The 115,014-nt window shown below is 43.8% G+C and overlaps 13 protein-coding genes across 27 annotated transcripts; 9 read left to right on the top strand and 4 right to left on the bottom strand.

The window, feature by feature from the left end:
- On the top strand, positions 5,870–14,332 carry LOC8073883 (lysine-specific demethylase JMJ706). Of its 4 annotated transcripts, none has more exons than XM_021459332.1 (12): positions 6,030–6,354; positions 7,689–8,046; positions 8,627–8,783; positions 8,869–9,088; positions 9,504–9,557; positions 9,626–9,705; positions 9,952–10,030; positions 10,109–10,229; positions 10,341–10,742; positions 10,835–11,184; positions 11,268–11,477; positions 13,242–14,135. In XM_021459332.1, the coding sequence occupies exons 2-12, from the start codon at positions 7,791–7,793 to the stop codon at positions 13,614–13,616; spliced, it is 2,304 nt and encodes a 767-aa protein (XP_021315007.1). In that variant the 5' UTR covers positions 6,030–6,354; positions 7,689–7,790; the 3' UTR covers positions 13,617–14,135. The 4 variants fall into 4 exon arrangements, with proteins under 4 accessions (XP_021315005.1, XP_021315007.1, XP_021315006.1 ...); XM_021459331.1 differs by having other exon boundaries at positions 9,952–10,229; positions 13,242–13,617; positions 13,716–14,135; XM_021459330.1 differs by lacking the exon at positions 6,030–6,354 and adding an exon at positions 5,870–5,989 and having other exon boundaries at positions 9,952–10,229.
- LOC110434480 (probable transcription factor KAN2) lies at positions 21,026–27,603 on the top strand. 2 transcript variants are annotated; one of them, XM_021458595.1, is made up of 6 exons: positions 21,026–22,189; positions 22,351–22,427; positions 23,905–23,959; positions 24,054–24,216; positions 26,200–26,266; positions 26,554–27,603. In XM_021458595.1, the coding sequence occupies exons 1-6, from the start codon at positions 21,565–21,567 to the stop codon at positions 26,677–26,679; spliced, it is 1,113 nt and encodes a 370-aa protein (XP_021314270.1). In that variant the 5' UTR covers positions 21,026–21,564; the 3' UTR covers positions 26,680–27,603. The 2 variants fall into 2 exon arrangements, with proteins under 2 accessions (XP_021314270.1, XP_021314271.1); XM_021458596.1 differs by having other exon boundaries at positions 21,027–22,189; positions 26,203–26,266.
- On the top strand, positions 46,773–52,658 carry LOC110434566. The gene is made up of 6 exons (XM_021458836.1): positions 46,773–46,957; positions 47,206–47,324; positions 50,656–51,161; positions 51,244–51,414; positions 51,624–51,741; positions 52,230–52,658. The coding sequence occupies exons 1-6, from the start codon at positions 46,883–46,885 to the stop codon at positions 52,267–52,269; spliced, it is 1,029 nt and encodes a 342-aa protein (XP_021314511.1). The 5' UTR covers positions 46,773–46,882; the 3' UTR covers positions 52,270–52,658.
- Positions 53,183–56,586, top strand: LOC110434565 (TOM1-like protein 2). Of its 4 annotated transcripts, none has more exons than XM_021458832.1 (6): positions 53,183–53,347; positions 53,511–53,609; positions 53,704–53,769; positions 53,848–54,371; positions 55,017–55,262; positions 55,869–56,586. In XM_021458832.1, the coding sequence occupies exons 4-6, from the start codon at positions 53,853–53,855 to the stop codon at positions 56,280–56,282; spliced, it is 1,179 nt and encodes a 392-aa protein (XP_021314507.1). In that variant the 5' UTR covers positions 53,183–53,347; positions 53,511–53,609; positions 53,704–53,769; positions 53,848–53,852; the 3' UTR covers positions 56,283–56,586. The 4 variants fall into 4 exon arrangements, with proteins under 4 accessions (XP_021314507.1, XP_021314509.1, XP_021314508.1 ...); XM_021458835.1 differs by having other exon boundaries at positions 53,248–53,347; positions 53,704–53,741; XM_021458833.1 differs by lacking the exon at positions 53,704–53,769 and having other exon boundaries at positions 53,185–53,347.
- On the bottom strand, positions 56,818–61,098 carry LOC8073882 (probable 4-coumarate--CoA ligase 2). Its single transcript, XM_002452659.2, has 6 exons — positions 59,877–61,098; positions 57,878–58,076; positions 57,618–57,763; positions 57,437–57,504; positions 57,235–57,337; positions 56,818–57,139 (listed from the first exon to the last, which is right to left on the bottom strand). The coding sequence occupies exons 1-6, from the start codon at positions 60,939–60,941 to the stop codon at positions 57,020–57,022; spliced, it is 1,701 nt and encodes a 566-aa protein (XP_002452704.1). The 5' UTR covers positions 60,942–61,098; the 3' UTR covers positions 56,818–57,019.
- On the bottom strand, positions 62,988–68,890 carry LOC8073881 (pentatricopeptide repeat-containing protein At1g31920). 5 transcript variants are annotated; one of them, XM_021458828.1, is made up of 5 exons: positions 68,143–68,890; positions 67,480–67,556; positions 66,791–67,083; positions 64,604–66,201; positions 62,988–64,510 (listed from the first exon to the last, which is right to left on the bottom strand). In XM_021458828.1, the coding sequence occupies exons 4-5, from the start codon at positions 65,105–65,107 to the stop codon at positions 63,146–63,148; spliced, it is 1,869 nt and encodes a 622-aa protein (XP_021314503.1). In that variant the 5' UTR covers positions 65,108–66,201; positions 66,791–67,083; positions 67,480–67,556; positions 68,143–68,890; the 3' UTR covers positions 62,988–63,145. The 5 variants fall into 5 exon arrangements, with proteins under 5 accessions (XP_021314503.1, XP_021314504.1, XP_021314505.1 ...); XM_021458829.1 differs by having other exon boundaries at positions 64,604–66,165; XM_021458830.1 differs by lacking the exon at positions 66,791–67,083.
- Positions 65,960–70,062, bottom strand: LOC8073178 (protein ROOT PRIMORDIUM DEFECTIVE 1). The gene is made up of 4 exons (XM_002452657.2): positions 68,897–70,062; positions 68,714–68,759; positions 66,073–66,165; positions 65,960–65,974 (listed from the first exon to the last, which is right to left on the bottom strand). Exons 1-4 carry the CDS (start codon positions 70,060–70,062, stop codon positions 65,960–65,962), a joined length of 1,320 nt encoding a protein of 439 aa, XP_002452702.2.
- On the top strand, positions 75,201–80,251 carry LOC8073880 (ATPase family AAA domain-containing protein 3-A). The gene is made up of 7 exons (XM_002454394.2): positions 75,201–75,656; positions 75,760–75,855; positions 76,969–77,389; positions 77,702–77,792; positions 78,270–78,606; positions 78,692–78,840; positions 79,398–80,251. Exons 1-7 carry the CDS (start codon positions 75,318–75,320, stop codon positions 79,912–79,914), a joined length of 1,950 nt encoding a protein of 649 aa, XP_002454439.1. The 5' UTR covers positions 75,201–75,317; the 3' UTR covers positions 79,915–80,251.
- Positions 80,976–83,028, bottom strand: LOC8073177. Its single transcript, XM_002452656.2, has 3 exons — positions 82,772–83,028; positions 82,019–82,201; positions 80,976–81,458 (listed from the first exon to the last, which is right to left on the bottom strand). Exons 1-3 carry the CDS (start codon positions 82,829–82,831, stop codon positions 81,231–81,233), a joined length of 471 nt encoding a protein of 156 aa, XP_002452701.1. The 5' UTR covers positions 82,832–83,028; the 3' UTR covers positions 80,976–81,230.
- On the top strand, positions 85,598–89,796 carry LOC110434321 (secretory carrier-associated membrane protein 5). 2 transcript variants are annotated; one of them, XM_021458169.1, is made up of 12 exons: positions 85,598–85,853; positions 86,055–86,186; positions 86,291–86,353; positions 86,468–86,501; positions 86,608–86,730; positions 86,850–86,912; positions 87,104–87,197; positions 87,480–87,525; positions 87,629–87,696; positions 88,217–88,265; positions 88,446–88,511; positions 89,323–89,796. In XM_021458169.1, exons 1-12 carry the CDS (start codon positions 85,800–85,802, stop codon positions 89,353–89,355), a joined length of 825 nt encoding a protein of 274 aa, XP_021313844.1. In that variant the 5' UTR covers positions 85,598–85,799; the 3' UTR covers positions 89,356–89,796. The 2 variants fall into 2 exon arrangements, with proteins under 2 accessions (XP_021313844.1, XP_021313845.1); XM_021458170.1 differs by lacking the exon at positions 88,217–88,265.
- On the top strand, positions 90,965–93,392 carry LOC110434320 (phosphoribulokinase, chloroplastic). Its single transcript, XM_021458168.1, has 5 exons — positions 90,965–91,681; positions 91,916–92,000; positions 92,116–92,200; positions 92,384–92,628; positions 92,827–93,392. Exons 1-5 carry the CDS (start codon positions 91,095–91,097, stop codon positions 93,076–93,078), a joined length of 1,254 nt encoding a protein of 417 aa, XP_021313843.1. The 5' UTR covers positions 90,965–91,094; the 3' UTR covers positions 93,079–93,392.
- LOC8073176 (protein RMD5 homolog A) lies at positions 95,929–101,516 on the top strand. Of its 3 annotated transcripts, none has more exons than XM_002454393.2 (4): positions 95,929–96,036; positions 96,141–96,268; positions 97,108–97,142; positions 100,088–101,516. In XM_002454393.2, exon 4 carries the CDS (start codon positions 100,098–100,100, stop codon positions 101,268–101,270), a length of 1,173 nt encoding a protein of 390 aa, XP_002454438.1. In that variant the 5' UTR covers positions 95,929–96,036; positions 96,141–96,268; positions 97,108–97,142; positions 100,088–100,097; the 3' UTR covers positions 101,271–101,516. The 3 variants fall into 3 exon arrangements, with proteins under 3 accessions (XP_002454438.1, XP_021314962.1, XP_021314964.1); XM_021459287.1 differs by having other exon boundaries at positions 97,108–97,190; XM_021459289.1 differs by lacking the exon at positions 97,108–97,142.
- LOC8073175 (probable WRKY transcription factor 14) lies at positions 109,928–114,310 on the top strand. Its single transcript, XM_002454392.2, has 3 exons — positions 109,928–111,051; positions 111,736–111,876; positions 113,296–114,310. Exons 1-3 carry the CDS (start codon positions 110,438–110,440, stop codon positions 114,032–114,034), a joined length of 1,494 nt encoding a protein of 497 aa, XP_002454437.1. The 5' UTR covers positions 109,928–110,437; the 3' UTR covers positions 114,035–114,310.

Here is a 115,014-nt window from a genome sequence, read left to right as displayed (position 1 = left end):
TATGTGTCGGTCTAACAAGATTTTGAGCATTGTGAATGATTAATCACGGGATTCGGTATTTTGTTGTGTTGGTGGCGATCCAGCAACAGACAGGAGCGTGACAACTGGCGGAGTTGGTGCCTTGTGACCTGATCGGTTACGTTCTTCCAAATCACGCGTTCGGTCACGCAGACACGGTACTCCTCTAATGTCCCCCGGCCAGTCGCCCTTGTTGTACCGGCCGCAGCGGTTGTGTTAGGTCATAGGACTCGTTGTCCAGCTGAGGGAGAGCGGATGGGTCGATCAAACACATGGCCTGGTTGTAGCGTTGTACTGCCATGTAACGCTAGCGACTAGCGTGCATAGTACCAGCACCCACCACTACCATCGCCAGAAAACTAACTTGCTCCTGTGTCTTTTCTGCTCGTCTCCGCATCTTTCTCTCCCTTTTTGTGCCTGCAATTAGGACTGCTGGTTGAATGTGTTCCACCTTTTGTGCCGGCCATTAAGATTGCTGGTTGAATGTTTCCACCTAAGGTTAGGAATTACTGGTCATGTCACTATTCCGATTTGTGCAGAGTTACTGCAGCACGGTCTCTATGTATGTAGTGGAACTGATCTTGATTTGACGAGGTAAACACATTTCATCAGAGAACATTTTACCTTACCGGACATTGACTTGCATGCTCCTGATGTGCTTATTATGGCCTGTATAGCATCATATTCCGATGTTTTTTTCTTCCTTTTTGATCGGATTCTGATGTTTTTTAAATCAGAGAAGGAAATTGGTGGGGTGGGGGGGGGGGGGAAGAGAGATGAATGCGCTGCGCACATTACATGGGCATGATGAATGTGGATCGTTTGGACGATTGCAGATATGGACTAGCTCAAGTTTCAACAAGGCCTGATCCAGGATCTTGAAGGGCCTGACCGAGGCCCGGGACGAGATCCAGCCCAACTTAGGCCTTCCTAGTCCTAGCTATCACATCGCTCAATACATGCCTTTGGGCTGTTGGGCAGCTGTTGGACAACTAACCAACGCGCCGGCGGAACAGGTAGCCGTCGACCGTCGTCCTCTTTGCCCTGCGCTCGCTTTCGCAGCGAATCGTCCTGAGATTCTGCGGTCGCCAATGCACGCTTGTCCTCTGCTACATCACCTTTCCCTTTCCTGCAATCCTACTGCACACTTCACTGTTGCTGCGGCTGCCTTCGCTTGTGCTCCGTGCAACTGCGAGATCTCCAACAGTCCCAAACGTGACGTGTCCAACGCTTGGCGCGCTGCAGCGCGCAACGCAAGCGCCCGAGCTCGTCGTCACATGTGGCCGCGCCCCATGCATGCTTTGCCGCAGGTGATGTAAGGCCTTGTTTAGTTGGCATTTTTTTTTGATTTTTGGCTACGGTAGCAATTTCGTTTTTATTTGACAAACATTGTCCAATCGCAGAGTAACTAGACTCAAAAGATTCATCTCATAAATTACAGGTAAACTGTGTAATTAGTTTTTGTTTTCGTCTATATTTAATGCTCTATGTATGCGACCAAAGATTCGATGTCATGAGGAATCTTAAAATTTTTTTTGAGAAGGCTTAGTTCTAGCTCGAAAGTACTGTAGTACGCTGACGACAAAGAACGGCGACAGGGTAGGACAGCGACGGCAGCAAACAGGCGCGCGCGGCCAGCTTTTCTGCTCGGCGATCTCAAATCTGCTCAAAGTGGAAAAAGGCGACCCACCCTTCGCGGGCGTCGAGAGACAACAACAACATTAGCCGGGCGAGTTATTGAGTTCTTTTCTCCTGTTATTGAGCCGAATTATTGGATATACTTTTTCCGGCGTGGTAGTGTGGTACATGAAGAGAAGATGAGTGTTAGGCGAGAGGGAGTCTCCAGCTCCTAATTATTATCCTCCTCACAAACTGATCCCTCACGCCACAAACTTCTCAGTAGCGTGCGAGACCAGCCCACTCCAGTGCCACCGACCGTGCGGATTATTCCTCGTTTCCTGCTTGTATTCCCTCGCACGACGATGACCGGCGGCAGGAACAGGAAGCTACTAGCACGTTTTAGTTCGTTACCCGCCGTGGGCATCTTCAGGCTACACGCCGAGTTGCTGCTGGTGTGCATAGACAGGAACGTTGAAAACGGCCGCATCGCTCCGGGCTCGGTCGGATATGGACGCGACCGGCTACCGGGCGCGGCCGGACGTCTGCCGCTAGCTAGCTCCTCGTCGCCATATAAAGACGTCGAGCACAACTTCTCGTGTCGTGCCCTGCCTTTTACTGTTCAGCGCAACGCAACGCAACGACGAGTCACCTCAGTCACGTGTGGAAGCGATTATTCCCCAGCCAGAGTCAGCCGGGCTCACTAGTCACTCATCATCATCATCATCGGTTCGATCGGTGCGCTGACAGCGGAGCCCGGGGCCGGCCGTCCGGCCCGGTCGGTCAAAGCCGACGAACCTAACGAAACGAGCTAGCAAGCGCGCTGTCCGGCGGTGATTGGGTGGGGCGACCGCGCGAGCGCCCAATGCAACCGATCACTGATTGCGCTTGCTAAATTCCGGCACTCGATTGGCTGCTCGTTCGTTCTGCGACCCGCGCGAGAGCGAGAGCACGGAGAGAGCTAGGGGCCAGGCCGCCCGCCACGTCGCTGTCCGGCGGTGTGCGCGGAGAGCGACGGCACTTTGGAAACACCAGGCGATATTCTCAACTAAACGAGGCGCGGCGGAGGCTTTTGCCCCGGAGCGGAGCAAGCAACGGGAACACACCGGAACAGTGCTAGCAGGTGCAGCCACCTTGGAGCTTTGGTTTTGGAAAGGACCATCTGCCCTTGTTTGCGAGCGAGGAGCGACCAAACCCCACAGTTTTAGTGGGATGAATATCAACACACATATCTTTTGGTCAAGTTGTTTCAGGTATTCAGCTGTTCTGGTCGCCAGCTCCAGGAACTGTTCGGCGATCGGTGCAGAGCACTGTTGCTTCATATCTAATCCCGGCCAGTTATTGCGTGTGGATCTCCTGCAGGGTCTCTTGAAAAACCATCGACAGCAGCAGCTCCTACCTGAAACAGTCTTGCTATCCGCAGCGTTTTCGTACATGTGGATGAGGTGAGCCTAGAAGCTACTATCACGGATGACTAAACACATGTGCGTATATATAGGGGCAAGGTTAGATTGAACTCAAAGTCAATGTACTACGCCATTAACATCAAAAGCTGCCTTTTGGAGTATTAATCATTTTCTGCTCTAAATGGATGGGCATGGGCTGGCCAATGCAACTTGACAGAGCGCAGGAGCTGGCCAAAAGTAAAGTGAGGCCTTGTTTAGTTCATCCCGAAATCCAAAAACTTTTCAAGATTCCCCGTCACATCGAATCTTGGAGCATATGCATGAAGCATTAGATATAAATGAAAATAAAAATTAATTACACAGTTTATCTGTAAATCACAAGATAAATCTTTTGAGCCTAGTTAGTCTATGATTGGATAATATTTATCATAAACAAACGAAAGTGCTACAGTACCGAAATCCGAAATCTTTTCGGAACTAAACAAGGCCTGAAAGGAAAAACAACATATCAAGCGGGGCAGAGATGCCACTTTGCTGCCCCCACTTCAATTATTTGCTTCCACGTCATCTCCTCTAATTCAAAGCATGGAATCTTTCCTTATTTTACAGGGACAATCCCTACTCCAAGCAACGCAAAAAGCCTAACTGCTCTCTGGTGCGGTACTTTCCTCTAATCAAGGCCGCCGTGCCTTTAGAATTTGCAGGTACAATTTAATGGTAGAAAATACTTCTCTTTTTTGCCAGTACTTCGTATTTACTATTATCATCTCAAAGAGTGATTTTGTGCTCTGTTTATCTGGCGGCTACACGCCTACATTCTGCGTCCGATACTATTATCATGTCAAAGAGTTTTGCTGCCTGCCTCGCTTGTGGCGTTGTGCCGCTGCCACGGGTTCATCCAAACGAGCGGCTTTCTGCGACCGGGACCGAGTAGCGCAGGAATCACGAATTCCCAAACGTGATGGCAATGGACGCGCGGATTCGCTGCCGACAAGCCGGTTTTCGGCCAGGGCGGCCGTGATGCTGCTCCGCCGAAATGTGCCCCGCCAGTTGTGTGTAAAAGGCATCATCGACGCTCGCGCACCCACGAAAAAAGAACGAACGAAATCGACCAAAAGTTTCTCAAACTCGATAACGAGCATGTGGGGGAAAAAGAACAACGTGCTGGGGGGAGGTAACAAGATGCTTCGCTTCTTCTTTTATCCGAAGTCTGAAAAGTGGCCTGCGTGTGCTTAAAACAGGCGATTTCACATGGTCTCATGACTAATCCCGTCTACTCTACTGAACAAATAACATTGACATGGCTCTCCGTGCTTATCTGCCCTGGCAACCTGATGTTCTAGAGAGTTCCAGCTGGAAGGTTTAGAGCCCGACCCATAATAACGGTTGCGACTGTCTCCAACAATCTATGCACAAGTCTATCCAAACCCCAAATGCATGCTGCAAAGTAAAAATTTCCCCTCCGAGAAAGTAGGCAATCAAAATCCCCATTTTAGGTAGAAGGAGAGAGGAGAGGCAAATAACTAAATAAGCGTCCTCCCAAGGGACGGCACAAATCTCTTGACGCAGGGGGAGTGGAGAATGAGGGCCAGGCGTCGGCAGGCTGGAGCGCCCACGATGGGGCTCGGGCGCCACGACGCCGCACTCGCCGAGCACGGGCCGACAGTCGCCGACGGGGGGCATGGCAGGCGCGGCGGCTACAGGGGTGGTGGCGCCGTCCCGCGCCCCACGCAGACCTGACCCGTTGTCGTCCGCGGCGCTGTCACGGTCGCTCGTGATGTGTCGGACCTCCTCGGGCCTTCTGGACGAGACCACTCCCTATTGACCTCGTTCCTCACCATGGGGCTCGACGTCATCACCTTGCTCCTTGTCGACAGCCTTGGCTAGGTCACTGCGAGCTACTTCTCTCCCACGGTGGTGGCGACTTCTCCTTCGAGCTGGCGGCTGTGGGCACGACCGCTCCTCCCCTGTAAGCCCCCGCCTCGCGCGGATGCGGTTTTTGGCTGAGTTTTGGGTTGGGTGATGGAGAAGTTTAGATTTGGGTCTATGTCCTCTTTGTTGTGGGTGATCCAAATTGTGAAATGGGTCTCATGTTTAGATATGGGTTGTTGGAGATAGTCTAAGGCCTTATTTAGTTCTGAAAATATTTTAGATTTCGGTACTGTAGTATTTTTGTTTTTATTTAACAAATATTATCCAATCATAGACTAACTAGACTTAAAAGATTCATCTCGTAATTTATAGGTAAACTATGCAATTAGTTTTATTTTTGTCTATTTAATGCTTCATACATGTCTCGTAAGATTCGATGTAACTATAAATCTTAAAAAGTTTTTGTTTTCGGGGTGAACTAAGCAAAGCCTAATAAAAGGACTCGAATCTGTGTGTGTGCTGGCACACACAGCCAATGGGCACACACGATGTGCACTGCATAAGGCCTCGTTTACTTCCACCTTAAAATTCAAAATTCTTCAAAATTTTTCATCACATTGAATATTTAGACGTATGCATGAAGTATTAAATATAGATAAAAATAAAAACTAATTATATAGTTTGGTCGAAATTTACAAGACGAATCATTTAAGCCTAGTTAGTTCATAGTTAAATAATAATTACCATAAACAACTGAAAGTGCTATAGTATCAGGTAAACACGGCCTAAAATCGGATCACTCTGGCCGTATGGTTGTGTCACAAGACAAACGCTGACAATTCCGCGCCATACACGGACAGTCCAACTACTTGTACACCATACATTACCTGACGGAGGGCAGAGCAGTGAAGACGGCCCCGTGACGACGGCCTGCCACCACAACTACCCCATCCACCACCACCAGAAGGAAAAGTGCATCAAAACCCACGCTAATCCACATTCTAATCCGCATATTAGCTGTGGTTCGGTTGGGATCAGCGAGGCCCAAGCGCCATCCGCGGCGTCCGGCAGTACAGGTAGTTATCGCCTTATTAAATATCACCCGCACTTTTCCTTTCCTCTCCTTTCATCCTCTCCGTCCGCCTCTTTCCTTTCCTCCCTGCTGCTGCCTCCTCGGCGTTCCCTCGCTCCTCCGCCGCTCGCCGGAGCATCGCCGCGGGCGCTTCCTCCTTCTCCTTGACCCGCGACGCCTACGCAGGCTCCGCAGTCTACGCTGCGGCGGAGTTCGGGAGCCGCTTCCGTACGCTCGGGACGCGGCGGATCGGAGCAGGGGGGACGGCGCGGGGATCGGAGCGCGCGGGGACACCGGTAGCGGCCGCCGCAGGGGAATGTGGGTCCCCGTTTGAGGTCTCGGGCCTGGAAGCTGCGTCGAGATGAGACGGTGAGCGATCTGCGGTTCTGTGGATTGCACCCGCACCGTGGGGTGGTTGGGTTTGTTTGAGAGGATGCGGTCTCGCCGTTTTCTATGGAATTTGCGCAGCAAAATTTCGGTACTGTTTGATTCGTCAGACTTGGCCTGGCCTTGTAGACTCGGCTCTTGTTTTTACCAGGATTTTTTTTCTTCTTTTTATTTTGTTTGCTTTGAGTCATACGATTCTACTCACCTCGAATTAGGAGTGATTTTTTTTAATACTAAACTAACCCTGCTATTCTGGCGGTTCGTCGTCGAAATCTGTTCTAATCCTTCCTTAATTTTGTATTTCCATTCAAATTATGCTATCCTGGCGGTTCGTCGTCGAAATCTGTTCTAATCCTTCCTTAATTTTGTATTTCCCTTCAAATTATGATTTGCCGGACTGTGTGATAAACTGGTTGCAGTGCCTGCATATGCGGGGGGTCTAATTTGGCGACTTCCCGCGCTCGCCTGATTCCATGAGTTCTGTAGCAGTCGCTCAACTCGTAGTTACGCGTGGTGCCGCGTAATTCTCTTACTATTCGCGCGCCTGTTCCTTTCTGGGCGACGAATTTGCTTCAGATAGTGAAACCTTTATTTATTGTAGAACTGAGCCTAGTGTGGCAAACATTTAATTTCGTGGTTAGTTTTGAGGTGTTTCTAAATTCGAACTGTTCCATAGATTTGACCATTTTCTGGAAAGGATTTGACCACGCTAGTTGCTATTTTTGCCTGTGTTTCTGCTATTCTACGACGATAGCCGATAGGTTTGATATGATGTGATTTGCGGGCTATAACTTCTTAATATGAATGAACTCTTTTATTTATGTGAACTGATCTGTAGGTGATCTGAGAAGGAATTTGAACTCTATGGATGCATTACTATATTTTGTGATTGAGATATTGCACAGCTGTTGGATTCTCTGTATCAACAGGAGAGTTTGACTTTTTTAGCATGCCACCACGTGTATTCTGGGTATTACCTGCGTGGCTACTGGCTACAGTGTCTTTTATTGCGGGAACAGATTTAGTGAGCTCGCCTTTTCTAGAATTCAGCCCCGGCCTTTAGGCATATAGACTAGTGTGGAAAAGTAAGCATTGACACATGTTCATGAATTACTTATTTACATTTGTTCGATTAGACTCTTCCTTTTGGGTTGCGATATTCTGTTTACATCAGCTGAGACAAACTTTTTAAGCTACGTCCACCTCACTTTAGTTTGGCATCTTCCATTACAATATGCCATTTCTAGCAATTTAGTAATGAAATGTGTATACAGTGCTCTAACAGTATTAGTAATTGCTTCTTCTTGTGTGCTCAGATTAAGGAGACCGGTTCTCTTGAGCTGGGGACTGCAAAGGATAAGTGTCTTCAGTCATTGCGCTCAGGGTGTTTAGATCAAGGGACCAATGCCTCCAGGATAATGGCAGGGAAGGATGGAGTTACTCTGAAATCTGTGTCATACGGGGCAAGATTGCGCAGGAGTTGTGATGCATCACGGAGAGAGGGAGGGTCCATGAGAGATCCATTCTCGAAACACAGAGTAAAGAAGTTTGATCTGTCCAGTCTAGATTGGATTGATGAGATTCCAGATTGCCCTGTATTTTCTCCATCAACCCAGGAGTTTGAGGATCCTATGGTTTATCTCAGCAAAATTGCCCCTGTGGCTGCAAAATATGGTGATAGTTGCTTCTCTGTATCCTTTGTTGATTATTATATTCTTCTAGCTAGGTAACAAGGTCAAGTGTTGATAATGATGATAGACAGAGAACTAATGGTTGACAGATGTAGTTGCATGAAAACGACATGAAGAGATTAGCAATGAGAGTTGCTATACTTACACAGTGGAGTCACTTTTGTCCCTAAACCACTGAATTGTCTCAGGTGGTGATTTTTTCAAGTGTAGGGACCTACCGAGATAATTATGAAGTTTAGATACCTATGTATTGCCACCTTGCATGTTTTGGCATCTCGGAAGCAATTTTCGCTAGCCACCTTTCTGAGATGCACCCCATAAATCTTGCTCTTTAAACAATGCACTCAGATCTGAATGATACAGCCCATTTGGTTACTGTAGTATGTGTTCATAATCTTCATTAGTGTGCGCTATAAATAATGGTTTTTCGAGTTCCATGTGCCTGCTGGAAAAGAAGAAGATGAACCAATGCTCACACATGGAATTGTTCACAACCTTGTTTATGGATTTTTAAGTAAGTTTCTGTGAATATTGTGTTGTTTTGACCATGTGCAATTTCCCAGGTATATGCAAGATCATTTCACCGATCTCTGCTTCGATACCTGTGGGCACTGTACTAATGAAGGAACTAGGTGGGCTTAAGTTTACGACCAGAGTTCAGCCTCTCCGTCTTGCTGAATGGTCCAAGGATGACAAGTTTGCCTTCTTCATGAGTGGAAGGTTTGTATGGCCATTCATATTGTAGAGTGCATGATATGAAATTTTAATTGTTTGCATTGCATAACATGTTAGTATAAATTATCAGAAAGTACACATTTCGGGAGTTCGAGAAGATGGCAAATAAAGAATTTGTACGAAGATACTCTAGTGCTGCTTGTCTTCCATCAAGGTATATGGAAGAGGAGTTTTGGCATGAAATAGCTTTTGGCAAGATGGAGTCTGTTGAGTATGCATGTGATATCGATGGTAGTGCATTTTCTTCTTCTTCTAATGACCAGCTTGGGAGAAGTAAATGGAACTTGAAGGTACTTATTTTGTGTCCCAGTTTCTACAGGCATTTATGTACTTCTTAATTTTACACAACGCCTAAAACTTATCTGCTGCTTTACCTATTTTGCCGTATTGGTTGGATATAATCTGCTGATATTTTGTGTTATGACTCTGCTAAAAACTCGTCTTCAAGTGATATACGTGATGAATTTATCTTTAATCATTCCATAATATGGACCAGTCTAAAATAGTAAATGTAGTCTGTCTAATTTGTATGAGTATTTGGTAAACAATGGGCACATTCTTCTACTCAAGAAATCCACATTCCTTCTGTTATTTCTTCGTCAAGGTTTCTAACCCTGATATTTTTATGATCATCTGGTGATCTTATGATCATTTCTGGCAATGATGATGGTATCATAAAGTATTTTTGTCCGTGCTTTGATCCAGAGATTCTCACGGTTGCCGAACTCTACACTGCGTCTTCTCAGAGCTGCAGTTCCAGTGAGTAGACTGCACAGATGAATTTCCATCTTGCCTTTTTCAGTTACTTACATTTCATATATTTTCAGGGAATAACAGATCCAATGCTGTATATTGGGATGCTCTTCAGTATGTTTGCCTGGCATGTGGAAGATCATTACCTGTTCAGGTGCATGATCTATGGGAATTTTTATCCATACAGTCACTTGAGGGGAACTGTTCATCTATACCACCAAGCTAGTCAATGACATGTGGGGTCTGATCCTACATGTCATTGACACAGGCTGATGGTATAGATAAAATGCACTTCTCAAGTGACAGTATAAATGAAAATCTTCCCACTATCTATATTTTTTTTGCATGATACTGCTAGTTGACACTTCTGTTATTCTCATATGAGTTATCATTTTGCCAGTATTAATTATCACCACTGTGGAGCCTCAAAAACATGGTACGGTATTCCAGGAAGTGCTGCTTCTGATTTTGAGAAAGTGGTACGTGAGCATGTATATGATCACGAAATTTTATCAGGTGAAGGGGAAAGTGCAGCATTTGATGTTCTTTTGGGGAAGACTACAATCTTCCCACCTAATATTTTGCTGGATCATCATGTTCCAGTCTATAGAGCCGTACAGAAACCTGGAGAGTTTGTTGTAACATTTCCCCGAGCTTATCATTCTGGTTTCAGCCATGGTAAGATCTCTTATGATATTACCTGAAGTTATCTACTTTCTAAAACTATTCAACATCTTTAATCTTCTATTTTATTTAATGATTTATTGAAAACCGTTGAACAAATGTCAGGTTTCAATTGTGGTGAGGCAGTAAATTTTGCCACAAGCGAATGGTTTCCTCTAGGCGCAGTTGCTAGTCAACGTTATGCACTTCTGAAGAGGATACCAGTATTACCTTATGAGGAGCTCCTTTGTAAAGAAACGACATTTTTTACTAATGAGTTTTCCATGTCTGATCACGGACATGTAACATTAACTGGAGACACACGTATACAAAGCTATATGAAGGCCCCCTTTGTGCAGTTGATGCGGTTCCAACACCGTGTTCGTTGGTCACTTGCGAAAATGGGTGCTCGTACACGCTATAAAGCAGACATTGATGCCACAGTTCTCTGTGGGATATGCAAACGTGACTGCTACATAGCTCACATTATGTGTAACTGCAGAGTTGATGCAATTTGCCTTTGTCATGGTAAGGTCTTTTTGCACTTATTACAGATTACAGATATTTGCTTCATTTGTGATTTGTGATTATCTTATTTACTTATTTACCTTGTTTTGAAGAGGAAGAGATTAGGAAGTGCTCTTGCAACTGTGATCGTGTTGTTTTTGTGAGGAAAGACATCTTTGAATTGGAGGAACTATCAAAGAAGTTTGAGGAAATTGGAATACTGGATGAAGTAGGAAAACAAATGTCTCAAAGTGATGGCTCTAGCACGCATCCGCATTTGTCCAATGGCATTGACCACAATGCTAAATACTTCCCATATTGCAAGATCCTAATTGATACATCCCCTGAACTTCATACCTTGTCAGAGGTAGATGTTCTTGGATATGATCTGAATAAGCCATATCCTACATTATCAACAATAACTTCTGCACATGGACCTCAGGAGTATTCTACACAAAGTGATGTATGATGCCTACCTTCTCTACATCTGCTTTTCTGCGTATTGTTTGGGTAACTTAAAACTTTTATGTAACTTTATTTCTGCAGGAGTGTACTAGTTCTAACCTAAGAACATTCTCTAGCTCATGTCCAGATAATGGAGTGATCAATGTTTATCCTTTATGCACTGATCAAGCATTGGCTGCTCAGGATAGTGATGATTCTGACTGTGAGGTATTTAGAGTTAAGAGAAGATCTGGCATAGTTCTGGAGAAAAGATGTTCAGAAGATGTAACAGCAAATTTAACTGAGAATCAGGTACTTTTACTTTTGTGATTTTGCTTAGTTTAACTGCTCCTCCTCCATTTAAGAGTGGATGGCACTGCAGTATGTTTGTTAAACTTTGACAAATAATGATTAGATTGGTCATATGATGTTAATAGTCGTACTAAGGGAGGTCAGACAACATGGTTTGAAATTGGAATATGAGGTTATTTATAATAAAAGTACGGCTGAGAGAATATTAGGTGTACAGTATATCCAAAAAAACTGTCCCTTTTATGATGATGGGCTCACTCAACTAATATAACTCAATATCTAATCTAACATATCCAAGAACTGGGTTTGTTGTAAGTGAATGATTACAACTAGAATTCTTGTTCGTGTTTTCGACTTCTTGTTCCTCGTGGACATGTTGCTATCCGCTAGCATTGGACTCTGGTGCCTGCACATCTGTGCTGCCCTTGCAATGCTATTTCACACTGTTGCGTCATTGCTGCAGCTCCTTCGTGAACCCAAGTCCATAACTTTACACCTGCTGTGAAGGGTCCTCATCCACACGACAACAATAGTAATAATCATGAGTAGGTTGAGGCAGGATGTTGTATTGAACTTAAACAATCGACCTGGAACAGTTTCGGCCTGTTTGTTTTAGCTTTGGATTCTTAAAAGTTAGCTGCATGTTGCAGGTTGTTGAAAGCTTTATTCTTTAAATATGTAAGCTGGTTGGATGGAGCTTGTGGATTGTGGTGTAAAAAGGGTTTGGGTTCTAACAATCTACTTTTAAAACACACCCTGGTTATTTTATCTTCAGCTTTTAGAACTAGAATCTAAAATTCAAAGCTAAATCAAATAGGCCCTTAGTTGTGCTAGTATTTTCGGAACCTTATTTCTTGAGTTGTACTCCCTCCATACTCAAAAAACCTGACGTTTTGGACATGATTGCGGTAGCCAAGGAGTGATTAATTAGGGGGTATTTTTCCTTGTCTACCCCTATTAAATAGGGTTGTTGGTGCACTATAAGTGAGAAAGTTCTGTGGTTGAGATGGTTAGTGCATTGAGGCTTCGCCTATGAGGTGGTGGGTTCGATTCCTGGTTAGCCCTATTTTTTTGTCACTCGCTACATTTTGCATGCGCGTCGCGTGCTGCAGCCTTTACTCGTGATCGCGCAAGAGCTGGACCGTGACGAGTACCGAAGCATCGAGTTATTAATGCCGAGAGCGGAACGGACACGAAGCTAAGGGTAAACTCGTCCGAATACAGCCGCGCGAGCCTGGAACGTCAGGTTTTCTGATTTCGCGTTAGGAGCACAGGACGTCTAGTTTTTTTAATACGGAGGGAGTATATAATTATCTTTAACATAAAAGAATCATCATTTTATACCAATCCTTTAACCTATTTGATGTATCCAAAGTTTTTTTTATGCATGAAGTTGTGAACAGGCTTAAACAGGTTTGACTGTAACATGCTATGTAGATTGGCTAATCAAATCTATGCTACTGCACGTACAACTCTCCTTGTTTCTAAGCTTCATTTAAAAAACTATTAGCAAAATGATCCCTAAACCTAAACGATGGATTAAGGAGCTTAATTCCCTGATAAAAAACATAATAAACAATCAAACATGGAGAGACTTTACACAAAACTGCTCAGAAACAGCAATTAAACCAATTTACTTAACAGGACGTTTTTATTGAATGATTAGATAAATGCACAATCCTTTTGTTCAGAACTTTCAGTATTTACCTTAACTCATGCCGCCTACTCTTTTACTAATGGCTTACTCATTGTTTGTTTTGCTAGGCTTTAAGACGGTTAAAGAAAGTCCGCTCAGATGACAGACAAGAGAAGAACACAACAGAAGTATCCTGTGGTACAAGAAGTGTCAATCTGGGTGCTGAATCGCATTGTCTTGACTCCATTTCTGGAAATACAGATAACCTCATCAATCGAAGCAAACTAAAAATGAGGATAGATCAGCTAGATGCAAAAATTGTGCAAGACGAAGTTGCTTTCAGCCAGAAAACTATCGGTTGCAGTTACCTATCTCCATCTGTAGATCTTGGGCCAAAACGCTTGAAAATTCGTGGCCCATCCTTCCCAAGCACTGTTTCTGAAGTGGAAATATCTTATAGGTTCCAGGAGGACAGTGACTTGGCTAGTGAGCACACTCAATGAAGTATGCTGCTATTGGTGCTAACTGCTAACATCAATCGTAACTTCTGGAAGATGAAAGCTCATTTTCATTGAATGGTTTAGTACTGATTTTTTCTACAGGTCTCCAATGGAGGTACTGTTATGGCTGGATTTTATGATTCTATTGCCAGGTCACCTATGTGGCATGGGACCTGAAATCTGGTAGGCAGGCAAAATTTCTGATGATCCGTAGCTGTATATCTTCACTTATTTCCTTCCTTTGTAGGTTTTCCACTGTGAAGAGGTTAGTCTACTACTTTTAACAATTTCTTTCATTCTTTTTCCACCACAGATACACTTGTACCTAAAATGCTTTAATAGATCCTCATACGAAATGGACATTGTACATTTTGTTAACGAGTCAGTCTTTGCTCTTTTTTAAAATCTGGAATCATTTGTATTTTCTTATTCTTGTGCCATTGTTGGTACATTTGTCCCCAGATGTGTTGATAACTTTGATATGTTAATAAAACGATTGATGCTGACAGGAATTCACTGCCACTGACTGTGATGTTGCATATGCAACAAAGTAGATGCTTTGTGATAATGTTGAAGTGCATGCAAATGCTCGAATCAATCATGTTCTATAGAAAGTGGATATAACAGAAGGAATAAAGGAGCAACTCAGTCTCAACTCCTTGCTGTTAGATCCTGATCTACTGAAATCTGTCATATAAGATTTACTTTCTCTTGTAAGTTTCAGACTATAATATTTGGTTAGACAATTATTTTAGTTTCATTATATATCTGGTTGGTTAGCTAAGTAGGTAATTTTGACTTGTCCCCTAAGTAGCTTCTGTTTGTAGAATGAATTCGTCCATTCTGATTCTTGATAATACTTTAGGTAGTCTAGGTAGAAATTACTTGCTGTTTCTTGTCTCAATGCTTTTACAAAAATTCTGCAAATTAGGCATTATAGACCTCATATCATTGGCTTTGCATAACGTATTAAATTACTAAGTCCTGGTGGGACAAGGACAATAGCCAGTGCGTTTCTTACTTCCACTTACCCACGGTCCATCATTCTGCTCCACCTGTTGACAAACTGAACTTCTTGACGAGGGCATAAAAGAGCCATTACTCTAAACAGTTTGGTGTGATTTTTTGCACGGCTATCGCACTTTACCTCGGTAAAGAGGCTAGCCCTTCACTAAAAACTCATGATGGGGTTCATATGGAAAGATTTGATATCTTTCTCACTTTGCGTATTCACTTTTCATTCTTTTGTGCATGTTCTCAACAAATACATGTTATCAAATCATCGCATGTCTTTAAAGACAAGTAAAAAAGAAAGAGGGATTCTCTTTGCTGCCACTCTCACATGTCGATGATGATTAAACGCTGAGTGCTGAACTGCTGACTGAAGCTTTGCCATGACCCCAAGAAGACTGCAGTTTGTGCTTGTCCTGTTTTTTATTCGGCTATCATGTCAGCCTCCTCTGATGATAGGTGCAGCATTAAGGCGAAGATACGCTTCACAATAACTGTAAGTGCGCCTAAGATGCTTTTGGTTTCATGTCATCTCTTATTTATGAACCTTGTTCAAAGACAAATGTTCCATATCCTAATTAGGAAACGACCGTGGTTTCGGTGTCTAGGCTAATTGCAGAAAACAATCTTCTGATGGAATCTAGAAATTGCATTATTGTCCGCACCTTAGGCACTTCCGAATACACTGCTATGTCCAATCCAACTAATATAAAAGGGCAGAAAAGGATCCTATTTGGACCTTTCCCACACAGTTGCCACCGTGGTCTGGTCATAGTCTAAAACTCTTAAGACTTTTAGGACGAAGTACCATCCGCCACTTTTGCCATGTGCTTATTGTCCAACATGCTAATAACTCAAGCTAGGCACTGTTGCTCTTATATTATGGTTTCTGCCTACTGCTAAGTTACATGTGGTATGCCAAAGCTGCAATTGGCTCACGTATTGGTATGGTATAATGGAGTGGGCCTGTCGAGTCATGCCTTAGGCCTCCCAGTTTCCCTTTGCACGCACCGCTGCTGGATTTAAGTTGGTGGCAGAGTTGTTGGCCAGATGACGCTTCATTCCAATATTTTCTGCGCTGCTGTGGCCTGTGGGCTCGTGGCCTGGCTTCAGCATAGGTCCATGACCATGCTATGCACGCAAGCACAGCAGTGTACACTGATGCGTGTACCTTGTTGAGTAAAAATTGTTGCATGGCCTCCTCTGCCTCTGCCTGGCCATGAATGGATATCAAAATCCTCAACCAGATGTGACCACACTCTGAAAGAAGACAAACCATTAAAGGCCACAGAGTTCAAGGACTCCATATCTTGACCTACCTGCTCACTGCTCGGTACCATGGACCAAATCCTGGTATACATACACCTTGGAAGTTCATGCACGGTACAACTTGGGTGAGGGTTTGCCAACTCTTGATTCCTACTACACGTCTGCGTTACTGATCCTACAACCAAACAGCACAGAGTTCTGCAGGCTGGTTTAGGTCTGAAGTTCTGCACGACCAAAGAATTAAACTCCGTATTCAGCTTGTGCAGAAACGCTGCAGAAACTGAGGAACTAGGAGATAGTAGACTGCAATTCACGTGCTGACGTGCATGACTGTCTGGACCTTGCAAATTCAAGTGAGCCAAACCATGCATCATGTGGCTGAGCGCCTGAGCCGATCTAAGTATGCAGCCTTGTCGTACCACCCCTATTAGCTCGCCTATATAGTGAAAAAAAAAACAGATGCTCCTTGTCATGCTAGTTCTAAGTGTCTAAATATAAGTCCAGTGGTTAGTCACCCAAATCATTGCTTAAACAAAATACCTATTGGTCTAAGCAGATCAGGATTTCTAATATAGTAATGATTATACAATCATGCCTCTTTGTGGGCATCGCCTTATCTTATTCCTACTTACTAGATCAAATCAGATTTGTTCCGTAGTGCCTTCTATATTGTCAGTTCATGAATTGCTTAATGCAGTACTAGTAGTAATATACCCCTCGCGGCATATTGTGTCGCCCTTTGACTGATTATTTGTCATTTCTGCATGTCAACGTCACGGATTAAGTTATTCATCTTGTCTGTGCATGGAATCTGGTATCCTGATTTCTCCAATCCACGCAATACTTGCTTAGATGCCCTAGGTATGAGTGTTATAACTACTGTCAGCACGATGGGTTTTAAAAAAACAGAACTGCCACGGTGCACTGTACCTGCAGCACCGGTACGTATATATTAGGAAGGGAGGACTGTGAATGGTAGACGAATTCAGTAATCCCGCCCCTACTCCATGAGTGACGGTCAAATTGTGGGCAAGGGTGCGGTTTTGACTGTCGGTAGCTAGACCGGGACACGGACGGTGGGGTTCCCGGCGGGATGTGGCCGTATGATGGGTGGGGCCGGCGCCGACCGGCCAACCGGCCACGAGGCATGCACCACCGCACGGTGATGGAGGCAGGCATCATTTACCAGCGGCGCAGGCGACCCGCTCCTTGGGCGTTATGTGTGTGTGCGTGACTGATGACTGTGACTCCACCTCACAATTACAAACAGCTCCGTCCGTCCGAGAGGGGCGCGTCTTGCTAGCTGTTATGTTGTTGGGTCTCGCTGCTGCTGCTGCTGCTGTCCCCATCCGTGCACATGCCGTGATGCCGGCCGGGGATTGTTCTTATGTTACCGCTGCTACGACTTTGTTAAGCAATGGCAATGCGTGCATGTCTCCCTGCCGTAGTAGACTTTGCACACGTCACGCGGAAAAGGGGGTTGGGGGATCGCTTTCGCTTTAGTTTCAGTGTCCGCAAACAGTTGGGCACGTCGGTTCGAAGCAGATAGATGTTCGTTACTGTCGTAAGGTTTTCTGATCCAGAACAGCACCAAACTGTGTGCCATGTTTATGCTATCCTGGCTAGTACTTAAAACGGGTAACAGTTCATGTAGTATGCCTGTTCATTCATCAGCTGTGTTGTGTTTGGTCTTGTCCATATGACTAGTAGGACTAAAGTAAGTGGTAGGAATGCTATAGTATTAGTATGAGCAGCACATGCATGTCCTGGATAAAAATCATTCATAGTTGAAGCAAGGCATCTTTCTCTCTCTGAAATCTGATTAAAAGTGTGCATCGCAGCGCTCTTTCTCTCCAAACCCGTCGTCATGTCTGCCTGACACTAGACATCTAGCTTGTGTTAATTGCTGCACAGTTTGTCTTGTGCTTTCCTCCAGTGGTGGTAGCTCCTGATCCCTAGCTACCCGCGCGTGGTACCCCCCGCTCGTTTAGTGTTATCCCAAATGCACCCGTCACGTTACTGTGCGTGCGACTCGTCGCATCACGTCACTTATGTCCTGGAGGAATGTTGATTTCGGCACCTGGTACACGCAGGCACTTGGGAAGTTGGGAGATCTCTTATTTAAGTCCTGCTGGAAAATTGAAGCCGCCCAGGCGCGGTAAACAAATCCAAGCAGGATCGTGATACGGCAGATTCTCATCTCAGTTTACCGTCCTCTTCTGTATTAATTTGCTGCCAGCGATTGCTTATATGCAGAATTGCAGATGCTTGTGTTCGTGTGTGTACTTTAACCATTCAGGAGCACGACTTGACCGACAGTAAGGTGCTTTTTCCCGCGCTGCAGCCGCGTTTAATCGGTCTCGGCTGCGCTGCCGCTGCCTCTCTCTGGGATCGATCGATGTCAACCGGTCGAACGCGCACATGTCCATTTCTGACACGCGCATTTGCTGCGGCCGCATCCGCCATGTGGCCGCGAAGATTCCACGCACGCGCTGCGGCTCCGTCGATGTTGAAAAATGCACGTACTGTAGTCGCATCAGGAGATATCGACATAATACATGCATGCACTGTATATAATCGCATCAGGATTACGCCTTGTATTCTTGGGCGAAGCTAAGAGAATAGTCTCTCCATACCTAAAAATTTATTGACATTTAGATAGTAATTAATTATGTGTTAGTTTTTCGTCTCTGTCCCTAATAAATAGCAAGTGCATCATTTTCAAAAAACAATTATAATGGCTTAAATGGCTAGCACGGAGAGGTTTTGTTTCCTCTATCTTCAGGAGTATATGATAATATAGATGGCTAGAGAAGAGATGAATAACATAATAATTTTTTCTACAAGCTCAAAACACTAGGCAAAATGTTAGTACAAGAGACCGTTCTAATAGCCTCTACTTTTCCTAGCCTACACGATACAAAAGAAAACCCCTACAAGTTGTGTGAGAACAAGTAATTATGTACTCAAACAAGCAAGCACTAGAACTACTACCTAGCAACTAGTAAGCTAACAATAAGATCAACGACTACACTACTCACTAGGGATAACAGGGGCGAATCTAGAGAAAATGGATGGAGGTGTACACCTTCATCATGAATACAATGACCCATATGATGTTCAAACAAATAGCCTTAACTAATTTGCATTTCTTTTACATCAAAATTTAACTTTTAGTAACGGCAATGTGATTTTAGTCAAAACATAAGCAAACTAGTAGGGACAAGGGGAATAAAAATACTCACCATTTATAACAAAATAATAACGGCATTGATTGCTTTAGCGTAGTGATTGAAAGAATGCCAGTTCAATGAACAAAAGATGTCCCATATAGCAAAATATGTGATCTAGCCTAAAGAAAAGAGAACAAATAGACCAATTATTTAGAAAAGAAAATGTAGATTATCCATTGAAAGTAGATGCATTGCATTACCTTCCTGCGCTAGCGGAGATTGTGGATGACGACTTTATGCACCTTCTTGCGACCCTCAAGTCAGTGCTACAGCATGTGAACTAGCTTGATGTCAGGGTGAAACTCCTTATAGCGAGCACAGGTATCAAAGCATGGTTGCAGAAATCTACCTATGTCCCTACTACTAAAACTTTGTCAAGCTCGAACCTGGTACTCCAATGCCTATAAGTAACTATATACTTTAAGAGCTGTTTCTAAGTTATGCCTATAAGTTCCCCCCTCACAATATATATGAGCCCAACATAATATATTTCGGGTGCTAAATACCTATAATTTCACTAATTTCATGTCTTACTCGTATTGTCGTTCAATCCACCAAAATCTATTTAGGGTCTAGAGATGTACCTTTTCTCCTTGGTTGTTATTATAGGTGGCAACCATCTTACTGAAGATGATATATGGAAGAGGACATGCATGAGAGAGTAAGGAGGAAAGGTTATGTGTGGGTATGGTGTGTGTATGTGTTTTGACTTGTACTCTAAAAATATATGGTTTAGAGTTAGAATTATTTGGTTGCAAATGGGCTCTTATTACCCATTTCGTTATCTAGGTTTACATAACAAAGACCATAAACGGTAAAGGAAAGATTGAAAAAAGAATTAGTGGCTGCAAACAAAATCATTTGTTTGTGGATGGTAAACTAGTGCTGATTAATTCAATTTTGTCTAGTTTATGCTATCTTTTCTTCAAAGTCCTAAAGGGAGACTTAAAAAAGTAGAGTATTATAGATCTAGATTCTTTTAGCAAAATGATCATCACAAAAACAAAGAAATATGTGCTAGTTAGATGGTCTACTTTATGCCAACCAAATAACAAGGGGTCTAGGAGAGATTTAAAACTTAGATATTCAAAATAAATGTCTCTCTTTAACAAATGGCATTTCAAGTTTCATAATAAACAAGGTGTGGCAAAAAAAATTGAATAAGAAAATATTTTTTATGATAAAACTATTTTCACAATCTTGTAAGAAGGCATGCGAATCTCACTCTGGATGAGTTTTTTTTTTAATTGATAGGAGCATCTGTGATGTGCGATCTGTTGGTCTATCTGGCTAACAAGCATGAAGTTGTATTTGGCAGATGTAAACCAAAAACTCTTTTGTAGGTCCTTTTAGGGGGGACATGTTGGCTTTGATCTTGGACCGAATTGCAACAGTTCGAGGAACACAAGGTGCCAAAATTATGTGCTTCTTCGCTTAATTTGATGGTATTTTATTTCAAGATTTGAGTTATGAGTTGAACTATGTAAATTCATTCCCGTCTTTATGGTGCGAGATATGTAATAGTCGCATTCCTCTATCCACAGGATGGGCCCGGATATCTTTCTATTATATTATTCTTTCTTTTTTTTAAAAAAAAAGAGATTTATATTGGAAATCCAAATAGAACTACACGGATCACTATGGTCTAGGAGTAATCCGGCTTCTTTCGGTACCGACCACTGAATTAGCACCCAATGATGCCCACCACAAGAATAAGTACACACATACACCACCTACTGGCGTTCAAAGTGTATGGGTGTCCATTAACAGAGCGACCAAGCACACATAGCCTGAAAAGGGAATGTTACCTCACCTCTTACATTCCCTCCCTCCCTCCCACAGCATATATACACACACATCCCTGTCGAAAGTGTCATTCTCCCACAGCAATCTGCCCCGAGAAACACCCCCAAAAAGCGCGTGCGTGGAGAGAGAGCCCGGGGAGAGGAAAAAAAGAAAGAAAGAAAGAAGAGAGGCCGGGCCGGGGAGAAAAAGAAAGCGGAAAGGAAAGCAAAAGGAGATGCATGGTGTGGGAGAAAAGACCAATCTATATCTTCCTCCCTAGGGCCACACACCCCAGCAACAAGCAGCCTCTCCTCTCTTTTTCACACGCCACACTACACATACAAATACAAACACACACTCCTGTCCTTTCCACTCCAACTCTCCAAGTTTCCAACCCCTCCCTCTCTCTCTCTCTCCACATCAGCCCCCTCCTCCCCACTTCTCCCAACTCCTGCTAGCTCTCTCTCACACACACTAGCTAGCTAGGCTCCTCGCTTCCAAGCGAGAATTCCGGCGTCCTCCTCCTCCTCCTCAATTTCCAAACTCTCTCCCCCAACCAAATCATACGCTCCTCCGCCGATCCCTTCTATATACGACGACGAGAAGATACACACGCCAGCCGGGCGGCTTCTCGTCATACACTTCGAGAGAGAATGGAGCTGTTCCCAGCGCACCCGGACTTGCAGCTGCAGATCAGCCCTCCCCCAGCCACCAAGCCAATGGAGCTAGGGTTTTGGAAGAGGGCTCTAGACACCACCTCGCCTGCGACTACAACAGCGGCGGCGGCGGCGGCTGCTGCAACGGCCACCACGGCCCCCGCCTCCCTCGCTTTCGCCTCCTCGGCGCCGACGACAGCCGTGGGATACCACGCGGCGGTGGCGGCGGCGGGCGCGCACCAGCATCATCATCAGGTGCCGACGAGCTCGCACTCCCACCTGGCCCTCCCGTTTTTGCACCACACCCAGCCCATCCTCCCCGAGGGCGGCGCCGGCGGCGGCCTCCGCCGGGACCTGACGTCCATGAGGCCCATCCGGGGCATCCCCGTGTACAACACCTCGCAGCCGCTCCCGTTCCTGCAGAGCCACCACCACCACCACCACCCGCATTGCTACGACGCGATCGGCGGCCACGCCGCCGCCGGGCCGAGGTCCCCCAAGGCCGCGCTCCGGCTCGCGGGGGCGCCGGCGAAGCGGGGCGCGCGCGCGCCACGGATGCGGTGGACGACGTCGCTGCACGCGCGCTTCGTCCACGCCGTCGAGCTGCTCGGGGGCCACGAGAGTACGCGCTCTACGCCTACGCTACCTCTCCTTTCCTTCCATCCTTGGCGGCTTGGCCTAGCAGTATCAATAGCTAGCATGTCGTTGCTAGCCTGCTGCTGTTGGGTGAATGATTGCGTGCTGACGATGCCTTTGCTGCTGCCTGTATGTATGTATGTGCAGGAGCTACACCCAAGTCAGTTCTTGAGCTAATGGACGTGAAGGATCTGACCTTGGCCCATGTCAAGTCGCACTTGCAGGTGAGGGGAATAATCCATCACCTACTCATGAATTCTATCTGTCCGATCCCTTGAACGAACTCCGTATATATATATAATCGGTTATATAGCATCTATAATCTCAACAAACAAACCTCGCTCCGCCATAGTTTCATTCTCTACTAGCTATCTCCTACTATATGACTATGAGCATGTTTTTGCATTGTTCTTGCACGGCCTTCTTCTGTCTCTATATAAGTATATATATTATATCCTACTCCTACATATGAATGTTCATCCTCTCGATCGCTAACGTACGTACAGATCTTACTCTTGTAGTAGAATTTTTTTTCCCAAAATAAAAGAGTACAGACTAGACCTCATCAATATGAGAATACAGTACGTTGTACTTACATACCGTACAAGATATATATACCAAGCTATACACTCCTTTAAAAAAAACAAGCTATACACTCATTTCTTGCATGAGAAAGTTGACCTCATTTTCACAGTTTTACTGTGCCGGTAGCTTGCTCAGCTCATGCGGCATGCATGGAATAGGAGTAGGGTCATTTTACACTATGACTTGCCGATATGGAAGCAGTAAAAAAATTAATTTCTCTCCTTACTCCCAGCCGTCTCAACATTTCACCACCCCCATATGGATATACCCTTCCACCACGAGAGAGAAAGCGCGATCACTGCTAGCAGCAGCGCAGCTTGGGGAGACGAGGGCCGGGGTTTATTTCCATTGTCGTCGCCACCGTAGCTGTAGCTGTAGCTTTTTCCACGGTGCTGGGCGCATATGCAGCTAGCTTTTCAATAAAACCCCGAGCCCCAGATCAGCATCAGTTCGAGCGCACAAAGCATGCAATGCGGCTTGCCATTAAAGGCCACACCGGAAGGAAGGGTTCGAGGGGATCAGGGCAGCTGGGCCGGCACTCCGGCAGGGGGGGAAATGAAGGTGCAGGGCGGATGGCATGGCGGAGTGCGCGCGCGCGCGCGGTGCTGCGGCGTCGCGCGCGGCGCGGCCGGGCGGGCGGATCCGGCCATCATCGTTTCGACGACGATCGATCGATCCGCCATGGCGTACGATCGATGCGCACACACGCACGAGCATGATGCAGCAGCCGGGCTGGCCGAGCCGCAGCAGCATTGATATGCATACTGCCCAAGAAGAGGTGGCAAGTACAACCCGGCATCATTCCGCAATAATGAATCTTACCCTTGGAGCTGCCGCTGCTGCTGCTGGGACGCTGCTAGCTGCTGGGCGCTGCACAGTAGCTGATGGAGCCATCAATGCCCCCGCTTGTGTCGGGTGCAGCCTTCATTCATTGGCCATCCTTCCTTGTAGTATGACCAGTACCCCACATTGACTTTAATGTACTGCTTCGATATTCCTATACCTCAATCTTGCTTGCCATTTTTTTTTTAAAAAAAAAAGCTTGATCGTTGTTTAGCAGCACGTATGTTTTGTCATCATCGTTTATTTGTATTTCTTTTCTTTTGTTGGCTGCAGATGTACCGGACCATCAAGACTACTGACCACAAGCCAGCTTCTGCTTCATCCTATGGTATGTAGTACTACGATGATGATCATACTACTACTACCCCTAGGTGTCATCAGGAACTCTTTGTGACATGCTAGTGGATGGAATTATTTTGCAGGGCAAGCGGCTGCGAAAGCGATCATCGACATCCCCGACGACAACCTGTTTGACCTCACCAACACCACCAGCGGGTCTGAGTCGTCTGCTCAGCACTCAAATCCTGACGGCGGCAACGAGCATGGCTCCAGCATGTGTGCTCTCTGGTGCAGCTCCTCGATAAGGTATACACAGATATATCACGCCATCATATTCCTTCCGTCCTCACCTCTTGTATGCTGCATACTCCGTACCTCCTACATACCACTCCATTAGTGCTGCCCTGGCCACATTATTAGTACTCCATCTAAATCCAAATTAATTGCTAGCTTCCTAGAGTGTTCATGAGAGGTAGTATATATGGTCTTGTTTAGGCTCTGTTTAGATACACCCAAAAACCCAAAACTTTACAAGATTCCCTGTCACATCGAATCTTGCGGCACATGCATGAAGTAGTAAATATAGATAAAAAGAATAACTAATTGCACAGTTTACCTGTAAATCACGAGATGAATCTTTTAAGCCTAGTTACTCCATAATTAGACAATGTTTGTCAAATAAAAACGAAAATGCTACAGTGTCAAAATCTAAAAACTTTTTGCATCTAAACAAGCCCTTAGTTCCTAAAACCAAAAATTTTCAAGATTCTCTATCACATCGAATCTTTGGACACATGCATAAATCATTAAATATACACGAAAACAAAAACTAGTTACACAGCTTGCCTGTAATTTGCGAGACGAATTTTTCAAGCCTAATTAGTCTATAATTGGACAATATTTGTCACATATAAACGAAAGTGCTACAGTATCATTTTTTTTAAAAAAATGGAACTAAACAAGGCCTATAGTGTTGTTAGCAGTAGCATCGAATCTATAGCTAGAGATGTGATGAATGACATGACCGGGACTAGATTGGCAAATTGCTGCCGTGGTTGAGGTAGTAACAAAGGGAAAGAGGTACCTACATTCTTGTGAAACTAGCTGCTTGTTGTCTACTCGATTGTATAGGACCAGAAGGGGTCGATGTAGCTCAAAAGGCTGTGTGTGTAGTGTTAAAAGCACAAAGTATTACCCTCCAATACATAACATCTAACTAACATGTTTAGACCCCCGCAAAAAAAAACATGTTTAGACTACCTCTAATCATATGAACGCATGTCTCTGACCTCTACGTACAAGCAGTACGTGTATATTCTTCAGAAATAAGTATATATATATATATATATATATATATATATATATATATATATATAGTATATACACTGCCGTACGGTGGAGTACTATCTACAATCATTAGTATAACAATGTTCTAAAGAACCAGTCATCAGCTAAATAACGTGCACCTTCCGACATCTTTTCCGATTCAAACTAGTAGTGGTCTTCTTCTTTAGGTTCAAACTATAGTCATCTTGTAGCCACTTTAGGCAAAACAATGGAGTATTCCTTTGTCTCATTTTCCTTGTTTACTATAACGACCACCTCCAAGTGCTCCCAAAAAGCACCAGGGGCTCGTACCTTTGTTCCATCTGCTCCCCATCATGCTGCAATGATCTCCCGAATATATTAAGTTGATATATTTAATTATGGATATATGCTAGGCAGCAATGACAAAGTGCACACATTTGTTCCACTACTACGACATGAAACAGTGGTACATCATCGAATCTTGAGAAACTACATGAGAAACAACATGATATGTTCGCAATTTTCTGCTGGTTACAATGTGTATGTATGGTTGCAACCACGTGGAAATACGGTAGCGTAGCAGTGATGAGTCTATCTATGCCTCAGCAGTCAGCACATATGAACCTTCCTAACACCTAATGACATGCATGTATGTGGCAGGCATTGATCAGTGTGCCATATCACATGGTAGATCAGAGTAGCATAAGCTAGAACATGTTGTATGCATGTCTCGACCTTTACCTCCAGTTAGTCCCTGATATGATAAAGTTAGCTTGTCATTTACAGCATCTTAACAGTGAAAGTATAGCTAGGTACGGTGTTGCATGCATGCCCACTTTGTTCCCTGCTGCCTTCTTTTTCCCTCACATCAATGGACTCCCACTACGGGTGAAAAGATATGGAGGCATTTGATTCTCTCGATCAGCCCATGATAATCTTTTTCGATGATTGAATTCCTCTCCTTTTTCTTCTTTGCTCCAGCAGCAAGGGGGCCTGGTTCCATGACAAATCAAGAGATGCCACTCCCGGCGACATCAAATCCTTCGAGGTACGCAGCCCTTTTTTTCTCTCTCTAAACCAAGTCCATCATTATCTCCAATACCTCGCCGACGATGGCCATGATGCCATTCTGCTAGTTAGTGCAACAGCGATCATTCCGTTTCATGCGCCTTTGGACCGTGCCCCTGTTGAGCTTTGATCAGTTAATGCATATTGTCGGCAGCTTGCATTTTTCAGCCATCAGTTAGTGCAGTTATCACATCATTTCCAATCTTTTGACCTCCCACTTTAATTATTCTGTTATTTTTTCCTTTTCCACCTAATTAATCTTTGCAGGACGTGCAATCACAAAGCCTTGACGATGTCGTCTCCGACCTAAACTCGTCGTCGCCGTTCCATGTAGCTGGGATGTTTGGCAGAGGCAAGAAACCGAACCTCGACTTCACCCTAGGACGGATATAATCCGCGCCATCTACATATCAATCACTTGAACCAACCGAGAGAGATCAATCGGCCATGGATAAGAGATCGAAGAAGACAGCAGGCTAGAGCTAGCTGCATATATATAGATTGATTTGCTTCTAAGCAGCCATATTTATGATCTGATGGTGCATATATACGCATGGATGCATGTGTGCCCCATATGGTCCTAGTGAGGGAAGAACCAAAGCTTGAAGAAACGAAAAGAGAGGCTAGGAGTAAAGAATAAGAGATAAGACAACCGTCGATCCAGGAACAAAGCTAGCTAGCGCAAAAGGAGAACGGGGAGACATTGGGGCGTGCGTGTGTGCGTGCTGTTGTGTGCGTGGTGTAGTAGATAGATAGCTCGATCGATAGGCTTTATCAAAGGCAGCAGGCAAGGGCAAGAGGTAGCTTGCTTGCTTGCCTGCCTGCTGCTCATCAAAGGGCATTGTATGCATATATGCTCATTGCTTGCTTCTGGATGTGTGGTGTACACATGCGTGCATGAGGAGAGATCGAGGAGGTGTATTGTGTGTACCAGCAGACGCATGAGCTGAGGCTGCCTATAGGTGTAGCTAGCTGCTAGGGGCCGGTTGGCTGGCCAAGGTTTAACAAAAGGTTGCTTCATATCTTTTGTTATATGCTTATGCCACACAAAGTGTGTAAAGAGAGGTAGCGCATATGTCATATTTGCATATATATGTATGGACCATGCACGGACCATGGAGCATTCTTGCTCTCTGTTAGCTCCCAGCCGAGGCAAGAATAGGTTCTTGCCCAGGATTGGATGTATCATGCGTACAACCTGGTCGGATTTGTAGTCCTTGAGCGAAACAAAAGCTATATATGATCTGGTCCATATATATCGTGCATGGAACATGAATGTTTCATGTTTTCTATGATAATTTTTAGGATTGATATTTTCCTCTAGTGCATCTTGAAACAAGGAAACTGCATGAAGTCTCCAACGCACTACAGATGAAATGAGTTTTATGACAGATAAAACTATCTGCGTTATTTCCAAGTTCCAACATAGAAACTAGAACATATTAAACCCCCCACTAAGACTTGTCTAGCTAAGAGCAGTCACAACCCAGAAACTATCAGATAATTTTCATACTTACCAAATCAAGTAGACACTACACATAGAAACCACCTTCCGAAGGACATTTTTTTTTCAAAATTAAACTTTGTCCATCAAATGTGTACTCTCTCATATATCATTTATCAATCACATCTCTTCATATATTAGTTTTCATGTAAACATAGTTTCCTATATAAGAAACTATTTTCTTATCTCTCCTCATTATCTACAATACCACATTAGTATTTTACTTAGTTGGCACACTAATTAATGGCTATAGATCGAAACCATCTAGTTTATAGGTTGGCATGATTAATAGATTAGCTTAGACCTATGAGAGTAACTACATGCAACTTTATTTCACTGATAAACAACTTATGCATACAAATTGGAATTAACACCACAGCTTAGTTGGTTATGGCTATGCTCCTTTTGGTTGAATCTGCCCATAGCACGGGTGCTTGCCATTACCGCTAAAATTTTCTTGTGTGATAGTGGGGTTTCCATGATTTACGCTTCACCAATTAGAAGATATGTTAGTCTAGTTTCTCAAAGGTGGTCATAAAGGTAGAGTGTCAGTCCATGAGTGTATGTGCATATACGTATATGATAGCATGTACTATATATGTTTTATGAAATAAAACCTGATGCGTCAATGTGAGTCTGCTGATTTTTTTACTAACATGAATGTTATACATTTATACTGTATCGCACCATTGATGTCCTGAACAAAAAAATAGGGTTCTTCATGACACTATGCACACATAATGTGTACAAGAAGTACCTCTAGACACAATCTTACTATATATAAAATATAAAGCACAATCTTGCTATACCAGATAGAGACTTTTTTGGGGACCTCCACACGTATAATCTTTATAGGGAGTAATACTATAGACATCCAAAAACTCAAGAAAGAAAAACTAAAAATATTTGAAAATCAATCTTGTAAACTCTACATATCACAAATAATAAGGGCAATTTTATGTATTATATTTTCTATAAAAATTGCCTACATAGACCCACTTCTACCATTGCACCTTTATAGAAAAACAAAACAATTGCTTAACAATGAAAGTACTCTTATATATGCTTACAAGTTACCCTCTTCGATCTGCCTTTTTTATATTAAATAGCTAGAAAAGACTAACTCAAGGTATATATACATGTCATTCTATTTGATCACTTGGATTGCGCACCGACTAGACTAAATAGCGAACGTCCGCGTAAACTAAATCTAGCGAATGATTTTAGGACAGATTACCTTTCCTTTTCTAGCAAAAAAAAATATCACCTATATCTTTTTCTAGATAGAACCATATGCCGACATCATTAGAAAAGAAAAACATTTACTTCAAAATGTCATAACTTCTAAATCCTAAACCCTAAACCCTAAACCCTTAACCATATATGCTATGTAGGAGAGAAAATATGTAAGAACAAAGTGAAACCTGTAAAAAAAGAAACGACACAGAATAATGAAAAGAAAGAAATGGTGTGGATGGATGTGTCGTTCGCGAAAAAGAAATCCACTGATGCCCGTTGAACTAGATTTGGGCACCAATTTGGTACATCGTAATCACCAATGGTAATAATAGTCATCTGGTATTATGTTTTCTAAAAATATACCCACCTCTTCCATTACGAAAAATATTGTAAAGTAGCCCAATAAATCTTCATCTGAATTACCACATCTAACAATGGGCAACACAATCTAAAGTAGTAAATAAATTTTCATCTAAATTACTCATCACATCTTGCTATTGTGATGTAGTAATCTAAGTAACCCCTTGAATTTACATCTAAATTACCATCATCTTCTATTATGAAAAACATATTAAACAACGTAAGTATTCTAATTAAATTGCCCACTTCTATCATCATTGATATATAGAATCAAACTTAATTAAATCATATATGTTGTGCTATCATGCGGATTAAGTATACATGAATGCATAAGCGATAATTATATGTTTCTATATTTTAGAAGACATAAAAAAATATTCAAACAACTCTTATGCCAAATATTATCTGAATCTACATTAAAATCCATAAAAATAATTTCTAAGTTGTGAAAGGTCCTTGTTTGGTTTTGGTAATTGAGTGACAAATTAGGTGGACTAATGGTGTTTATGTGAGATACACAGGAGATTAGTCCACAGGTGATGATGTGATGATGAAGGAGCTCATTGCATATGAGACATGACATGGAGTCATGTGACCAAGGTGGAGAAGAGCAAGATGAGGCTTGGCTTGATGGACCGGTTGCAAGAGTGAAGGGTAAGTCAGAGGCTTGAAGCGAGGGACCGCGTGTGACGGTGAAGCTTGAGCAAGACTTGGCGCCGATGGACCGAGGCAACGGTGAAGAGCAAGTGAGGTCAAGATCGATGAACCAATACGGTCACGTGATGATATGAAGTGGATCATATCATTTGGTGATTGGTTGGTGCATGTGTTGCATCAACATTGGAGGAGATGGAATGGAAAGCGCAATGCAAAGGTATAACCTAGGGCATTTCCATTTCACCGGTCATAGGTGTGTAGAGAAGTTTATGACCGGATTTAGGATAGATGGCCGTACTATCAAGAGGGGCAAACTTGTTTGCATATCGGTCATCTAGTGCCACTTGAGCGATCTAACTTTGCATACGTGTTAGGATCGAGTGGCGTGGCAAGTTTGAGAGGCTAACTCCTTTGGGAAAATGTTTGTGAAAATGCTAACACACATGCACATGGTGGTGTACACTTGTTGGTGTTGGCACACTTTACAAAGGAGGTGGTGTTCCTAGGGTTGAGAGAGGTGTGGGTTTCTCTCTCCCTCCCGCCGAGCTTGCGAAGCGGGATTCGGCGCTTTTGAGAAAATTAATTAAGTGCATATTTTCTATTGCGCCGGTGGGAAATTTGGAGAAGTCACGGGAGTGTTTCTCACTCACCGGACGCTCTGCACGGAGGCACCGGACGCTGGCCTTTAGCGTCCGATGTGCTGACGGGTGTAGCAGAGTGCACCGGACGCACCGGAGTGAGTCCGGTGCTCAGCGTCCGGTGTACGGGTGGTTTGGCGACCCTCTCTGCGCATGAGTCTGGTGAGCACCGGACGCTCAGGGTGCGTCCGGTGGCTCCACTACTGTAACATCCCTGATGTTACGAACACTAAAACTGGATCATGTCATCATAAGCATTGCAAAGCATATTTGTTGAGCACATCATTATGCATCAACTTAAAAATAAGTTTATTTTGGTTGATTGTGCTTAGGGAATTAAAGTGTGTTTATCATGCTTGTGATGGTTGTTTAATCCCTAGTTAAGGAGGGTGGTAAGGGAATAGCTAAGAAAAACCCCTAATTTCAACCCCAGTTTTTACCCCCTTTTGTGTAACTTAAAAACTAAGCAAAATTTGGGGATGAGTTCAAAAGAAAAGTTGTAGATATTATCAAGGTGTACAACTTTGGTGTTTTGAGTTTTTGAAGTTTCAGTACAAAATTCAAAGTAATTTTGAAAATACAGATTTCCAGAAATTTTCCTCTTTTCCAATTTGAATCCCCAATTCAAAATCTATTTGGAATCTTGAAAAGTGGCCAACATAAAAGTTGTAGATCTCAAAAAGTTAAACAACTTTCATGTTGGAAATTTTTCAAGTTGTTTTAGAAAATCAAAATTAATTTTGGAATTTCTAATCTGCCCCAATTCAAAATTGGAATTTTTCCCAATTTGAGATTTGAATTTCAAACTGTTTGGCTCAAATTCGTCCCTTTCCATTTAAAATCAGCCTTGGACCCTTAAAGATGTTTTGTAGCATTCAAAATTCTGAACAAGTTTTATTTTAGCAGAAATTTGACTTCAGTTCAATTTTTGAGAGTAATTTGCAAAAGACAGGGAAGGGAGGGATAGAGCTTGCTACAGTATCCGGATATGGATCACGAGTCCAGTCACCGCGCGGCCGCAGGCCATGCAGCGCCGCGCGCGCCTCGCCGCCACGCAGCTACTTGCCGGCCGCGTCACCACGCGACGTGGACGCCCGCGACCCCTCCGCTTCGTCCTTTTGAATGCCCACGCGGCCGACTTCGAGTTCCTCTGTTTTCGACGGCCAAAACCACCGGCGACCACTCCCTTCGCAAATACACCATACTCGATCCCTCCCCAACTCAATTGAGCCTTCCACCACTTTCGCCGCACTCTTGCGAACCCAGAGCGCTCCCTAGCACGCCCTCTAACCCGCCCAATCGCTGGAGCTTCTTCTTCTTCCCCAACTCCGGCCGAAAGCGCCGCCGTGGGCGCTTCACGTGGCCAGCCCTCCTCCGTGCTTCTCCACCAGTTCTGAGCAGCTTGACGAAGTCGTGATGAGCCCCTGATGCTCCCCAACTCGTCCCCTCGCCTTCCCGGCGGCCGGAGCGCCAAGTTTTCCCCTAGCCCCGTCCAGAGCTCCGCCAGTGCCGCTGTTCACGTGGCCATGCCTCCACAGACCACCTCTGGCCAAGTAGAGGGAACCAGAGGGTGTGCGTGAGTCCAAGTGAACTCCCCCGCTGCTCCACTGCCGCCGACGAGCACCCCAACGTCGAAACTGCGATCTCCGGCGAGCTCCTCTGTTTTCAGTTCGCGGCCAGGGACTTCGCGCGACAATTTGATGTTCTCCAGGGGTCTAATTGCACAGACTGTGACTCAGGTGAATAGTGCTATAAGGACTTGTTTGTAGATGTTTTAGTGAATCTTTGAAAATTCATATCTGGAGTTTGGTAACTCCAATTTTGGTGAACCAAATTTTGTTGTGCTCCTTAGGATGTCTAGTTTTTATTAAAAATATGAAACTGACCATGTTTTGTAGTAAAATAATTAGTTATGATTTATGCCTTTTAATTATGTTTAAAAAGGAGAAATTCATATCTCATTCTGTATAGCTCCTATTTCTCTGAAATTTTTATAGTGTTCTCGTGATGTTATGTGAGTGTTACAGTAAAAATTTCATGTTCAGTAGAGGATATATGGTTAAGTTATTAATTTATCTTGTTTAGTGCTTATTAAATAGTTTAAAATTAAACTAAAAATAAATAAATGTAAAATATGGTTCCTCTGCCTTTATATGAGGTCTTTATATCATACAGATACATAATTTAGCTATGTGTTTGTAGAAAATGTCGAGTTTCTTATTTATCTTGTTGCTACATGCTTTCTTGTGATGGAAATTTATCTTTTTCATGGAAACTGCTATACTTATTCAAATGGCATGAAATTTATACAGTAGACTTTGGAGAACATATATGAGCTTCTGTAGTTTTCTCAGAATTTATTGTGTACTTTTGATATATGGTTATTACTTTGTCTATTTATCTAAATAAATTAATAAAGACATAAAAAGAATTTATTTAGGGATGACCATGATATTTTCTAGTATCTCTTTGATGTATTTCAACTTTTGGTGAGCTGGGTTTTGCCCAGGTCCAAGTTTGGAACATAAATGAAATGTTATTTGTCTATAATTAAATTATTAGTGATTTCTGGACAGTTTCTGGAACCTTATGAATTGCTCTAGGTAAATAATGTTGGATATGAAACTTGTCTATAACAAAGTTGTATAGAATTCATGTATCTAGCTGGTGTTAAATTTTGGTGGCATTTGGCCCTATAGTTTCTGAGTTATGCCTGTTTAAATTTAAGTTTCAGAAATGGTTCCTCTCTGTCAAATTCTGGATCAGTTTCTGTAGTTGTGCAATTTCAACCTACTAAACTTATGAATTATGCTTTCATGATAAAAGATGAATTGTAGTAATTTTCATAAGCTTTCCAAAATGTTATGGATCATGAATTTTGATGATCTAGAACTCTGGTTATAGATGTATGAAGCTTAATGTCTGATTCTGTCCAAGGTCTGGACAGAATTGTTTATTCATACTGTTTGGCCATTTTATCTATTAAATCAGTTCTCGAAGATAATAACAAAGTTGTAGAAAATTATCTAATCTTTCCAGAAAGTCTAATATCACCTTTGTTGGATGTTTGGATCCCTAATTATGGTTGAATGAAGTTGTGTATATGCTGCTGTCCTGGTTTTGTGTGCAAATAGAATTGTTTGCTTTTAGCTAGCCTTTACTTAAATAATGAGTAACTTAATTTCCAAATTATAATTTGAGTGCTTTTGGGATTGTGTGATGACCTGAGGTCATTATCTTTTATGACCTTTGGCATTTAATTATTGTTTGATGTTAATACTTAATTACTGTCATTAATATTTAATTAAGAGTTTATTAAGAAAAATAGAAAGCCTAATCATTTTAGGTTTTGATTGATCTTTGGGATTGATTGATAACCAGTGGATACTTGGCATGATATGCTCCCTGGTTATGGATTATTTCATATAAATGATCTTTGTTGCCTGATATCTATACAACCTTGCTTCATGAAAATGATAAAATTTGCTTAGTAGTAATCTATGTTTTGATAGCTAAGTTAGTTTATTTCTATACCGTGAAGGTAAGTTGTACTCGAGGTAGTTATGATTGTTGTTATCATCCAAGAACATGTAATCTGTCTTTATCATGTCATGAGCATCTCATTGATCATGCATATGCACTTTTACGTATAGAATACGCTCCGGAAGAATCAGATCCTCAGTAGGTCACTTCCGAGTTTGAAGAACCATCTGGTTTTGCTGAGTTGCCGAACTTCCCTTCCGGTCAAGGCAAGCCCCGGACATTAAACCCTATCCTTGTATTTTCATAAAGTTATTTATATCACTTGAGTTAATATGATGCATTAGGTGAATAGGAGTTGAGTGAATCCTATTTGCTGCATTATCTACCTTGATGATTTCCATATTAACCTTGATACTTGTTTTATGAAAATGCTTAGTATGCTTAGCCCTGCTTATTAGATAAGTTTTCAAATGAGAAAGTTTGAAGGGTTGTTGTGGCATACTTTTGTAGTCGATAATGTTAAACTTGAGACCGGTCGGTGGACTTGCTTTAAGAATGGAGTCTTAAAGTAGTGTCTCCAACTGTGTCGATTAAGGACCGTACCGTTGATTGGCCTGTTGTGATTGAGAACTTTGAGTACAGCCCACATGCGGCGGTAAGCCTTACCTATAGCTATTCCGATACTTGAGAACGGCTAACCGCGTACTGGGAGTGGAAAGATGGCGAGAGTAGCGTGTACCCACCTTACGGATCTGAGATGACCGTGAAACATCTAGATTGGCTGTAGGATGGTGGTGTACTGTACTCTCGGGTGACGCTGGACCCGTTCTTGTATGGGAGGATCTATAGAAAAGGTTGACATATGCAAGATTAAGTTCTACATATGTCGTGTGGTACTGAATCCCCAGCTGGGTTTAATCGATTCGAATCGCCGTGTTTCCTCGGATATGGAGCCTCAATCCTCGTACCATCATCGTAGTAATAAGTGAATCTTGGTATAAGAAAGATATGGTTTACTTATGAAAGTTTGATAATAGTTTTGATTAGTCATAAATGATGATCTTGAGTTAAAACTTGAAAGTAGGTTTTACTCTTAGTAAGCTTTTATGCAAAAGAAATGCTTTGATCTTGCTAAAGCTTTACCTTGAATCCCTATAGCCTGCATATCTGAGTCTTCACCTCTTTTTTTTAGTCGGTTAAGTCTTGTTGAGTACTTTCGTACTCAGGGTTTTATAACCCCTGTTGCAGGTGCTGACTTAGACTGCTAATGGAGGTCATGTCGGTGGGCGCGACATGATTTATCCACCTCTCCTACCTTAGAAGCTTCACCTAGGATGCTTCCGCTACTCTACACACCTTTTGGAAATTTAGTTGTTTATATTCCATCATATGTTGTAAGTTGAGTTATAAATCTTCCGCACTCTGATGTAAGTTATTTTTGTAACAAATGTTGTAATGTTGTGGTAACTCCATGTTGATCCTGTACGAGTTAAAATGTGGATGATTCGGGGTCCTCCGAGGGCACCCGACAGACTATCCAAGTTATATGACTCTCATGTGCAGTAGTCAGAGGTCTTAAGGACAATGTCAAGTGCATGTGGGCCATATAATTAGGGTGGTTCTGCCACAACTACAAGAAACCTGCTAATCCATGATGAAAAATTTCCGTCATGGATTATCAAAAAACTGTCACTATCCAACATTTGTGACGGTGTTAGAGAACGTCACCTATTGAGCGTCAAGGATTAACCTCCGTGACGATTTTCACAAAATTGTCACAGATTAACAGAATTCGTGACGATCTCAAAACGTCACAATTAAGCCCAAGGCCTAGTTAGCCCAACCCAAACCCATTACCTATGACGGTTCTAAACCGTCATAGATGAATTGCCACATCATCTAGACTTCTTATGTGGATCATGACATGGATGCATATATCACCATCTAGCCCATCTGTTTTTTTTGTAAGAAATCTCAGACATTTATTTAATGACAAATATGGTGACATTTCTTTATTGCATTTCCAATTATAGATTTACAACCATTTGATCAAATATGTTTATATATACAAATATTTACACATTTGATGATGAAGCAATTTAAAAACAAGACTAATTCATAAAGCCAACAATTGTCTCTCCATGTCGCAAATAAGCAAATAAGCAATGTAGCCGCCTCGGTGGAATGAAGCTCCTTCGTCAAGCACTTCTCCAATATTGTTTATCCACCGATTCCCTTCCTGAAAACTGTAGAAAAGAAACGTTCAATCAAATAGTAATTTAGATAACTTAATAGATAGCTACCGCCTAAGCTAAAATGTGTTAGGTACAACTATCAATTTAAACATATCCTGTTGAAATAGTTGCACTCACAAAGTATATTTCTGCTTTTATTGATGGTAAACTAATGTCATATTTAGAGTTACAAAAAACATGTTACTGCTGCCTGCTAACAGATGCAAAGCCAATACTATCAACATTTAAATATGAACTACGTGCACTGTAGTTCAGCATGTCTAGTTTGTAAAATTTATATCACTAGTGGCACAAAGTGGCAGTAGCATCACCAAGTCGATTAGCTAGACATTGCAATTATTTACTAAACTGAAAGCATGGGCCCGGATCCTGCGCTCGTGGTTAAACAGAGTAACTACAACAAGATAATATATTTTAGTTAACAATTGAAATATAGAGAACTAAAACTACACAACCATAGAATGCAGTGTCTGCTTGCTAACCCAAAGCAGAAAACCGTGAAATATAGAAATAAACAGAAATTTCAAACTAATATTCCAGATTACCACTGAAAAGCAAGTATATTGGGAGGAGTAACAAGACAGGGAGCCATCACCTGATCTTCTGAGATGTTTTCTTTTCTTTATTCCCATTACCATTCATGTTTTCCTCCACATTGAACTCAGCAGAATCCCCATCGAGGAGACTTGACTCATCGCCAAAAACTGAAGACACACTGAAGACTGCTAAAATCAATTCACCATGTTAGCAATAGAGTGACAGAAGATTAAAATGCTCTGGAAGAAAAGCAGACTACAAAGCATGTAATGAAAGGGAACAAACCGGTTCTTGATTTTCTTTGATAGGGTTTCCAAGTCATGTTGCTGCCCAAACCATGCCTGCTTCCTCTAAGCACATATTTCAATAGATTCATAGACCAACTAAACTTAAATCTATTAAGGTGACATGAAGATATGCTACAGGCTATTTATTTTCTTTAGCTACTACAAAACTAGACAAATCTGGCACTAGCTTAGAAACAGTAGAAATATCAATAACCAAGTAAGACAACATCTGAATAAAAGCACCCTGTTCTCTATCTTACTACTATACACAAGTAATGAAACAAAACAACTAAACATGCAGTTCTGTATTTTCATAAATCAATAGAGAATATTGTTAGTAACTACGTAATTATTTTGTAGGTCATATTCATTTGACCTTCAGGTAGAGCTTACAAGAAAGATTATTACAATGTAGTTAGAATGTCTATCTGAAGCCTCATTGTTTTGTTACTCTATGTATAGCCGATTGATATTTTGCACGAACATGAATCTTCATCAACCAAGACTCAGGATCCAGAACCTACCAAGATCTTCATCAACAACTCGAGATCTAGAACCTACCAAAACGCCAGATCTAGAACATCGGTTCCTCAAGCAGGCTAAGCATTGCAAGTAAATAGTCAAGTTCCTAAGAAGCACACACACATTATATAGATGAGGAGGGAAGCGGATGGGTGGGCACTTATGCTGATGTCGTCAATCTCTTTGTTGGACCTCTTCCTGAACCAGTAGCAACGCACGCTGTCCGATTCGAAGCCCCTCGCCACAGCGTCACCGCTTCTCCGCGCCGCCATAGCCCTGCGCCACCTACTCCGGGCCGCCGCATCACCGCAGCTCAGTGCCGCCGCAATCCCGCACCGTTGCTCCGTGTCGCCGCAACCTCGCTCGCTATTCCGCATCGCCACTACTCCACGATGCAAGCAGCCACCGTGCCGCCATAACCCCACACTGTTGCTGCTCCATTTTGGGAATTTGAGGAGAGAGGGAGGACATGGTGGGCAGTGGTGGATGGTGAGGTTGAGCGACTCATGGAGGATCATCGGGAGGTAGGAGACAGAGGGAGGGTGTGTGAAAGGTCCTAATATGGCTAGAGGGGGGGTGAATAGCCTATTTAAAAATTCTACAAACTCACTAGAGCAAGAGGTTAGTAAATAACAAAGCGAAGCTTTTTGCTCTAGCTCTAATGGGGTGTTTGCAAGCCACCTATCCAACAATTCTAGTTGATATAATCACTAGGCACACAAGAGCTATGTCACTACTTACACTAGAAAGCTACCTAAAGTTTCTATACAAGTAAGTAAGCTACTCTAGTTTGCGGGAATGTAAAAGAGATGGTTTGAACTTTATACCACCGCGTAGAGGGGATGAACCAATCAATAATATGAAGTCCAATCACCGAGAGAAATCCAATGAACAATCACAATTTTTCTCCCGAGGTTCACGTGCTTGCCAGCACGCTACGTCCCCGTTGTGTCGACCAACACTTGGTGGTTCGGTGGCTAAGAGGTGTAGCACGAACCTCGTCCTCACTAGGATACCACAAGAACCTACCCACAAGTGAGGTAGATCAATGACACGAGCAATCCACTAATGTTGCCTTTGGCACTCCGCCGAGGTAGGCACAAACCTCTCACAATCACCGGGAGATGGCCACAAACAATCACCAACTCGTGCCAATCCTCCTCCGCTACTCCAAGCCGTCTAGGTGGCGGCAACCACCAAGAGTAACAAGAAAACCGCAGCTAGAACGATCCCCAAGTGCCACTAGATGCAATCACTCAAGCAAATGCACTTGGAATCACTCCCAATCTCACAAAGATGTTTAATCTATGAAGGAGATGAGTGGGAGGTGTTTGCTTAGGCTCACAAGGATGTCAAGTATGCTAGAATGCCAAGAGAGTGAGCACCAAGCCGGCCAAACACGTATTTATAGCCCCTCAAACAAATAGAGCCGTTGGCTCTTTCTCTGGGCAAAACTCGGGGTCACCGGACGCTCTTAAAGGGGCACCGGACGCTCAACACCAGCGTCCGGTGCTCCAACGTCAGCCGCGTGTCAGAGTCTAACGGTAACCTGCAGAGCACCGGACGCTTGAGCAAGTTAGCACCGGACGCGTCCGGTGCACACCGGACTCATGCGCAGAGAGCTCCGCAAACTCGCACGCTCACCGGACGCAAGCCACCGGACGCACCCTCAGCGTCCGGTGCTCACTGGACCCATGCGCAGAGAGGGTCACAAAATGCCCGCACACCGGACGCTAACCACCGGACGCTCAAGCCAGCGTCCGGTGCCTTACCCTAGCTGGGCCAGGCACTGTTTGCACCGGACGCTCAGACTCAGTGTCCGGTGCTCCAGAAGCCAGCGTCCGGTGTGTGTTTTCTCAGCGAGAAACACTCCCGCGACTTCTCCAAATTTCCCACCGGCGCAATAGAAAATATGCACTTCATTTTCTCGAAAAGCGCCGAATCGCGCCTCGCAAGCTCGGCGGGAGGGAGAGAGGAACCCATCCTCTCTCTACCTTTCAAACTCCACCTTCTTCTCAAAGTGTGCCAACACCACAACGTTTAAACCAACAAGTGCACGTGTGTTAGCTTTTTCACAAACATTTTCTTCGAAGGAGTTAAGTTAGCTCACTAGGTTCTAAATGCATGCACATGAACAATGACACCTAGTGGCACTTGACAACCGCTTAGCCAAAGAATTCCCCTCTTTATAGTACGGCTATCTATCCTAAATGTGATCACACCCTCTATGGTGTCTTGATCACCAAAACCAAAACCCTAAGCAATACCTTTGCCTTGATCTCCAAAGGGTTTTGTTTTTCTCTTTCTTCTTTTCCAAGTTGAGCACTTGATCATCTTGTGGTCATCACCATCATCACCATGATTATCACTTGCTCCATCACTTGGCATGTACCAACCTTATTAAGTCTACATACACTTAGCATAGAGGTTAGTACTAGGGTTTCATCAATTATCCAAAACCAAACTAGGGCTTTCAGTGTGTCAACTACAGATGGAAGGACCGAGAAGTGTGCGACTGTGGGCTGTGGGAGACTGGGAGGAGTATTGGGCTAGGGTTTGCCTTCGTTCTTATATACTCCAATGCTGGTACCGGGCTGGAATGGGCCTTAATAACCAGTACTGGTATGTGTCTATGACTTAGTGACATTCTTATAATTTGTCACGAAAAATCCGTCACGGATTAAAGGATTTCTTGTAGTGCTCGCGTCCGGTGACCGTGCGAGTTTGCGGATCTCTCTGCGCACGGGTCCGGTGTGCACCGGACGCGTCCGGTGTGACGCAGTAGAGCGTCCGGTGGTGCTGTGCAGGCGTGCGTGCGCAGTAGCCGTTGGCGGCAACAGTCGAGTTCAAATGGCTAGTGACACGTGGCGAACGCCTGAGCACCGGACGTTGGGGGTTGAGCGTCCGGTGGCTCCCTATGAGCGTCCGGTGCCCTCGTGTTTTGCCCAGTGAAGGGGCAACGGCTAGTTTAGCCCTTGGGGCTATAAATAGAAGTGGTGGCCGGCCTTGGCTAGTGCTGAACACCCTTGGGACTTAGTGTCCATGCTTGGGGAGTGCTAGTGAAGCCTCTAACTCACATATGCTTGATAGTGATTATCTGATTGTGTGAGTGAGCGATTCTAGTGCGTTGCATTGAGAGATTGCATCGAGTGGCACTAGGTGTTCGTGTTGCAAGCCGGTGGTGCTTGTTACTCTTGGAGGTTGCCACCTCCTAGACGGCTTGGTGGCTTGTGACTCCGTCGAAGCACGCAAGGAGATTGTGCGGTGCTCCGGAGAAGAGATTGTGAGGGGTACGGTGCTCACCATGCGGGGATCGCGAAGAGCAACTCTAGTTGAGCGAGACGTGAAGAGCAACAAGTGGTTCGCCCAGGTCAAGTGCTAGAGCTTGTGGTAAGCACTCCACGTGGGAGAGTGTGACTTGCAGGTCACCACTAGCAAGAGGACCGGTGGCAACCTTGGAGCTTGTCTCAACGGGGACGTAGCTTGGTGGCAACCAAGTGAACCTCGGGAGAAAATCATCGTGTCAACATTGTTCTTCTTGGTTTGCAAGTCCCTAACACAAGCTTGTTCTTACATTCATATACTTGTGCTTGTGTAGTTGCTCTTGTAATTAGTTAGCTTGTGTAGCTTGCTAGTTACCTTCTTGCTTGTGTAGCTAGAAGTAGTTCCCTTGCGTGACTAATTTGGTTTGCGTAACCTTGTTAGTCACATTGCTTAGTTTGTGTAGCTAAGTAAGTTGCGCTCTCTAATTTGGCATTAGTTGCCTTGTTATTGAGCTTGCTAGTGAGCTTAGGCTTTGTGCGCTTTGCCTCACTAGTTTGAGTAGGAGCTCCCCCGGTTTGCAAAGTACTAGTTGCATAGGTTTGTGTGACCTTGCTCCTAGAATTGATTAGATGAGCTCTTACTAAGGTAGCACATTGCTTGCTTGTTTAGGATCTTTTTAAGGTGCTAGAGAACTTAGATAGAGGGGTGTAGTCTTGGCTAGACCAATAGTTTTAATTCCGCATTTGTTTCGGTTAGCCGACGCAATAAGTTTTAGAAAGGACTATTCGTCCCCCCCTCTCTCTAGTCCGCCATCTCGACCCTTCAAGTTGTCACTTTAGAAGATTTATAGTTTTTACTAAAATATTATGATACATCTACTTTAACAGTATAATTGTAAGCACTTTTTTAAAAAAGATTGAAACACTACTACACGTAAGAATTTGTTAGAGCAAATTCAACAACTTGGGTTGTTAGGAGAGGCCGGTGCAAATGAAAGATGGTCCTTTTAAATTTAGAGTAAACACTACTAGTTATTAGGGTTAAGTATTAATACCCTTTTGAGTTTAGGCAAGGCCACCCGTGGCTCCTATATCTCACTCAACCTCGATCGAAGTCCTTTCCCATCCCCTTCTAAGATTTTAACCCATGAGCATAGGGTATAGGAACACTCTCTGTTCTAAAAATAAGGGCACTTTTAGGATTCTCGGAGGATATCAATGTTATTTAAAAATTGCATTTTATCTCTATCAGAAGCTATTTCATCGTGTGATGATGATGCTTTATTAGAAGTAGAGAAAGAACATATCATAACTAGGTGAACAATATTTAGAAGTGTACTTAAAGCAACCACAATGTTGTTCAAAAGCAGTCCTTACGTAGGCATTAGAATAATTTACACCAGCTACCTGAAACATTGTGAGACTAATCCATAGAACAGTATGTTACTCCCTTCGTCCATTAGTCTCCTTCGTTTAAGCCTTGTGCCTAGAGACTAAGGAGCACAAATAACCCACGTCTTTGCAATAAATTTTAGTGATTTAATTAATTCAATTCGGCCAGGATAGCCTAGGTTCTCCATGGAGACATGCGCATGTAATCAAGGAACAACCGACACGCATGTGAGACACAACTATAATTACAACAGCCACCTCAAAACGATGGAGACTATTGATTTTTTTGCTTAGACGACTGAGATAAATGAACGGATGGAGTATTTTATTACTCCTCCCTCCCTCTCTCTCCCACCTTGTGTTAGCTGGTGGTTTTGATATGGATAATTTTATCTTCCTTGGAACCCATCTTAATTAAAGACTACTTAAACTATATATATTGTCTGAAGATAATAACAACTATGGACTGGTCATATGGTCCTATGTATGTATATATTATTTAGTCTATATACATCATGGTTGCTTTTATTCTAGAACAAATTTCAAATGATAGATGCAAGTACACTTATTTTTTTGGACTTGAGGGAGTACGTCCATGGACTAGTGCAAGTACACATGTAGCAATATTGCAACAATAATACTTGTACTACTACGCATGTAGCAGCAGGCGCATGTCAATTTGGTCATTTAGGGAACACCCCTAGTGCATGAAATGGAGGATGCGTGCATGCAATTGTCTGCGTCAATCAATAAAGAAAGAAGAGGAGGAGGCGAGAGCTGGAATTGAAGTAAAATCTAGGAGGACGATCGACGAGGTGAGGGAGGTTGGGACGACGTCGGCCCTGCGTGCATGCTGGCATGGCATGCAGCTGTGATGGCTGCATCGATCGCTGGTGGCCACGCGTGGCCGGCCCGATGGATGGACGTCGCCTGCTGTGATATATCGACCGACCGACTGAAGTGACCTCTCTTGGAAAGCCTTGATAGAACCACCACCGTTTACCCTCGTTCACTAGCTTCCTACCTCTAGCTGCCTACTTTTGTTTCCTAGCTTCCCTGGCCCGGCCCTCTCCGATCCATGGAAGATATACCCGAGCCCCTGCTCCTCCGATCGATCCTCCTCCCGTTTTTTTACCATTCCGAAACTACAGTAGGACGTGCAGTCTACCACTGGAGAAATGATCGAGAGTACGTACTCCAGTATTATTAGTTATTATACCACCGAACCCGACCAGTCTGGCTTTCTTGTACGTATATTTGCGTCTGTATAGCTTGACTTGATCGTCTCTGGGGACTGGGGATCGGAGTTTACTTCAATTTTATTTCGCTCTAACACACGCACTAGCTACGAACATTAGCGACACGGTGGCCGGCCGGGAAGGACTGAAAGATGATGTAGAGCATGCATGCTTTCGTCTCGTACGCATGCAAGCGGTGGCCGGCAACCCGTACTACTGCAACTGCAAGGCAAGCAGCACAAGCAATGCAGCGTAGCGCGCGCGGAGTGCTCAGCTGGCGAGCTTGCGTGGTTGACCGCGTCGCGACTGCTCAGCCATGCATACAGAAACGAACAGGGAGAAGAATCCAGCCAGCCGTCGTCTGACCTGAGCGTCGCGTGATTTCCGCGGGATCCATGCATGCCCCGATCGATGCCCATGCCCGGCCGGCCGTGCATGCCAACTCGCGCATGCAAGCGCCAATGCAATGCAAGGGCCCCGGCCGGCCGCCTGCTCTCGGCCGGCCCGCGACGACACGACACGCACATGTGTACACGCGCAGTGCCGGCCTCGGCCGGCGCTAGTGCTAGCTAGTATAGCCCTAGTACGGGTACGGGCGGCCCCTGCTAGCTGCTGCTGCAGCGCAGCAGGTCTCGCCATGCATGCACTGCACTGGGGCTTGCCTTTCTCTCTCTCTCTCTCTGGTCAGCTCGCACGTACATGCATAGAGTAAGGAGTACGTACAATGCCATCCATACGTGTGTGTCCGTGAAGGGACGGGACCCGACGACCGGACCGGACCGGACCGGACCACGCCACTTGCTGCACTGCTCCGTTGCCTGCTTGCTCCGCCAGCGTTCGAATTCGCACTGACTTTGAAGCATGCATTGCATCAAAAGCTACCACCGCTAGGTAGCGTTTTACTTTTGCGCTCGCAGACGCACCACGTGGTCTCATCAGTCTGTACTCGTGCGACCAAGCAGTCGCTCGGTCAGTCGGGGGCTGCATGGACTCGATCGCCCATGCCCATGCCATGCATGCCTCCTCCACATATCATGCACTGTCATGGCAGCAAGAATTTTGATTACGTAGTTTGGCAAAAAAAAGAAACCCCGGATAAGTACCATACTGCACATTGTAGACCAACCCAGCAAATTAAATTGAGGTGGTAGCATGCAGCTACAGCAGCTGGCGGTTCTTCTTTTTCGACCTGTTGGCGGTGAGAAGCAGAAGCAGCTCAGCTCAACTGCATGCTCATCATCCTCCTCAAGCATGCATGCAGTCAAGGAATCTGTGGGCGACGACGGGCGGGCGGTTGGCTCAGACTGCACGCGGACCGAGGAGGAGGAGGAGGAGGAGAAAGGCTTTGGGCAGAGGAAATACTACTTGTGGCACACAGAAGAGGAGAAGTGGGGGGAAATGAATGATGAGGCACTCCATTACGCTATGATTGGGGGGCGCCCCAAGGAGAAGCAACAAGGGATCGAGTACCAGCAGCAGCCGCTGGCTGGCTGGCTGCACCGGCTAGTAGTACACAGTAGCCTGCCTGCTACCTGCTAGGGGCAGCATGCACCACCGCCGCAGCAGGGCGCAGACGCAACAGTGTGGCCGGCGACGGAGGACGGGAGAGGACGCTCCGGTCTGAGGTCTCATCACGTCAAGCGAGCGGGCGCTGTGGGATGGGAGCGGGCCCTGTGGCCTCGATCGCGGCAATTGAAAGGCAGCAGCGGCAGCAGCAGGATGCGGCAGCGTCGGCGCCCAATGCGGATACGACCGATCCCTCCGTCCTCCGCCCTGACGGCGACCAGACGTGCGTGCATGCTGCGTCCACCCGCCCGGCATTCAAGGCCTTCTTTTCTGCTCTCATGCATCTGTGCCCCATACTCCCCCCACACACTTGAACTTTTTGCAGTAGAGTAGAAAATCTTCTTCTGCTTTTCCCATCCCAGGCTCAGGCCTTGTTTACTTCTGAAAATTGAAAATTTTTTGATACTGTAGCATTTTCGTTTGTTTGTGACAAATATTATCCAATCATAGACTAACTAGGATGAAAAGATTCGTCTCGTGATTTACAGCTAAACTGTCTAATTAGTTTATGTTTTCGTCTATATTTAATGTTTCATGCATGTGCCACAAGATTCGATGTGACGGGGAATCTTGAAAATTTTTTATTTTCAGCGTGAACTAAACAAGGCCTCAAACATGCAAATGCTACCAAGATGAGATCATGTACTCGTAAGCTTTGGACAATGCAAATATGCAATGCTTCCACGAAGAAACAGGGGCCTTGTTTAGATACAAAACATTTTTGGATTTTGACATTGTAACATTTTTGTTTTTATTTAACAAATATTGTCCAATTAAAAAGTAACTAGACTTCAAAAATTTATCTTGTGATTTACAGGTTAATTGTGTAATTAATTTTTATTTTCATTTATATTTAATGCTCTATTACATGTGCCGAAAGATTCGATGTGACCAAAAATCTTGATTTTTTTTTGTTTTTGGTATGAACTAAAAAGACCCAGAAGATAATAAACACAGTAAGCAACGCGTGACGTGAGGCTGAGCAACTGACTAACCATCATCCTCACTGTTTGGAAACTGATCGCCGCCCATTTCCGGCACTGATGTACGGACGCCCGTGCTCGCATGCATGCAGCCATGATGCACGAGAGGAACAAGGAAGCCAACAGGCCATGGATGATGATGCATGGATGTGACGTGACCTTCCTCTTTTTCTCGCGCGCCACCATGACACGACGCGTTGCTCCGTCCCTTGGTTCTGCAAACAATATTCTTTTCTTCTTTTGCTTTTTTTTTTGGGGAAGGATTCTTTTCTTCTTTTTGCTGGTTCCGTCGGGACTCGTCACGAAGTCACTCACACTCACAAGGACACAGGAGCCACACAGGCCTCGCTCGGGTTATCAATGGCCCGTTGGGCCGTTTCGTGCAAAGGGCTGGTAACGTGATGGAGAAGGCCCAGGACCAATATGAACTCGATGGGCCGACGTGCTATGCTGGACCAACCGATGTGCCTCGTGATGGGCCGAAACATGGGCTGGCCTGCCGGGTGCGGACGGACGTGCGGTTCCTTTTCCTTTTCTGATGACTTTGGCGAATCGGGAATGCGCCTTTCCATTTCACTGCCCTCCCTCGAAAGGCGGCGCAGCCGAGGAACTGAGGAAGGAAGAGAAGCCCGCAGGCTCCGCTAGGGCGAGAGAGGTCGGCGCGATTCGGGGATGGGCAAGGGCGGCGAACTCTGGGACGATTCGGCGCTGGTCGACGCCTTCGACCGCGCCATGTGCACCTTCAAGGTATGCTTGCTTGTCTCCTCCGGCTTCTATGACTTCCGGGACAGCTGCCCCTCGCCCGCCGCCGCAGCTGCTAGGGTTTAGGGTTTTTGGGCGTTGAGAGGTGGCTGTCGGTTGCGTCGGTGGGTAGGCGCGGTGGGTGCTGGGGGTTCTGATTGGGGGTGGAGAGCGGAGATTTTACCTTATCGGCATCGTGTACCTTTTATTGCAAAATGTTATTTTGCATCGGGCTAATTTTTGATGATTGGCAGGAAATGCATTGCAAGAGCAAGCGAGCAGCGCCAAGTGAGGATGGGAAGACCGAACAAGCTGCTGCTACTGCTACTACTGCAGAAGAAGAGGAGCCCATTACTGCTGGAGCAGCGGATGGGTAAGTATCTGAGTATACTGACGTTTTTAGCTTAGGATCATGCTCGTGCGTTGCAATGGGAACAAAATAATATCATGATAACTTAAGTTTAGATGTGTGTTACTATTATACTCATGTACTATAATGGCAACCACAATGCATGGCAAGCTCAGTGCACTGTTCTTGTTCGAAGTGTCATAACCCAAGACGGTCAGCATGTGCTTGCCAAATATATCAAGATTGTTGAATGAATTTCGCTTCTTTCAAAATGAGAATTTTATCTATTCCCACTAAACCAATCTAATCACATAGGTACATTCTCAGGAAAGTGAACTGCTTTTCATCTCCCTACTTTTGACAGTAAAAGCTCCATAGGTATACTGAACATAGCCATACCAAAATATTAAAAAAATACCTTAGTTGCAATATCATTATATTGAGCACAAAATTTATTCTACATCTGATTTTTGTAGTTGCTTTGGCAGCTGGTTGTGCTAACTGCTCAGCATCAAGCATCACCGTGTCAATGCCAATCATTGACTCATCATGTAGAGATACAAATGTAAGCCATGCCAATAAAATTGCAACAATTCAGGCCATCATATTGACACTGTAGCCCATATCACGAAAATACTCAGCAATTGTAATTTGTAAGGGAATAATTTGACTGTTAATAGAAACTCTACACTGAATAGCGACAAGCAGGATACAACTGCCAAGCTGATCTCAATAAAAATTGTTGTTCTTACAAAAGTTCACTGAAAAAGAAATATAAAAAAAAATCGACACGAACCTGAAAGCAAACATTGCATTTGCTACACAAACATTGCTTGTTCGTGCTAAGAAAAAAAAGAAAAACAAATCATTGTTACTAACCCTTAACAACAAAATTGGTTTTACACTGATCATTCTATCCCATTTTTGCTTTTGTTTGAACCACTAAATTTGTGCAAATCTAAATTTAATTTTCCCACATTTTTAAGAGCTATTCATAAGCGCCAGAGGTCCATTTAAGGAAGCAGATTGAGCAACAAACATATGTTGCATACTCTGGAAGCAAAGAAAATGAAATAGTTTTCATGGTCAAGAAGAAGGCAACAAACTTTATCTTTGTAGAAATCCATGAAGAATCCATCCTTTGGGTTCTCAACAGGGGCAAAATGCTCAATGCTCAAAGGACCTAGTCATCTTACCTTTCGTTTAAGTAATTAGTATTTGTTTTTAAACCCTTTGTTGGCAGTCTGCCTCCAAGGTGCTCCTGTAGGCACTACTTCCACATTCTCATAGTTCTCCTTATTAATATAAGTTTGCAGCCAGTCCACATTTTTCAAAAAAGAAAGAAAGAAGAAGTAGCTAATCTGGATCTTTCAAAAAAAAAAAAACTGAACACGCAAAATCATTCTGAGGTCCTAGGTTCTATATTGTACTTGTTCCAGAGTGGAACCCATTTCTATCGAAATCTGGAGTTTAAGAGAGCCCATTAAAAGTCAACATAGCAGCTCCATTATCAGACCTGCTGCCCCTTCTTGACCAATGAACAGCGGGGCACTATTCTACATGTAGCAAAGTAAAAGATTATAAAGTCAATAAACAGATGAGTTGTGACCTAGTTTTAATTGTCACAAGTTGGGGAAAAAAGACAAATTTTCAGTAAGCTAAGAAGCAAATACATCCTCAGTATTTTCAAACTTCACCGCTGAGATCTACAGAATAGCTAACTGATATTATAAGCTCAAAGATTTATTGCAAATTGGAAGAAGCAATGGTATACAACTGAGCTAGCAAAATTCACAGTTTGTCACATCAACATGGTTATCAATTTATCGTCAAACAATATTTCAGTGCTTAGCTGTTGCAGTGAGCAATCAAGAACAATAATAAACAAATTTCTGATTTTTCGCACTTAGATGGCTAAGGTTCCAAGACTATCGAAAAAAACATATCTAGAAAGCATCTGGGCTACAACATATACACTTGTAGATCAAAACTATAGACTGTATAACTGTAGCATCAATATACTTATTAGTAATTCCACAAAATTCCCTTAAACATTTTAATTTACAACTCCTAGAATTTACATATTCAATCAAGATTTTATAATCATAATGCTTAGGTACCTGATAACCCCCACGTAAGAAAGCTTCACATCTAGTATTCACCTCCCTAATACCACATCCAGATACGTATCAAATAGTTGTGTATAGAAACAACTTGGCTGGGAATACTATATGTGGGTAGCCTTGCTTCTACTCCTTGCCAATGTGCCAGTGCATGAAGAAAGTAAGGCTCTCAAGCCGGAAAGAAAAAGAGTGAACAGAATCAACTTACCGTGGGAAAGATGTTGGAGGTGTAGGAGATGAACATGCAGGTCTTGCCGATGACATCAATGGAGTAGATGTATAGATCTACTCTTCTCCTTGCTTCTCACGTGTTACGCCGCTGACTTTGAAGAATCTGTGTCGGCGGTGGTCTGCAGGGTGTACTGGAGGGCGCCCTATCTGAGGCGGGGGAGGCTGGAGAGGAACATTGGTGCGGTTGCCCGTGCCGTTGCTGGCGACACCATTGCTGACGAGGGAGGGAGCCATTGCATCAGCAGTGGTCGAAGGACCAGTGGAGGAGAGCTCGCAGACTAGGGTAATGAGGGCCTCCAGTTGGCTCTGTGAGCAGCGACAGAGTTTGCCCATTGTGACTGGTCCGTGCACAGAGCGCGGAGGAGAGGCAGCGGCGGTGGGATGGGAATCGAGGCCATCGTGCATGGAGAGAGGGTTGAGCGGCCAAATCTTTGCCCGGTCCCACCTGTCGGCGCAGGGTTTTTTTCAGCCAGGCGGAGCCATCGCGGGGGGCTGAGGCGAGCGAAGCCGGTGGACGATTGCTCTGCGAGTGTTTTAGTTGTAGAGATTCAGTGTGAACTAGTCTGTTTGCTTGTGCCTATGCTATCCAAAGCAAATGAGGTGTTTTACATGATTAGAATTGCATGATTGTTGGGACCGATACAAAACGGGTAGCCTGTTGAGAAATAGCTGGTTGCTGCTCACATATTTGTTTCACAACTGTTCTGTTTGGAATCGGATCTCACATTTTAATTGATGGGGACAGCTAAAGCTTTCGGATCTCACATTTTAATTGATGGGAGCAATCAATTACTTATGAAATTTGTAGAAACTTGAGCGTTACAGATTATTCTTTAAGGACATGTGTTATTTTGTCTACCTGATATTATCAATGATTTGGCCATGCTCATTTGTCCTTTATGTATCCAATTTTAAATTCTTATGCTATTGTCTTGGCGCTACATTCTTGGAAGACGTGATAGAGTTTAATTTCATTCCATTCATACATTTTAAATGTGCAGAGAGGAAGATGCCAACTGTGACAACACACCTTGTGGTCAGTCAGAGACACAGCAGCAGCCCTCTGAAGAAATGCTGACAGTTGAGCAAGCTCCTCTTCAAGAAACTGGTCCAGGCAAAGAGACACATGTTTCAGAGGCTAAAACGCTCTCCACAGATGCTAGTACTGATGCTGATGGAAATTTGAGCTCAAGCCAGCAAACTGGGGAGTACAATGAATTGCTGAGGCAATACTATGAGCTTGAGGAGAAGAGTCGGAACATTCTTGAGCAACTCCAACAAACAAACTATTGGAATTATCAAGCACCAGGATATGCTTCTACAACCCAACAGCAGCAAGTTCCTGTCTATAGTGCCACAGCACCAGATCCTTACTCTTCCACCTCTCAATCCTCATGCTGCAATTGGAATGTTCCCCTGGTATCAGTATCCTGCTGTTCAGCTGGCCAACCAAGTGGAGGTTCTTCTTGTATGCCACCTACTGCTGGCTGCAGCGTATCATTGACTTGTAGGTGCCTTAGTTTGTGCCTTCTTCATCTGTTCATATGTATTGTGCATTTGCCATTGCATGTAAATACAATCTTTTTCAGGTGATCAATGCCCAGGTGCAAGCACTGCATACCCTAGTGTTTCAAACTTCATGCAGGCCCCAACAAAGGTATCTACCAATGATGATCAAGTTGCTAAGGCCGCAATGATGACTGCTGAAGGTGCCTTTAATTTTATGAAAAGTACGATATCTGGACTGCCTGGAGCCCAAAGTAAGTAACTTCTTGTTTGAAGTAGTGGCGTTCTTCTGCAAATGTCTTAAAATATGTTTGCAAGAATAACTAGTTCTATGAATGTACTGCACATTACACATAAGAAGAAGCCAAAAACTCACATCCCTTGCAATACCAATTGTGTGAGCTTGTGTCAGGCAATGCACATATATACTTCGTCTCACTATCACTTTTTGTCATCAATATAGGAAACGAATCTGATACTGGAAAGGAGGAAAGCACGAGTATGGGCATGAACCCAAATCTTGATAGTGATCTTGCTGCTCTCTTGAATTCATGGTATGCTGCTGGGTTCTACACTTGCAGGTAATCCTTATCCCTTGAATGTTGGGTTTTCAGATTGCAGTGATGCCTTGTTCTTATGGGTCTCTGCAATAATTTCTTTATTTCTTTGCTAGCAATCATTCACACATCTCAGCACTTGTAGTTGTCCCAAGGGGGATGGTATGCATTCACTTGTCTCCATTATTATCCTATAAGGCAGCTCTTGCGGACTAATTTACCCTTATTATTGAATTGACTGATTTGCCTAAATTGGTTTGGAACGACCCAACTCGTAAAGTCCAGGTTTCGAAAACTGCATTGCACTTGTAAGAACATCTAAGAGTCTTTCTAAATTTCACGCTCTAAATCATCATTTGGAGAGTCATCTGCATAAAAATCGCTTTGTATATGTTTGCATTCTCCAACCTTTTTTTTCTCTCAAATAATATTCAGTATATGAGTACTTGATTCTTAATGCCTGTATATGACAATATGTGTTAGCATCATGAATCTGAAATGTCTGTTTACAGGTACCTCATGCTGCAATCTGCGAAAAATTCCAGACCTTAGTGTAGTAGTCTATGGCCGTCTTGAGATAGGTGTCTGAGAACAAGCAAGCTGAAGCATCACTGGGTGCCTGTGCGCCTTCAACTATGAATATTTTGCTGGAGTTGTGTCTGTATTATGTCATGCTGGTCACAGCTATTTCAAGCTAGACTTTCGGTATGTTCATATGTGAATCTGTTGACGTCAGGCAGCAAAATTGGGTAAAAGAGTTAACTGTTGCATTAACCTATCAGATATTCATCGTGTATATAGCGCTGCCATCTGTAATGGCAGGCTGTTTTCGGTAGGATGCCATTTGTGCTAACTCGAGTAGCGGCTGCTTATTCCCGTGGCGTTTGGCAGCTTCCATCCCCCGGTTGTTGATTGCAAGATTAAAGCAGTGCGGCCAGAAAGTTTTGGTGCGTGTGTGTTGTCCATGGCGCCATGTTGTGAATTCTTTTAAGCTGTAGCTGTTGTGATATTGCCTGCTGACCGGCCTGCCTGCCCCCGCGCGTCGTGATGTTTGGCGGTGGTGGTCGGTACACGGCACCTTTCTAAAGTCGTGGCATATCCCCGTGGGAATAATGCTCTAATACGTCGGTGTACGCCGTGCGCCGTTGACCCTGCTTATGCTTCTCTGTGCTGCCAAAGTCGGAGCCTGCGGTGAACGGCTAAATATTGTATCAACCGTTGAAAGAGCAGTATTTGGCGAAGCATTCAGCCTGAATTCATAAGTTCATTGCCTATGAAATTATTTATAGGTATCTCATCTCCGCTTGAGCAAGTTCAACATGGAATTTGAGTTTCCTATTCATTTTTTATGATTAAAAATTACACACAAATCATAAAGAGAAAAAGTAACTGCCCGATCGGGGAAAATAGCGTATTATTATATCGAAGATAGATTGAAAAGGACAGGGAGGAACGGGGTTTATGGTTGGTCTAGAAGCAATAACCAAAGTGGCAGAAAAGAGACCGCAACTGCAAGGCACCGAAGGAGAACTCACCAGGAAGCAACGACGCCGACGACGCGGAAAGAGGAATCCACGGGTCAGAGAAGCCGCTCTTGTTGGATATTCTGTTCGTCAGTTCCGTCGCGGAGGTACGCCTACGCCCCTCGACCCCTGCTCCTAATCCGCTTCTCTTGCTTCCCTCCCCAAAATTCCGTGTTCAGTATCCTGATCTTCCCCTGCCGTTTTCCCCCAATTTCCCTCTCATAACCCGTTTCATCTCCTGCTGTTTCTTCCGCCGCCGCTGGACGGCAGGGCTTCTCCTTCCACCGGCGTCGACCTCTACTGGTGCTGGACTGCCGTGGGGTGGAGATCGGCTTGGATCAACTCTTATTTTAGGTTCTGTTGTTGGTGGTGAGTAAACCCTAGCCTGCTTGGTCGGGATCTTATAGGAGTTCGTTTGACTTTGCGGATTTGCTAATCGAAATCATATAAACGGTCTAAGTAGGTTTTTCGTCCTTACCGCGCAACATTAGTCTACCCGAGGTGCAGCAATTTAGCTTCCAGAATTCGGGTTTGTGCAAAGTTTGCAGAATTCGGGGGTTTTCAACGCAGCACGCCCATTTTCTCGACTAATTCGGAGTTTCTGCAGCGAAAATGAGTGATAACCTGATGGACAAGGTTAGCGCCTTTGGCGAGCGCCTGAAGATCACCGGGACGGAGGTCAGCAAAAAGATGACGGCTGGAATGAGCTCCATGAGTTTCAAGATGAAGGAGTTGTTCCAGGGGCAGACCCCGGCTGACAAGATTGTTGAGGACGCCACCTCGGAGAATCTGGACGGGCCTGACTGGAACTCAAACCTGGAGATTTGCGACTTGATCAACACGGAGAAGGTTAACAGTGTGGAGCTTATACGTGGGATCAAGAAGAGGATCATGCTGAAGGATGCGAGGGTCCAGTACCTCTCCTTGGTCCTGCTTGAGACTATTGTGAAGAACTGTGAGAAAGCCTTCTCAGAGGTTGCGGCCGAGCGTGTTCTTGATGAGATGGTCAGGTTGATTGATGACCCTCAGACTGTGGTGAATAACAGGAACAAGACCCTTATGCTGATTGAAGCATGGGGGGAGTCTGGCGATGAACTCCGCTATCTACCAGTCTATGAGGAAACATACAAGGTTTGCAAACACGGGCCTTAATTCTGTTTACCATTGCTTCAACCAAAACAATTGCACAACTTGTGTCTTGTTCCAGTTAACTCATACTACCATACTGCAGTGGTTTATTTTCTTCTACTAGTTCATGCCAAAAGATAAAAGTGGAATAGTTTTTGTTGTTCCATGATGCAATCATAGGGAAAAAGTCTGATTTAGTAGCGACATGCTTAAGTAAGGCTGCTTTAGTGCAATCACTGAGCTATTTATGTTTCACATAGTTTTATGCTTTTGTACTTAATAGTTTACTTACATTTTTATGGTTATATTCCTGTGCAACCAACCGCGCTCACCAAGTACTTATAATGAGCGCCTTAGGCAGCACTTGTATCATTCCTATAGTTCTGGATTTATTATCCATAATAATTTACTGGTTGTTTTGAAACATGATATTTTATGGAAATACATTATGTCTTGTTGATTATTTTAGACATCCACACGATATCAAATCAATGTCTTGGCACATTACTTTCTTCTGATCAATGGAAGTGCTTGTAATATCATATCTTATTGTAAAATATAATGGGGTAGTGCTGCAGAAGATCAATATGATTTATCCTTGCACAGAATGTTTTTGCACTTTGTAACCAAGGTCATTTCCATGTATAGAGCTTGAAATCAAGAGGAGTGCGGTTTCCTGGACGTGACAATGAGAGCTTGGCTCCCATATTTACTCCACCACGGTCAGTTGCTGAAGCTGATGTTGACTCAAGCTTGCCCCAGCAAGCATTCGAAGACATCCATGTTCATACATATACTGCTGAAGAAACAAAAGAAGCATTTGATGTAGCTCGTAACAGCATAGAACTTCTTTCAACTGTTCTTTCGTCTTCCCCTGAACAGGATGCTTTGCAGGTACTGTGTCCCAATTTCATTTGACTTTTCTCTTACTCTGTTTATCAAGTTCTCAACCATCCTGATGTGATTATCTATTTTCACACGTGAGATTTCCTTTATGGATCTTTTGCAGTAAAAGATACTGCTTGTTGTGTCATGTTGCTGATGAAACATACTTAGGGCATGTTGCTTATTGTGCTGCATTTATGGTGATAAAGTGGTAGACTACCAAATTGCATGTAGTGGAAACATTTTGCTGTTCATGTTGATTGATAACTTAATATAGTGCATGTTCTATACAGTTGTTTAGGAATCAGAATGGTTGAAAAAGTACTCCATGTTTTGTTGAGCATAGTTGGCTAACTGCTTTCCCTGTTAACAACCACATCCACTGCGTCCTGAAGTTATATCTACTGCAACTTTTTGTTGGATTAGGGTATATATTTCAATTATTTACACCTATTCTGTTGTTTGCATCCTGAAGTAGGATGATTTTGCACAGTTCTTTATAAAACCAACTGTTTTCTCGCTAAATGAAAACTTTAATAGGCATATTGTTTGTTAGACTAGCACAAATCAAACTATCTAAAGATTCTTGTTTGACTACTTTTGTTATCACCACAGGATGACTTGACAGCCACTCTTGTGCAACAATGCTACCAATCTCAGCACACTATCCAGAGGATTATTGAGACCGTTGGAGACAACGAAGCTGTGCTCTTTGAGGCCTTGAGCGTGAACGATGAGATCCAGAAAGTGTTATCGAAGTACGAGGAGATGAAGCAGCCCAGGGCCTCAGAGCATGCAGAACAGAGACCAGTTGTCATACCGATTGCCACAGAACATGAAGATTCGACTGCTATCGGCAATGAAGACGCCCTTGTCAGAAAACCAGCTGCCGCGAGAGCAAGGTCAGGTGGAGATGATGATATCCTTGATGATCTCGACGAGATGATATTTGGCAAGAAGGGAGGTAGCAGCTCCCAGGATGGGCCGAAAAAGCCAGATCCGAAGAAGGATGACCTGATCAGCTTTTAAGTACCTTTCCATAATTGCAGCCAGTGCTTGCTATTTTCTGGTGCTGTACCCACTCGGTAGATTGAAGATTCGATAGGATTTGAATCGATTGTTTATTCGCACATACGATTCATACCTGCCCCTTTCGGTTTGTTCAGTTAAGTCGCTGCACTTTCTCAATCTTGTTTCATGAATGAGTCCCAGTGACCATGAATGTATTGGATGGTGGATTATGCCTTGACGGGGGGAAAATGTCCAGTGTTACTGAATCTCTGTTCTTCACTACAGTAAACCATTGTTTAAGCTCATCGTATGCTTTGGCTAATCAAGCAGGTCTCTTATATCACTGTTCTCCTAAATCTACACGGTGGCACATCGTTTCTGTTTAATTGGTTGTTTTGGCCGTTTAAACGGCTATTTTGCCCATTTAAACATCTGTTTTGCCTAAATAATGGGCTAAATGGTAGGTGGCCGACGGTTTACCATTTAGCGTTTAGAATAACCCACACTTAGCGCTGCGAAGCGTGAGATATTGTGAGGTCTAAATCAGCCATTCTTGTTGAAATAAAATCATCACATAAATAAATGGGTGGTCCTCAACTGAGGAAGCGTTCGCATACAATGCATGTTGATACATCTTACAATGTCGGCGCCTCATGTTTCACGGTCGTACACACACACACTGAATTGGAACTAAATGACACTACCAAATGAATTGCACGTAACAAGGCACGGGGTCTGACTGAGTCTCATGCTCCTCAAGTGGATGCGGCTGCCGCGAGCTTGGCGCGTAGCTCTCTCCTCAGAATCTTCCCGGACGCCGACTTGGGGATGGAGGGGGTGAAGTACACCTTGTGTAGCCTCTTGTAGAACACCACCTGAAAATCGGCGCGGCGCACACAAGAAACTGTCAGAAAAAGAGCCGGGCTAGCGTTCAAAAACCATTAGCAACCAAAGCGGCGTGGCTGAGTACCTGCTTGGAGATGAACTCCTTGATGGCATCCTCCGCGATGTCGGAGTCGGCGGCGCGGACCACGAAGGCGACAGGGACCTCGCCGGCGGCGTCATCCTTTTGCCTGCCACGCCCATACATACACACACACACACACACTCTCAGAACGAGCAATTTTCTTGCGGCGTTTAGTGGTTTCGAAGCAGCAGCTGATTGGTCTTACGGGACGACGGCTGCGTCGGCGATGGATGGGTGGGCGATGAGCAGAGCCTCGAGCTCGGCCGGCGGCACCTGCACGGGCGTGACAGCTACAGTTATCAGAAAACTGGAGGCAAAAGGCTGAAAGAGTTAGATACAGTAGATAGGCTTTTCAGGCCAGCGCTGTGCCTGTGTGTTACTGTTACCTGGAAGCCCTTGAACTTGATGAGCTCCTTGACGCGGTCGACGATGAAGACCTCGTCGTCGTCGTCGACGTAGCCGATGTCGCCGGTGTGGAGCCAGCCGTCGACGTCGATCGTCCTGGCGGTGGCCTCCGGGTCGTTCAGGTACCCTGCGCCACGCCACACCACACCACACGGACGACGCCGCCCGTCCGTCCATCAGTGACCGGTCACTTTGCACAGTCAGGACACGTCGTGCGCGGTTAATTAATTAATTACAGTACCTTTCATGATCTGCGGGCCCCGGATGCAGATCTCGCCGGGGAGGTTGCGGCCGAGGGAGAGGCCCGTGTCGGGGTCCACCACCTTGAGCTCGGCATTGCGCACCACCGTGCCGCACGACCCCGGCTTGGCGGGCGTCGGCTCCTTGGCGAACGCCGGGCACATGGACAGCACGGGCCCGGCCTCCGTCATCCCGTACCCCTGCAGCCACCGGGACGGCGCGTTAGACGACCAGCAATCGGGTGACCGTGACGCGGCGCGCGTCCGGTTCGTCCGAAATCACGGTGGAACGAGACGGGGCGGTTTGGAGGAGGCGTGCACTGCACTGCACTGCACTGCACTGGGATCGCGGCCTGGCGCCGCGTCGGGCCGAGTGCCGCCACAGCGCAGAGGCCGCCGGACCGCCGGCCGGAGGCCACCCGCCCGAGCTGGGTTGGTAGGTGGAACGAGAGGCTCACGCAGTCAGGCTCAGGCGTGGTGACGGGCTGACGGTTTCCGGGGACCCAGGGCTGGCAACGCGTTGCGATCAGACACCATCATCCACCGTCGCGACTCGCGACTCGCGACTCGGACGTCCAGGGCAGGCGTCGGCACTTTGCCGTTATATAACTCACAGAAAAGCCACATGTTCCTGGCAGAGTGGCAGGCATGGTCGTTAACCATGTACAGTGCAGTACACATCACATCGCTCGGGGTTAATCCTTGCCATGACTCGGGTCTATAGTTGGTGAAATTTTTTAATTTGGTTATTGTAGTATTTTTTTTATTTGTGTTTGATAATTATTGTTTAATTATATATTAACTAGAATTAAAAATTTTGCATCACAAATTACAGATAAACTATGCAATTAGTTATTTTTTTATTTATATTTAATGCTTTATGAATGTGCTGCAACATTCGATGTGACAAAGATTTTTTTAAAAATTATAGAAACTAACTAAGGCCACAGTAGAAAGTGAGCGATTGTCACGGCTTGCACCGTGGCACTACTTGTGTCGTGTTGGACGCTGCATAGTACGCACAGGTGGGCAATTGCTATTGTTCGTTTGGGCTCATAAGTCATGGCTGAAAATATTATTAGCTAATTTGTTGTAAGAGAAAAATTCTGTTGATTAGATGTCAGATTCGGCTGGTAAGCTCAAGCGAAGAGGATGTAGCTCACACAATCACAGTTGAAAGGGAAACTTCATCACGTGATTTAGAAGAAAAGGCACGTCCCTTGTTTTTAGCCATTTTTACTTTTTTGGCTCGGGGGGACCTTTGGTTACCCTTTTGTCGAGGCTGCCGGTGTTTATTTGCTTGTTCTCTATTTCTCTTGATGAAATATGCATGTTTGCGAAAAAAAGAAGAAGAAAGAGCTATTGTTCCTCTTGGATGATTATTTGAGCTTAAGAGATTGCTACTATTTGAAAGTGCTCTAGACAATAATATATATTTCTCTGTTCCTTTTTAACTATTGTTCTTTTTTTTCCTCGAATAGGCAAAATTTTTATGTATCGTTGTATTGAGAACGAAAAAAAATACAACGAATACAACGATGCACTAGAGGAAAGGGTTTTAACTATTGTTCTCACTTACCAAAAAGTGAAAACATACTCAACTTTGATCAAAATATACAAAAAAATATTAATATTTGTAGTATATAACTAATATCATTAGATAGATAATTGAATCTATTTTCATAATAAACTTTTTTGGGATACAAATATTGATGATAATTTTTATAAACTTAGTCAAACTTTTTAAAAAATGATCAGCATGAATACTATAGCTACAGGACAGAGGTAGCGGAGTATGCCTGTACGGTTATACCACTATAGACTGAACAATGGAATGTTTGTTTGGATCAAGCTTGGGCCTTGTTTAGTTCCCAAAATATTTTATAAAATTTTATAAAATAATACCTCAAACTTTTTTCTTTTCGAAACAATTGAGAATGTCTACTTGGCAAGGCAGTAGCGGTGAAACAGGGAACGGAACAGTAGACAGTAGACGCTGACCTGTCCGAAGACGGCCTGTGGCACGCGGGCGCGGAGCGCGTCGACGAGCTCCTTGCCAAGCGGCGCGGCGCCGGAGAGCACGATCCGGATGGAACTGAGGTCGTACTTCTCCAGCGCGGGGTTCTTGGCCAAGGCGAGCACCAGCGGCGGCACGACGGCGGCCACCGTGACGCGCCACCGCTGGATGCCCTCCAGCATCGCGCCCATCTCGAACTTGGGCATCAGCATCACCGCCGCGCCGGCACGCAGCGCGCACAGCAGCACGGAGTTGAGCGAGAAGATGTGGAACAGCGGCAGCACGCAGAGCGCGACGTCGCCCTCCCGCATGTACAGGTTCGGGTTCGCGCCGTCCACCTGCTGCGCCACGTTGGACACCTGCCCGCCGTGGGTGAGCACCACGCCCTTGGGCAGCCCCGTGGTGCCCGACGAGAACGGCAGCGCCACGGGGTCGTCGGGGGAGATGGACACCTCCGGGAGCGCGGCGTCGTCGGCGGGCGTGACCAGCTCCCAGAAGGCCAGGCAGCCTTCCGGGGTGTCGGCCACGTCGTCGATGGTGAGGACGGTGAGGGCATTGTCCTTGTCCTCGCCGCCGATCCTCGGGAAGGCCTCGTGCCGGAGCTTGTCGACGTAGGCGGACTGGGTGACGATGAGCTTGGCGCCGGAGGCCCTGAACTGCTTGTGGATCTCCAGCGGCGTGCAGAACGGGTTGGCGGCGGTGGTGACGGCGCCGAGGAACGACGCGCCGAGGAAGGTGAGCACGAACTCGACGGAGTTCTGGAGCAGGATCATGACGCGGTCGCCGTGGCCGACGCCGAGCCCGTGCAGCGACGCCGCGGCCTTGCGGCACAGGAGCCGGGTCTCGGCGTACGTGTAGGTCCTCCCCGTGGCCGCCGCGATGAGGCACGGCGCGTCCGCGACCTCCGCCGCCCTCGCGAAGCAGTACTCGTGGAGGGGCAGGTGGCTGGCGATGTCGATGTCCGGCAGCTTCGACCGGAACACAGTCTCCTCCGGCGCCGCGGGCGCCGCCACCTGCGGCTGCGCCTCCGGTGCAGCCACCGTGATCATTTCCTCTGCCAAATTGCGTACCAGCGCACGGACTTTAGCTAGCTAGCTTACACGGCAGCGGTGCTGTTGCGACTGAGAAGACACGGAGGCGGAAATAAATACAGCAACAGGCAGCAGGGACCGGAGGTAGGCGGGGGAGCTCGCGCGCGCGCGATGGAGTGGGTAGGTATGGTTAGAGGTCAGGGAGATGCATGTGGAAGCGGTGCGTACACGCCCGACAGCCACCCTGCGGCACATTTTCCAGCCAAAAATGGGATGTTTTTTCTCTCTTCATTCAAATTTTGTGCAATGCTTGGTCATCAACAGCGTTTACTTCTTAGTTTTTCGCAGGGTTCGGCGCCTGTGTGTCCACGTATGAGGTATGACTTGCCAAGTTGCCATTGTCTCGCTCTCGCCAGCGGGCAGCGCAGCGCCCAGAACGAGTGGAGTGCCCCATCGCCCATCTTTGTTGCGGTTCGCTCGTACCTAACACTTATTTCCCTCTGCCAATTTTGGCCGTAGCAAAAAATCATCTTGTACTAGCAGCAGCCTGCGGGCAAGCTCACAGCTTTAGCGTGCTCGTCACATAGGAGTACTGGCTACGCATTGCTTCAGCTACAGGACGATCTCGTGCTCGATCTCTGGGGCGGAGATCAGTCATGGACGAGTACTGGCAGGTGGCACTGCGTGCACACATGACCAGCAAACGTCGTATGAGTTTATCAGACAAATCTGTTAATTATTCAATATTATTTTTTTCTCACAATAAATCAGTCAATGTACTTTGTGCCATGAGCCAAACGGGCCGTGCCCAAGTTGAGCAGCATACTGAACAAAAGTTCAAAAAAAGAAAAAGATGAACGCCATACTGCAATACGACTTGGGATTGGGAACGGGCACGATCGCCAGCCAATCGACTCGTGGCGTACGTCGGCGCTAGGTACAGGAGTTGGAGAAACGAGTGGCCACGGCACGATCGATGCGGCGGCTGCTGTTGCCTGTTGTCAGCCGCCATGCGGATCATGTCAGTTAGTAGCTCTGGAATTCATCCTCCTTCACATTCCTGGAGTTATGATCGTATCGTGTCAAGCGGGATGTTGATGCATGATGCGCATTCATACGAGGCATTGTCCATTCCAACCAGACGTATAGCTGAGCTTCGATCTCGATCTGATCTGCAACTTCTGCAGCCGTCAGCTCAGCTTAGTTCAGTCGCTGAGCGATGATGGTCTGCTACGTAGAGTAGTACTACGAGGACTGAAGCTGTTTCAGCTCAATGTTTCCGGCTTAAAAAGATAAAATGTTTATGGCTGGATTACTGAACGAAGTTGCTAGCTCAATATATATATGTCGAAAATAGCTCAATATATATACTGGATGGAAAAAACCGATAAGACATTGTTTGGATGTTCACGTATGCTCATCCATTTTAGTCCATGTGTGTTGGGTTAGATTCCTAACACATATGGATTAAAGTGGATACACAGAATATTATCATTTTCAGGCACTAAACACTGCTTAAAAGTGCAAGGTATAGTTGGGCTGTTTAGAACTAGTGTCGTAGGCAAACGTAATCGACCTGTCCCCCCCCGGTATATAATGTAATGCAGCTATTTGAGGTGTCCTCTTCGCCAACAAAGGCTTGAAAATGCTGGTCCTTAGCAGCAGGTTTTTTGTGGTTCCGGTTTTTGGTTGGCCAACAGAAATTCGCAGTTTGAAATGAGACGAATCATCAGCAGAGAAACTAGCTACATCCATTAGCATTTTACCTGCTGGACCTCATGGCGCTGCTAATTGCTAGCTATCCCTCTTCACTGCCCCTATATTCCAAGTGCCTGATTTTTTAATTATTGTTTTGACAACATATAATTTTATCATTGTTTGTCTATAGAAAAATAAATAAATTGTCTCTTTTGAGTTATAATTTTAGTTGTACTAGTTGGTTATCCAATTAAAATTGTTGCCTAAAAATTTAGGCACCCAAAATATACTCCTGGCAACTTCTATCTCTTCGGTCTTAATTCTTAACCCAAATGGCATCAAACATAGCAACCTCAGCTTTTGAAGTGACAGAAAGTGTTCAAACGTTTTTTTTTTTATCGAAGACGTGCACCGTGTATTCCATTCACAGCAAAGGAATCATACATACACTGAATTGCAGGGACAAAGAAAGAAATCGCTGTTGATATTTACACCATCGATCACAGTTCACACCAACGAAACCGTTACCAGTAGTCTCTGCAAGTACAGGCGCCGCGCCTGAACCGGTGGAGCCGGTTCCGGTCCCTGATGACGATCTCCCGCCCGAAGATCTCCGAGATCAGCGCGCTGTACGCGTGGCATTCCTTGCTCATCCGGAGGTTGGTCACGACCCTCACCGGCGCCCCCTCCGGCGTGCTGAGCAGACCGAACGCCATGGCCAGCTTCTGGCTGTGCGCGGCGACCACGTGCCGCTTCTCCTCTTCGCCCACGTCCAGCGCCACCTCCGACGTGTCAGGTCTGTAGCCATCGAACCGCAGCTGCCACTCCATCTGGTGGAGCATCTCGTAGATGTCGCGCGTCCGCGGGTGCGACATGTCCTGCGACACGAACCGGTGCAGCTCGCCGCGTACCTCCACGGCGCTGAACCCGGGGGACTGCGCGAGGCCCCAGTCCACCGCCTCTGTCCGGAACGCGGCGGCAGCGGCCCAATTCTTGGCCCTGGCGTGCATGTCCGCGACGATGACGTAGTCACCGGCGTTGGCGGCGCCGAGGCTTCTCAGCTCCTCAAGGGCGCTCTCGGCGAGATCCAGGTCGCCGTGGATCCGGCACGCGTTCAGCAGGCTTCGCCAGGCCGTGTCCGTCGGCCCCGTGGGCATGCTCCCGATGAGCGCGCGCGCGTCGTCCAGCCTTCCGGCGCGGGCCATCAGGTCCACCATGCAGCCGTAGTGCTGCGCGTTGGGCGCGAACTTGTGCTCCAGCCGCATGCGGTCGAAGCACCGCAGCCCGTCCTCGAGCAGCCCGGCGCGGCTGCAGGCGTTCAGCACGCCGACGTACGCCGCCGCGTCGGGCGCGTGGCCCTCCCGGACCATCGCGTCGAACACCTGCAGCGCCTTCCGCCCGTCGCCGTGCAGCGCCAAGCCGGATAGCATGGCGCTGTACGCCCACGCGTTCTTGTCGTCCATCGCGTCGAACACCGCCGCGGCCTTCTCGATGCTGCCGCACTTGGCGTACATGTCGACCAGGGACGTCTGCATGATGGTGTTCAGCCTCGCGGTGTTCCTCAGCAGCGCGCAGTGGATGCTCCGCCCGACGTCGAAGGCACCCAGGTGCGCGCACGCCGAGATCGCGCTGACCATGGAGCTCTCGTCGGGCCTCCACCCATCGAGCACCATCGCGCCGAACGACTCGAGGCATTCGCCCCACAGCCCGGCCTTCGTGTACGCCGCGAGGAGTGCGCTCCAGGAAGCCGTCGTCCGCTCCTCGTCCTCCACCCGGTCAAACGCCAGACGAGCCATCGCCGGCTCGCCGCACTTGCCATAGAAGCTGATCAGGCTGTTCTGCACGTGCTCGTCGTGCTGGAGCCCGAGCTTCTCGATGTGCGCCTGCAACTGTCAATTGGAAACAAAGAAATGTCAAATCCCAACGCGTCAATGATTGCAGAAGAGCACACTGCTTGGTTGAGTGCGAGCTGAAGCTGTCACCTGCCTCCCTTGTTGCAAGGACGCGAGCTGCGCGCACGCCTTGAGTACGAACGGGAACGTGTAGCTGTCAGGCCCGACGCCCGCCTCCAGCATGTCAACGTACAGGCGCAGCGCGGCCGCCGGTTCACGGTCGCCGCGGCCGCCACCGACGTGGCCGCGCATCAGGGTGTTGTAATCGAAGGCCTCCGGCTCGACGAGCGACTCGAAGATGGACGCCGCGAGCTCCATGCCGCCCGGCCAGCCCGAGAGCGCGCACGCCGCGAGCAGCGGCCGCGCGTGCCGCGGGCAGCGATCGACGCCCAGCTTGATATGCCGCGCGTGCGCTTTCCTGACCTCGTCCAAGCTCCGCACCGAGACGGCCGCCGCCGCCGCCGCCGCCGTGCCACATGGCTGCGCCTGGTCCCACGGCCTCTTCTCCAACGCCTGCGCCGGCGCCGGCGCGGCGGTTCTTGGCGTGGCGACCTGGTGCGTCTGCGCCTGGGACAGAACTAGACCTCCCACCATGCTAGCACCATCGGCGAGTGGTGGAAGACAGGCAGTGTGACGAAACTACCATTGCCGAACCGTGGCCGGTGGCCACATGGAGCTCTTGTGTTCACAAGATCCGGTTACCGCGGCGAGTAAAAATCGCGTGTCTCTCTCGCCACCGTGGTCGCCTTGCTCGACCTCACTGTGTGCAGACTGCAGAGGTTGCAGTTGCAGTCTTGCAGATATGGACACCGCGCTATTGGGCCCCACGTGGAAGCGATTTGTGGCTGGGGAGCAGCGCTGGGATTTTCTTGAGCTGTTGAATGTCATCCAGGAGTTGGAGCGGGCAAATGGCAGCTGGGCGGAGGCGATGCCGCGACAAACCAATTAGGCTCAGGATAAGGTCCAAGTCCAACGGGGCAGCCACCAAACAGTCCGACTGGTTATTGACAACATAGGCCCACCTACCAGTCTCTAAACACGTTAACTGTTGCGGCAATGTAAAAAGCTTCTTGTTTGCTTTTTCGCTGACATGTGACAACATAGGCCCACATTACTGAGGAACTTAGAAAATTGTATATGGAACGACCGGGTGGCACAGAATTTTCACAGAAAAAAAAAATACATTACCATAAGAAAGGCCCTAGGTAGTGAGGAGCTCATCGGCCTGTACAAATCTCCCCATCATCTGTAACCCTATTTTTAAGGTGGAATTATATGAATTGTCCGACATCCTCAAATGCTGCTTCATCATCGTCACCAAACATAGCTACCATTTTCATCGCTAACTTCGAAGCCATCTCCCTCCTTTGGCAACCAGGCATGAGCAGGTTGGGACGCATGTTCCCAGTCTCCAACATCAGCTTTGCCATGTCATCTAGACTACCTTCACCGGTTCTGTGGCTGAGTTACATTGGTTTCAGGTTTCTTTACCAGTTTCCGTCGGTGTTGAAGAGGGTTGCTGCTGGCCTTCAGAACTTGATGCGTGTGATCCTACATACCATCAGCCTCATCTGATCTTTCAAAGCTTCTGATCTACATGTCTCAATAAAGAATCCCCACTGGCCATAAGATCCATGGGACAGGCTCTCATACTAAAAAAAACCATAGTTGGATTCATCATTTGTAGACTGTTAAAATGAAAATGAATAATAGGGGATAAATAATACATGATTTTAAATTGAATAATGGAAGTAGCATGCTGTAGAGATTGCACGACATGTTTTCTTTAAAAGAGAGTCAGCAAATTGTAATAGCTGAATTACTTTTATAGGGACCTTAGCATGCCATGCTATAGTTTTTCAGTAGCACAGAACAAGCAAGGCTACCTACACTCCAGTGCCAATTTAGTCCTTTATGACATAATAACCTACCATCCTTTTCAACCAAGGATGGAGCAGTAATTCTGCTTCCAGAATTCAGAATCATCCCAAGCCACATATGTGCAGAAAGAACACCAAAGAGCCACTATATGTCTTGGCTATCACCATCCACATATAGAAACACACATGACTCCTATAGGATACAGGCCTTTTTTCATTGAAGTCCATAAACACATAAGGTTTCATTGGTACAAAATAATTCATTCATACTTAATTCAGAGCTCATGATAATGGATTGATCACTGGAAAAAAAAATGCTCGGTGACAAAGATGTACTACAAATTTGAAGGGGGGGGGGGCTAACATTTAAAAGTTTGCAGCCAAAGAGACAGCTTACACTTTCAAAGGCAGCACACACCTCAGTATCTTCTATGTACTGCTCAATGCGCCAATGTGAGGTAGTCTGATCTCTATGCATAGCTTTTCCTCAGATAACAAGCCACGGCCCTCATCCCCTCACTTTCATTTTTTATCCAAAAATCCAAATATTCAGGGTGTGGATCAGAATTTTACTCCCAGGCCTTTTCAAATGTCTCCTATATATATATATATATTCTACACTCGCACCATGGCCAAGTATAAAATATGTTTGAGTACCAACATTGGCAGCCCATCATTCGAGTACTCCATCTGTCCATTTTTAAATGTCATTCTCACATATGGAGGAGTCTAAGATACTTAACTTTGACCAAATATATACAATAGATTACTAATATTTATGGTGCATGATAAGTATCATTAGATTAATCATTAAATATATTTATAATACATTTATTTTGAGATACAAATGTTACTGCACTTAAAAAGGGACGGAGGGAGTAAGCAAGGAGGATTCCTGCATAATTATTTGAGACAATTATCCTGATTTAGTATTGAGGATTTAAAGATTGGACCCAGAAAATTATAAGTTAGATGGAAAATGAAATAAAGGCTGCAGAGAACACAGGTTCAGTTTGGACGTCACTCTTATCGAAGACCATAATGAGGGCAGCCAACTGGTCAAGATGAGAGAGAGAACCAACTAACCAGGAGAAAACTCTTCGCCAAGATTTGTTGTCCAGATGGAAAATTTAGCTGGGTAGTACTTTATTTCAATTGTTCACCTGCATAGCAATCAGTAGCAAAATAAATTATATCAAGTATCAGAAGTCTTGACTGAAAGCCATGCTTTCTACTTTTTTAAGTATTTTGATATGACTCACAAACAAAAAAGGTAACTTGACATGACCCTAACAAAGCACATAGGATGACAATTCATGTGCGCAAGAAACTTCAGATCCAAGCAAGTTCATGGTGAAATGAAAATTAAATAAATAACAAGCAAGGCCACCAATAAAAAATAGTAAATTTTATGATATCGGATAAGATCTTATTTTAGCAAAGCATAACTCAAGTATCTACTCCACAGGTCACAGCCCAAGGAATTCATCAATTACCGAGCTAATGGGTGAAACTAGAAGTGCTAATTTATCAGGTAGGGTACTTTTTTCTCTATCTACTACAAAATCAACACCCTATTTGATTTGCCCTTTCAAAATACTGGTGGACCACGGGATCTTCTCCTCCTCCCTAACAACACAAACACATCAGATTCGGGTCCTAAATAGTTTCGCTAATCTACCCAGTCGATGTTTCGCAGTCAAACCGAGAGATAGAAGTATAGAAGAAAGGAGGATAGCGAGATCTCACGGGAGAGGATGGTTTGCTTGATGATGCCTAGGGCAATGACAAGGAGGACACCGAGCACCTCCAAGGATCCCTCCATCTCCATGGCCTCACGCCCAACCACCGTGGCCTAACACCAGATCAGAAACTCTCCCATTTTGTTTCCCCTACTGCTGAGTGGGAAGACCGATGTGACACATGAGCAATAAGAGAACCAGGTACCCCTGCAGACCTTATACCCCTGGACAAGACATACCCCCTCCGCTCAGCCCTACCATCAAAATTCGCATGCGCACAGAGAATGTTTTCCACCTTTTTTTTCTCTCTGCTCAGGCCAATGTCACACTTGTCAACACAGCAACAGATGGCCGTGATAGTAGCAACATCCCATGCCAACAGCACAACCACATCCCTTCCGCAATATATTCTGCTGCCTCAGAAACAATACTAATCTTATTGCATTGGTCCAAAATGTTTAAATTGTTGCAATCGGTAGACAGATCAAAGCATGTGGTGCCTGTGGGGATCCTCTCTTCAGTCATATTCTAGTTAGCAATTAACAAATTTCATTCCCTGCGACAAGACAACAACACACACTGGTAGCATTTTCAGTTGCAGATAGTTTGCCAACCTTATTGCATCTGGGAGACCACAACCACAGGCAAACGTTTTCATACATCACATAATGGCAAAATGCTCAAACCCCGATCAGCAAGCTATGCACTGATGATGTTCACCTTGCTCTGAATATCAACACAGCAAAACTTAGGGAAATTACCGATTGCCATCACCGAACAACACCTTATAAAACCGCCTCCTCTCCTCCCTTTTCTCTGCACTATCCAAGCGCGCCACTTCCTCATCCTCCACCTCTTTCTCTTTCTTTACCTCAACCTCCCCTCTCCTCCTCTTCTTCTCAAAATTCATCGCTCGCCGCCTTTGGTTATACTCATGCAGCCCCTCCTGCATGAGCTCCCCGAGCCGATCCTTGGCCACCACCACCGGATCCTTCTCTCTCAGCTCTGACCCCTCGTAGCCCTCACGGAGCACCACTGTATGTATCTTGTACCGATTCGACACATAGAAGAGGCAGGGGTGCCGGAGCAGCATCCTCACTGTGTCCTCCGGTAGCCCAAACTCCCTCCTAAAATGCTCCAGCTTCAAAATTGACATCTTTCTCCACAGGGTGAGAGAGAGGAGCTCGTGCACCACGGCCACCGATCGTTTGTCGGCTTCGGCGTCCGTGCCCGGTAAGGCCCACTCCTCCGAGTAGGGCGAGATGTAAGGCGTGGAGGCGTTGAAGTCCTCCATCTTGGCGTGCGACTTGACCCATGAGGCCGGTAGCGAGCAGGTGAACCGTGGGGTCGAGTCGCTCGCGGCCGCGGCGGCCTCGACGGCGGAGACGGCGAGCGAGGGCGCCCATCTGAGGAGCTCTAGCTCAGCGGCGTTGCGGCGGTGCGGGTAGGGGTTGGTGAGGCGGAAGAGATCGGTGTTGGCGGGGAGGAGGCGGAGGAGGTAGTCGTCAGGGAGGCCGAGAGGGCCCCGCAGCGCGGCGAGTTTGGAAACCTGTAGGCGGCGGCCGCGGGCGAGCATGAGCACGCGCGCGAGGCGGTCCGCCATGGCCGGCTCGGAGGCCGCGACGGCAGCCTCCTCCGCGCAGACGAGCGCCGCCATCCGCTTGGTGAAGCCGAAGTGTGGCTCCTGCTCACCGCCACCGGCGTCCGCGGAGAAGACCTCGAAGCAGGAAGGGTACTTGCCGAGCCAGTTGGCGGCGCGGCCCATGAGATCGAGCGTCTTGAAGCGGGATTGGAGGAAGCGCACGGGCGCCGTGCGGGACGGGAAGCGGAGGAGGAGGCGCTTGATTTGATTGTTGACGACCCAGCGGCGGTTACGCCGGAGCGCCGCCTCTAGTGCGGGGTCCTTCGGGGACGACCACCGCGGCATGCTCGGCGACGAGGCACGGCGGCGGACGCGGCCGGGAGCCCGGGATGGCGCGTCGAAACGCAGCCGAAGGGTTAGCGCGAGCGGGCTCGTGGGCTTCAGCCGTTGCCTGCGAATGGGCTTGCCTTAACGTTTGGGTGACTTTCTCTGGGTAGTTATCCTAGTTGGGCCTTTTGGGCCTTGTTTAGTTCCGAAAAATTTTGGAAAATGGACACTGTAGTATTTTCGTTTGTATTTGACAAATATTGTTCAATCATGGACTAACTAGACTCAAAAGATTCGTCTTGTCAATTTCGACCAAACTGTGCAATTAGTTTTTATTTTCGTTTATATTTAATACTTCATGCATGCGTCTAAAGATTCGATGTGACGGGGAATGTGAAAAATTTTGCAACATTTTCTGGGAAGTAAACAAGGCCTTGGTCTGACCATCGGATCATTCCTCTCATCATCAGTGAAGAGCTGTTTCGAGAGAGGAAAAAGTTTTTGGATTTTAACGCTATAGCATTTTCATTTATATTTAAAAATTATTATTTAACTATAGAAAATTGAGTTTAAAGAATTTATCTCGTAAATTATAGATAAATTGTTCAATTAGTTTTTGTTTTTATCTATATTTAATTTTCCATACATGTGCCACAAGATTTAATATGACGGAGAATTTTAAAAATATTTTTTAAATTTTAAGGTGAACTAAACAAGGACCTAGTCTAAAAAAACTAAAAAATAAAGAAAGAAAGAAAGAAAGAAAGAGAGAGAGTATCAGTCGAGCTCTTTCCTTTCCTCCTCCCAATCTCAAAAAAAAACACTAACATGGTTTTCTAAGTGTATCGGTAAAAGAATTGACAGTCTATTTTTTTACTTGCTACTACCTTTACTTTATTAAATTACAGAAGTTTAGTTTTTCTAGATACATTGATTTTTATATATCTACATATATCTCTAAGTGTATAATAAAAGCCATATGTTTTCTCTTAAGAAAACCAAAATATATTGTATAGAGCATCTCCAACAGTTTTCTAAATGAACTTGCTATTTCTTGTTTATTTGGCAAAAGCACTCCAACAGTTTGGTAAATGGGTTGCCATCTTTTGGCAACTTGCCATCCAGCAGCACCATGCGCCCATATTTGTTAACTTGCTATCCAGCAGATTAGTTGATTTGGTTGTTGGTTGTGGGTCTTATTTTTAAATTTATCAAGCCCAATTGGCAAACCGTTGGAGACGGAAGAAAATCTCACTTGCCATATGTTTTAGCAACTTGTCAAATCACAAAATTTGGCAAGTGAGTTTTACCAAACTATTGGAGATGCTAACGGGGGGAGTTCTTCATCTGACGTTGAGCTCCTCTAAGCCTGACAAAAAAAACTTGGTGCACTATGCCTTACTCTCAGACTCTCCTCTATTCATAGTATAAGGCTAAAATTAGTTTAAATTAGTTATGGTTGGCTAGCTAGTTGACTATAACAACAATTGAAGACTTGTCTAAAAAAATTAGCCCACATATTAACTCTCCTATTTAAGTAGGCTAAAGCTAATTTGAACTAATTTTTAGCTAGCTAGCAATTAACTTTGTATCAAACATGTCCTAACAAAATAGGTGAACAGACCCTCAGCCCCCCTCGGGGGATCATGTACTAGCAATGACTCTGCGTGTCCAAACATAAACAATGTCTATATCTACAAACCATAATAAATTACTAGCAAATATATATGCCCGTGCGTTGCAACGGGAGAAAAATATCAAATAGTCATAAAAAGTGATGATATAATGTTACATATCTATTTATATTTATCTTTTTTAAAAAAATTAAAGTCTATAATTTATTTTATTGATAACCATAACATCTATGGTATGAGATAGTTAATATTTACAATATTATGTAGCTTGGAGACATATTTATTTAATAATAAAAATAGTATTATATTAAAACAGGAGAAGTTTGTTGCTAGCTTTATTTTGTTATTTAGATTAGGATTCTTATAAAATATGATATATTAGTTAAATGTATGTAGATTATAAACACATAGGCTTATGAAGTGTTCATATGATATAACAACACATCGTGCAAAGGCAGTGGAAGCATCTTTTTTTATATTTTTACATACTTAAATTGATTCTAAACTATTTAGCAAGCATAAATTTAGGTAAATTAGTAAATCAGTGAGATATGTAGGAATGGTGTTAATACTTTTACCACAAATCAAGCATCACATTAAATAGGCTACCATAAAATTTTTATAATAATTGGAGCAAGATAACTACAATTTAAATTTTATACTAAAAAGCATAGGCATATACTAAAATTTATGATATTTTTGTTTACTACATGGATCTACATATGTGGAGCTGAACAAATTTTGTTTTGTAATTTTTAAATTTTTCTATGAATTTCTACGCATTTATTAATTTTCAGCCAATATAAAAAATAAAAGAAAAGTAAATTAATAGGATAAACACTTTGTATCTATTTTTTGTTTACTGCATGGATATACATATGTGGAGCTGAACAAAATTTGTTTTGTAATTTTTAGATTTTCTATGAATTACTACGCATTTATTAATTTTAAGCTAAATTAAAGAATAAAAGAAAAGAAAATTAATAGAATATAGGAGATTTTACATTAGGAACCCTAAAAAAATTTATTTTATTTTTGCTCTTCTACGAGCGGACGACGCCAGAGATTCCGAGAGTGGTTCCGCGGATAGAAAACTAAAACGAGATTTTACATTGGGATCCCTAGAAAATATTTTATTTTCCTTTTCTTCCTACAAGCGATAAACGGACCAACAACACAGGAGACGGATTCCGGTAGACGGCAGAAAAATTTTGTCACACTAAAATTTTCACAATTTGCAACGGAAGAAAAACATCAATCTATTTATATTTATTTTTTTTATAAAATTTAAATTCCATAATTTATTTTATTGATAACCATGACATCTATGGTATTAGATAGTTAATATTTACAATAATATATAGCTTAGAGACATATTTATTTAATAATAAAAATAAAAATTAGGCAAATTTTATCTTACTCTAGTATTATCTCTTAATATACTTCAGTATTATATTAAAACATGAGAAGTTTGTTGCTAGCTTTAGTTATTTATTTAGATTATGATTCCTATAAAATATGATATATCAGTTAAATATATGTATATTATGAACAAATAGGCTTATGAAGTGTTCATATAACGTAACAACACATCGTGCAAAAGTAGTGGAAACATCTTTTTTATATTTTTACATACTTAAATTGATTGTAAACTATTTAGCAAGCATAAATTTAGGTAAATTAGTAAATCAGTGAGATATGCAGGAATGGTGCTAAAACTTTTACCACAAACCAAACATCACATTAAATAGGCTACCATAAAATTTTATAATAATTGGAGCAAGATAACTACAATTTCAATTTTACACTAAAAAGCATAGGCAAGCATCTCCAACAAAAAAATATACTAAAATTTGTGATATTTTTTGTTTACTATATGGATCTACATATTTGGAGCTGAACAAAATTTGTTTTGTAATTTTTAGATTTTTCTATGATTTTTTACGCATTTGCCAATTTTCAACCGAATTAAAGAATAAAACAAAAACACATTAATAGGACAGACATTTTGCATATATTTTTTATTTATTACATAGATTTACATATGTGGAGCTGAACAAAATTTATTTTGTAATTTTTAAATTTTTCTATGAATTATTACGTATTTATTAATTTTCAGCCGAATTAAACTAATAGGATATAGGATATTTTGTATTGGGAACTTTGAAAGAAAATATATTTTCTTTTTCTTTTCTACAAGCGGATGGCAGAGGCTAGCGATTCTTCCGGGGACACAGAGGCTAGCGATCCTTCCCACGACAGTAATAGCAAATTTTGCATTGAAAACCCTAGAAAATATTTTATTTTTCTTTTCTCTCTTACCAACGTTAAACGGACGGATGGAAACGGAAGACGGACGGGGCACGGGCGGAGGTTTCCGAGCAACGGAAGACGAACAGGGCACCAGACTAATATTGGCAGACTGAAATTTTTCCTCAAATATACCCGTGCGTTATAACAGAAGAAAAACATCAAATGACCCTAGAAAGTGATGACATGATGTTATATATCTATTTATATTTATCCTTTTTATAAAATTTAAAGTCCATAATTTATTTTATTGATAACCATAACATCTATGGTGTTAGATAGTTAATATTTACAATAATATATAACTTGAAGACATATTTATTTAATAATAAAAATAGAAATTAATTAAACCTTATCTCACTCTTATATTACCTTTTAATATACCTCAGTATTATATTAAAACATGAGAAGTTTGATGCTAGCATTATTTTTTTATTTAGATTAGGATTGCTATGAAATATGAATCAAGCATCACATTAAATAGGCTACCATAAAATTTTTATAATAATTGGAGCAAGATAACTACAATTTTAATTTTACACTAAAAAGCATAGGCAAGCATTTCCAACAAAAAAAAGTGTACTAAAATTTGTGATATTTTTTATTTACTGCATGGATCTACATATGTGGAGCTGAATAAAATGTATTTTATAATTTTTAGATTTTTCTATGAATTACTACCTATTTATCAATTTTTAGCCGATTAAAGAATAAAAGAAAAGTAAATTGGAGATTTTACATTGGGAACTCTAGAAAATTTTTTATTCTTTTTTCTTTCGTCCATCCTACCGATTCCGGGGGCTGACCGACGGGGATCGACGGGAGCGGAAGTAATAGGATATTTTGCATTGGGAATCTTAGAAAGTTTTTTATTTTCTTTTTGCTTTTCTATACACGTTGGACTGAGGAGGCTAAGCAAACCGAAAGCGGACAGGAGAGCAGAAGAAAATATTGGGGCAGACTGAAATTTTGGCTCTTTATAGATAGGTAGGTATAGAGGTATAGATATAGATTTGATTTTTAGAATAAATAAATAATGCTGACTAACTAAAAATCATCGTCGTCATACGTAACGCAATAAGCCACTAACATTGTCCCCACTGAAAAATATCAGAAAGCGAACTCCAGAGAGCCCCGCTTGTATCCCAAGAAGGCAAGAGCAAGAAAGAAGAGTAGCCGACCTTCTTGGGCCGCAAGACGACCTGCGTTACCGCCTGCCCACGCACAAATACTCGCATCTCCTACCGCGGTTTTGATCGAGACGGACGGCCGGCTAGCCAGCCTGCCTGCCTTAAACCCTACCCGCCCAAACCCACACGACTCACAACCATGGCCGCCGCCGCCGCCGCTAAGGCAGCGGCCGCGGCCGTCTCCGCGGGGGCCGCCTTCGCGCTCTCCTCCGAGCGGGCCCACGCCGACGGGGGCGGCTCCACCTTCCGCTTCCCCGGCTTCTACTCCTCCGCCCCCGCCCAGGCCCCTTCACCCGCCGCGCCGCCGCCCCAGCAGTCCCCACCGCCGTCGGGAGGGCGGCGCGAGGATGCCCCGGAGGAGCCGCCCAAGGTTTCGACTCAGCACCCTCGCACCAGTGCCGCGGGCTTCGACCCCGCGCCGCTGGAGCGTGGGGTGGAGGCGCTTAACCAGATCAATAAGTCGCCGGACCCCAAAAAGGTGGGCATTTTTCGTGGAGCTTTCTCGTTGGTTCTTTTCCTTGTTCCGTTCTACGGCGGGTTTTGACTGGGGGCTGTTTTCACCCGTGGTTGTGCTTGTGCAGCTGTTCGAGCTTATGAAGAAGCGGGAGGAGACGCACCAGCAGGAAATAGCTGCGAAGAAACTCGAGTTTCAGAAGTCACTGGCCGAGATCGAGCTTGTGAGACATCTCTCGTCCCATCACTGTTGGCCTCACTGTTGGTCTTTAATTTGTTGGTTATGATATTTTGCACGAAGTAATTATATCACTTACTCCAACTAACTTAATAGCTGCAAAGTCTTTTAGTCGCAAGCTCATCTCGTCTGGGCTAACCAGTAAGGAGCTAGTTTGGAGAACCATTGCGTGAAAAAATATATATATATAGTTTTGAGATTTAAGATTACAAATGACGATTCTATGCCCTCCTGGAAACTCCAAAATGAGCATCCCGAGTTCATAATTGCCATGGATATAGGACCTTCAGTCATGTGCTTCCATATCCATAGCATTCCTGTTGATGGCTGGTTTTATTCTGTGCTGCAGTTAACAAATTGCTTCACATAATTCTTTATTCTTGAAATCCAGAATTGTGTGGGCATATTGTGCGGACTCTGACCTTCTTGACTGTCTGCAACACAAATGTTGGTGATCAACATAATCAACATACAACATCTTAGATTTATCTACTGCTCCTATTTTTGCAGTATTTTACGAGTCTGTCAGAATGCTATTGATCTTGAACTGAGTTTATATGTCTGTTGGTTCTATTACACATTAAGTACTTCATTCAGATCATGTCACCCTTATTTATTCATTGAATAGTGTGGATCTGTGATGAAGGGTCATGTCACTTTGCACACTGATAGTCTCCATAACATAGTTTTTTCACGACAAATATATTTCTTTTATTATTTTCATATGACTGACCTATGTGTTTGTAAAGATATTTGGTGAACATGAAATAGTTTTGCAGCAAGCATGGAAGATACTTGTTTTTTATTGGAGGGGTTTTATACTTCTATTACATTTGTATAGAATTGTTTCATTCCCATAATAAATGTTGTGATATTAGGTACTCCCACATTTTTAAATTGTAAGTTGTTCTGGCTTTTCTATGTACATAGCTTTTGCTACGCACCTAGATATGTCTTTATACATTGTAAAAACTATGTTCTAGAAAAGCCAGAATGACTTAAAATTTGGAATGTAGGGACTAGGGAGTGTACTTTTGCTTTGTTAAGTCACAAATTATATTATGCTCAAATTTATTTTCTAACATGAGCCATTTTGTAGGAGCAAAAACGGGTGGATTTCGAAGAAAGGAAAAAACTTGATCAACAACGAGCTAAATTTAAGTCGCAGACAGCTCAGTACGAGGATGAGCTGAAAAGGAAGCGACTGCAGGCTGAACATGAGGCGCAGAGGATAAGGAACCAGGAGCTTGTGAAGATGCAAGAGGAATCTGGGATTAGGCTAGAGCAAATCAGGCGGGCAACTGAGGAGCAAATCCAGGAACAAAGGAGACAGACAGAGAGGCATAAGGCCGATCTAGAGCAGAAGACCATTTCAAAGAAAGCCATGGCAGAGGCAGAGGGGAGAATACTAGTAACAAAGCAAACTGAAGATGTGAAAAGGCGATTGCTTTTGGAGGAGATAAATGCTGACAGGGAGAAGTGGATCCAAGTGATAAACACAACCTTTGAGCATATAGGAGGTATGCCTTACTAAGTGAATAGTTCTTTATTGGACCTTTTTCTGCTGTTCTCTTAAGCTATTTCTAATGGTTTGTGTCAAATAACTTGGGTGATTTGATAAAACGAAAGTTATTACTTGGAATTAAAACTGGTAGTTGGATACTCTATGGGTACCAACATGATGTTACTGTATTCAAACTATTTACTCCTATGTTGTATCCAACCTAGGGATGTTAGGGGTCTTTATATGCTTATTATATTATGAAATATCAGTGGTGAGATATAAAAGTTTGTGACATCTTTGTTGTGTGATATCTTTCCCTCTTCCCCAGGTGGTTTACGAACGATCTTAACTGATCAAAATAAGCTAGTCGTAGCAGTGGGAGGTATAACAGCACTTGCTGCAGGAATATACACAACAAGGTAAAGTTCATTGTGGTCTATGTTTCAATTTCTTTCTGGTTTTAGTTGTCTGGTTCACTCACCATAACTCTGCCATTTCTTACTGAATTAAACTGCTGCTGTGTATCGACCTGTCAGCTTTTAAACTCAATGATGAATAAGAAACCAATTGTGGTGCCAGAATTACATCTTATGCAATATACGGGTTTGAATTCTAGTAGTCACAGTATGATTAGTTGCTCTATTTCTTCTAAATTTGTCCCTTTGTTTGCTTTGGATGATTCTTGTATCTACCACATTTGGTTTTAAGATCAATGCATATATTTCAAACTATTTCAAATGATGCAAGAGGAATCTGCACAAATGAACATAACCTTTGTGTTGATTTTTTTCGAGTAGTTTTTTTTCCCACTCTTAATTCATGCACTAAAAGCTCACCTTTTGCTGATTTTATTTTCTGCTTGATGCCCTTACATAGATTCACATATTTTTCCCCAGGGAGGGTGCAAGAGTAGTCTGGGGCTATGTTGATCGTATTCTAGGTCAGCCTTCACTGATAAGGGAGTCATCACGAGGGAAATATCCCTGGTCTGGTTCCCTCTCACGTGCTACAAGTACACTGACTAGCAAACTGAAGAACGGAAGCAACCTAGGGAAGGATGGAAATGGGTTTGGTGATGTTATTCTAAATCCTTCTCTCCAGAAGAGAGTGAAGCAGCTTGCTAATGCCACGGCCAATACGAAACTTCATCAAGCTCCTTTCAGGAACATGCTTTTCTATGGGCCTCCTGGCACAGGGAAAACCATGGCAGCACGAGAACTAGCTCGCAATTCTGTATGTTTCATAGACCATATCTATGTCTACATTAATGAAAACGTTTGAAATGCTACTGCCCCATTAATGTTGTCGCCACTTACAGGGATTAGATTATGCACTAATGACTGGTGGAGATGTTGCACCATTGGGATCACAAGCAGTCACCAAGATTCATCAGTTGTTTGACTGGGCAAAGAAATCTAATAGGGGTTTGCTCCTCTTCATAGATGAAGCGGATGCTTTCTTGTGCGAGTAAGTGAAAACAAAATCTTCAGATAGTTTTCTTGTTTGAACCTCCATGACACCATTTGAATTTTCAGCACATATAACATGGAGTCCAGAAATTCTCTTCTGTTGCTAGCTTTAGTGATATTTTCATGATTATCAAGAGAGTTCAAATCTAACATTGTTGACTGCTATTAGTCATTCATCTATCACAAATGATTTTGCAATAGAAATGTGTGGCTCTATAAATATAGCTATAACTAATCACCAACTGTTATGTGACTTGAAGTGTATTGAGAGGGGGCAGTTAAGCAGTAGAATTAAGTACATTATTAAGAACTTTTCTTTTGTGTGTGTGCGGTTTGTTGGGGGGGGGGGGGGATGGCTCTGCCAGACTGCCCCCTGCACTTATTAATATTCTGTAGTAGAAGTCTATTGCACCAATGATTTTTCTGTCATTGTTCTATTCTGAGTGTGCTAAGATCTTGTTTTCTCGCCCTTAACATGCAAATTGTAGTGTTCTCACCCTTAACTTGCAAACTGTAGTGTTGACATCTCAGACTGATTTTTTTTGTACCCTGCAGACGGAACAAAACTTACATGAGTGAAGCTCAAAGGAGTGCCCTAAATGCTCTCCTCTTCCGCACAGGTGACCAATCGAAGGACATTGTCCTTGCACTTGCCACCAACAGGCCTGGTGACCTTGACTCTGCTGTCGCTGACCGTATCGATGAGGTCCTGGAATTTCCCCTGCCTGGGGAAGATGAGCGATTCAAGCTCCTGAAGCTATACCTGGACAAGTACATCATCAAAGCCGGTGACAAACACGAGAAGAGCTGGCTCCGTTTCTTCCGCCGCCAGCCCCAGAAGATCGAGGTGAAAGGCATCACTGATGACCTGATCCGGGAGGCAGCGGCTAAGACCCAGGGCTTCTCTGGGAGGGAAATAGCAAAAATGATGGCAAGCGTCCAGGCCGCTGTCTATGGGAGCAAGGACTGCGAGCTCACCCCAGGCCTGTTCCGCGAGGTTGTGGACTACAAGGTCGCAGAGCACCAGCAGCGGAGAAGATTAGCTGGTGAGGAGCCAAAGCAGAATGCCTAGGTTGACCATTTTTTTTTCATTCACCCCCATTTTGCCGTGGCATGTACTGTGTTTTTTTTTTTCCCGGGATAGATTGCTTCATCGGGCAGGGGTTTTCCCTGCCCCGTGTTATTCTTTTGCAACATTCACCCTACTAGAGGGTCTTCGGTGGTAGGGATAAGAGATGAGGATTACATGTGGCTTGTGATGGAAACTTTGGCGATAGGTCACACCCAAAAAGCTGGCCGTTTTGATGCATGGTACTTTTTGGTCAGTCTTCTATCCTCTTACTAATGCTTGTAATAAAATGGTCTGATTTACTGACAAATAATCTGCAGTAGCTGTAATGGTTTCGGCATTGTTTTGTACAGAGTACTTTTGTATCTGTGTCGTACGGATCTGGCCGTGAATGAATTGAGTGGTTTCGTCCACCCATGTTCGGCGGCGGTGCACGACAGCAGCATTGTCATTTGTCACAACCAAACGGCTAAACACGCCTAGCCGGCTAGGCTAGCCCCCTTGTTATCCAACCGGCTCCCAGGTGGCCAGGTCATCGAACCGACTGACCCTACCCTATCGCCACCGTCAACTCCGGATGCCAGGCCCAGTGAGGCCTGATGGAATTTTTGTGACGGAGCAGTTAAGCAGATACCAGCTGCCGTCTTGCTGGACGGCGCCGCGGCTGCGGCGGCATAGGCAAATCCACGGGCAAGCGAATTGGGCCTTGTTTTCAGTTTTCGGAACTGTAGCACTTTCGTTTGTTTGTGGTAAATATTGTCCAATCATATAAACTAACTAGAGTCAAAAGATTCGTCTCGTGATTTACAGTCAAACTGTGTGATTAGTTTTTGTTTTCGTCTATATTTAATGCTTCATGCATGTACCGCAAGATTCGATGTGACAGGGAATCTTAAAAACTTTTTGAATTTCGGAGTGAACTAAACAAGGCCTTGGAATTTGTAGCGAACTGGGATTGCTAGTACTAGCAAACACTGCCCACCCATAACAAATTTTCCAGTACAATCTGCACTAGACAACTGGGCGTCACATTGAGCTGCATGCTGGCACTCAACAGTGCAACGTTACAACACAAAACCAAGTGTTTCAGTAACCATTACTGCCTTCGACAAGTGCGAGACATCTTCACCAAAATGCTTTCACTCGTATTTATAGATACAATCCAGACAAAAGATCTGTTGTGTAGTTCTATTTTTCTTCAGACATAAGGTTGCTGTATTCAGATCAGCTCGTGGTGCTTGACAAGTGGAAGAGAAACAGGCAGAGGCAAATGCCAAACACAGTTTAGCTACAATGTGCTGGGGACGCCCAACTCAAGCTCATTCAGCAGAGCCACGGCTCCCAGAGACGTCGCACTCGTCAAGCAGCGCTAGGATGTTGTGCTCGGGCGCGCTTACAGAGGGCAATATGGCACGCCTTGGAACTGCAGAACGTGACCTAGCACTGCTACTGTCAGGATCGAGCTGCGATCCTTCCTTCACGACCGGCAAGTCTGTTCTCACTCTCGTGCTGACTGAAGACATTTTCTCCTTCCATATCCTCCCATCCTAGCACCCATCAGACCATCAGTCAATGAAACCAGTAAGGGAACAGGTAAAGTCTGAAAGATCCGATGCTTTGCTATTAAGGAAATACTGAACTTCAAGCATACAAGACCAGACTGTTAATCGGAAAGCTAAGATGAGATATGGCAGTTTTTTGTTCGCACAGATTCTGCAACGCAAGGCAGTTCGCTAATATAGCACTTAAGTCTGCAACACAAGAAAGATTGCTAATATGGTCTGCATTTTATACTGAAAACACATTGTCCTTCATATCCTCCTACCCTAGCATCCATCAATCATTTAAGACCAATCAGGCAACAATAAGTTTGCACCATATGATGCTTTTGCTACACTACAAGGGAAATGATACTTCAAGCATTGAGTAACTAAATTCTGTAACACAAGAAAGTTCCCTAAAATGGTTTAACATTACATTCTGCAACACAAGAAAGTTTCCTAATACCGTTTACCGCTGAATGATGCAAGATAAGAAAGTTAGTCGCCTTATCAACAACGTGATTTTCTAGAGCAATTTTTCAATAAGCACTGAGAGGATGGCTTACATGCAGTATAGATGGCTCAGGAAGTGGGCATTTTACTGGCTCATCAAGATTGAGAGGTTCCACAGGGTGCTCCACCGGCTTGAACTCAACGCCAACCTCAATACCGTGAGGGCTCTCTGCAGGAACAGCTGCTGGATCAGACTCTCCTGTACTCATGTTGGGGGCCAACGTCTCGACAACCTCCTGCAGGATGATAGCGAAATTCCCACGGATTAGGCGAGACTTGATCACAGCAAGGTCCAATTGCACAAATTCACTAGGGTTACTTCTGACGCTTGGCTTTAGCCAATCAATAAAAAACCTGACTACATAGTAACTGTAAAATTTCTCATGAACAGATTTATAGTGAGAACAAAAGCACTCAACTTTCCCCAATTTTTGGGCCACAAGCACATTCAAATTCAATGGAATGCCAGAAAAATAAAGATAGCATAAATTAAATTCAACAAAAACGGCAACTAAAACCATCCCGATCAAAGAATCCGAAGAGGAACTAAAAAGGTGAGATACCGAGTCCTTGAGACAGCAGAATCCACCCATGAACAAATAGGGGGTCAAATGAAACCAGCACAAATCTGACCCTTGCACGGCTTGAAGAAGCTAAGCTAACCTACTGTTGACCTGATATGGTTTGTAAACAAGCAGATCCCTTCTTGGAGTTGGGGAAGTAAACTACAGCAGAAACGACATGGAACTGGAAGTACAAAGTGGGCATGATAGGGAAAGGAGAAAGAGGGAGGGGAGAGAACTCACGGCCACGCTCTTGGAGCGGCGGTGGGCGCCGGCGGAGAACCTGGAGAAGATCCCGACCATCGTCTCCTCGGCCCCCGCTCTGGCTCGAAGCTTTCTCTCGGAGTTGAACGAAGCAGTCCGCTTTTCTTGTCCGCAGGGAGCACTGATCGATGCACTAGCAGTGATTGACCTGTCCGAGTGGTTTTATTAATCGATCTCTCTTTTTTTCATGCTTTTTTTAGTGAGCTGATTATTAATTAGTAGTACTAACTAACAATAGAATAAAGTGGGTGACAAATAAAATGGGCATCTTATAAAAGGTAGTACGTGCCCTGTTACTTTCGAGATGTTTATATAACGTATAAACTAAAAGGATAGCATTTCCGGTCAAAAAAAAGGGATAGCATTCAACTCAAAACTCCAAGAGCAAGAAGAGATAAAATTAGATTTTAAATTATAAAAATTATGCATAATGTAAAATAAAAAAACCATCAACAAAAGTTATATAACAGCCTAGGCAAAATTTTCATTGTCTATATTTAGTTCCATCCAAAATCCAAAAACGTTTCAAGATTTTCATTGTATCGAATAATTAATTACACAGTTTACTTGTAATTTGTGGGACGAATGTTTTGAGCCTAGTTAGTCTATAATTGAATAATAATTGTCAAATACAAATAAAAGTGCTATAGTGTCCAAAATCTAAATGGTTTTTGAAGTGGATGTGGGGAGAATGCGACCTGGCTCCAACCCGTGCTCTTCTTCCGCCTCATCTCATCTTCCTCCTCGCGCCACCCCCATCTCCTCCTCTTCCTTGCCCTCGGCATTGACCACCGCCTCGCCCGTAGGTGTCAGGGTTCATCGGAGCTCCAACAAACACCCACGGCGACCGCTTTTTTTCCCTACCCCTACCTCTACTGCTGCCATCTTCTCCAACTCTGACAAGACTCTCCGACTCCAATCTGGCTTGGCCACCGCTACCACCACCATGACCCCTAAACCACCTGACCACTATCCCCACGGTCTGTCCTACCTGCCTCCTCCCGATCGGCCCCTCCTATAGCTGTCTGAGTTGGAGAAGAAAGAGGGAGAGATGCTCGCTGGAACCCTAGCCACCGTTGTCGTCGTCTTCATCTCCGGTGGACACAGATGCAGGAGGAGGAGGAATCAGCCTACCTCGTCGAAGGCATTGTCATCGTCTTTGTCTTAGGTGGGGGGCACGGGCGCGTGGGGGCACTTGGGAGCAGGTGTGGGGTTGCCTGGGAGCACGGGGTCGCCCGGGAGCGGACACGAGGGGAGCTCGCGGAGGTGCATGTACGTGCGCAAGGAGGGCAACCAGTGGCATATTAGAGTTTGTGATTTAAAATTGGCATGGCATCTATTTTTTCACTAAAGGATCGACTTGGTGCCTTCATATGTCCACCACCAGACAACAACACACGTCGTACAATTGAGACTCGTCTCGTCAACAACTAGTGCATAGCCCCGTTTGGTTGGTGCTGATAACGTTTAACTCCCGTCACATTTAATGATTATTTATAAAACTAAAAACACAGCTCACAGCTAAAGAGTAATTTGCGAGACGAATCTTTTAAACCTAATTAACCTATTAATTGTTAAATAAGATAAAAAATACTATAATACCTGTTAAACTTTAATACCCCAATCAAACAGCCGCTGAGACGAGGTCCGCACAAAGACGACCAGCACCCCGTGCATGTCATGCGACGGCCATAGCAGCTAGCATCAAGCGTGCTACTAGCAACGGTCGTCTCCTAGCCAATGTGTGTTGCACCCAACACCGCTCACCTACTCATCCGTTGGCCAGCACCGTCTGTCTCCAGTGGCGAAGCTAGAGTAAATTGGAGGAGGGTGCACGTAGCTTGTGGGTGCATAGACATCTTCTGTAGGGGGTGCATATATGGTAAAATTTTAAACCTAATCACTGTTTTTATAAATTTTGGGGATGCATTTGCACCCTCTAATTATTATGTAGCTTCGCCACTGCCTGTCTCCTAAACTTTAGCCGTATATGTGCTACTACAAGCAAGAAGATCCTGGCAGGGTAAAGTTTACGTTGCCTTTGAGAAGAAGTGTGCAAACACATATTTTAATATAAAATTGTTTTGAGATGTATGTTTACACACTTCTTAAACGAATCTAATAAGTGGAAGAGTGAGAACATGTGTGCCCTTAAAGGCAAAAAAAAAAAAAAACCGCCTTCGCATGGCAGAGTTCAGCAAGGGATGCACACAAGACACACCTGCGCGAGAGTTGCATGGCATCGTGGATAGCGAGGAGGAGCGACTCAGGAAATATAGGCAATGAGTTTGCCGAGACACAGAAAAAAGGAAAACATATAGACCATTAGACTCTCCTGTTCAGCTGGCTGAAAATTCGACTAATACGGATTTGTTATGGCAAAAAACATTGTTTCATAGGCTAAAAATAGTAACTAAAAAAGAATTCGTCAAGCTCTTGGAAGCATACTTGCATAGGCTCAGTCAGGCAGAGAAAACCGACAACTGAACAAGACCCATTGTTGTACTTGTCCAGGTCAGGGAAACTCTTGGATCCGCCACTCAAATTACTCACTTACTCTCTTTTCCTTTCAAAACAAATTATGTCATGGGAAATCAAATAATACTAAATTTGACTATTTAAAAAATATGTTAATATTTATGTTATGTGACAAGTATCACTAATTTAATTATAAGGTAACTACGGAAATGACGGTGAGGTGTCCTGTCCGGTTCCCGGGGGCCTCCTCCCGTCCCGCACTCCCGCCTGCCCTGCCAGCGCGAAGTCTTTGAACTGCGACCAAACCGAAGAAAAAAAAAACAGTGAAAAGAGATGAGAGCAACTTGAACCGGAAGCGACTTGGGTAGTCGGTCAGTCCACTGCACCACCACGCCCGACACGCCCACCCCTCCCACCGCTTCCCTCTCCAGGTCTCCCCCGCGGCAACGACCACAGCCCACCGAGCACCGATCAATTCGCTGCTCCGCCAGAAGCAGAAGCCGAGGCCGACCTGTCCACGGCAGCGAGCATGCACCACGATCCCAACCCCTTCGACGATGGCGCCGACGAGAACCCCTTCTCGGTAACCCCTGACCACCCTCTTCTCTGCTCTCTATCCTCCTCCAATCAACCAACCAGCCAACACGGCAACACACACATTCTGCGTGGATTTGGCTCTAGGGGGCCGGCAGATCTCGGACGAGAGAGATCTCAGTTGCCTCCGGGGGCGTTAGGTTTCTGGAGCGTGCTAGTGCTAATGAGGTGCTGATTTGGTGCTGTGCAGAATGGAGGCGGAGGAGCGCGTGGCGGAGGCGTCAAGTCGCAGTACGGGTTCCGGCCGGCGGAGCCCGCGGGGTTCGGCGGCGGCGGCGGCAGGGGCGATGCGACCGTCGACATCCCCCTCGACACCATGAACGTAAGCGAAGCTCCTGCTCCGTCTCTTTACTACCTCGTTGCTTGCTTAGTGATCGAGGGAGCGACGGAGCGTGCGTGGTAATGTGGCTCTGTTTTGGGATGAAGGATTCGAAGGGCAAGGCGAAGGAGCTGTCTCAGTGGGAGTCAGATCTCAGGAGGCGAGAGTCGGTACGCGTGCTTGCTTTGCTGTTCCCTTGGATTCTCACTATCAATTATTAATTAATTCATGACATGGCTGTTGACTGAATATTCTATTCTTTGGTGGAATTTTTGGGGGTCAAGGATATCAGGAGAAGGGAGGAAGCTCTCAAGAGCGGTATGCTATGCAAACTGAACTTATATTAATGGTTGTCTTTTATGTTATCATGGAATGATGAGTATGGAGTCTTGTATTATTGGCTTATTGTATCCTGATGTTGTAGCTGGGGTGCCCATGGAGGACAAGAACTGGCCGCCTTTCTTCCCAATCATCCACCATGATATTGCCAATGAGATACCAGCGAACGCCCAGAAGTTGCAGTATCTTGCGTTCGCGAGCTGGCTTGGTATACATGCATTCTTGAGTAGTTGAATTTCTATATTTAGCGTTTTCAGGAGTTTGCATTGTTGTACAGTTGTACTTACCATCTAACGGAGGGTGTTTGTTTATTGCAATGATGTACAGGTATTGTGCTTTGTCTCTTTTGGAATTTTATTGCTGTCATAGTCTGTTGGATCAGAGGGGGAGGTAAGCTCAGAATTTCATTGTAGCTAGTTTGTAGTACCCTTCATATCTTCTGTTTCTCCTTGCACCTCCGCATTTACTATTCTGATTGTACTTGACCTGTAGTCTAAGTACAGACAAGTGCTCATTTTTATTGCACTGTTATGAATTTTGCTCATCAGACCTCTAAATCTTGAATATTTTCGTGCTTGCAGATTCCAAGCTATTTTTCCTGGCTACCATCTATGGTATGCTTGGCATCCCTTTGTCCTATTTGATGTGGTATAGACCTCTGTACCGAGCAATGAGGTATATGGCTATTGCTTGATGTTTCGTGCCATAAATACTCAATATACACTAGTTCATAATGCTAACTTTATGTATTTAGTTTCCTTTTAGCTGAGCATGCATAACATTTTAGTTAGGTACTTAGGTGATAGAACATTATTGATATTCTGATCCAACTGAAGTCAAGTAGGATACATGCTTTGCCAAATGTATTTAGCTTTAAATGACTTGATAGACCTTTGCTTTAAGTTTTCTGGCACTACTAGCGGTTTTGTACTAATTCTCTGCCAACTTGTTTAACAGAACTGACAGTGCTTTCAGCTTTGGATGGTTTTTCCTTTGTTACCTGGTAATTTCTAGATCAATACATGATTTCCGCATTCTTGATATTGAAATGCTATTTGTACTATAAACCTGGTTTACTTACTTTGTGTATCTTTGGTTGTGCACAGCTCCACATTGGCTTTTGCATATTTGCTGCCATTGCTCCTCCAATTATATTCCGCGGAAAATCGTTAACGTAAGCTTCCTTACAGATTACACTGCATATTTATTGAGTAAAGAAATTTCATCATCCACCATCACCTGTATATAATCACCACAGTATTTGTGTATGCTCACTCTTACATAATACCAATTAGCAGCATCTAGACAGCTGTTCTATTAAGTTTTGAGCTTCATTTCGCTCTACTCTGAGGTCCTATTTGGCATGGCTTGTGAGTTTGCAAAATCTGCTTTTTGGATTTTTTTTTTGGCAAAAGCAATTTCTTCTTATCCAGTTCATTCTTGGTTTCTGTTTATTGATAAGCTGATACAAATCCTGCCACTTGGCATAGCTTCTACTTAGTCTTTGAAAAGACTGAGGGACAAGCTGTGCCAACTGCCAAACAGGGCGATGTCTATTATCTGCTTAATCTTTATTTACCTTTCTTAATGCTTATTATTCAGATGGATTATCTGTCTCTGGACTTATTCAAGATTCATAAGGTTTTTGGTTTGTCTATCTTGCTCTAACAGAAATATACTTTGTTTGTCATCAGGGGTATACTGGCTGCAATTGACACCTTTTCTGATCATGCAATAGTTGGGGTGTGTACACCTAGAGACGTTTCTTTAATCCTTTTTCACCTCTTAGCTATAAAAGGAGCATCTGTACTTGTTTCCTTCAAGGAGCTTTATGCTCTTAGTCTGCAAAGGATTTTCATTACAATTTTAGAAGGTAAATAAAAAATGCAAGAATCTGACATGTAAATCATTCTTCTCCTTCAGATCTTTTACTTTGTTGGATTTGCCTTGTTTTGCTTGGAGACACTTGTGAGCATATGGGTTCTTCAGGTATGTAGCCTATCCATTGTTCATGTTTGCCATTCTATTATATCCCTTCCCTCATGCATTTTCCTTTTATTTCTGAATTTTCATGGTATTAGGAAAATCCTTTATGTTATACCTTGGTACCTATTGCACATGGGGTACACGGGTATATTCACTGGTGACCATTTACAGTGATTTGTATGTGTTCTGTTTCTTGTTATGCCCATTTGGGATTAATATAATTACGGATGGAACAACTGGAAATGTTTAAATTTTAAACACTTAATGCCTTCCAAATATCTTGCTGTTACCTGATAATCTTCTATAGAATAAGTATCCTTTTTATTATCTTTGACTACATTTATCTCTAGGCTTGTAGCTATCCAAATCTATGCATAGTTCTCAACAAAACGAAGTTCTCTTAGAATTAGAAAATTAGGGTCCAATACAGTTAAAATTTCTAAATTTATGATTTTTTTAGTTCTTTTTTTTTCTAAAAAAATGCATTTGCAATTTTTTGGATGGTTCATAAGTTCCAATAGCGGCTTTGTGTTTTCATGTCAGTGTGTCTATTTCCAGTCCTTGCCTTTGCAGTTTGTATGTTAATTTTCGTCATAGTATTTGTTTTAATAAGGGCCTGTACAACTGTACATTGTTGAACACACACACACAAGCACACTTGTCGTAAAAAATAAAAGGTAGGTTGGGCAAGGATGTCACATCAGGAGTCAGTCATTGTGAACGATGTTGCCTTTTAAATTGTCAACATGTTCTGAAGAACTTGGTTTGTGTGATACCAACACTGGTTTGATCTTATTTCGTTTGGTGCATGCAGAAAGTATACATGTACTTCAGAGGGCACAAGTAGGCTATGGAAGCACTTGCAATAGTCAACCGAGTACCATCTGGTTGCTCTGTGGTTTTGTGCATACACATAAGTAAGTACATGTCAGTCGTTGTATGTTACCGACAATGTATATTTTTCCCTTTAAAGTTTGTATGGTGAAGGGTATATACGATTATATTGTAGTGTCTTTCTGGACTGATCTGTTTTAAACCCCAATTCTTTGCCCATATATACAAATTGCACTTTGTGTGGACTTGTTTGCTACCAAGGCTTCGAAGATTGATTGGTCTGTTGATGCGACGGTTGTTGGAACCCAAGACAGCCAGTCAGCCAGGCCTCCTGGGATCTCATTTATGTGTTCTGTGACGTTGAACGAATCTCCCGGTCTTTCTTGGAGATTCAGCTTGTACTGAACTGCATGGATGAAACTGTTGCCTCCTGCTGGTTTATTTGTTATCGTCAGCAAGGAGTATAGTGTGTCTCCCCTGGTAATATTCTGGCTTCACAGTTTGTGCCACTCAGCATGGATGAAACTGTTGCAACACAATCAGCATCCCTGTCCACAGTGGAGACACGATCATGTTACTTCTTTTATGTATGCAGGGTGTTGCGTGACGAACTGACAATGTAGCGAATATTGTTTCGGCTCATGAATCCAAACGAATGTCATTTACAGGAGCCTGAAATACATGCACATGAATCGATTTAATGCAATTACCTCGATGCCTTGGGGTGGCATATTCGAAAAGAAGAAAAAGGAAAAAAAAGAAAAAGAGAAATTCTCTCACAGGTCTGGGACATCAGGTGATGTGGACGCTGCCAAAGTCCTGGCCGTTGAGTGACGTACAATGGTGCACGGCATGTTACGGGGCAATCATCAGCAACATCCTCCAGCCACCCATCATTCCCTCATCTGCAACCAGCCATCCTTGCGCCGCCACGTGGAGAAACCATATCTAAATTCATGAAACCTCAACCAAGCTTTCCGCTTTCCCACAAGCGTTCGTGGCCATCACTCGTCCCTAGTCAGGCAGCAGCTAATCAGCAATGGGATAAAAAAAAACAAAAACAAGCACAAGTACAGAAATACAAAAATACAGAAATTTAGCTATTAAACTACAGATAAGTACAGAAATCTCAAATACGTAATGTACGGCACATTTAGCAGCAGCTAGCACTAGCAGACGAGCAATAAGCAAAATGTTTTCTGCATATAACTCGCTATTAAACCGTACCTCGCCATGGCATGTTAGATCGAAGCATCATCAGGAAGAATGGTCATGAAAACATCGAAGCCTTTTCTCAACAAGAAAACCAGAGGAGGAGTACTGACAAAATACACTCGAATGAAAGGAGGAACTCAATAGTGACAAAATACACTCGCTGCGAATTGAATGAATGAAAGGAAGAAACTCAATACTGACAAAATACACTCGCGGCGAATGAATGAAAGGAAAATCAGTGAAAGGAAGAACTCAGTACTGACAAAATACAATGAAAGGAAGAACTCATTTTCAGCTCAGTATAAGCTGCCCTTGATATATTATCAGGAAAAAAAAAAGAATGTGAAAAATAGGGACACCACACCATTGCCATCCTCATTTCGTCCTTATGTTCTTGTTATCTTGTCGCTCCACACCCACCATCCCATTCAGTTTGCCTCTCTTCTTCTCTTCAAGTCCCAGCCACAAGGCTTGGACTCTTGGAGGGAAGAAGACAAGCTTAGCCAAAGAACAAACGCCGCCGGCACGCACGCAGAGATGGCGATCTGCAGCGCGCACACTACCACCACCTCCCTGCACTCCCCATGCACGACCACCGTCTCCAACGCAGCTGGCTTCAGACAGAGGCAAGTCATTTTCTTCACCAGCAGCAGCAACCGTAGGAGCTGCGGCGGCGGCGGCGGCGGCAGAAGGCATCACGGAGGGGCACGGACCAGCTGCTTCCAGGTCTCATGCTCCGTCGACAAGCCGGTGGTGATTGGCCTGGCGGCGGACTCCGGGTGCGGCAAGAGCACCTTCATGCGCCGGCTCACCAGCGTCTTTGGTGGCGCCGCGGTGCCGCCCAAGGGCGGGAACCCGGACTCCAACACGCTCATCAGTGACACCACCACAGTGATCTGCCTCGACGACTACCATTCCCTGGACAGGAACGGCAGGAAGGAGTACGGTGTGACCGCCCTCGACCCAAGGGCCAACAACTTTGATCTCATGTATGAGCAGGTGAAGGCGATCAAAGATGGCCAGGCAGTCGAGAAGCCCATCTACAACCATGTCACTGGCCTCCTCGACCCGCCGGAGCTTATCACGCCGCCAAAGATTTTTGTCATTGAAGGTCTGCACCCAATGTAAGCTCACGTTCTATGCCCATGCTCCTCCACTTAGTACGCTACCACCCCGATCAATTTATCACATAAAGAATACTGTGTATGCTCTTTTGTTTCTTCACTGTATTTGATTGATTAATTGTCAGGTAAAAATGGCTGCACAATAAGCTTTCCCCACACAAAATATAACAACTGGAATAACAAGATTGTTTTAAATACAAGCCATGACAACTAGTTATTATATGCTTAAACCAGGTTCGATCAGCGTGTGAGGGACCTCTTAGATTTCAGTATCTACTTGGACATCAGTGATGAAGTTAAGTTTGCATGGAAAATCCAGGTCAGCTGAACATAAATACTTTTATGTTTCTTGTTTCGATCTCATGAGTCAGTAAAGAGGATCTTTCTACTGTTTTCTACTATCCTCTAAAATATTACCGGTACTACTTTGGCAGCGGGACATGGCAGAGCGTGGGCACAGCCTTGAAAGCATCCAAGCCAGTATCGAGGCCAGGAAACCAGATTTTGATGCTTATATTGGTACGGCATTCTTCCAATTATATGTTATATAATATAAATATAATCAGCATAGATTGTCTTTGATTAGCATATATATATATATATATATATATACAGCAAAATGCCACATCAATCAAGTAATCAAATATATAGTCAACAAATGAAGACATGTTAGAGCTTACTACTTGCCACTTGGTGTGACAGATCCGCAGAAGCAGTATGCTGATGCTGTGATTGAAGTTCTGCCGACCCAGTTGATTCCCGGTGACAATGAAGGGAAGGTGCTTCGTGTTAAGCTCATCATGAAAGAAGGGGTGAAGTTCTTCAACCCAGTTTATCTCTTTGATGAAGGATCGAGCATCAGCTGGGTGCCTTGTGGAAGAAAGCTCACATGCTCTTACCCTGGCATCAAATTTGCCTATGGCCCAGACACTTACTTTGGAAAGGAGGTAATCCATCCCTGTTTATTTGTCCTCTTCATTCCCTCATGCAAAAGTTAGTTCTGTTACTTGGAATTGGAAACTAAATTGACACTGATAGCAACCGATCTGGTAGTCTAAATTACCTCTTTTAAACTAGTGAACAAGAAATTGCTTGGCTGACCCAAAGCTAGCTTTACAGAGTCAGCATTTGCTTGATGTGTTCAGGTATCCGTTCTGGAGATGGATGGGCAATTTGACAAACTAGATGAGCTCATCTACGTGGAGAGCCATCTAAGCAACCTCTCGACCAAGTTCTACGGAGAGGTGACACAGCAAATGCTAAAGCATGCAGACTTCCCAGGAAGCAACAACGGAACTGGTCTCTTCCAGACCATCATTGGGCTGAAAATTAGGGACCTCTATGAACAGATTGTTGCTGAGAGGGCTGGTGTACCGGCGGAAGCAGCCAAAGTTTAATGATGCATGCATTCAGATCTCCTATCCTAAAACTACAGCTCTTCAAGCTCAATGAGAACAACCACCTTCACATCTCTTCTTGTAATTAGTTCGGATATATGGCAAGCTAGGAGGAGGTAGAAGAAATGTCATTGCAGAAACTCAGGAAAACCACGTGCAATGAAATTTCTAGAAATCCCTCTCCTTGGAGGGCGGTCTTATATAATCGCTTCTTCACTTGTTTAGACGTATATCTTCTTCCATACTTCATTGCAGAATTGAAAGAAATTAAAATAAAAGTGCCTACTACTATCAAGTGTAGGAATTTGAATTCATCCATACTTGTATTGTTGGTTATTTCTCTGGCCAGGAGCCAACATTCGTGCAAGAACGAACAGTCATAATAAATTCATACACTAGAGATGTACACAATCTATCCATTATAACACATTTGACTTTTTAACACCAAATTTGACCACTTGTCTTATTTAAAAAATTATGCAAATATCACTTTCTTTATCATGGCTTAGTTTATTAATAAAAATTCTTCAAAAATGACTTGAATTTGAGTATATTTATACAAATTTTTTTAATAAGACGAGTGATCAAACTTGGGATGAAAAAAGTCAAACGTCTTATAATTTGGGACGGAGAGAGTAATAAATTGTTGGTTAAACTTCTATTTTTGTGGACATTTAAATAATGATACATATTAAACTTAAGATTTAAAATAAAAATAAAATAGTAATTAATATGATTAGCCATATTAAATTGAGTTTATATATGGCTAATCATATTAATTACTAAAAGTAGAGTTTATGAATAAAATTGAGCCCAAAATGCAAAGTTTGGGATGGAAACAATCATCTTCATAGTTGTAGGATGAAATTAAGCACAACATGCAAAGTTTGAAGACCTAAACGCCTATTTTGAAAGTTTAGGGATGAAACTGACCTCAAATAATAGTTGAGGGACCAAAATATCTATTTTACCTATCATTTATAATATTAAAATTATATTAGCCATATATGACATTTAAATAATGATACATACCATATGTTATATTAGTGTTATTGTTATTTATATAATTAATTAGTCATAATTATAAGATTTTGATGGTTTCAAAATAATTTGTATTTTGCGAATTCGGATAATATCATATATTTCACATTTCCTCTGAATATGGATGTGGAATCGAACGAAAGATAAACTTAAAAACGACGGATACATCAATTTAACATCTATATTTAAATCAAAATACATGATATTTTGGTTATCTGAACATCCATATTCATCCTAATCTCACTTTCGAAGAATTTTGATATATCGTACGCCTCTCTATGTTTGACGCTCAATTTTTAGATCTTTTGAAATTTGACCCTGCGTATGCTAAAAATGCAACTAGGACATACTCCCTCCGTCCCAAAAAGAGTGTCGTTTTAGGTTTTTGTGCCACAAGTTTGACTCGATTTGTAGACAATACATGCAATATTTATATCTCGAAATAAATTTGTTAAAAAACTAGACTTAAAGATTTTTCCAATGATACTAATTATGTACTATAAATATTAATATTTTTTATTATACATTTAGTTAAAGTTATTTCTCGGGAAGCGAAAACGACACTTATTTTGGGACAGAGGGAGTATATATGGAGTATTAAGTACAGATAAAAATAAAAACTAATTATACAGTTTGCCTATAATTTACGAGATAAATCATTTGAATCTACTTAGTCTATAATTAGATAATAATTATCAAATACAAATGAAAACACTATAATAGATAAAACTAAAAAAAATCACGAACTAAACAAGCCCTAGCCATATAAAAAAACAAAAGAAAAAAAAAGGACATGGCCGGTCCTGTACTCTATCAGGCAGCCATGGAAAAAAAAAGAAAAAAAAGAAGAAGGAAAGGACATGCCCGCTCCAGCTGGGGTTGGTTTCGGTGAAAAAAAATAAACAAGCATGTCCATCAACCTATCAGCTTGTGGACGGCCGACTGCTCTTGTCGCCACATGAATTGCCGATTAGAACCTGTCGGGCATCCAGTTGCCGACACGTGCATACTAGTTTTGTAATTTTTTAAAAATAGCATCTAGATTTATAAATTGTTTATTAAAATCAGATTATTTCAAAAAAAAATCAATTCTTTCAATATAAAGATTTCTTAGCTAATTCGTTTGTCTAAAAAATCAGCTGATTCCAGAAAAAAAAAAGACTAAAATGCCTGGGGACTCTGGCGTTCGGGCGTGACTTCGCGTGGCGATGTCTGGCACCTGCGTAGGCCGCTACCGCTCGCCGTCGCCGTCGCGGGCTACTCCGGCGCCAGCCCCTGCCCGCCGCCGGCCACCCGTCTGCTCTACTCACGCGACCCCGCCCGCTCCCCCCGTCGCGGGTTTGAGGACAGCGGCTGCTGCTCAGCAGTCCCCGCGCCGGCAACCCTCCACCGACGCTTGGGCAACCTCCACACCGCTGGCCAGGGAGGTGTCGGCGAGGAGGCGCGCCAACGGAGGAGTGTTGTTGGGCGTGCGTACAGGTTTCCTCACAGGAGGAAAGGGTATTTCAGTCTTTTCCCGTGCCCTGAGCAGTGGGTAGAGACATTTAGAAATATAAAAATTAAAAAAGAGAGAAAAATAAATCGAAGGAATTGGCGTGCACGGAGTCGAAAGGGCTGCGGCCTTTTTTAATTTCCAGTCACATCGAATCTTTAGACGTATGTATAAAATATTAAATATAGACGAAAATAAAAACTAATTATATAGTTTGGTCGGAATTAACGAGACGAATCTTTTGAGTCTAGTTAGTTTATAATTGGACAATATTTGTCAAATACAAACGAAAGTGCTACCGTGCCTATTTTGTAAAAATTTTTTGAACTAAACAAGGCCTTGGATGTCTATGTTGAGAGGCTCCCCGTCCTGTCGCTCCCCTCTCTCGCGTGCGGCGTCGCGTGCTCGCCCTCTCACCTCGCACGGTAAGCCATGGTGGCTAGGGTTTCCAGCGGCACCCCTCTCCTACTTGTGCGCCTCCCATCTCCGCTCGCTCCGTCTCCAGATCTCTAATTCGTCTTCCTCGCAGAGCACTGCCATGGGGGCTAGGGTTTGAACGCCACCGGTCGCTGCCCCCTACGTCTCCGAGCCATCAAGCCATCAGTTGCGACCCTCGCCGCGCCGCCGCCGCCGCTACATCCAGTTGACCCGTGTGTGGTATGCTAGCCACAGGCTGGACACGTCCTCATCTATTTTTGCTGTTGGATAGATCTGCGATATATGCATGGATGAACGGTGGTGGTTGTTGCAATTACTAGTGCTTCTTCCGTAATCTATAGAGCTTAGAGACTTTGCAGTCACTTGAGCAACCATGGTAGCCGAATTGCCAAGATAGAAGCTGCAAGATTGAAGCTTTCTTCACTAGAAAGAGCAAATTGCTTGCATTACTGTCCCCTCTGAATAGTGTCCATCTATTATTTCCAGCAATACCATTTTCTATCATTACCGTACCTGCTGCCTTCCTCTGCCTAACTATCTTGAACAAACTAATTTATGTGTGCCTAGCTATCGATCAATCATTGCAGGCTAGTATATATTAAACAGTCCTCAAACACGCATCTATCTTGAACAAAATATTCCTTTTTGCACTATCATTAGGAATCCCAGTCTGATCCAGTAGGTTTTATTGAGTGGCTCAAAGTGCTGATTTGCTACTGCATTGCGTGATTGCTGGATAAGGTCCTTCCAGTTTGATTCACAACATATGTCCAATACATGTAGGACTGTAGGAGAGCACAAAAAAGGCTTGGTTACTACGTTTCTTTTTTTTTTTTAAAAAAAAAACACCTTAGTCTGGCGTTAGTAAACTTTTCCTGGAGACATTTGCAAGCTTTGGCAGCAGGAGATGGTGGGTCCCAGAAATTATGTTAATTGACTGATTAAGAACTTCTGCCACATATTTGTTATGTTGCCACATATTGATCATGATTAAAAGCAGTGGATCTTGTTTGTGTACAAGCTAGCTGAATGTGACGCTTTCCTGTGCACTTTTACAGATTAATAATTTTGTGTTCCTGATCACCAAAGCAAGGTGAGGCTCACCAAGTGATATTCATTGTGCACAAAGGAGAGGGCCAAGGTCAGATTGATGTGCTCTGTGTTCATTACTAGAATACTAGTAGTGCAATTCACTTCTGATTGATGTGCTGTGTTCATTGCTAGCAATGTCTGCTGATTTCTGCAAAAAATAAGACTATGCATGCCAATTAATATTTTCTTTAGCAAATTGTGCTCTTGTCTGTTTGTTTTTTCTCAAACAGCAGTACTTCACTCAGTGTATATATTTCCTAGACACGTTATTTTGGTTGCTGTTGGGAAACTAAAAGTACCATGTGTAAACTAACTAGCCAACCTGATCATTTATGTGCTATTAGCCTATTATATAACTTGAGTTGTTATTTAAGGAGCTTGGTCACTGATTTCTCTGTGCTGATTTCTTTGTTTGTTGATTTCTGCAAAAATTAAGACTATGTGTTCTTGTCAGTTTGGTGTTTCTGAAACAGCAATTTTCAGAAACAGCAGCAACATGAAACCAAGGTTCAGGAAAACGCTAGGCGCAGATTAAATGTAGATTAAACGTGATTAATCGTTTGTGTTTGTTTTATTTATTTTTGTGCTGCTGAGAGCAAGATTAGTAGTAAGTAGTACTAAGTAGTAACACAAGTCAGTGAACATACCTCAATCCAATTCATCAATCCCATGAAGACTAAAGAGGTAGCACGCATAAAGACTAGCAGACTGCGGACCCCAATCCAATTCATTGACCAACTAGGCAACTAGCACTAGAAGACATCAAACTTGCAGTTGCAGTAGCCGGCGACAACGCAAGGGGCCCGACCACACGAGAACGCACAGCCTGCACCAGCTGCTCCTGCACTTGATTCCCCGCCAGGATGTGCCGATTTCTTGAGCAGCTCCCTCGATTCCCCTCTAGACTGTGCAATTTATCGAGCAGAGGCTCAGCTCGCAACCAGTGGCCAGAGCGGCGGTGGGTCACGGCCTCATGTGTGAGAAAAGAAAAGGAACAGAGTAATTCCGCTGTACCTATCCAATCCCTTCTGCCTGCTCTGTTTTCGCGCGGCCTGTGCTTGCCCGTGTCTTTTTCCCGCGCGAGCACGCACTCTCCCGCTCGTGCTTTCCGTGTACGCAGCCGCTGCCTGCCTGCCCAGCGCTGATTTTTCACGCGTCCCCGCTGCCTACACGCCGCCTAGCGCGTAGATGCAGCGTCTAGGCGGCTTATTTGGGCCTACGTGTAGCGTTTAATTGAGATTAAACAACGTTTAATTGCGTTTTTTCAAACCTTGCTTGAAACAATAGTTTATGAAACAACTAACTTGTCTCTTCTTGCGCTAGTTAAATTTAGTTCTTGCTGGTTGCAGATGGAGTCTAACTTGACCCCTCTGCAGAGCGAACAGGCTGAACCAGCCTGTTCGCTTGAGCTTATCAGCCGAATCTGCCAGCCATTCAGCAGTGTTTTTCTCTCACAACAAATCAGCGAACAATACTTTCTGCCATGGCTTATCAGCTAGCTTAAATTTATAAATACGTAAGTAGGCTATACCTCAGCTTGTTTCTGTTTGCAACTTTTAGATAATGGTCTCTAGGAAGGAGAAAATTAGGAAATTCATACATATGGAAGAAGATGATGATGAATTGTTTTTTATCGTTGTTCCTGCCATACTCGAATGCCTGAATGATGAGAAGAGGCCAGTGCGTACTTCTGAGTATACTGGTGGTGCTAACAAGTTGAAGGAAATTCCAGAGGGACATGGGAGTTGGTGTAAATCCGAGTTACTTACCAGAACACAATGCATAGTTTCATCTAACCACTGCAATGTTTATTCCCTCGTGGGTGTTGTTCCCTAGGCGATAAGGCTCTCCTACAAGCCTAGGCGTTTCCCTGTTAGTTTGCCAAAGCAGTGAAGGGTGTAGAAGAAAGAAGTGTGAGAGGGAATCAAAGAAGTGGTAGTCATCCTGTCGGTGGCAGTGGGGTGGGGGTGGGGGCGGAGCAGCAGGAAAATGAGTGATGGTCTGACTGGTGAGGAGGGGAGTGGTGGTGCTGTATCGCATTGAGGTAAAAGCGCTGCATGAAGGTCGGGGCCTACATCATATATATACTGTAATTTAAGGGGTGTACTTGACAGCTACAGCCCTCCAAGATTATGCCCAGGACACTCACACAAGACACAAACGGACATTGGATTTTTGCTGGTGGAATGTCTGCAGCTTTTCTGTTTTCTCCTTTATTTATACAGAGTTGAATGTTTTCAAGTATGGTATAATAATCTCCTAATTAATGCATTCAATTGCCTTTATGATCTGCCCATTATATTATCTATAAACTGAAATCTAGGTAGCAGTAATAGCAAATAACCTAGACACTTGCTGAACCTGGACACATTCATGCACGCACAAAATTCTTGCTAAAAGTATTGTCTGGGCCAGCCCCATCTCTTCTCCTTCTCTTTTTACTACTACAGCAACAAAGCCCTTCAGTCCCAAGCAAGCCCTTTCACTTTTCTCCTTTTCATTTTTCTTCTTTCTCTTCTCCCTGCTTCTGTTTTGCTGTTTCTTATGATGTGTATGGTGTCACGTAGGCATTTGTTACCATTTCTTGCCTTGCCAACCTTAAGATCATTGGCCATTCATTGCTTTGTTACCTTTCTGGTAGCTCTTAAATATTCTTCATGAAAACATATTAGTTCTGCGTTAATGTGATTTGCAAACTTATCTGCCGTTTAAAATGCATAAAGTGTACTTGTATGCTATCCTATCTGCTGACATATGTATAGATAGACTCGAGGTCAGTCATGCATTGGGTTGGTCTCCATGTTGAACCTATGCAATGATTTTTTAATTTCAGAAGTATAGTGATCTATTAGCAGTTCGAGTTTATGTGATGCATCTTTCTAATGTTCTTGATAGTGATTTTCTCAATGAAATAACTTGTTACATGATGTTTTTTGTCATATCCAGATAGCTGCTAATGGAGATTGACAGCCTCAGGGAGGGATTTGATCGAGTTGCTGAGAAACGTTCATTATCTTCTGCTAAAGCTCTGGAAGCTGTTGATCAAATAGTGAATGAAGTTGAGCAGGCTATTGTGAAGCTGCAGATGATGAATACAGATTCTACTGGAAATGTTGACCACCCATCTATCCTTGCAGAACTGAAATCTAAGCTGAATGAAATGGCACCTTTGAACCAACTTGAAGGCAGCCAAAAGGAGCTCAATGGTGCCCTGAGCAAATATCTCAAGGTCCTTGAGAAGTCCTTCAATCCAGATATATCTAAGGCATACAGAAATGTGGATTTTGAGGTTCATACGGTAAACAATATCATAGCGAATCATTTCTACCGCCAAGGCCTCTTTGATCTTGGTGATATGTTCGCTCGTGAGTGTGGGGAATTAGGTGGAACTTCATTGAAGCTACCGTTTCAGGAGATGTATGCTATCCTTGAAGCCATGAAAGCGAGAAACCTCGAGCCTGCCCTCAGTTGGGCTGCCAAAAACCATGACCAGCTGTTGCAGAATGGGTCTATGCTGGAGTTCAAGCTTTATCAGCTTCAGTTTGTTGAAATACTGTCCAAAGGAAGTAGGGGTGAGGGCAAAGATGAGGCTCTTTTATATGCTAGGACTCACTTGGTCCCCTTTGCAGCCGTGCACAAGGAAGAATTCCAGAAGCTAATGGCTTGCCTTCTATGGGTTGGCCGGCTGGATCAATCCCCATATTCTGAGTTAATGTCATCCGCGCATTGGGAGAAGCTAGCTGAGGAACTCACCCATCAATTCTGCAGCCTTCTGGGCCAGTCTAGGGAGAGCCCACTGAGTGTTGCAGTATCAGCTGGTTTTCAAGGACTACCAACTCTGCTGAAGCTGACACAAGTCATGGCTGCGAAGAAGCAGGAATGGCAAGTTATGAAGCAGCTCCCTGTCCCCATAGACATCGGGCCAGAATTTCAGTATCACTCTGTCTTTGTGTGCCCGGTGCTGCGGGAGCAGTCCAGTGATGAGAACCCCCCAATGCGGATGCCGTGTGGACATGTTGTCTCCAAGCAGTCCATCATGAAGCTGTCGAAAAGCAGCTCAAGGCCCTTCAAGTGCCCCTACTGCCCATCGGAGGCTGTGGCGTCGCATTGCAAGCAGCTGCATTTCTAGATGTGCTAATCTTTTCTGGCTGCGCAAAACGGCAAACCTGTTGTTAGCTTCCCCTCCTGTTCCCTGTTGCACCAGTCCAATAACTTATGTGCCTCTGTAATATAAACATCTACGTCCGGATAAACATGTAGTTTCGTCTGTATGTACTAAACTGTACAGTTGCATCTTCCAGTGTGTTGCTTAGTTCTGTTCTGGAGATTCAAGGAATTTGAAAGTGTTGCTGGACGAGTGGGCTGTTTGGGAGTATCTCATCTCATGATGTTACAACCATGTAGGATTGTAGGTTGTGGACTGGGCTGGTTGATGTAAAGTGGGGCCGTGGAGCTCTTCTGGTACCACAGTACCACACTATGCAGATTGATTGAAACTGTAGTCTTTATTTGGTATTGGCACAGTAGGATCAACATTCGTGCAAGAACAGTACTAATAAATTCATACACTAGAGAGGTGATAAACTTTCGGTTAACCACCTCCTTTTATGAACTAGAGAGTATAAATTCATAATAAGTGGTCCAACGAGGAGCATTGATGTTCTGTCCATCCCATCCAATTAGTGGATCCAAAATTGCGACAATGAAGCTTATTGAGTTATTCTAGAAGTGGTATAAAACATGTTGCTGGAGGACACTAAAAAGAAGTGTAATTGGTCGGCATATACCACAACAGCGAGTCTTTGTCCAATACCATTACAAATTTATAGTTATTTGCTAGTGGATACTGCGCTGAATATTTTATACTTTTTTAGTTTTGGAGAAAGAGAAGGTGAAAAAAAAAAGATTTTGTTACCCTCGTCTTCAACCTTGGTTATGCACTAAGTTTTGCCGTAACACATCGCTGCTGCCTTGTCTTCTCCCATGGGCTTTGAGCTTAGGGCCTACGGCTTATTATTCTTGAGCCAGAAATCCCAAAGGCCTTCAAAAGCCCAGTCTATTCGATCCAGTCGGACTTGGGGTCCAGGTTTTGACTCCTGCTCCCAGCCCGCCAAGTCAACGATTTTTAAGGATCGGGAGCTCACTTCAAGAAGCTGAAATCGAGGGGAGAAGATGCCTGTCAGTGGAAGCAAAGGCGAACTCCGCTGTCTTCTTCCTCCCAATTAAAACAAACCCGGCAACCTAATCAAAATCAAGTGCGTGCTTCACATGCACTCACACGCCTCCCCAAGCTGGCAAGCTGGATCATATTGGTCTCATTGCAAGGCACTTCGATTTACGCGTGCCTTAATCAGGAGCAGATCGAAATGACACCAATGCAAGGATCGATGTACAGGGACAGATCCATCGATCGGAGTATTTAATTGGGCTTCACACACAACACAAGTTTTATGGGAAATTAAAACTTCATGGGCAGTTTCCCTATTTCTCAAGTGACCGAAACCAAAAGTAATTTTTTTAAATTTCAAGCACCTCTGGGCATTTTGAGTCGAATATTGATCCACGTATGTAATCGGAGCAACGTCAGAGAACCCGGGAAGATTTAGGCCTTGTTTAGTTCCCCACCTAAAAATTTTTCATCCATCCCATCGAATCTTTGGACACATGCATGAAACATTAAATGTAGATAAAAAAATAAACTAATTACACAGTTTAGTTGAGAATTGCGAGACGAATCTTTTAAGCCTAGTTACTCCATGATTAGCCTTAAGTGCTACAGTAACCCACATATGCTAATGACAGATTAATTATGCTTAATAAATTTGTCTTGCAGTTTCCTGACGAGCTATGTAATTTGTTTTTTTATTAGTTTCTAAAAATCCCTTCCGACATCCTTCCGACACATCCGATGTGACACCTAAAAAATTTTCGTTCCCAATCTAAACAGGCCCTTAGTTAAGTGTGAACAGTGCATTTGCGTATGAACAGGATAGGTGATGTACCCCACTCATTAGCGTCCCTACAGTTTATTTTATTATACTCCTTACCTACTGGCAAGAGATAATCTAATTATTCAGTTTGTATAATGTGTGATGCTTAGCTAGCTAGCTATACAGTTATCCTTGACACTAAAGTACGATTTGCGCATATACTATATGGCTAGCCACCTAGCTTACTAATCAAGAATATTGCGTATTAATTGCTAGATCTGAAGAGATGGCAAAATATACGTGCACCAAGGGATATGATACATAAACTACTCCCTCAGAGTTCTAAATAAGTGATTTTTTTTTCAGGGAATCATAAGTCAATTATTCCAAACTTTGGTTGTGTACTTTCCGAAAAAAAAAACTTTGGTTGTGTACTATTTATATGTTGAGCTCGGATATTTGTTGTTTTGAAGTTTCATAAAAGTACACACACGTTTTTTCTACACACGCGTATAGTTACTCTCATATATATATATATATATATATATATATATATATATAATTTAAGGTGTATATGACCGGATGAAATATATGTAGACGAAGTATATGATCATATTGGACCATCCAGGGTAATATGTATGTTAAGTATGCATGCATACATAGAGTATATGATTATACTTATTGTATATAATATAGTAGTGGCATTTTAGTAATATATTAAAAATATGATTTTTTTTTTGAAAAATTTTCACGTGGTAAGATCTAAAGTATTTTAATATAAGTATATAAACATACTCAAACCGATAAACAAGTATGAACACATACACAATGTGGTTTATTAAAGATGAGAGTAACTACACGTACATGTATAATGGAATTTCACATACACAATGTGGTTTATTATATATATATATATAAAACAAAAATAGCCAAACCATTGTTTTAATTTGTAGACCAAGTTGATCTTCAAAACAATTACTTATTTTTTATTGGAGAGAGTACGTGCTATAAATTTCTTGACATCGCCCTTGAACACTTAGGGTCTATTTATCTAGGCTAATGTTTTTTCTGAAGTTGTCCTTTATATTAGAAGATTTTAGTGAAAAGCTCATCGGAGGAGAACAAATTTCCTTTGAATTATTGGTTTATGAATTAAATGAGATGTAACTTCAAATCTAATCGTCTCCCATATAAGCCAACAAAACAAATACATCTTTTACTTTTAGGAGACAATTTTAAAAAACTAATTTTTATATGTTTATATTTTGATTTTTCCCACTTGTTTTGCTCATTTTAATTTTAACTAATTAATGAAACATTAAATGTCATTATTATGAGCTAAAGCGACGTCACTATGTCAGGTATATACCTCGACATGCAAGGGGGCATCTTCATACAGTATATATATGCTCGCATAGTATATGATTAGAGTGGAGAATGAAAACACCAACGATCAATATCTTGGTGGAAATAACTAATGTCGTGATTACGAAAGCATATTTGGACTGATCTGTAACTAATCTAATTAAGATAATCAGTGGCTGAATGTGATATGGTTTGTCAGGTTAGGATAAGCATGCACAAGTCAAGTGCACAAACAAAAATAGCCTTTTGCATCCGTCGTCATTTAAATTTGCTCCAAAAACATGCCAATGCAAAAAATAGTAGTGGGCGGATCATGATGATGCACAAAGACACATTGCTTTCTCTAGATATCTATATTTATTTATTTCTATCATCCTTCCCCAAGGAAATAAGGATGGGGTGGCTTTCCAAATGATACCCGCGGTTCTTCTCTAATATAATTTTATAAACTAAATAGACAATTCCTTCCCTCATTTTTCTCATTTAGTTCATTTAGTTACACTAGAGAAGAACCGCGGATATCCGTTTAAGCACCATCCCCATCCTTACAAGGAAATATAATAACAAGTTGAGAATGCATGCATGTGAACAAAACAGAACAAGGCTGTTTTTGCTTAATTCGATAGTCGAGGGTCTCGCACATCACATGGTATGAACATTTGGAATTGGAATACTAAAAAGCCTGATGGCACATTCCGCAGACAACCATGACGACATCGCTTAAGTCACCATGCATTTACATAAAAATCAGTTCGTTACACATGGATATATACGGAGTATGATCGATCGTGAGAGATCGTTCTGTGTTAATGTTAAGTACTATGTAATTGAAAACAATGCTAGGCTCGATAGTCGATAAACTTGAGAAGTGAGCAATCAGTGAACCGTAAAGCTCACTGTACTGTTTCTATGCCGGGATGCCTGCAGAGAGGATCGGAAGAAGAAGTACAGCACATGCAACGAACAGATCGACACACGGCGAGCTTAATTACTCTATAATATAAAACAAGTGAAACAGTCAGTGTCAGCTACTATATATATATATATGAACAGTTAAGTACTCGTATAATTAATTGTACTATCTGCATGTTGTATTATAGTATGCATGCTATGCTTAGGTGGCACATGATAGCTTGGACGATGCTTCTTATTCCCTCTTTTGTGTGTGCTGCTTGTACTAGTCCCGGACGGCCGCCCCCATGTTGTTCAACTGTGCATGCATGCCTGTTTCACGATCAGAGTCAGAGGAGAATCCCAGTGAATCGATCAGTTATTATTATGGCTGACAAAAAGGCAGGCTTGGGCCTTCTTGGCTCCTAATCAACAAGCTCTCTCCAGCCAGCAGTGCGTGATGGAGATATATCTGTACGACGATGCTAGCTAGATTTCCAAGCACATGCTTGAACGTGCATGCTCTGTACATGTGGCCTGTTTGGGCGTTGTTGGCATTGGATGGCACGGCATGCGGCTGGACAAAAATATTCAGAAATCGCAATCTATCGTGTGATGGTGAAAAGATGCAGCAGGGATCGGAATCATTTGCTTGGCTGCTGCAAGCCTGACCATGCACGCATGCATGCATGCAAGTGGTGTGTGTGTGTGTGTGTGTGTGTGATGTGTTTGTTTTTTTTTTGACAAGTGATGTGTTTGTTTTAACGGTCTTCGAACACGACGCTTAATGTTTTAGTATATGCAGCTGGCTGTCGACATGTGGCCATCCTTAACGAGTTTGTCTTGTCTCGATTACTTTTATGATAGCACGAATCAAATTAACCAAACTCTCTGCCCCAGCAGCAGTCAGTCAGTCAGTGATTAAGTTACTGTTCCGCGCATTAATGAGCGCTCTTCGCGTAAGTAAGAGTATAATTAGAGATGTTTACTCCTGTCTGCGTGATAGATAAACTTCCAGCTAGCTCGAGACATGTTGCTTTGATCCGTCCTGCAGCAGGAAAGAGAGACAGCACGCACATTTATTTTCAGTACCGACGACGGCTACAGCCAGTCAAGTGCGTGTGATAAGAATTTGATCGATCTGTGAGAGTGAGATCACATCACCACACCGGCCGTGAGTATTCAGAAATCGGAATCTTTCCTGGACAGAGGAATGAATATAATACCGGCAAGAAGATATTCTATTCTGAAAGTTTTTAATATACTATTGTACTATATACTATCTCAGTCCTAAAAAACAAACATACAATAATTCAGCCAAATTCAAACTATCTTAATTTTAACTACGTTTATAGTACTATAAAAAAATATTCAATTATGAATCTAAGGATACTTAGTTAATATGATAAATTATTTCGCAAACAAAGTAAATATGATAAAAGAATTATTAATGTTTTATAGAAATTTGATGAAACTTTGAATCGTTAGCTTCTCATTCCAGAATTATGACGGAGGCCATAGGTAGCTATAGCTAGGCTGTCAGCCTTTCGGCTGCCAAAAAAAAGTTTAGAAGCATCGCCACGCACGCACACCAAAAGATACGCACGTACGCGCAACGCGCGTGCGGTTAAATGACGCGAGAATCTTGCTGATGCTGCCCTAGCTTGAGCCCTTGACTAAGTCACCGTACCAGGACCTCTAATTCTACACGAACCGGCGGCCTGTCCGCGGCCGGGTTTCCTGCAGAACATACGTATACTAGCTAGAGCATATATACTGCTGGAGTCAAACTGCTGCTTCAAATATCAAATAGTAAATTTGCCTAAGGCTTTGTTTAATTTGTGAGAAATTTTGGCTTTGCCTACTGTAATACTTTCGTTAGTACTCCATCCATTTCAAATTATAAGTCACTCCAAGAATCTTAGAGAGTCAAACTTTTCTAAATTTGACCAAATTTATATGATAAAATAATAATTATTATGATACCAACTAAGTATCATTAGATTCTTTCTTAATTATATTTTCATACTATACTCACTTTCCGTTATAAATCTTAGTATTTCTCTCTATAATTTTGGTCAAACGTGAAAATGCTTTGACTCTCCAAGATTCTTGGAATGACTTACAATTTGAGATGGAGGGAGTATTTGACAATTATTATCTATTTATAAACTAACTAGACTCAAAAGATTCGTCTCATGTATTACAAGTAAACTGTGTAATTAGTTTTTATTTTTGTCTATATTTAATACTCCATGTATACATCTACAGATTTGATGTGATGGAGAATCTTGAAATTTTTAGCAACTACGTATTTGCACACATGCACCTTTCGGCTCTTCATCGCCTCACTGGTGCTGAGTTTACGGTGAAGGACTTTTGTTCGTTTGGCTGATAAGCCATGACAGAAAATTGTTGGCTGATTTACTGTGAAAGAAAAACACTGCTAAATGACTGACAGATTCGGCCAATAAGCTCAAGCGATAGTTGAGTTCGTTGTGGTGGTATCATCTTATCACTATCATATCTTGAACGTGTTGGATATCATTCTATTACTATCGGGTTAGGAACCGGTAGTGATAGTAAGCCCCATCATCACTATCGATTTCCCTCTTTTGGATTCGACTCTAGCAATGATCTCGAGTTTAGACCGAGTAGTGATGTATGAATTTGTACTAGTGAATATCAAATGTAAAATAGAAGATAGTTACATCTATTTAAATAGAGTAATAAAATATATAATTAAGAAATAAACCCCTGTTAAACTCACTAAGCCTATACTAGATAGTGATAGCTCCCAATCGTTTTGGCGGGCTAGGATCCATTAGTGATAGAAAAGTTCCATCATGACCGATTGCCCACTGCCGGGTCGAATCCGGAAGTGATCGATGCCGGATATGGACACGACATTTGATCCGTGGACCTGTAATAATTTTCTTGCGACTGTGCTCTGCATGTGTTGTCGACTTGTAGTAGTGGGAGTTTGATTTCTAGACGAATTGATGAAATGCATGATGTAATGACTAAATAAATTAGTTTTCTAAGAAGAAATAATAAGTGAGGCACGGTACCATCCCCCGGGCCGCAGTCCCTTAGGCATTTGGTCACTGGTCACTAGGTCACAGATTCAACAGTACGTAAGCTCAAGCGAAGAGTCTGGTCTTGTGGAGACTGATACCGTTCATACACCACACATGCATGTATATATGTACATGTGTACTTCAAGTAGAAATCCAAGACCGCATGGCAGGAGAAATAATGTGGACCATGGACTGCATATAAAGCCAGCATTGAGCGCTAGCTAGCTGCTAGTGGGCATGCAAGTGCATCGTCTTCGATCGATCGGCAGCTTGCTGGTGGTATTTTCTATGAGTGGGCAGCATGCGCACTGGAGCCGAGACCCGAGAGGTGCTGCCGTGCAGGTCTGACGTGAGGAAGACGAAGGCGCGCACGTTAGCCGGCAGAGCAGCTGGGCCGGGCACAGGCTGTAGTACCGGGTCCGTGGGAACGAGATAACATCGAGCTTAATTGTTTTATCGAAGCTAATTGAGCATATTATTATCGTTTGCATGCGCCAACACGCCATAAAAAACATGGCGAACCAGAGAGCCCGGCCAGAGCGCTAGCAGCTGGTTCAACTAGCAGCGGCTTTCTTGAGGCCATATTCATCAAGAAGCATGCATGGTCTCGATCGATCACTAGCTCGATCAAATCCTAGCTTAAAGATTCATCATCACTGCCATTACTACTGAGCATATATATACTCCTAATAAGCAAAGCGTGATTATTACTGTGATGAGCCGCCGAGCGATTGTGGGGTTATAAATCCTGCACGGTACCGACAGGCACACGGACTGCTAGCAGGTAGTCAGGTACTCTGCGTGTAGCTAATGCGTGAACACATGTAACGCGTCGCCATACCATATGGCTTGCGCTCTTGGACTTGCTTGCATTGCTGTCGCAGCAGTCCGGCCGGCACCGGCAGCAGGCCGCTCGCTCTGCCATGCATATATGGTGGTGGCAGCGGCCGGCACGACAAGCTAAGGGCAAGCGTCCACGACCTCCTGAGCCCTGACTGACCGATCCGCCACCCCCTCACAAAAAAATTTTTACCGCGGGCGCGCGCGCGCGGGGCAACGCCATTACTATAAGAGTCATTACTATAAGAGTCAATAATGTGCTTAGCTATAAGACAAATGATTAGAGCCAAGTTATACAATAAGTTATCTTATATTTGTCTCTAAAATATCTTCTATTTCCTATTTTTTCTCACAACACTTGCTATTTTGGCCTACCACTACCTATGCATTCGTACCCAGCTTGGTGCTTAGTGTTTACATAAGAGCCAAGCTATCATCTCTCCCCTCCTCTTCTCTCATCTACATCAGCATTAGCTTGGCTATAAGCTCATTATTGTACCTTAACAGTGTCCCGTCTGATTTACCGCGGCTCTGATCTGATCCGTGCTGTGTTCCGCGCATCGAGAACACTAGCAGTCCGGGAAATGAAGTCAGCGACCACGGAGGAAAAAAGAGCACTAGCACTCCCAGTTCCCTCTCTCCTCCCTCGCTTCGCTGCTGCCACTAGTATTTTGTCCGCTCCCAGCCAGCCCTTACTGTGCCTGCCATGCCTGCCCCTCCCCTCCCTCACAGTAGTCCCTACTCGCCTCCTCGCCAGGCCCCCGGCCAGCCCTTCCCTTCCCTTCCCTTCTCTCTCTCCTCTCTTCTGTCCTTTTTCTCTCGTGTCCTAGTAAAGAAAAGACAGTTTGATTGCACAGCTAGCCCATGCTCTTATCATCCGCTTCCCCCTCGCCGGCTCTCCCTCCTCTCTCTCACACACACACAAACAAACAAGCCTGGATCGAGCGAATTCAGCCGAGCGAGCTTCAGAAACCCTTGCGGGCAAAAGCTACTAGCAAGCTCTCTCTCAACCCTCCACTTTCTTCATCTATATAACCCTAAATTTGTTTGCTTTCCTTCGGTTCTTGCGAATTGCCAAGAACAAAAGAGCGAGCTCTCTCCTGTTACAAAGACTAGCTTGGTGAGACCGAGAGGAGTACCAGGTAGACTATCAGCTAGACTGCTAGAGCGAGCGAGCTAGCTAGCTAGCCATGTGTGACTACTTCCTGCAAAGGATGGAGGGCGACCAGCATCACCAGGCCGGGGACCTCACGGACGTCGTCCGAGCCGGCGGCGCGATGCATCAGCAGGGAGCTATCGCGGAGCTCTCCTCCTCCACGGCCACGGGGTGGCAGCTCCCGGCCGAGCCAGCTCCAGCTGGGCCCGGCCTCTTCCTGCCACCGCAGCCGTCGTCGTCGGATGGCGGCGACGGCTTCGCGGACGCCTTCGCCGGCCTCCCGGACCCGTTCGCCAGCGACTTCGTCCGCGCCTCTTCCTCCTCCGGCGGCGGCCCCGTCCCTGCTGCCGACTTCTTCGACTTCGAGGCGCCTGCCGCTGCTGTCGGTGGTGGCGCCAGGAGAGGCGGAGGCGGCGTACTGGTGGATAGCGGCGGAGGCGGAGTGGTGGTGGAGAGGGGGGTGCCGCAGATGCCCGCGCTGTCGCCGAGGGAGATACGGCCGTACCCGGTGACGATGATTGGCGGCGACACCGTGAAGATCGGCGTGCCGACGATGATGCCCGGGCTGGCGGTTGGGCCGGCCTGTGCGTTCGACGCCATCGCCGGGTTGCAGATGCCGTCGCCGCACGGCGGCGGGATCAAGCGCAGGTTCGTTCGGCACCACACGCGATCGCTGCCAGATCTAAGCAGCTTTTGATCATTGTCATTCATGAAGCAAGCCCTTCATTGATTTCTTCTCCATGGAGTGTTTGAATTTTGCATGGATTTTATTTCTTGCGCTAGAGTCACAGCTCCAGATTTGTAATTCAGGGAAAATGGTGCTAATCGCTTTTCCTGCTCCCCACCTGCTCTTTTCGTCATTCTGCATCTTCCAAGAAAGCTAAAGAGAGTAAAACATCGACAACCAATTTTTTGTTTCTAACAAGTTAAAAATAGCAAGATCAAATGTTCTAGAATCTAGATACACAAAAAATGGTTAGCTGTTGGTGAAATCTTCTTGAGTAAACAAAAACAACTAGCATCTCTACTCAGTTTAAAAAAACAAATACACTCTATAGCTACTAGAATTTCAGCTAAATTAATTAATTAATTATTAGTATGGCGCCAGAGCAACTAGGCCTATTTTCTTGAGCTCAACTTGCTGCTTCCTTGCAAACCCTAGTTTTATCATTTTTCGCAAGATGCATTTTTTTGAGATGATCATTCACGCATATAACAATATGCGATTGCTCAAAAACTAAATTTATATTAATAATCTCTGATATGATCTATATATGGCACTAGTTGCTTATTGGTGCTTAATTTATTAATTAATTTGTGTTTGATATGCAGGAAGAACCAGGCAAGGAAGGTGGTCTGCATCCCAGCACCTGCAGCCGCGGGAGGAAGGACCACTGGGGAGGTTGTTCCTTCTGATCTCTGGGCTTGGAGGAAGTATGGACAGAAGCCTATCAAAGGATCACCCTACCCAAGGTATTGCGAAGACTGATCGACCTCTCTTCTAGTTCATGTATGCATTTGAATATAGTCATACTAAATGTTCATAAATTAATCATTATATATGGTGGTCATATATGTAATCATAATAATATAAGAACATTAGTACTCCCGACCCATTGATCTGATATACCATCTCCTCAATCAAGAGGAGACACACACGGATTCCCTATTTTTTTCCTAGTACTATTGTACTACTTGCTGGTTAGTTGTAGAAGCTAGCACATGATAAGGTAGCAGCTAGCAGCTGATGCTATATATACAAATTGCAATTGGCAAGAAGTGCAACATTTAATTGAACTCTATCATGCATGGAATTTCTAAATAACGACTGTGAAGTTCAAGAACTCAGCTGTATTTATTGCCTTGTCCTCCTTTAATTTGAACCATATCATAGAATTTTCAATGTCCACAGCTATACTACACACTTAAAAAAATAATATTGAGTTGATTCAATAGGGATATTTCTTATATCATGTCGCCACACAAAAACATCACTAGATGTTAGAAACAGATAAATCGGTGCATACGAAAAATGTGTGAAGTCGCATAAATAAGCCAAGAAAAGTTAAATGAATCGAGCTCCTAAATTTGCTTTGTGCACAATATATTAATCGATAATTGTTTTGCTTTTTTATTCGGTCCATATATAAGGTGGCCTCCCAAGGGCGGCCTACTTGTATTTACCTTCTATATGTCAATAGAAATGGTGCACAATCATGCCCCGTTCATTCAAAAAGAAGAACAATTGACAATTGTATCACATTTTGTCTGCAAACTTTGCCTTGCTGTGTAAAAGTCAGAACTTAAAACCATGTTGATTTTGCACAAAACCCTTCTTATTCAGTGATAATACTTTTCATTATCAGGCATACCTCACCAACAAATCAATTCAAATTTTCTATAAAAGATTGTTAGCCGACCTATTATATTTTTGGTTGATCTATAGTGTTTGGAGCATTATATATGGTTCCTTCACTTCAAGGTGATTCTTAAGTACTTTAATTACTTTTGTGATTTTTTTCATACATAGATAGTCTCAGATATGCAAATAAATATCACCAACATCCTGTTAAAATATATTTGTTATATATAGTCAGGAGTATGGTCTACCTAAGCAAAATACGTCATTAGCTCTGCAAAAAACGTTTTGAGGTGGTTCTAGCTGTTTATATACCTTCTAAAAATTTATGCTGCCGACATAAGTTAAAAATGTATTTTGTCAAGAAAATCTTGGCAAACTATTTGTCCATATATATGGTACAAAGCTCTAATTTCTTGTGACATATATAAGAAGCAGCAGTTATGCTGTGCTTACAATTAACTTCATGCAAATTAATATATATGCACTTACTGGTTAATTAAGTTCTGAAAAAAAAATTGTACATTGTTCAGAGGGTACTACAGATGCAGCAGCTCTAAAGGATGCCCGGCGCGGAAGCAGGTGGAGCGCAGCCGGACCGACCCAAGTCTGCTGGTCATCACCTACAACTCGGAGCACAACCACCCTTGGCCGACGCAGCGGAACGCGCTCGCCGGCTCAACACGCTCTCACCACGCCAAGAACAGCAAGAACAACCCCTCGCAGCACAACCTGCAGAAGCCAGACCTTAAAGCCGAACCTGAGCATCATCAGGCCTCGGCGGCAGTAGTCCCTACTGGCTGCGCCACCACCGCGACGACCGCAGCCACCAGCACCACCACCACAGCGACCACGAGCACCACCAGCAACAGCACTCCTCCGCCGGCGACGATGGCAGTGAAAGAGGAGGCAATGGTGGGGTCGGAAATGGAGAAAGGGATGGACCATGACGCTTCTGTCTTGCTGGATCACGGTGATCTCATGCAGCAGATGTTCAGCCAGAGCTACTACAGGCCGATGATACCGGAGGCCGGCGGCGGCGGTGGCGGCCACCACGCCGATGACTTCTTCGCTGATCTCGCCGAGCTGGAGTCGGATCCCATGAGCCTCATCTTCCCAGGTGGTGGTGATCCTGGAAAGGAGAAGGAAATGATGCCCAACAAGAGCTTGGGCGCCGATCCATTATTCGGCATGCTAGATTGGGGTGCCACTAATAATGGTGTTGCTACTTCTGCAGGGAGTTCATTTGAGCAAGACGAGAGTGGTTGGTGACATTGTTTAGCTTGCATTGCATCTATATATGGTCAAACGCAAGCATGCATATATGCACGCAACACATTCGATCTCTAGTAGGACAATAACCATTGCATTAATTAAGATGGAAAGAGGTAGAAAAGGATAAGATGAGGGCTAGCTACTTTTGTTTCTGTGTCCCCCTCTTTTATATATAGTAGTTTCTTCTTTCGTTTTATTTATTTATTTATTTATTCTGAGTGATGACTTAGAATAAATACGAGCAAAAATCGCACTAGAAATCGTTTTTTCTCATTCTTCTTTGTTTCTGTGGGGGCTATTTTTGTTTTCTATATATGTCCTGTTCTTTTTTAGTAAGTAATTTCTAATTCGTTTTATTTATCACTCTAATTGATGTGTTAGATCATGCGTTTTTAATCGTGATGATTTTTTAGATAATGGATAGTTCGTATCCGACTTCATCTATCCGTAGATAGAATCAGGCCAATTATTACAAAGTTTCACCCGAGGGCAAACTCACATGCTGCAAGCAAAGTTTATATAGCTCGCTGTAAACATTTTGTCTGCTCTTTTAGGAGGTTGGCGAGTATCTATATATCCTATAAAGACAAACTCAACTAAGTTAATTCTCTTGTACCTCCTTGCACCATGTCATCATCCACTTCTCCTGTTGTTGCATGCAATTAAGTGTCCACTCATAAATAGTTTTAGTAGTGGATGCAGCTAACTACACATTACCATGCATGCATACTGCTAGCAATTATTCTATCACATGATCTTCTCTCTTCCTCTTTCGAAACGGACGACTAAAACTATATATAGATGACTCAATAGACTATAATGAGACCATATTTATATCTCCCTTCATATCCGCGGCAATGCGCGGAGAATCCTCCTAGTATATGATATGGATGAATTGTACTCCCTCGTTAGTTTCTTCTTCAATGTTTACTGTTGTCTAACAAAACATGCATTATATTCTATGTGCTTGGAGGAAG

Source organism: Sorghum bicolor, chromosome 4 (genome assembly GCF_000003195.3).
Source record: "Sorghum bicolor cultivar BTx623 chromosome 4, Sorghum_bicolor_NCBIv3, whole genome shotgun sequence".
In the NCBI taxonomy this organism is placed as follows: Eukaryota; Viridiplantae; Streptophyta; class Magnoliopsida; order Poales; family Poaceae; genus Sorghum; species Sorghum bicolor.
Note: the sequence above shows the minus strand (reverse complement) of the source record. Positions and strands in the feature narration are given on the sequence as shown.

Bases quoted from the DNA above. Each gene is read 5' to 3' on its own strand.
- LOC8073176 (XM_021459289.1), top strand. From the start codon at position 100,098: ATGGAGATTGACAGCCTCAGGGAGGGATTTGATCGAGTTGCTGAGAAA.
- LOC8073882 (XM_002452659.2), bottom strand. From the start codon at position 60,941: ATGATCACGGTGGCTGCACCGGAGGCGCAGCCGCAGGTGGCGGCGCCC. The intron at 57,505-57,617 runs GTAACAGTAACA...ACGCCCGTGCAG, and splicing joins TCAAGTTCAAGGGCTTCCAG to GTGCCGCCGGCCGAGCTCGA. The intron at 57,338-57,436 runs GTAAGACCAATC...TGGGCGTGGCAG, and splicing joins GCCGACGCAGCCGTCGTCCC to GCAAAAGGATGACGCCGCCG.
- LOC8073178 (XM_002452657.2), bottom strand. From the start codon at position 70,062: ATGCCGCGGTGGTCGTCCCCGAAGGACCCCGCACTAGAGGCGGCGCTC. The intron at 68,760-68,896 runs GTAATTTCCCTA...GTGGTCTCCCAG, and splicing joins TTGTTCGGTGATGGCAATCG to ATGCAATAAGGTTGGCAAAC. The intron at 66,166-68,713 runs GTGTGTTGTTGT...GGTTTTTTTTAG, and splicing joins CAACTGAAAATGCTACCAGT to TATGAGAGCCTGTCCCATGG.
- LOC110434320 (XM_021458168.1), top strand. From the start codon at position 91,095: ATGGCGATCTGCAGCGCGCACACTACCACCACCTCCCTGCACTCCCCA. The intron at 92,201-92,383 runs GTACGGCATTCT...TTGGTGTGACAG, and splicing joins AGATTTTGATGCTTATATTG to ATCCGCAGAAGCAGTATGCT. The intron at 92,629-92,826 runs GTAATCCATCCC...TGATGTGTTCAG, and splicing joins ACACTTACTTTGGAAAGGAG to GTATCCGTTCTGGAGATGGA.
- LOC8073177 (XM_002452656.2), bottom strand. From the start codon at position 82,831: ATGGTCGGGATCTTCTCCAGGTTCTCCGCCGGCGCCCACCGCCGCTCC. The intron at 82,202-82,771 runs GTGAGTTCTCTC...ATCATCCTGCAG, and splicing joins GCCGCTCCAAGAGCGTGGCC to GAGGTTGTCGAGACGTTGGC. The intron at 81,459-82,018 runs GTAAGCCATCCT...GATGGGTGCTAG, and splicing joins CTGAGCCATCTATACTGCAT to GATGGGAGGATATGGAAGGA.
- LOC8073881 (XM_021458828.1), bottom strand. From the start codon at position 65,107: ATGGTGGGAGGTCTAGTTCTGTCCCAGGCGCAGACGCACCAGGTCGCC. The intron at 64,511-64,603 runs GTGACAGCTTCA...TCCAATTGACAG, and splicing joins CCTTGCAACAAGGGAGGCAG to TTGCAGGCGCACATCGAGAA.
- LOC110434565 (XM_021458834.1), top strand. From the start codon at position 53,853: ATGAGTGATAACCTGATGGACAAGGTTAGCGCCTTTGGCGAGCGCCTG. The intron at 54,372-55,016 runs GTTTGCAAACAC...TTCCATGTATAG, and splicing joins TCTATGAGGAAACATACAAG to AGCTTGAAATCAAGAGGAGT. The intron at 55,263-55,868 runs GTACTGTGTCCC...TTATCACCACAG, and splicing joins CTGAACAGGATGCTTTGCAG to GATGACTTGACAGCCACTCT.
- LOC8073883 (XM_021459329.1), top strand. From the start codon at position 7,791: ATGGCAGGGAAGGATGGAGTTACTCTGAAATCTGTGTCATACGGGGCA. The intron at 10,230-10,340 runs GTAAGATCTCTT...AACAAATGTCAG, and splicing joins TCATTCTGGTTTCAGCCATG to GTTTCAATTGTGGTGAGGCA. The intron at 11,478-13,241 runs GTACTTTTACTT...TTGTTTTGCTAG, and splicing joins CAAATTTAACTGAGAATCAG to GCTTTAAGACGGTTAAAGAA.
- LOC110434321 (XM_021458169.1), top strand. From the start codon at position 85,800: ATGCACCACGATCCCAACCCCTTCGACGATGGCGCCGACGAGAACCCC. The intron at 86,502-86,607 runs GTATGCTATGCA...CTGATGTTGTAG, and splicing joins GGAGGAAGCTCTCAAGAGCG to CTGGGGTGCCCATGGAGGAC. The intron at 87,697-88,216 runs GTAAGCTTCCTT...GTTTGTCATCAG, and splicing joins TTCCGCGGAAAATCGTTAAC to GGGTATACTGGCTGCAATTG.
- LOC110434566 (XM_021458836.1), top strand. From the start codon at position 46,883: ATGGGCAAGGGCGGCGAACTCTGGGACGATTCGGCGCTGGTCGACGCC. The intron at 46,958-47,205 runs GTATGCTTGCTT...GATGATTGGCAG, and splicing joins GCGCCATGTGCACCTTCAAG to GAAATGCATTGCAAGAGCAA. The intron at 51,415-51,623 runs GTAAGTAACTTC...TCATCAATATAG, and splicing joins TGGACTGCCTGGAGCCCAAA to GAAACGAATCTGATACTGGA.
- LOC8073175 (XM_002454392.2), top strand. From the start codon at position 110,438: ATGTGTGACTACTTCCTGCAAAGGATGGAGGGCGACCAGCATCACCAG. The intron at 111,052-111,735 runs GTTCGTTCGGCA...TTTGATATGCAG, and splicing joins GGCGGCGGGATCAAGCGCAG to GAAGAACCAGGCAAGGAAGG. The intron at 111,877-113,295 runs GTATTGCGAAGA...TACATTGTTCAG, and splicing joins AAAGGATCACCCTACCCAAG to AGGGTACTACAGATGCAGCA.
- LOC110434480 (XM_021458595.1), top strand. From the start codon at position 21,565: ATGGAGCTGTTCCCAGCGCACCCGGACTTGCAGCTGCAGATCAGCCCT. The intron at 24,217-26,199 runs GTATACACAGAT...TCTTTGCTCCAG, and splicing joins TGGTGCAGCTCCTCGATAAG to CAGCAAGGGGGCCTGGTTCC. The intron at 26,267-26,553 runs GTACGCAGCCCT...TAATCTTTGCAG, and splicing joins GCGACATCAAATCCTTCGAG to GACGTGCAATCACAAAGCCT.
- LOC8073880 (XM_002454394.2), top strand. From the start codon at position 75,318: ATGGCCGCCGCCGCCGCCGCTAAGGCAGCGGCCGCGGCCGTCTCCGCG. The intron at 77,390-77,701 runs GTATGCCTTACT...CCTCTTCCCCAG, and splicing joins AACCTTTGAGCATATAGGAG to GTGGTTTACGAACGATCTTA. The intron at 77,793-78,269 runs GTAAAGTTCATT...ATTTTTCCCCAG, and splicing joins GCAGGAATATACACAACAAG to GGAGGGTGCAAGAGTAGTCT.